At 39.0% G+C, this 135,379-nt stretch overlaps 2 protein-coding genes and 1 long non-coding RNA gene across 6 annotated transcripts; 2 read left to right on the top strand and 1 right to left on the bottom strand.

Moving 5' to 3' along the window:
• The first annotated feature begins 874 nt into the window (after positions 1–874).
• LOC127623342 (mastermind-like domain-containing protein 1) lies at positions 875–99,623 on the top strand. 2 transcript variants are annotated; one of them, XM_052098844.1, is made up of 5 exons: positions 875–1,216; positions 55,186–56,841; positions 95,453–95,581; positions 96,639–96,711; positions 96,857–99,623. In XM_052098844.1, the coding sequence occupies exons 1-5, from the start codon at positions 1,169–1,171 to the stop codon at positions 97,882–97,884; spliced, it is 2,934 nt and encodes a 977-aa protein (XP_051954804.1). In that variant the 5' UTR covers positions 875–1,168; the 3' UTR covers positions 97,885–99,623. The 2 variants fall into 2 exon arrangements, with proteins under 2 accessions (XP_051954804.1, XP_051954030.1); XM_052098070.1 differs by lacking the exon at positions 875–1,216 and adding an exon at positions 21,783–21,893.
• LOC127632567 (uncharacterized) lies at positions 59,090–60,547 on the bottom strand. Its single transcript, XR_007969142.1, has 3 exons — positions 60,135–60,547; positions 59,759–59,836; positions 59,090–59,608 (listed from the first exon to the last, which is right to left on the bottom strand). It is a non-coding gene; the product is annotated as an uncharacterized LOC127632567 (long non-coding RNA).
• Positions 99,624–102,428: 2,805 nt separating the features above from the next.
• On the top strand, positions 102,429–133,535 carry mtm1 (myotubularin 1). 3 transcript variants are annotated; one of them, XM_052102593.1, is made up of 15 exons: positions 102,429–102,489; positions 107,974–108,062; positions 114,998–115,070; positions 116,579–116,673; positions 117,512–117,622; positions 118,160–118,261; positions 118,455–118,538; positions 118,956–119,105; positions 120,190–120,375; positions 121,578–121,763; positions 124,630–124,833; positions 125,061–125,153; positions 126,453–126,566; positions 130,613–130,789; positions 131,572–133,535. In XM_052102593.1, the coding sequence occupies exons 2-15, from the start codon at positions 108,000–108,002 to the stop codon at positions 131,740–131,742; spliced, it is 1,809 nt and encodes a 602-aa protein (XP_051958553.1). In that variant the 5' UTR covers positions 102,429–102,489; positions 107,974–107,999; the 3' UTR covers positions 131,743–133,535. The 3 variants fall into 3 exon arrangements, with proteins under 3 accessions (XP_051958553.1, XP_051960092.1, XP_051959355.1); XM_052104132.1 differs by having other exon boundaries at positions 131,578–133,535; XM_052103395.1 differs by having other exon boundaries at positions 102,430–102,489; positions 107,977–108,062.
• The last annotated feature ends 1,844 nt before the right edge of the window (positions 133,536–135,379 follow it).

The raw sequence follows: 135,379 nt of genomic DNA on the forward strand, positions 1-135,379 counted from the left end.
GAGAGAAAAACAAAACAACAGAATAAACCGGCAAACGCACCAGAGCAGTGACAAAATGTTATTAAGCTTGTAAATATTCAAATAAGTACATTATTACCAGGTATGGAAGACTGGAAGTTCACTCGGAATTGCTGTCCGGCGATGGAACACAAGGACAATTGCATTTCAAACAGTTAATTGAACAGCTATTTTTTTTTCATGAGCTGTAAGAGGATTTTAGTGTTTTCCTACATTACAGTGTGGACGAGCAACTTTAGGAAAATGCTTGAAAATGGCAGTGTGGACAGAGAGCATTTCGACAACGCAGTTTCCATATGTATCTGGATTAGTGTGCACTTAGCCTCAATATCAGCAGTTGTTGGAAATACTTAAAACCATGCAATGCTAATTTTACAGTCTTTACTCAAATTAATTAAGTTTATCTTCTCTTTAGATTCTCAATATTGTCAATCATAAACATTTTTGTTTACTAAATAATTAAACACATGTCTGTCATTGCTATTAGCCTATTTACCCTCCAGAAAGTGTTTCAGGAATTCTGAAATTCTCGCTAAAGTCTTGTTTCTCAATCCGACCCTGGCTACTGCCAGAGTCCCAACTACCCAGACTTAATAGCCCTGCATAAAGTAAAACATTGTACTGGAACAAACGTGAAACATTGAACATAATGACCTGTTATGTTAACCCAGGGTTAAAAATAAAAATGACCCTACTGGTTAACAAATTCATGTGTGAGAAAACCCATAACCTATAAGTGTGGCCGTGGATGGACGTAATTTCCCTTTAGACAGATGGCGTGTGAAACATCTGCGTCTCCTCCTGTGTGACATCGTTCTGACTCCGCCCACCAGTCAGGAAGATACAGAGCCGAATGATAGTAAGTGGCTGTGCAGAGGGAAGGCTGATACAGACGTTTGCGTTATTAGTCGCCGTTCGAGATGATGAACACGAGTGCCGCTTGAACGGAATGTCATATTAGCTTTCATTTGGATCCAATACTCAAACCTAGTTGTTATCGCACACGCAACTGGGCGATAGCAGAATTCCAAGGCTCATATTAACCATTTTTTATTAGCTGCCCAATTTGGCTTTTCTTCACAAAGACAGTTCACACATACAGAAACAAAGTGGATTTAACAGTGGCTACGTGGTTTCCCCGCACTCCAAGATGCTTCTGGTCTCCCAGCGGCTAGACTCACCTCGCATGGACCCATTAGTGAGTTTACGAGTTTAATACTATTGATATACATAATGGATTGTTATGATTGGTGGCTTGTTCCAATTTAACGACCGTTTTAGTGTTTATGTCATCGCGCGCTCCTCATACACCACCACGCTGTCTTTTTACGCAGCGGCTGGTGTTTAAACAGTACACCCCTACTCTTAATGTGCTGGAAAATCCACAGTGAAGTTTGGAAACTTGAGTGGAGAAATCCCAGGGTTTTTTCGTGTGTGTTAGATAAGGTAGACAGAGATTAGATGACAGGCTTGGAGACTGCATCTAAGATTAACTGGCGCTGTCCGGCGCGTTTACGCACGCTGTCCGAGGAAGTTCCATCAACTACATTCACAGTCTGCTATTACAAACACGTATGTTACATGCTATACTCTTTAAATGTTATACGCCTTTTTGGTAGCAATCTTGCCTTATCTATGAATGTAACGCGACTTCACTATGGATGAAAAGCTTTGTTTTCATACACACTGCGTAAACCAATGCAGAATCACCATCTCCCGAGTCAGAGAGGTAATAGCCCCATACTGCTAAAGCAGCATGTGGTCTGCTTGTTGGAATGAAATGGCATTTATCAGACACTCTGCGGGGCTGCGCGCACTAACAAAAGACTGAAAACTGGGGACTTGGATGAGCGCGCGGCTGCAGGCGTAGTGCAAATCATCTCAAAATTAGCGATGATGTGGGTTTTCACTGTCGGAATTGCGGTCGCATTTTAAATCTAGTGTTTAACAGTTAATGTGGATTGCTGAGAGAATGCTGATACAGACTGTGGCTGAAATGAGGAACAGGACTGCTAGCGTGTCCAGGATTAAGCCGAGCTACCAGAATACGTAATGGGATTATAAAGCTGGCGGCGGGCTCGTTCAATCTCCAAATGATAAAAAAGACCAGAAGCCTGCATGCAACTCTGTGTTTTCGTAGAAACAACCTTAAACGGTGTATAAGTCTGTCTGTTGTACACCATGCTTGAGATCCCATGTAATTCAGTGCCTTGTCGATCAATAATCGAGGCTAATTAACTAAAAGGGAACGTTCAATGTCAAGCATGATTTAGGCGCTGAAACATTTGCCTTCGCTTTGCCATGGCTTTATCTAAACACATTTCCGAAAGCTAGTATTGCATTTCCACCGATACAGTTTGCCCCCACTGGACAGTCCCATAATGTCGGTATCATAAATTCCCCATAAGCTCAAGAGGGAATTTCCTTTATCCTTTTTCCTTTGTTCCTCTGTAACATTTGTGGAAAAAGTCACAAATAATGATATTGAAGAATGTGAGGTTAAACGAGAAAGAGTAGTCTCCTTGGGGGGAAAAAACTACTGACATATGCATAGGCCTATAGGAAAAATATTAATACAAATTTGTTAATATAAAATCTGTCTTACAGCTAGTAATATTCAACCCGATCTCATGAGAAGGCGTACAAATTCTCACAAGTTGGCTAAAGGGGCGGTCACACTAGGCTTTGAGCACGCAATTGTTTTTCAGACAACAATGGACCAGGATATGATGTCACATGGGAGGGCTTCCGGTGTAAAACATCCCAAATAACAGATAATATTGTATTAAAATTTTTCAATTATATTGTCTACTCACTTTCCTGCAGCAATAAAACACACAGCTTTAAAATATGGATTCTTTGTATTGAGCCAATAGGACAGCGTGAGATGTTTCTATCTTCTATTGGGCACGTGTCCTCTCGTCTTACGGATTCACGTATTAGAGTTCACCAAACCTGAACTTTCGATATGCAGCATAGTACAAAATTTCTTCGCATGAGGTTGTGTTTCCGGTCTCCCGCATCGTATGCTTTTGAATGGGAGTGAATGGAAAGCGAAGTGTAGTGTAACCGCCCCTTTGAACGTATGAAATAGTGCGTGTATGTTTGTATAAATTTGTACAAATTTTAGACGTGCAAATACCCTATGTGCAACTGTCGTTTTTTAGAAGGAGACGAGGGAGAGTTACCTCATTGGCAGTTCTAAAAGTCGTACAAATTTGTACAACCAAACTCTTACGACTTCATATGATTTAACCAACTTGTATGAATCCATGCAATTTCTCTTTGAGATTGTGTTGCAATATTAATTTTTTGAATGTTGTTCCACCCATGTAACCCATTGACCTTTTTATCCTAGGTCCAGGGTGTTGATCTTTGAAGTAGGTCAGTAGGAGCTGGCAGCTCTGTAAATTAATGTTTTTTTTAGGTAAGCCATGCTAAGTCAGAGCAGTTTGTCATAATGCCATCACAGTTTGAAAAAGCTTTGCAATTCCAGCATGTAAATAATAATAATACTTCATTATCACATTATTAATAGCCTATTATTGAAAATATATAGATAATCAAAATTCTTTCTATGGTGAACTGAGTTAAATGGGTTGTTTTTCTAAAAGGCAATACCACAGTTGTATATTTCCCACACCAGATCTTTCTGCTCCACTCGATTTAAACTGATCTGTGGCCAAATGAGTCAGAGCGCTTTTGAAGCTGCTGTTGAAGGATGAATAAAAGGGCCGGAGTGGAATGCGCATGCTGGTCTTCAGATCTCGTGCATGCATAGAGGAGTTCACTGTAATGCAAGCGGCACTCGTGAATACACTTGGATCTCACCTCAAAGTTAGGTGAAAGTTTAAAACAACACATCCAACTTTTATCTTACCGACGTTTCTAGGATGAGATCACTGAGTGAGCTTGTGTGAAGGAATTTAACTCTGAGGGTTTTGTTCTTTAGAGAGTTCAAATAGCAGTCTTCAAAGACACTCAGCACACCCTCATACCACAAACAATCTCTCTGTCATTTCCTGTGCTAACTAAGAATCGCTCTCAGTGCATCACCTTGAGTGACTTGTTTTTCCTTCATGAGGAGACAAGGATGAAATTGTGCTGATTTGCAATGGTAAGCCATATGGTGGATCGAAGGGGAGAGGGAGGGATGGTTTTGAATGTGAATTTGAGCTAGACAATAAAAAAGAATGACAGGTTGCAGAGACCCAGATCATGACCATAAGGGTGGATATTTCACCCTTATTGTCATTTGTATTTTTAAAGTCGTATTAAGCCATGATATGGGGCTTTTCCACTGCACGGTACAGCTCGACTCGACTCTGCTCACTTTTTGGTGGTTTTCCACGGTGGATAGTGTCTGGTACTTTTTTTTAGTGCCACCTCGGTCGAGGTTCCAAGCGAGTCGAGCCGATACTAAATGTGACGTCAAAACCCTGCAGATCACTGATTGGTCAGAGAGAATCGTCACTACCAGTGTCACTGGATTTGCGACACAGGACATCAACCCGCTAGTTTTAAAGTTATAAACAGTTATGGCAGTATCATTTGTTCACACGACTTTGAAATTGTAAAAAGAAATTGCTATGCGCAAAACCACATCGTAGTCAATAAACGAGGTGCAGACGTTCCTCTCGTTAGCGACGAACGAAACAATGCAAAACGAAAAAGTCTTTCAGGAAGTGTCTACCGACGGGCCTACCAACAATGTACGGAAAAGTAAAAAAAAATTAAACCATCAAGGACCACAACAGCCGGAGTGGTTCAAACTGAAGAAAGTGGAAGTGGTTTGACCAAATGGACACTATCTATGGCAATAGACCGGCAAGCAATGGGACTTGGCCACGGCATTGTTGGAGCCCACGATAGAGGATGGTACATTTTATAAAGTTAAATCTATATTCTGCTTGAAAGCTTCACTTTATTTAGCTTACCAGCTACTGGAAGCTTGCTTCTATAACAACCAGGCCAATTTAACTGTTAAACTTGTGTAAAATCACCAGCAACAACTGCTTTATGCAGCACAATGAGCTAGTAGCTAACAGCTAGCGGCCATGTTATTGTTTATGGTCAGTAATGTGTGTGTCACATTTAAGACGATGTCACAGCATTAGAAGTGGCTAAACTATGACGATCAGCCTATAATCCCACCCATGTTGAGGCGGTAGTAAACGGCAGTGTATAAGCAAGCTCAAAAAAGTAAAGCGAGCACAGCAGAGTCGAGTCAAGTCGAGTTGAGTCGAACTGTAACGCACAGTGGAAAAGTGCCAATAGATGCACAACCAGTTCAAGAAATACACATTTGTGGTCTATATACACAAACACACAAATACCCTTTCATATATATATATATATATATATATATATATATATATATATATATTCTGTGTCATCACAGAAACACTAATCAATCAAAAGTCATATCAACTGTCTGTGACAGCTAAAGTCATACATAACAGACAACAATCATATTCCATTTATTCAGAGAGTGTGCTTTTTCAAACATGGGCATGTAATCATCTTTACTTTACTTTTCAAACATATTTAGAAGAACCCTGGCAGTTCTGGAGCAGTTCTATGATAACATAATGTTAACCATTTTATACAAAAAGAGAACCGAAAAAATGAAATTGTGAACAAGAGGAAAAATTAACAGCTGTTACTGAGTTAAACCCTCATGTGTTCCCACTATCACGATGGCTTCCTTTTTGTGGCATAATGTTGATTACCACAAAAATAATTTCATCTTGTCCCTCCTTTTCTTTAATAAAAGCAAAAATCTGGGTTACAGTGAGGATTTTACTGTAAGTGCTTTTATAAAATGATAAGCTTCACATTTCTGTCTTTAAAACCTTTCAAAAACTTAGCGTAACTTGTATTGGAATTCCTTTAAATGTTTTTCGATTTGAAAATACTTGCATTGCAGTCAAGTAAGCCATTTGTTGGTTGATTTCCCAGAAAAAAGTAAGCGCTTGCAACATTACTCTATTTGTATGAGCAGCCTAACACAGCAACGTTGACTCAACCAATGTGCAAGTTTGGTGAATCCTGTTTGAAAACAGTGATTATTTGTGCAATTTTTGTTTAGTGCTGATAGTGGCACAGTTAATACACACTTTCCATTTAACTTCAGTAGGCAAAATACTCAGAGATTATGAGTTAAGGTGAGGAGAAGAGAAAGCGAGGTGGGGGTTTGAGGGTGAAGAAGAGATAAAAACTACGTCAGCGTTATCAGACAAAACCTCACCAGGAAATAACAGTGTTGCCTAGGAATGAAAAACAAACAGGAGCACAAACTGACTATTGGGTTGTGTGTTTTCCTTTCCTGTCTCCACCACATTGAGGTACCAGACTGGAGAACACACCTACACTCACCTCAGAGCTTTGACTGCTCCTGGTGACTCTCTGAACAGAAATCACTCTGCCTCTCAAACACACTAGTGATGGGTCGTTCAAGAGTAGTCTCAGACAGTGATTTGTTCATTTGATACGGGACAACTGTGTATGCTCTGTACAGGAAACAGAAATGATTAGATCTGCCGAGTCAATCTTCAGGTTTGAGTCTTTCGTTAATTTTTCACGTGTTAACTGCATTGGCTCTACAGGAATCAGAAATTAGTTTACACTCCCAACCATACTTAAAAAAGTGGTTAGTTTGGTTTTATTTATTTTGTTCTGCAGTTGCACACGTTTTTTTGGTCTCAAATGTTATCTTCTTTGTTTCTTGCAATTTATAATATTTGTGAATATTTTCTGTCATGATGGTTCTTTTCCATAACATTGCATCTGGTAATAAGTGTGGAAGTGTTGAAAAATCACATTCATAAAGCAAGATGCCTTAAATTCAGCCCAGTCCTATCTGTTTATAATGGATGTATAACTTTTATCAAATAATATTTATTGAGAATATCAATACAAAATCTATGAGAAAACCCCATATTATTTACTTGACTATTGAATTGATTTTGAATAAACTAATGTATTTTTCCTTCATGATGTATCCCCTAAATCAAGTATGCCTTAAAACATTTCCCTTTGAATTTACTGAATTTACTTTAATTTTACATTTGGCAGAAAATATATTATAAACACTTTCTGCATTAAATACAAATAATTCATCATGACATTTTAAATGATTTTTAATTTGTCATTTATCATCACACTGACATGTAATGATCATGAACTGGAACACACTGATCTGTAAGATGCAAGCTATAAACTATAAAAAAATAAATAAAAAAAAAAAAGCTATAAATATAAAGAAAGACCTGTAATTGTCACTTGTGAACAGTGTCTTCTATGCTGAGCCTAGTAACGGTCACGTGAAAGATGAACAAAAGACTCATACTCAAAGACCGAGCAGTGTATTCTAGGGCATATGCAGGCATACACTGTATGCCCACCTAAAATAAGCGATGATACATATGGCTGCCAGAACAACGAGTAGGCTTTAGACCTGGAAATTTTCAATCTAATAACGCGATACCGCAGCACCACTGAGTGAATTGTGTTTGTGTGTGTGTGTGCGTATATATATATATATATATATATATATATATATATATATATATATATATATATATATACACACACATACAGAGATTATCTGTAAACGCGCACAGTGCAACTGATGGCATGGGCAACAGACAGTCTGACAAAGCTGATCCACCAATCAGAATACTAGTTTCAGACCTGATTGTATATTTGCTAACCAATAATATTTTCCGTATCAGTAAGGGGTGGGACATTTCCAACGGCTAATGCTGATGCACAAGCATCCCTGGAGTAACCATAATTTGTGCTGTAAATATATAGATATATATATATGCAATTAAACTTTGTGAAAATACTGCATATTATTGCACCCATGCTTGTTTTTGATGCTCTTTTTTTTTTTTTTTTTTTATTGCCTTGTCGGTGGTGACCTTTTCTCATGATATCAAATAATTTCAATCTAGATTTCTAAGTAGGAAAACAACCTTACTATACACCGAAATGCACATAATAGTACGCAAATAAAACAAATAGCCATTCATTTTTATGTAGGCTGTGCTGTATATGTTAATACAAGATAACGTGTTAACATGAACATTACTGTACTCATATTAGCTACAATGCGTAACAGTTAATTGTGTATTATTAGTTTATTAGTTAGAGTAATAATAACGTATTAACGATTTTCATAGTAGCCTTATAAAAGGAACAATAATGACACCTATTCATTTAAATACATATTTCACATCAAGTTACTATACCATTGTTATTTGTTGTTTTCTGTACACCATACTTATGTTTTGTTTTTTGATTTTTGGGAGGTCTTTCATAAATTCACAGTATGCCTACATCTTCAGACACTACTACACCAATGCAAAGACCCATTCCAGAGGTGAACTAATCAGTTCTGTTTCCTGTAGAGCCCAAGCGGTTATCGTGTGAAAAATGAACGAAAGACTCGTACCAGATGACCCACTCAAGAGGTGAACTAATCAGTTAATTTATTGTACAGAGCCTTTGCGGCTGTCACATGACAAATGAACAAAAAGACTTGAATAAAGATTAGTTCATTTTGCTGAATGAGAATTTATAGATCCAAGTCAGTAAAATGATTTGATCTTCCCATCACTAAAACACACAAAAGGTTGCTTATCAACACCAGTTTCTTTTAAAAAGGGAAAGGAAATCACAGGCAGCAGTGATCAGTGAAATGAACAAGAAGAGGAAATGTAAATCTGTGCTAAAATTATTGAATGAATCAGAGAAGCACAGTTTAGCAAGAAGAAACATATTGTATGCATCCTTTGGAGAAAAACGTTAGTGGAAGCGAGGTATAAAATAGAGCATCCTATACTGCTTACATTACCTCAATCAACTATCATCAACTACCATAAAGCCCCCTGTGAACTCAGCATCTGTTATGGCTCGAAGGCCCAGAGGAACATCATTGATTTGCATCATATACATGCTGCATCAGCAGCTAAAATGCATAAAAATTTGCTTAGTCTTTACACAACTTTTTGGGAACAACCTCTGCCAAGTTTCCGTTACTTTGCAGATATGTGGGTAATTTATAACTGACTCCAGACCTTTGAGCACTCATATGGAAAACGTTTTGTGTTTTCCTCCTCAGGTTATTGCTTGTTTATTGAGGCTTTTGAAGTAAATTAGGCTAAAATGTAAAAACAAATCGAAATGCAAGTCTTAGATGACACCAGAAAAATGTGTATTGTACCATCTTAGAGGTCAGTAGCAAATCAGTGAGTTCATCTTTAGTAAGACAGAAAGGATTTAGAAACTCACCCTTATGTTGTTCTAAACATATGTGGCTTTCTGTCTTCTGTACAACACAAAAGGAGATGTTAGGCAGAATGTTAGCCTCAGTCACCATTCAATTTAATTGTATGCAAACTATGATTTGTTTCCAGCATTATTTTCTTATAGACACATTTTTGGCATAACATACTATACAACCATTTAACAAACTTATTTGTTGTTACGCAGTCACAATGTTGTTATAATATACATAGTCGAAGTGACTTTAATAAGAGTAATATCTTATTAACACCTTCATTTCAGCTTTATAGTATTGAGTGCACACAACACATTCTCCAGAGTGCAGCTTTTGAATAAAAAAGGGAAGGTCAGATGTGAAAAAAGAGAGGGAAAAAGTGAGAAAACAATGAGAAATGGAAATCTCCACGTACCCACTGAATGACATCATGCCTACAAATTTAGTTGGATGCAGTTTGTAGCTGGGAATGTTTTTGTCCTTGTCTTGTTATTTTAGTATTTTGTTTTGTCCAATTGTCCAATCTTTCTCTGACTAGTTCTTTCCTTCTCAGTCTCTCCCTTTCTTTGTGTGGATCTCTGTCTACCTTGAGTTTATGTCAAAGACCTTAGCACATCTCATTCATGTGACTAATTCATCTCTTTATGTGTAGTGTAAAGATCTCCAAATTATCCCCTTTCCTCCCTCTCTCCTCTCTGCTCATTATCTGAGAATATGCTGCAATACTCTCTGTCTGAATTCTCACTGCATGGAATACAGGTCTTTGTTCAGCACCAGCAGTGGCTTCCCGCTTGCATCATTTCACACTCACGCATACACACTGTAATGAACTTGTGGCTCAGACTTTCCTATTGGAGAGAATAGCATGTGGGACAGGGTGGATGAGATGTGCTGTAGTTTGTTTTACCTTCCACTGTTAGAGACTTATAGAGCTTATAAGGTAGAGGCAGTGATGAAATTAACTGCAACAGTTATTTGATCAGAGGGAGATAAAGAAAGAGAATCAAACAGGCCAGAGAGCATTCTTATAAGAATTGTAGCAGAATGTACTGTATGTGTACAATTGAAGGGCAATGAGCCAGTGAGTGAATAAGTGATATAAGTGGAGCTACAAATTGTGTTGAGCATTATGAGTGTTGCTAAGCATTGATCAATTTGGTGATTGTAGTGGAGGTGTTGAAAAATATGTGGGTGATTTCAGGAAAGTCTAATCCAACCCATAAAATTGAACACTTTAACCAAACCCTAAAGGTAACCATCATTTTAATAGGAAAGCCATTTTATGTTGCAAGGAAGAATAAGAAACTTGGAGATTGAACGAGATGAGGGAAGTGTACGACGGGTTATTGACATACATCAGTCATTTAAAATGCATACAAATATGTAAGAGTAACCATAATTATTAAATTATGTTTCCTTTCTTAAAATCAATTGATGAATTGGAGGTCAGCTAAAAGTTGGAACCTGTATTGTATGAATTTAAAATTCTGTTTGTTGATTGGTTGGTTTCAGCAGGAATAAAAGTAATACGATATCTTACGTTTTCGCCATCTCACACAAATTACTACGAGTTTTTATGAGACTATGTTGGGTGCAGCAAGTTATGACAAGTAGATGTTACATTCCAAAGACAAATCTTTTTTTCTTTGGAGTAACATGCACTGTCAAGTTGTTCACAAAAAGAAACATATTAAGTAAGCAAATGGGGTACATTTTTATTTCATGTTGACATTTAATTGACTTTAAATATAAAATTCGGAATGGTTGTTAAATGTTCACAGAGTGCAGCTGATTACAGATGCTGGCTGAAGATTAATTAGTACCTTGACTCACACAAGATTTCAAAGGGACACTCTTGCAACAACAGGACAAGTAAATGTTTCTCATTTGAATGTGTCACTATGATGCACTGTGATGACTGGTCTTGCCCACAAGACTGCTCACACACACAAACGACAGTGCTTTCAGCTGTGATCCAAAGTAGAATTACCCAGAATTTCTTGCTCTTCATAAAGCAATGTTCCCAGAAGCAGTTGTCGTAGTAACCTTGCCAGCTTTTCACAAGTGCAAACTTTTTCCTCCTTCTTTCTAAAGGATACAAATTTAATAGGGTGTAAATTATTAATTAGTGGAGATGGAAGGGGAAAATGTTATTTATTCATACATAAAGACATTTTTAGCCATGTGTGTACTCAATGCAAGAACAAAGAACTATACAGTATGTGGAATTAAAATGATGCCAATTTACAACCGTGTGGTCGATTTTGTGATTGGGAGCTCTATCTGGTAATGGATATAATTAATTGAACTGTCTTTTGGGCTGCCTTATGCATTGATTCTTTGTTTTGTCAGAGTGTGGTATTCTAGGTCACTCCCCTCTCCTTCCTCCTCCCTTGTGTCATTCATTAACAGAATGCACTTTTCTGTATTTGTGCATGTGTGCATGTCAATGTTTGATCACAAGTGTGTGCTTGCCACTTTCATTTATTCTCGCTTTTCATAAAAATGGATAGACACCTTCTTTTTATAGGTTCTCCCATTGTTTCTCTATAATTTATCAAGCACACCCACCATCCCATCCCTTAAACAAACATTTATGCATACGTTTTGTCTTTCTTTTCATTTCCTTCCTTCCTTCTCTTTCTCGCCTTTTGTGTCCATCTCTCCACCTACTTTGCTCTTTGCACATGACCCTGGTCTCAAGTGTGTGTGTGTGTGTGTCAGTGGAGAGGACAGAAAGAGTGCCACTATGGCAATAAAGGGCCCATACATGAACACAGGTGTCAGTTTTCAAGCCCACAGTAACATATTGTGGTGCAGAGTTCACAGAGTAATTTGATCTAGACATAATGTTGTACCACGGTAGGCTGTGGTGTAGCCAGTGACTCGGGTTACACACACATACAGACATCGCTCGCCATCTCCATCCACTGAGCATGGACTTTCCAACCCCAGTGACCCCAGTCAGTGTGGCGGAGTTGCAGTAATTGATATAACTGATTAATAGCTCTGTCCGCTTTGCCCAGTCTCAGTGTAATTGCCTTTTCATTGTGGTGTCAGCATGGAAACCTCAGAAGACTTGGCCTAAACTTAAAGAGATAGTGCATCTAAAATTATGATGTTTTATATTCACTCTTGTTCCAAACTCACCAGACTTTCATCCGTGGAGTACAAAAGGAAATGTTAAGCCGGAATGTTAGCCTCAAGTCAGCATACATTCATTGCAACTGTTTTCCATACAATGAAAGTAAATGGTGACTGAGGTAAACATTCTGCCCAACATCTCCTTTTGTGTCATCAAAGGGATAATATCTGGATTAAGCCATTTTTTAAAGAGTCTTTTCTATTTTGTTTTGTACATTTACATTTGACAAACGCCATTATCCAAAGCATCTACATTGCTTTCAAGCTATACATTTCAATTGGTAAGTGTGTTTCCTGGAAAATTTAGCCCATGAAGAAACCATTTCTGTATAAAGTGTTGTAATAAACAAGTATGACTAAAAATAACATCAAGAATAACATCTGCTCTGTGGCAAGGAAGAAGAGGCTGTTGCTTTAAACACTGCTAGTGTTTATTTGTCCAAACTATACTTTGTGCTTATAACTTTAATAAGCTAAATTAAAAAAGACAATCAATAATATATAAATCTCAAGCAATATTGTAATTAAACCATTTTATTGGTGGAAAAACAAGATAATTGCAGCTCTAGTTTTTTTTTTCTTCCACTGGTTTTATTTTTAGAGAACATGGGAATTGAGAACATGAGATGCTCATTTCGTTGGAGGGGCAAGCTCCTGTCACACTGTGATTGCACCCCAACGGCAGGCTGTCTTTATGACAGAGGAAAGACAGAGAAAGAGAGAGAAAGAGTGCGTGTGTGTGTGTTTCTGTGTGAAGAGAGCGATAATGAATCATTCACTACAAAACCATTAAAAATCAGTCATACTTGTCTGATTTTTTCTTCTCTCTTGCATTCTTAAGCCATTACAAGAATATTAAAACATTTGTTTTCAGAAGCAAAACTAAAACCCTGAGAATTCCTACTTGGGCTAGTAAAATGATTATAAATTTGATTGTGTGTGTATATACTGAAGGTAGTGGTTAGAGGGGTTTTAAAAGATAAGGCCAAAGTATACTTCGGGTGTGCACAATGCGGAATGCTGCACGCACAGTATGTGTGACGCAAATTGCGTCATCAGAACAGCTGCATGGCTGTCTGCGCATGTGCTGGCCATTGACTGTACTAAAAGACTGTCAGAAAAGCAGTTGTAGTGCGCATGTGTCGAATGAGTTCCTGTTCGTCTGTGGTCAGGAAAGTATATTCACAAAGGTCGATGGGTTTGCCAGTGTTCAAGAGTGGATTTCAACTGCACTGTACACATACGCTATAATGTACACATATAGTGCATACAATACTGATTGTTACATGTTTTCTCTTAGAGGAGTTCTTTACATCCGGTTGCAATAAATGTTTTGCAAGAAATTTCTATTATATAAAATCTGAACTTAGACACTTAACTATACTCACCTTTTAGTTGAAGGGGACTGACTGTTGTAAATGAAGGACAGTGAGTAATTCATGCTCTTTTTTTCAATTTTCTTTTTATCAAGCACACCCTAAAGTATTTTTTGAAGGGGTTGCTCTAATAGCTTCAATCACTCTTTGGCCCAGATATCCTAAACCCTGGAGAGCCCTTAGATGAATTAAATTCGCAAAAAAGCATGCCGAAACCACAAATTAGGGCAAGACATCAAAGTAGTGGATTTCTCATGCGTTTGTAATCATGCTCACTTCTGAAATGTTTGTAGCTAAGGTCAGTGACAGCATATTGCAAGTTTGGAATGAAGCAACACTTGGTTTATCTGCTATCAATTTGATGTGTTTGTCACGAAGAGTTTATCATTTGACCTAACCATAATTCGTGTCAAACTGAAAACACAAACATTCCAGTCAGTGTCTTCAAATTAGTTACTTGGTTGTCAAATGTAAGATAAGTATCTCTCTTGGCACAGGTGAAATTTCCATTGTCATTCGAAGCAAAAAGCTTCCCACAGTATTTTAATGTTCCCCTCTTATCTCCCCAGAGTTGGCTTTATTATCCACTAGTAATTGGTTTTGAGTCGAGCCATATCAGCGGTAACAGTGTGACGTTGCTTTCTTAAGTGGTGGAGCCGCTGCCTTGCAGTGTGTTGGTGTGCCGTGTGGGGTTGTTTGCTGTTGCGACAGAACTGTGTTTGGAAAGAAGGAACATATTTCTACCTCACTCAGACATCCAAAACAAACAGCGCTACGTAGACTGGAGCTGCTCTCTGTTAGGACCAAAATTCCACAGCAACCATGCAGCCAGGGAATCTTACTACCCCCTCTCTTACACACTTTCTCTCTCTCCCTCTCTCTCTCACACACACTGAGATTAAAATGTTTTTTCCAGGGGTTTACGGGGATTCTGAAGCCAACATCAACAGTTATGCATGTTGTTCTGGTTTGCTGGATGAATAGATACTGCTCTAGAATACATCAGTTCAAAAGGACAACCACTAACACTCCTTTGCCCATGAATGGAAGGGCATCCACTCAACCTAACAAAACAGCTGTCTGAACAGAGGTAACATTGGAAATGGGAGGGGAGGGGAGGGGGGGGGGGGCTTTACTGACAGCATTTTTCCAGAGATTCACAGGTTACAGCCCAAATTACCTTTGGTTTTGACGTGAATGCTTAGCATACATATACAGTTGAACTCTCAGCTTTTTAAAGTATACTCAATTTCACTGTGCATGCATGTATACGCAGGCGGTTGGCACAAGCACTCTAAGACTGCTATGAGATAGTTGACTAATTCTCTTCTGGAGTTTAGACCCATTAAGATGTCTATAAAGTCTTTCAGTCTTAAGTTACACAAATATAAATGTATTACCTGAACTCCTCACTCCACTGTTTTGGTTTCCACCTTTGTCTCCTGTTGTTTGCGGCCATTTACATCTTCTTTTTACAGTTCTTCATGGAAGTAGCGGCACAATTGTGAGTGTTGCCACCTTTTGGACCTACTTATTAGTGCAAATAACTTAAGGCACATGAGTATACTGCATGGTTAGAGTACAGGCGGTTAGAAAAATCGGGCTGCAAACATTCAGTGCTCGAGCACTCTGCTGATAATGACATTTGTGTCATGCGTCCGCAGATGCTGATCATGAGATCAGACTAGACTAATTTCCAGTGGTTTCACCAAGAGACTGGGCCATGGCTTGAGTTCATAGGGCTTGGGACAAAATGTTTATGAATGGGCCCCCACTCATTACTCAGCATTGAGAAGTTGCATTTAGTGCCTAGCCCCATGCCTAGGAATAGACCAATATATTGACAAGTTGGATTAATCTACCAATTTATGACTCATTTGAGATGATCAGTGTCAGCTGATATTTGTGCTGGCTTGACTAATAAGAAGTGTTAGATCCTCTCTGTATCAATTTCAAAGTCTACTTACAGCGTTGTCAATGGATAATAAATGCTTTCTAGTTCAAACGTTTTTGTACATTTTGTGTATAAATTGTGTAAAATAACAAATTTTGTGTATAGGCTACCTCATCTGTCATTAAGTAGCATTAGTAAGCTGTCATTTAAAAATTAAAAAATGTTTAACGCATACATTTTTCTTAATCCCGATTAACGCATTTACTGATTTTACATTTATATTCAGCTCCATGTGAGTTGGAACCACTGGTTAGAATAGGGCAGGATCTTTGTAATGTGTCTGCCTTGCTAGAAAATTAGGCCAAAGTGTAATTTATGTATCATAAAAATCAAAATAACGTTCTCTGCAAGCATTTTTCATGTGGTGTTTAAAATGTCATAGATGATTTAAATGCAACTTCACAGTAGCTGTAGCAAAGAAGTGGATAGCCATGATCAATATTGTGGAGGATAAGAGTTGAAGAGATTTAATGCCCATTGCAATGAATAACTAACCTAATTTTTTCAGTTTGTCATCCTCCCACTTAGACTTTGGAATATGCTTAATGTTATTTTAATTGGTGCTATTTTAGTGCATTTCTATCTTTATATTGTGGGATATGTTAAATGTTAATGAAATTTTATTGTTACATATAGTTTTTTTTTAAAGTTTTTTTTTTAAGAAGGAACTAAATGCATTTTGAAAAGAAAAGAAGTATAAGAAGTATAAATCTAATTATGGCATTTTCAAAATCTGTGATCAGTCACGATTAAATATTGACTGACAGCACTAATATATACAGTATATATATATATATATATATATATATATATATATATATATATATATTGAGACAGTCCACCTCTATATATACATGTATATGATATATGTAAATTATAGTAAATGATTTATATTGGCCACCCTGCTCTCTAGATATCGGCATCGGCCATTAAATTAGTTTCACCTGGAGGACTGGGTGTTTGTAGATTAAGTTAAAAAAATCTTTGAAATCTTTGTGGAGTTTGTAAAAATTGTGAGAATGTGACCTTTATTTGTGTGTTTTCAAAACTGAGATCAAGAAATTATATTTTGTTTTGAAAATTTTTGCTGTCTGTATAAAATCAGGTTTATTTCAGGTATTTTATCACTGTACTCTATTCCGAACAAATAGCTTTCAAACTTGCTCTACTTTATTGTAATGTCTGTTTAGAGTTGTTGTGTTTTAATAACTTGATTATATTTTAATCGAGTTTCTGCCCCGGGGCTTTGTCAAACACATTTCGATTTGTGAATACAGCCTTAAGACTAGGTGGCTGAATTAATTTCTCTCTGTCTCCATATCTTGCAAGTTTAGGTCTGACCTGCAGATTTCTCTATCTCTCCCTCTCACTGCTCTCTAGTATAACAGCTGGGCATCTCTATCCTGCCACATCAGGACCTAATAAATGTGCCATACACTCATTGATTTCCCTGTCCATGTTTGTGCAGCTGGTGGAAATGACATCACTTTCTGAGTGGATGTGGTTGTGTACGACTCAATGAGTGAGACATCTACTTGCGTTGTTCTTCAATGAGAACAAATGATGCAGGCTAGATGCTGTTGTTGCCCTTCAAACCACCAAGCGGTTACAGTAGTATCATCTCTTTTTCTCTCTCTCATACAAGAAGTCGAAATGCCACCCAAGCAATAGGGGCTTTCTTCTATAATGTTCACTGTGCTATGACCTACTGACACAACAAAATCTCAGCGGCAGTGTTGCGGTGCAGTCAGAGTATGTGTGTGTTTGTTTGTGCTGAGACAAAGCATTTTTGTTTTTTGCTATCCGATTTTAAAGAGTTGCTGGCTGCAGGAATAAATTCCATCTCTTTTTATCTGTCAGGACTCCCTTTCACGCTCTCGTCACCTCCTACTTTTTCTCGTTATGTTAAATTGTTGTGGCAGTTTAGCACTTGAGAGTCTGGTGTTAATATATTGCTTTTTAATGACAAATGAACATTTGGATAGATTCCTCTCTTTGACAGGTCATTAACATTTGACTCATTGGAACCAGTGGTGCTGTGTTGTCGGCGCAGTTCTCTCTGCATTGCAAAGCAGTGATGGCAATGCTAAGCGCCTGGAGTATTAATGCATTTATTCATTCCATCAAATCCCTCTTCATCCAGATTATCAGACCACTCTTTAAACTAAAAAGATGATTTCATTTTATCCAACAATTTAACAAGTATGTGCAGCTATCTCGTCTATGTATGTGCGAAAACGGGAGAGCTTCTTATTTCTCTTCTTGTCTTGTTTCTTTGATTTTTTTTTTATGTGTTTTGGACACATCCTGACATCCTATCAAAAAACAGAACATGCATAAATATACATAAATATTCCAACACATAAGAAAAAGGGTAGTATGAGTTGCTATGAGCCCTATCATAAGGTATTTTCATTTGATAAACCAATATTAGACATTTAGAAATTATTGCCAATTAAGGTAGAAATATAGGCATTATATTTGCCATTTGCTGTCTACAACAACAGTCTATGAATAAAACCACAGCTGAACTATTCAGCTGAACTATTCTGAATACTGCACCACATAATGAAGGTTCATTCTTTATTGCTACTTTAATAAGCATGTGCCCTGCACTACATCTGATGCTAGACATATGTACATCCTTCCAGGCTGCTATAAGGGAAAAACAAATGTTACTTCCAGTAAGTTCCAGCAGACATATGCGGCGTGCTAGGCACATCTTATATGGTTTGAAGAGAAATGTTTTTTTAGACATTTTAATTTGACCTATGTGTGGTTTACTGATTAAATATTGAGCAAAAAAACTAAAAGAAACTGTGTGAAACAAGTGTGTTCATGTCTTTGTGGTACATGTATTGCTTTTATTGTGTGAACTAAAAAATAAACTTAAAATTCTATATTTGAGAAACAGTCAGGAGTGTAAAGTTGTGGCAGTATAGGTGAACAGCAGTCAATAGACTCTATTTGATTTTGTTGGATACTGCTTGGAGGACAAGGGAGAGCCAGTGCTCTACAAGAGAAATCAAAAGCCTTTATGTCGTACAGGGACCTCCGATCAATAACCAGCTCTTCTCTTGTCCCCTCAAGGACATTATATCACACACACATAGGGTGTAGCTCTATATGGCGCCATTTTATGAGTGCTGTAATTGCTGTAACGCATTCAGAGGAGAGCTACTGAGAGAGAACCATTCATGAGATTCATTAGAAAGGGGGTCCACCAAAAGAGAGGGGGAGAAAGAGAGAGAGAGAGGAAGCAGGAGAGAGATGGAGGCTTGGTAAGAAAGAGAGGTGCAGAACAGAAGGTAAGAAGAACAGATGACCACATGTAGAGGCCAAAAGGAAGGGATAAAGGAAGGAGGGATGGACCGAGCACTAGAGAGAGGAAGCGAGAGATGGACTGTCCCTTTTTGTCAGTGTGTGCTGGTGGGGCATTGATCAGAATGCTGTCAGCTCTAGTACAGGCTGACCCTCCTAATACAGGGCCATTATTTCACCAGGCAGAGGTAAAGAGACAGGGGGTTTGTGAGGTGAGTGGCTCAGTGAAGAATTAAGGGATACACTGTAACCGCAGAGGACAAGTGTCCACTCAAGTGTGTGTGTGGTTGGGTTTGGGTGGTTTACGAGGACATATCTTTAGTTAACAAACAGGTAATTACAAGGGTATTATGCTATAAATGTGGTATATGAGGACATTTCTAGTGTCACCATAATGTGTCCCCATAATTCAAATGGCTTTTAAACATACTAAAAATGTTTGTTTTTTTGAAAATTGAAAAACGCAAAAAGTTTTTTGTGAGGGTTACGTTTAGGGGATAGAATCTATAGTTCAGTATAAAAATCATTATGTCTATGGAGAGTTATCATAAGGATAGCTGTGTGTGTGTGTGTGTGTGTGTGTGTGTGTGTGTGTGTGTGTGTGTGTGTGTTGAATGAGAAAGAACAAGTTTTGTGCTACTGTCACCCTCTGTCTGAGGTGTTATCCATCAGAGATACTTCACATCAGAGTCTGCTGTGTGCCAGCAGGGCTCCAGACTAAAAAAAATTATTAAGGAGCCATTGACTCCTAAACTAAAACATTAAGGATTCAAATGGCTGTTTTTAGTTGCCAAATCATATAATTCCTCAATTTAAATTGCTGTTTAGAAACAAGATAGAAAGCAGAAGAAAAGGAAGACAGCAGATAACCCATTAATCTGAGGTTTAATAAACAGTATACAGTATATAGTTGAGAAGATAAGTTTGCATTCCCTTTTGTCTCATAAATGTTCATACTCCTTTCATAATTTATACAAATATAAGAGATGAGATATTTTTGATTCATTTAATACTGCTCTTCACAATTTACATTACAGATAATTACATAAAGTACAGTATATAGTAGTTTGTTGTCTTGTGCATCAATGAATGTTTGCACCTTGTGTAATAGTTGTGAACAAGTCCCTCAATTGTCAAAAGCTTGATCTCATATATATATATATATATACACTGCCGTTCAAAAGTTTAGGGTCACTTACTAAGTTTTTTTTTTTTTTTCACATTTTAGAATAATAGTAAAGTCATTAAAACTATGGAATAACATAAATGGAAATATGGGAATTAAGTTGTGACTAAACAAAATCCAAAATAAATCAAAGCTGTGTTATATTTTAGCACAGGGGTGCCCACACATTTTTGTGTGATGATCTACTTTTAAATGACCAACTCTATAAGATCTACCAACTAAAAAACACAGTTTCATTTAAAATAAGAAAATGCTTGTTGGGACTACTGCATGTATCATACATGGAATTCATATTCTAATTAATAAAACAATATATAATAATGTTCAATGTTGATATCATTCAGTTTTAAAACTAAACCTAAAACACCTACAGCACAATATATTACAATAGACAGGGCATTTACCTTATTCTGATGATTGCACTGAATGGAATCAGACAGTTTTGCCTAATCCGGTCAGTAGCATCGCAATTTCGCGCTCTGTTCTCAGAAGTCCTTGGAAGGCGCGTATGCGCAAACCTAGTTGTCATGGCAACTGAATAAACAAAACCTCGCCTGGTCAATATTTACTCGTCAAGTGCAAGTCAGACAGAAACTAAAAGGAGGAAAGATATTATATTTATTTTTATTAAAATTTAACAAAAGTACATTTACATTTTGTGCGATCTACCAGCATTGCCTTTGCGATCAACTGGTAGATTGCGATCGACGTATTGGGCACCCCTGTTTTAGCATCTAGCACCCCTGAGTAGTCACCAATTGCCTAGAATTTACATACATGAACTCTTGACATTTTCTCAACCAACTTCTTTAGGAATCACCCTGGGATGCTTTTTAAACTTGAAGGAGTTCCCATCAATGTTGGGCACTTATTGCTTTTCTTTATTATTTGGTCCAAGTCATCAATTTCAAAACCTTTTTTTTATATAACATTTTAGTTTTGTAATTATATAATTTAATTTGGTGGCACAATTATATTTTTGTCTTCAAAAATAATTTCCAACATTTAAGCATAGACCTTCAGATCAAAAGATTTTTAAGATCATGAGAAACATTTCAGGCAAGTGACCCCAAACTTTTGAATGGTAGTGTGTGTATAAATATATATATATATATATATATATATATATATATATATATATATATATATATATATATATATATATATATATAAATTGGTTTAAAATATTGCCTTAGTCTTTTACTGCTGCCAGATGGCCCAGACACAGAGACTGCAAGAGTGCAAATTGAATGAAATCCCAGATGCAATTTATTATGCTACTCCAATCCCAATCAATAATTACCAGGAGAAAAAAGTGGTACACTATACAAGGCTTTTAGTTATAAAGAAGCCCGAAATACACATGGGACTCTTATTTTGAAATATCTGCACTCCCAGTTGTGAGTTCACTGATGGCTGATTCGCTGAGAAAGTGATTCTAACCTGAGCTTCTGAGTTCAAACCCTCAGTTCTTTTTTGGTGATTCATGAAAAAGATCCAGTTCAAAATTGTATTTGGTCACGACTCTCTCGTGCTGGGTTTATGTTGCGTGTGCAGGAAGCTCGTAAGAAACAGAATGGGAGAAAAGAACCACGAGACACACTGGTGAGCGCTCTATAGATGCATTCAATAACTCACAAGATGATATCTGATGAAACCACATATGAACGCACACAACCCGATGGCGACAAGATTTTAAATTCTAGTCGCAATAAATAATTTTTGGTCTCATTTGCAACCATTTTAGGCACAGTCTAGAGACCTGCATAGTCTCTCTCTCTCTCTCGAGCACACACATACACATTTACCTAGCTAAATAAGGATGTTCCAAATATTTCTATTGTTTTAATATAAAGTAGGGATAAAAATGTTTTAACCGATCATAGTCTATTATGAATCGACAATTCTCCATTAATCGACTATCAAACATGTGACCCAAAAAACATGAGGGCTTGGAGACCAGCGCAATACTTTAAACAGTGTAATGTAGTTAGGATACAAACAATTTAACCGTTTTCTGCCACAGTTAAGGCTATGATAGCTTCGTTTTTTGCATCCTGGAATGTCCCACCCACGGTGAAGCCTTCAGCCTTTCAAAGTGTACTCTTTCATCATCCAGCCCATACGGACTCGCCGACGCATGCATAGTACAACCGCTTTGTGATACTCTATAGTACAGCCAACGTAAGGCAAATATGCAGACGATGTGCACAGACACCGATTGTCCATGTGTCTAGATAACGTTGTCTAGAAAAATTGGGATCTCTATACATAACAAAGAGAAATGCAACGCTACAGTGTTGCAGTTGCTTAATTTGGCACATTTCTCTAGCACAGCCTCCTCACAAGCAGTTAAGTCATGCCCTCTCTATGTTTATTAGCGCAAGTTTCACAGGATCGCACCCCCTCCTTTTTCCAGCCTCAAGTCTCATTGAAAATGATTTGTGTCCAAGCTTATGGGCAGCTTGTCCTTCGTGATCATCCTACACATCTGTTGTGTGATTTCCTCACATCGCTGTCTATCGTCTTCCTTAAAACATGGAGGACATGTACAGCTGTATGCCTATGAAGCTGCTGAGGCTTGCGGATGTTTGTTGTGGATATGGTATTGCATTGTACCAGAGACTATTTAGCAGAGATGGGCCTCTTCTATTAAAATGAATGGGAGAAATTGGAGCACCCAACAGTGAACAGATGTAGAAAAGGATGTCCTGCTTTACAGGTGAAAGAGCCAATCAACTGTAGAATGCGCATTCTCATTAGTTAGACAAGCCAGAAAAACAACGTTTTTTTAGTTTAGTCTGTATGCCGCATGTTTACATAGAAAAATTGCTTCCCAGCCTGCCCGAGAGCATTCCAAAGATGGCCACCAAATTTGATTGTGCTCATTCTCTGACTGAATTTGAATGTTGTATTGCACAATATGCATCAGACCATGTCATCTTAATGGATGAAATAGTCCCACCCACATTCTTTTTCATATTTTCCATTCTCTCTAAACAGACTGAGAGGAAGCAAGTGGACATATGTATACTCATACATGTACTTGGACATATCGTCGCTGTCTGATGAAAAGCACGTATCTCCAAAAAAAATTTCAAGAGCATGGAAAAACTATTTTTATATATATAATTCTATCATTACACATCTGTTAGTGAACTGTTTGATATTTTAATTGGATTTTGTAAGAAACTTGGACATGCACGGTTTTCTTATCGTGGGTTCCAATGGCGCCTGCTCCGTCACAGACTGGAGTCTAACTGTTCGTTTTCCCAGAACTCAGTTGGTAGGTTATCGATTGGTAGAGAATTAATTTTTTGGATATAATCTGAGCTTTCACTTACTATTTTAGATCAAAATCAGTTTTATGACTAGGGTTTCTAGTACGGGTGTTGAGTGGACAGTTCGCTTTTGAAGCGCGTTTTCTGGGTCCAACACATAAATAAATGAATTAGCTTTCACTTGCGGTTTGGAAATCTGTCAACCGTATATGGCTGGTATAGTCTACTTTTTAAAGCCACTTGATATTGTGTGTGCATGAATGGCTTTGGTTGTCAGGGAAATCACAGAACCAGTGCGATGTAGGCAATCACTTCACAACACTTCAGCCGGACAGCTGAGTTAAATAAGTTGATGCCCTTCAAAACATAAGGGCGGGACATACGCGGTTTTGATGGACACATCACAAGTTCTGTGGAGATATTTGTTATACAGATCGCCTGATTAAACATCTTTTCATTGGTTATTTCGATGCACAGTTCAAACAGTAGGTAGAGGTAATTCGGTGCATTCCGTCTATGGTAAAAAGTCAAACTTGCCAAAAGTTGAGATGTGCATTTTTCATTGGACAGCGAAGATATGTACTTTGCCATTTGTGCAAACGCATTAATTTCACTCTCAGTAGTTGGTTATTGTGAAACATGATATTTTTAATGGATACCAGTGTTCTAATTTATTAAGTAATTGTTTCATTGTTACATTTCATTCATTACATCCCTAATATAAATAAAATAATACAGAATACTCCCAACCGTGCTCATTAAATATATATATATATATATATTTTTTTAGAATAGAAAAACATTATTTAATAAGACTGTTAAAAAAATTGACTGCATACTTCAGTTGTATAGGAGTTGTTTTTTTATGTTTTCTTTTTCAGAAATGTGTTTATTATTCCTCTGTCTCTATATCAGGTTAAAAAAGTTTTCACATCAACCTAATCAACATAAACAGAGAAACGACATAGTGAGAGAAAAAATGAGAGAGAGAGGGGGTGGGGGGATGCGGCGAAGTTAATCTGAATCCCTCTGTGGTTCTTTGTGAACAGCCATCTTTATCAAGGCAGATCCATTCTTGTCTCTGAGCAAAATCAAAGAGAGACTAGAGACATACACACACACACACACACACACACACACACACAAGCTCCAAGCCTGCATAATCAGGAAAGAAGGGGTGAAAGGGGGAGAGGTTAGGAGAGGGAAAATGGAGGGAAATTGTGTGATACGACAGAGAAAGAGAGGGGAGTGGTGAGAAAGAGAGAGAGATAGAGAGGCCTTGAAGTCACATTCTTGTATTGGATAAGGAGAGACCCCATGGATTGGATCAAGGACAGAGTGTTCATTTAAAACTGCCTCACTGACAGCAGCAGCCCTCCACATGAATATTAATATTGCTTTAACAACCAGCACAGAATGGCTGAGGCCAGCAAGAGTGTGTGTGTTTTTGTGTGTGTGTGTGTGTGTGTGTGTGTGTGTGTCAGCACTAACTTGGGCAATTTGCACTGCCTTTATTCCCTCTGCACTCTCTTTGGCAGGACTAGGATTTGGTGAACCTTGGGTGAAAAATTCCTGCTTGTATCTCTCTCTCTCGCTCTCTCTCTCTCTCTCTCTCTCTCTCTCTCTCCAAATTATTTAACATTCATAATGCCAAAGCATTTGACAGATTGTTGACAAAGCTGCATGCAAAGAAAATAATGCAGAACAAAAACAAAATACAGAAATTATGAAAAATAACAAAAAGATTTACAAGTTAGACAAAAAAAAGAATAGTGCTAAAAGATGTAATATAAAATACTACTAAAATCTCACATGCATTTATTGATCTGGTTAAAAATCTTGTTAATTTGTTTGTGCATATCATATGTTTTCAAACCATCTTCTCTGCTCTTTGTGTAAAAACAAAACTAATCTGTATGTCATGTTTTTTACTTTCAGAAGTTTAGCAGAATACATTCTTTCTTCAGATTGCAGAAGAACATTTAAAGGAATATTCCAGGTTCAATATAAGTTAAGCTCAATCAACAGCATTTGTGACATAATATTTATTGCCACACATATTTATTTTGTCCCTCCTTTTCTTTAAAAAAAAGCAAAAATCTTGGTTCCAGTGAGGCACTTACAATGGAAGTGAAGGGGGCCAATTTCTGAATGTTAAAATACTCACTATTTCAAAAGTATAGCAACAAAAAATAAACAATATTTGTGTTTAAACATGATTTTAGTGTGATAAAATCACTTCTATCAGGAAGAATCGCAGACTTGAGTGAAATTTAAGATGACATTTATTAGATGAATATAAAACAGAAATTGAATGTCTCTCTTTGTCGTAAGCCCCATCTGGCGGTCCAAAGAAGTTGTACACGGAACCGTCATATCCTGTTTTATCCAAAGTGACTTACAGTGCACTTATTACAGGGACAATCCCCCCGGAGCAACCTGGAGTTAAGTGCCTTGCTCAAGGACACAATGGTGGTGGGGATCAAACCAGCAACCTTCTGATTACCGGTTATGTGCTTTAGCCCACTACGTCACCACCACGGCATAAAAGAGAAAGGAGGCCGGGGTGAGGAGCCTACCCCCGTGCAGGACGGGACTCAACTGGTGATGGTGAGGTGGTGGAGGTTGCCGTGTTAGCACACTGAAACAGCAATGTGATAGATTGTGAGCAGACTTATAAAGCAACGGCTTACATGCGATTGGCTGGGAATTATCCAGCTAATGGTGCGATGATGTACAGCTGCTAGTCTTCCCGCTAGAACTACGCTGCGCTTACATTTACTAACCTTTTCTGTAGAAAGCAATAGCCAATTTTACAACTTCGTTACCATGATGATATAATGTAAAAAAAAAATGACTGTAAAAATGACCATTTAACAACTTCAATGCTCAAATAATACATGAGTTTTAACAGAAGAATTAGTATAAGTAACATATGCTGTGTCAATTGAGCTTAACTTGTATTGAACTCAGAACATTCCTTCAAGAGTGACTTCTAGTATAGTTCTGTAAACAGCTTTTTTCGGGAAGAAAAGATTTTTATTTGGTTATTAGTTTCCATTCTCTGAGGTTTCCAAACCACATACCCACTTCTATCTCTCTTTCACTCGTTGTTCAGGTTGTCCTTTGTTTGCTAGAGTTTTTTCATTTTGGATATAATCTGAGCTTTCACTACTTTAGCTCTTACTACTTTAGATCAAAATCTGTTTTATGATTAGGGTTTCTAGTACGGGTGTTGAGTGGACAGTTCGCTTTCGAAACGTGTTTTCTGGGTTGAACACATAAATAAAATGAATTAGCTTTCACTCACTCCTTTGTTTGAAGTTTTTGTGAGGGTTAGGTTTAGGGAAAGGGTTAGGGGATAGAATGTATAGTTCATACAGTATAAAAATCATTATGTCTATGGAGGATCCTCATAATGATAGCCGCACCAACGTGTGTGTGTGTGTGTGTGTATATGTGTCTGTTGGGAGATCCCCTCACTAATGGGCAGCCGGTATAGCAGATACCAGCACTTCCTCTTTTTTTTTCCATCCCTCACTTCTTCCCTTCATTTGTCATCTCTCTCTATCTGTTCATCTACCCCTCTCTTTCCAACCCTTCCTTACTCTCTCTGTTATGTTTGATACCGCTTTAACTTCTCAAAGCTCACGTGCAGTGTTTTTTGATTATGTGTGGTGACTGAGTTCGAGCATGTTGTGTTAAAGTTACAGTGAAGTGAAGCTCATTGTTTTCCTCACAATTAAGACTGACCATGCACTGCTAATTGGGGAGCTTGTGAGTGTTTGTGTAGCTGTTTATGTAGAGATGTGTATTTACGGTTTACATCGTCACAGTATAGTTCTGAACTGATAGTTGCGCATGTCATTTAGAATATAGATGTTGTAATTAAGCAAACAGTCTTGAATACTACAATGATAATCAGTTATTTTCTGTGTAGGCAAAACTTTGAATCTGGATTCACTTTTGCATTACCGGTATGTTGTCTTAGAAATGATTGGTGGATATACACTCACCTAAAGGATTATTAGGAACACCTGTTCAATTTCTCATTAATGCAATTATCTAATTAACCAATCACATGACAGTTGCTTCAATGCATTTAGGGGTGTGGTCCTGGTCAAGACAATCTCCTGAACTCCAAACTGAATGTCAGAATGGGAAAGAAAGGTGATTTAAGCAATTTTGAGCGTGGCATGGTTGTTGATGCCAGATGGGCCGGTCTGAGTATTTCACAATCTGCTCAGTTACTGGGATTTTCACCCACAACCATTTCTAGGGTTTACAAAGAATGGTGTGAAAAGGGAAAAACATCCAGTATGTGGCAGTCCTGTGGGCGAAAATGCCTTGTTGATGCTAGAGGTCAGAGGAGAATGGGCCGACTGATTCAAGCTGATAGAAGAGCAACTTTGCCTGAAATAACCACTCGTTACAACCGAGGTATGCAGCAAAGCATTTGTTAAGCCACAACACGCACAACCTTGAGGCGGATGGGCTACAACAGCAGAAGACCTAACCGGGTACCACTCATCTCCACTACAAATAGGAAAAAGAGGCTACAATTTGCAAGAGCTCACCAAAATTGGACAGTTGAAGACTGGAAAAATGTTGCCTGGTCTGATGAGTCTCGATTTCTGTTGAGACATTCAGATTGTAGAGTCAGAATTTGGCGTAAACAGAATGAGAACATGGATCCATCATGCCTTGTTACCACTGTGCAGGCTGGTGGTGGTGGTGTAATGGTGTGGGGGATGTTTTCTTGGCACACTTTAGGCCTCTTGGCCCCAATTGGGCATCGTTTAAATGCCACAGCCTACCTGAGCATTGTTTCTGACCATGTCCATCCCTTTATGGCCACCATGTACCCATCCTCTGATGCTACTTCCAGCAGGATAATGCACCATGTCACAAAGCTCGAATCATTTCAAATTGGTTTCTTGAACATGACAATGAGTTCACTTTACTAAAATGGCCCCCACAGTCACCAGATCTCAACCCAATAGAGCATCTTTGGGATGTGGTGGAACGGGAGCTTCGTGCCCTGGATGTGCATCCCACAAATCTCCATCAACTGCAAGATTCTATCCTATCAATATGGGCCAACATTTATAAAGAATGCTTTCAGCACCTTGTTGAATCAATGCCACGTAGAATTAAGGCAGTTCTGAAGGCGAAAGGGGGTCAAACACAGTATTAGTATGGTGTTCCTAATAATCCTTTAGGTGAGTGTATGTCTTGTGTATAATAAGGCATGTGTGTATTTTTTCGCACCCAAGGGCTCTTCTCTGATTGAGCTGGGCCTAGTGCCACTAAACCCTGCCTAAGCTGACCTATTTCCAAATCACCACACCCCCTACTCATACACATGTACATACATACACATGTACACATGGTTACCACTTCTCATCTCCCCTGCTTGTCGGAAACAATCAGACATGTTCACACAAGCACACACACTCACAATGCTACTGCACATCACTGTGAGGACACACTGTGTATGAGTGAATGAGAGAAGCATGAACATTTTGTGTTTATTTAGTGGGCGACGTGTTCTCTTTGTATGTGCCCATGTGTCTGTTAATGAGTATCCAGGTTCCCATAAGAGGTGTTGAGATGGTGTGTTTGTGTTTGATCGGTCTCCCAGTGAAAGTGCCTCCTGAGCAGTGCGCTCACTCTGTGCACCTGCGTTCCAACGTGTTGAGCAGTGGAAATATTTTATACTGTACATCTGTAGGGTGGACGTCTGCGTGAATGTGTATCTATGGTAAATATACATAAGCAAACTGAAGTAAAGTGAAGCAAAATAAACAATGTGGAGTCCAGCCTAAATTTAAACAATACACAGATTTTTCTGTCTGCATTTTAATATATGAGTGTGGATTCTCTCGCACCCAAAGACAGACATACTAGTGTCACTCAATATTAGGACTGTGCTGATATGATCATATATAAAAATACTGTGATTCTTTTTCTCACAATATTTTATTGATACATTAGATACTTGTAATATTATTGTAACTGTCATTAAATCAATATTATTTATGTATGTGTGCATTCATGTCATTTTATTCATTTCTCTATGATTGCATTCTAAATGTTTTAAGTAATTAAGAAGCAGGTCATCTAAATAAGCGCAAACATTGAAACCAGCATGTAACGACCCTTACGGGAAGGAGGACATGAAACGAGTCTTCAACCAAAGGTAAGGCTTTAATTGCCGTCTTTCTTATAACAATACACTACAACACAATACAATATAATATAATACAAGTGCACTGAGTTGGCTTGTCGGGGCTCTCTCCCACTGGAGGCTCTGTGTCTGTTTTTATGCCGCTCTCCTCGTGCTCACTGGAATTAGAGACAGGTGTTAGGCATAATTTAGCTCAGGTGTAAGCGCCCTTACCGCTTTCCTCTCCCGGACGGGCGCTTGACCACGCCCCCGCTGCCACATACCCCCACCGCCCGACTCAGGCCGAGGCCATCCGGCCTGTCTACCACTCCCCATTTCTGGAGAGAAAGTCGGCGACAGCCATCTGCACCCCCGGTCTGTGGACCACCTTGAACTTAAAGGGCTGGAGAGCCAGGTACCAACGGGTGATCCGGGCGTTAGTATCTTTCATGCGGTGGAGCCACTGGAGTGGGGCGTGATCTGAGCAGAGGGTGAAGGCCCGCCCCAGCAGGTAATACCGGAGGGTGAGGACCGCCCACTTGATGGCCAAACACTCCTTCTCCACGGTGCTGTATTTAGTCTCCCTCAAAGAGAGCTTCCGGCTAATGTACAGCACTGGGCGCTCCTCCCCCTCCACCACCTGCGAGAGTACGGCCCCCAGCCCTCTGTCTGAAGCGTCTGTCTGCAAAATAAAACGGAGAGAGAAGTCAGGTGCATGAAGAAGCGGCCCCCCACAAAGTGCGGCTTTAATCTGCATAAACGCCTGTTGGCACTGCTCCGACCATTGAACCGGATCTGGAGCCCCCTTTTTAGTGAGGTCAGTCAGCAGGCTGGTGATGTCCAAATAATTAGGCACAAACCTTCTATAATAGCCAGCCAGCCCCAGGAACTGCCTCACCCCCTTTTTGGTCTTAGGTCTAGGGCAAGTCGCAACCGCCACGGTCTTATCAATTTGGGGACGCACCTGGCCATGACCCAAGTGGAACCCCAGATACCGTACCTCCACACGCCCAATCGCGCACTCCTTAGGGTTTGCTGTGAGCCCCGCCCGCCGCAGCGATCTCAGGACGGCCCTCAGATGTTGCATGTGCTGCTGCCAGTCATTGCTATAAATGATAATATCATCTAAATAGGCAGCGGCGTAAGCGGTGTGAGGTCTGAGGATCCGATCCATGAGTCGCTGAAACGTGGCTGGTGCCCCAAACAAACTGAAAGGAAGCGTCACAAATTGGTGTAATCCAAACGGCGTCGTGAAGGCTGTTTTCTCACGGGACATTGGTGTCAAGGGGATCTGCCAATAACCCTTTGTTAGATCCAAGGTCGAATAAAATCGAGCAGTACCTAACCGATCGAGCAGTTCATCAACACGGGGCATTGAGTGCAGCGTCAAATTTAGACACCGCGTTGACTTTTCTGTAATCCACACAGAATCGAACAGACCCATCACTCTTAGGAACAAGAACAACCGGGCTGGACCAATCACTGTGGGATTCCTCTATTACGCCCATATCAAGCATCGCATCTAATTCCTCCTGAACTATTTTCTTTTTATGTTCGGGTAAACGATAGGGGCGGCAACGCACCACCACGCCCGGCTCGGTCTCGATGTGGTGCTGTATGATGTTTGTACGGCCCGGTAGAGGGGAAAACACATCTGCAAATTCCTTTTGTAAATCGGAAACCTCTGTGAGTTGACGCGGTGAGAGGTGGTCTCCACAAGCAACCGGGATATTGAGATTGCGGGCTTTGTTTACCTCCGGTCCGAGCTCCGCCCTCTCCGGAACTACCGTGGCCAACGTCACAGAGGCCGCCTCTTCTCTCCACAATTTCAGGAGGTTGAGGTGATAAATTTGGCGTGCGCCCCCTCTATCGGTATGTTTAACTTCATAATCGAGATCCCCTACTCGTCGTGTGACCTCAAAGGGTCCTTGCCACTTGGCGAGTAATTTAGAGCTCGATGTCGGGAGTAATACGAGTACCTTATCTCCCAGTGCAAATTCCCGTAGCCGAGCACCCCTGTCATACAGCCGGCGTTGGCGTTCTTGAGTCTGGAGCAAATTCTCCTGTGTTAGTCGCCCCAGAGTGTGGAGTTTTGCTCTAAGATCGAGAACAAACTGAATTTCATTTTTGCTATTAGAAGGTCCCTCCTCCCAAGCTTCGTGGATGACGTCAAGGACCCCGCGTGGGCGTCGCCCGTACAGCAGCTCAAACGGGGAGAACCCTGTGGAGGCTTGCGGGACCTCCCGTACTGCGAACAACAGGGGGTCTAACCACTTATCCCAATTTCTAGCGTCATCGTGTACGAATTTACGAATCATGTTCTTGAGCGTTTTATTAAATCGTTCCACTAGGCCATCTGTCTGGGGATGGTAAACGCTAGTGCGAATCGACTTAATGCCCAAGAGCTCGTAAAGTTCATGGAGTGTTCGTGACATGAAAGTCGTGCCTTGATCGGTGAGGATTTCTTTCGGAATCCCCACCCGGGAGATTATCTTGAAGAGTGCCCCTGCAACACTACGTGTGGAGATGTTGCTCAGAGGCACTGCTTCCGGATATCGCGTCGCGTAATCCACTAGGACTATCACGAAGCGATGTCCGCGTGCTGACCGTTCTAATGGCCCGACGAGGTCCATACCAATTCTTTCGAAGGGGACCTCGATCAATGGTAGAGGGTGCAATGGCGCTTTTGGGGTGGCCGGTGGGTTTACCAGCTGACATTCACGGCACGCCGCACACCACCTGCGGACGTCACCGCCAATGCCCGGCCAATAGAAACGGGCTATTAGACGGAGAAGTGTTTTTCGTTCCCCTAGGTGACCGGCCATAGGATTATAGTGAGCCGCCTGGAAAACCATTTCCCGGCGGCTCCGTGGAATCAATAATTGTGTCACTTCCTCCTTTGTTTGCGCGTCCTGCGTCACTCTATATAGCCGATCTTTAATCATGGCAAAATACGGGTATGAAATGGCGATGCCCGGCCAGAGCTGTTGACCATCGATTACTCTCACTTGGTCAAGAGCATGTTTAAGGGTTTCGTCCCACGACTGCTCTAGAGGGAAGTCCCCCCCCCTCACCAGTTTAGCTAAACCCAAAGCCCCGGGCTGAACCAAGCGTTGGTGGATGGTGGTCTGATTGCAGCCGGTATCCAGCAAAGCTTGGTAAATACCCCCCCTGATCCTTACCGGAATCCGGTATGCTCCAGCCCGAACAGGGGCAGCCTGCGGGACGTCGGAGACCAGCACCACCGTCCCCACCTCCATCAGCGGACATTGATCCCGGAAGTGGTCCGGGTCCCCGCACCTCCAACAGGCCGGCCCAGGCGTTACGCCCGCACTTGTGCTGGCGGACACCCCCACCTGAGGAGGAGAGCGGCTGAAGGACGGGGAAGGAACATTCTCCCAAGGTCGGGAAGCTGGTCGCACATACACTCCACGCCTGCGTGGGGCAGGAACGGGCCCTGGGGAGAGAACAGAGCGAGAGAACACAGGGGAGGGGGAGGAGGGGGATGCAGACACAGGGGAAGGGGAGAGAGAAGAAGAGGGCTCGTCCGCCCTCAGGATCACTGCCAAATGGTCCTCCGCCAGACGAACAGCCTCCTCCAGCGATGCCGGGCGGTGGCACTGGACCCACTCCGCCGTCTTCCAGGGCAGCCGTTGGACGAATTGCTTCAGTACCACCTGGTCGATCACTCCCTTGATGTCGCGGTCCCCCGTGAGCAGCCACCTCCGACAGGTGTCCCGGAGCCGTTGCGCAAACGCAAACGGGCGATCAGACATTTCTATCTTCATGCCGCGGAAGAGCTGGCGATTCTCTTCCGGGCTCCGACCGACCCGTTGCCGAATGGCTTTCTTCAGATCTGGATAGGCCAGGAGGTTCGTCGCCGGCAGTTGTTGTGCAGCAAGTTGAGCTTCCCCGGACAGGAGGGGGATTAGGCGGGCTGCCCACTGTTCGAGCGGCCAGCCCCAGATTTCTGCCGTGCGCTCGAACAAATCGAGGAAGGCCTCAGGATCATCTGCTGCCCCCATCTTCTGTAACGTGGGCGGGGGCAGCGTAGCGCGGGTGTCCGGGGTCGCGGTTGTGGCCGATGCGGTCTCCTGGCTGAGGAGGCTCCGGATGGCGTGCCGGTCCTCTGCCTGAGCCCGCATGACTTCAAAAAAAACAGCGATCTTGGTCCTGCCGGAGCTCAAGCAGGGATTGCTGGTGGCTTTGATGTAGCGTCGCGAGGGACTGGAGGACCTCCGCCAGCTGGGAGGACTCTATGGAGCGACCTTTCTCCATGCTATGTCATAACATTGTAATGAATGAAAAAACACTATAATGTAAATTTACAGTCCTATATATTTAATGTGTAAATACTAATGTTCACATCATAAGATTATTAAGCACAGGCTTTAATCACAACCTCAGACCACAATGTAAACATATAAGTCATATACACTAATATGCCTCAGTTGCTTAAAAGCAGCTCTTACATTCATACAGATGGGATCATCACAATTAATATTTGTAATATTTTGATCAGACCAGAAAACAGCACAAAGCTTCTGAATGAGAGATGTTCACGGTGATTATAAAAATAATATATATAATGGAAATAATATGTTTAAATGTATGGGAAAGTCAAATTTAGCAGTATTTGTGCTTACCTGAGACTTGTACACCTTTATTGTAACTTGGCATGGATCAAAATCTATTTTTGATGTTTTTCTTGATAACGCTTCACACGTGTTTTTCATTGACCGGCATTACTTTCTCCCACCGATGGTCACAAATATGTCAGCTGCGAGAAAAAAGTGACATTGCTGAAACAAGTCAGTATATACTCAGGCTAAGGCTCAGGTATACTTAGTTTTTCCATGGGTCGCCTCACAAGGTCTAGCACTTAGCCTTTCGAAATATACTCTGTTGACCAAAAGCGACTGCAAAAGTGTTCGATGTAAGTGCACTATGATTGCTTTGCAATACTATTGGTGAAGATGCACAAAGACATGAACTGTATTAAGGTTAGGGTTATTGTACACGTTATGATCAGCAATACAGACAACCAAAGTATACAGTGGCCTTAAGAAAGCCTGTGTTGGCAGCTGTGACATCATGAATGACGAGAATCTAGTGAAGGTCGGAACAGTCTGTAGGTGAGGTCAGGACAGTGCGCATGCTGTTGCCACGATGTTCTCAATTTTGTCACAGTAAATGACTCTCTCTCTCACTCACTTGTTTTACACACACATACTCACAAATGTAGTGAAGAGCATAATCCATTGTAAACAGATTTCAGGGCCTCACATAGAAGTAAAGGAGATTGCTGCTGGTGCACTTGACGCACATTCATGTCTGCTTGCGTCACCCTCTGTTCTCATATTGGTGTGAAAGTCCACTGATTAACCTGCCCAAAGTAACCTCAGGTTAACTTCTGTTTTACATTTGTCTAACTCTAACTCATCAGATCCTAGATAAAACTACCAAAAGAATGGTTGGGCTTTTGTATTCCATATTCACACTTGCTTTTTAGGAGTGAATTTAATGGAAAATCTCAGTCCAAGTGATGATTTGGAAAAGTTACCTTTCTCTGTGAACACCTCGCTTGAAAATCTAGTTTATAAAGAGCTGATTATGAGGTACCACTTTTTGAGAGCCATCTTAAGCCCAAAGTAAACTTCCGCACACAGGACGCATGACTCAAATTACGTCGAGCACTGCACTGCAGTGCATTCAGCCAGATTTTGCTAACAGCGTGTACTATGGTCGCATGTGCATGCGCCTGGATTTAATTGCATTAATAAGTGGGTCCACAAGGTGGCAACACTCACTGTTGAGCCGTTGCTGTCACAAATTAAGGAATAAAGGCACGATAGGAAGCGCAAGAATGCTGTAGTCAGCAAAGTTGTATCTCATATTCCTTAAACTGAAAATTAGGACAGAGAGAAGTAGGGGTTGCAAAGGGGGTCACAAATTGAGAAAGAGCAAAGGATGATGGAGAGAAACAAAGAGAGGAAGGGGGAAAGGAGAGAGCAGCTGCGTTTTGGTGGCCTTAGAGCTGCAGGTGGGACCTCATCAAACAAAGACACTCAGTCCCAGTGTCTCTGTCTTTATCACTCACCCACTGCCTTTTCACTTCTTGGCAATATCTCAGTCCCTTTTTCAACCATGCAGCAGATTAGTTTATGCTCAAGCTTGTCTGAGAGACAGATATTGAGAAAGTCTTTTTAACCTTATTTCAATGCTTTCTTTTGAGCATGATGTGACGCTAGTTTCAACCACACAGGAGATTAACCCAGGTGTACACCTGTACTGGTCTCATACACACTCTGACACACACAGGCTACCATAATTGGCTCAGTGCAGGTTAGTTCAGGTTAGCATGTTAATGCATCATTAGAGCGAATGGTTGCATTGTTCTACTTAGATACTATTAGAAGCTAAACATGGGAGACTTTCATAACACATCGGATCTTTCTCTTCCTGTCCCAGATGAAGAAGATAGCCTGAATGCTGATTAACAGCTTGACACCTGATGGATAAACCATAGTTGTGTCAGAAGACACGTTTTTAAAATAAACGTTGGAATTTCAGTAATGTTACGAAATGTTATGAAAACATAATTAAACAAATTTTTATGTCTGACAGTGAACTGATCAGGTAATTCACTTCTCTTTTTCCCTCTCCTTTTATTATTCTTTCCACTCAAAAGTCCCAGAGAATGACTCATGGTAAAAGTGTGAATATGCACCAGTCTGTATTTTCAGTGTATGGTAATGTTTGAGCATGTGTTAGTGTGTGCACTTGTGTATCTGTTTGTTTTTTGCTGGCTGAGAATGATATATTACACACACACATACACAACCAACAACCCTGTACGATCGTGTTTCAGGGGCATGAATGAGGTCTTTATGAAAGGGAGTTTCCTCAGGTCAGGCCAATCCATCCTGCTTATAGTCATGCAAGGGTGTAGATTTGGCTTGAACATGGGGGGGGGGGTTGCAGCATGAAGCATTTACATGTTTCTATTGATCATGGTATAAATAATTGGGGGGGTGCTACAAAAATGTCCACAAGTTGTTTAACTGAAGCAAATATTCCTGAAGCAATTTCTTCTCTCGCCTGTAGCCAATGTTTGAATGTCCCCAACCCAACTCACATATCAAGATTTTATCTTAAAGATTTTACCCAATTTTTTTATTTTATTTTTGCCTTTACAAGTACAGGTGCACTGATAAAATGGTACTAATATCAGTAATAGTGCCATTAGAATGTGATTTATATACCACTGAATGATTACCACATTCCATCCTGGTTTTATAGGACCACGTTTTTTGCTAAATAATTTTTTATGTGGTAAAATGAACACTAGAGGAGGTACAACAATGACTTTCATTTCCTTTCACACAAATCATGACCAAAATGGCAAATTATAGTTTATAAAAAAAGGTGTCCGTACTCTGATTTAGTGCTCCAAAAATACTTTATTAGCTTAAACTTGCTTGCAACGTTTCAACCATTAGGTCTATGTCAGGCAAAACCCCAATGCAAAATGAACCACAGTTATATAGACACTGATTGTATCTAGCCTGTGTGTCACTGTGACTTTCAGTGACCACGTAATTGAGAGAATTTGGTTACGTCATTGTCTGTCTCTAAAGTATAGTACTATTGTGCATTTTGGCTTTGCTGACGGAGACTTAATGATTGAAACGTTGCAACAAGTGTAAGCCAATCAAGTATTTTTGGTGTAATGAATCAGTGTGCGTAGACTTACCTTTTGTGTCTGGCACCTGTGCCCAACTCTAGTTGGATGTGCATACATTATTATAGTTCATAAACATTTACTTTCCATCCTATTCATCACACAATGTCATCTTATGTCATCAAAACACTTTTATTATAGTGCATGACTTGTATTATAATGCATTTTAACATTTGAATTACATAACTATCTATATTTATTAGCTAGTTCACAACTGATTGAAAAATACTGAAGAGCATGTGTCAAAGAAGCGTCAAAAAATGAATGGTTGCCTCAGTAATTGCATTTTTCCATCTCACATATGCTTATTATGACACTGTCATTTAGGTTTAAGGTACAGTGGAATGTTTTGTTGATTTGAAAATTGAGAGAAAGTTAATCTCATCTGTTTTGAAATAAAATGGAACTCTGTTTTAGCGCAGCTCTTTGGACATTTCACATCGGATTACATAAGGACCCATGTAATATCATTTTGCAGAAATGTTGCCACAGTCACAACATTGTCATGAGATCAGGCTCCCATATTCAAAGACCATGGTGTTTCCATGGTACTTCAGAAGCCACTTACAGTGCTTTCAAGCAATGCATTAATCAGTGCTTGTATTCCTTGTGGATTGAACCTGTGCCCTTACTTTTGTGAGCGCCATGCTTTTCTAGTTGAGCTACAGGTACTCCAAGATCATTCACAGAATAGCATGGTATTACTATGATACATTTCCAAAAATGGAATTGCCATATGTCCAGAAAAGCATGGTAGTATAGATAGACATGTAAGTAAGATATTATAGTAGATAATAAATAGCTAGGTTCATCAATCATTCAAACAAGTGCAAAAGAGAAATGAGGCATGTGCGTTTGTGTGCTTATCTGCATGTGATCACAGATTTATAGATATTGTCCAGTCTTGCTGGAATACTCTAGACTGTATAGTTCAGCAGTGGTCTGCTCTCTGTGGGGGAAGGGCCCTTACAAAACCATTTATTTTATTACTCTTCCATTCAGCCCTCAGAGACTCTGTAATCTGCCATTAAACCATTACTGCAGGAAGAGAGAGAGAGAGTGAGAGAGATAGAGGTGCAGGGATGGAGTTATGGGTGGGCAGTCACAGGGGTGGGCCAGGCTTACAGTAAAGCAGCTGGGCACACACACATGCACACACTCGCTAAAGAGGCTTCGTTGTATACATGTGAATACACTGAATACCATTTGTGAATGTAAAACATTTGGTGTAGTAGCTCATTATAGAGTTCAAAAGGTCATGACACTTGACTTCAGACAAATCTAAGGTTTTTGCTGTTTAGCTTTGCATGCTGTTCTGTATTCACACATTTGGGGAACAAGGATAGCTGCATTATTGAGGAAAAATATTAATAACATATTTGATGTGTAGCTTGATGAAATAATAGTATTCATTCCTAAATTTTAAATGGTTTCTTGATTCCTCGACCTTTGCAATTAGAGTTCAACATATTATGAAAACTTTTCAAAAGTTTCCTCCCTAGTTCAGAAAGAACTATTGAAATGTGTTTGTTGAACTGTTGTGTATTGGTACTAAGCTTTTTTTACTGAAGCTTCAGCATTGTCTGACTTCAAACTAGATAAAAACATTAACACATGACCACCCACATTTGCACATCAACAACGCCTATTCATTGTTCAGAAACTTGACACACCCAGTCATAGTGAAGTTCATAGTGAACTCCAGTTGCCCTTATTGCTCATCGCCTCCGCGCAAAGGCAGCGTAGACTGTCCACATGCAGCCCAGATTTTCTCAAAACGTAGAAAGTCCTTGTCTGTGCGCATTGTCGGCGTAAATGCTTGCCATTGACTCTATTAAAAGAGAATTGCAAAGCAGTCATAGTGTGTTTCGAACACGTTCGTATTCACTCGCAGCCAAAAGAGTATGCTTGAAAAGGCAACGTAGTCGAACGGACACGCACCAATCCGGACCGCAAAAACAAACGTAAGTATGCCCAAGCCTTTATTCTTAAAAACCAGTAGAACTTATGATTAGAATGGGATGTGAAAAAGTCTTATGCTGTTCCTGGCTGTGTAGCATCAGTCATTCTGCATATCCTTTTGAATTCTTCTGGAATCCAAATGTTAAAAAAAGAGTTGCTGAGTTTTATTCTTAACAAGGTCCCTAATCATTTCAGTCTAATATGTGCGGCACATTTCAGTGCTGATTGTCTTGTGAACCAGTCACAGTGTAATGCAGGCTTTGCAGAGTGTTATTAAAGGCCAAAGTATACTTGATGCATCTGCATTGCTGATCGCTCCGTGAACCGTATGCGTGACGTAAATTTCATCATAATCCAGCCAGATTTTCTACATGGACCAAAGATGTCTAAACGGACCAAAAACAGAAGTAATTTGCCTAATACTGACCTCAAGCATACCTGGTTCTTCATATCATAGGAACTGTGTTGACCATTATAGTTCGGTACAGGCTACTGTCAGCCGTCCTTGCATCATATCTTTGTTTGTGTGTGCAACGGAGGAATTCCTGACACTGTTTTGACTCCTTTACATATTTTATTAGCTCTTCATTTGTTCTCAGCTGGTTAAAATACCACCATGTGTATATACAGTGGGTACGGAAAGTATTCAGACCCCCTTACATTTTTCACTCTTTGTTATATTGCAGCCATTTGCTAAAATCATTTTTTTTCCTCATTATTGTACACACAGCACCCCAGATTGACAGAAAAACACAGAAATGTTGACATTTTTGCACATTTATTAAAAAAGAAAAACTGAAATATCACATGGTCCTAAGTATTCAGACCCTTTGTTCAGTATTTAGTAGAAGCACCCTTTTGATCTAATACAGCCATGAGTCTTTTTGTGAAAGATGCAACAAGTTTTTCACATCTGGATTTGGGTATCCTCTGCCATTCCTCCTTGCAGATCCTCTCCAGTTCTGTCAGGTTGGATGGTAAACGTTGGTGGACAGCCATTTTCAGGTCTCTCCAGAGATGCTCAATTGGGTTTAAGTCAGGGCTCTGGGTGGGCCATTCAAGAACAGTCACGGAGTTGTTGTGAAGCCACTCCTTCGTTATTTTAGCGGTGTGCTTAGGGTCATTGTCTTGTTGGAAGGTGAACCTTCGGCCCAGTCTGAGGTCCAGAGCACTCTGGAGAAGGTTTTCGTCCAGGATATCCCTGTACTTGGCCGCATTCATCTTTCCCTCGATTGCAACTAGTCGTCCTGTCCCTGCAGCTGAAAAACACCCTCACAGCATGATGCTGCCACCACCGTGCTTCACTGTTGAGACTGTATTGGACAGGTGATGAGCAGTGCCTGGTTTTCTCCACACATACCGCTTAGAATTAAGCCAAAAAGTTCTATCTTGGTCTCATCAGACCAGAGAATCTTATTTATCACCATCTTGGAGTCCTTCAGGTGTTTTTTAGCAAACTCCATGCAGGCTTTCATGTGTCTTGCACTGAGGAGAGGCTTCCGTCGGGACACTCTGCCATAAAGCCCAGACTGGTGGATGGCTGCAGTGATGGTTGTCTTACTACAACTTTCTCCCATCTCCCGACTGCATCTCTGGAGCTCAGCCACAGCGATATTTGGGTTCTTCTTTACCTCTCTCACCAAGGCTCTTCTCCCAGATAGCTCAGTTTGGCCGGACGGCCAGCTCTAGGAAGGGTTCTGGTCGTCCCAAACGTCATCCATTTAAGGATTATGGAGGCCACTGTGCTCTTATGAACCTTAAGGGCAGCAGAAATTTTTTTGTAACCTTGGCCAGATCTGTGCCTTGCCACAATTCTGTCTCTGAGCTCTTCAGGCAATTCCTTTGACCTCATGATTCTCATTTGCTCTGACATGCACTGTGAGCTGTAAGGTCTTATATAGACAGGTGTGTGGCTTTCCTAATCAAGTCCAATCAGTATAATCAAACACAGCTGGACTCAATTGAAGGTGTAGAACCATCTCAAGGATGATCAGAAGAAATGGACAGCACCTGAGTTAAATATATGAGTGTCACAGCAAAGGGGCTGAATACTTAGGACCATGTGATATTTCAGTTTTTCTTTTTTAATAAATGTGCAAAAATGTCAACAATTCTGTGTTTTTCTGTCAATATGGGGTGCTGTGTGTACAATAATGAGGAAAAAAAATGAACTTAAATGATTTTACCAAATGGCTGCAATATAACAAAGAGTGAAAAATTTAAGGGGGTCTGAATACTTTCCGTACCCACTGTATATATATATAAATATTACTAGTGCATTTCGCTCAGCAGCCAGCATTGTTTTGGATGACCACCACGTTCCATCAAAAATATATATGTCATAAAAGCTGTCCAATCAGATTGTGACTTTTTCCTGAAGCCTTTTGTTTTATGTCTTTAAGTTTATTGTTAAAAATGCCAGTGTGAACGCTAAGCGAACCAGGACTAAATGTATCGTTTTCTTTTTTTGGTCCGCATCAAGAGGACTAAGAGAACCGAACTACAAGTACAAACACACCTTAATATTATAATTGGACCTTAGGGAAACAATTAAAATGATAAAAATACATGATGTGATCCTTTGTTTTAATGTAAACTATGGCATTAGTTACCTGCTCAGTTTGAATGGTAGATTGCTTATTATTTTGGTAGTGTGTTCATTTTTTTCTCCTACAGGAACAGCACTCTCCCCTCCCTTTCCTTCCCTTTTCTTCCCATCCTCTCTCTCTCTCTCTCTCTCTCTCTCTCTCACTCTCTATCACTCACTCACTCCTTTTAGATTGTCTGTCATTCCTCATTCAGCCTTATATTCATTTTGATTCTGCTCTCGCAGCTGACAAGTGTGAAATGAATACAGTATGTTCACCTCTATTCTTCTCTCTCTCTCTCTCTCTCTCTCTCTCTCTCTCTCTCTCTCTCTCTCTCTCTCTCTCTCTCTCTCTATCCTTTGTGTGTTTTGGAGACTAGATTCTGAAGATTTGGAGAGTTGATTCTTTCTAAGCCTTTTCTTATCTGAGGAAGACATACAAAACTGAGTATCTTTCTTTCAGCCTTTTTGCTCTCTCTCTCCTGCTCAGGGGGATACACTGAATGTCTGTGTGTGTGTGTATCAGAAAGGGAGGCAGAAACACTACTGTAGTGGCTGGAGAGATAATTGGTGAAGATTTCTGGATCACAGGGTCATTACGGCAAAATGGCAGCGGGTTAAAATTGGTACACAAACTTTTCGCACTGAGGGAGTGAGGAAAAAAACTGATTGGGATTATCTTTTTTTTAGTGTTGATCCCCATAAGTACTGTACAGTATAGTGTAAATTTATTGTGTGTCAGTGGTGTCCACAATTGATCACAACTGATTGCTTGCTACCCAGACAGTGTTGTGCACAAAGGCTTGTTTCTAAGGCAACTTTAGAGACCATCTGCTATTGATTAGCTTATTTCTCAGTAGAAAGAGAATAGTGAATTGTACCTTCATGTAATGCCATTGAAGACAGCATTTTTCAAGTTTCTGAACCATCCATAGTTTTAACGTCAGCTTTTAGTCTGCCATAGTAATTAGTAATACAGATCTGTGTGTGTGGGGGGTTTGTGTGCGTGTGTTACTGCTGCTTTTACGCAGCAGGAGTGTGTGTCCATTGAGACTAGCAGATCTGCTAAATTAGCCCTACCCTGCTGCTGCTCTTATATATAGCCACACACACACTTTCTTATACTCACTCTATCTCTCTCCTGATTTATTCATAAAAGTGCTTGGATGTATGTTAAAACAGGCTGAGGAAGACCACAGGGATCACTGTGTCTGGTCAAGATGACAAACAAATAGCTACAAATGCAGTAAAAACTCTGAATGAACACTTCCAATCTGAATGATCACAGATGTGTCTACGCACACTAACACACGCATCCAAACAAAGACACGCTGTCTCACGTTTCTTTTGTCTTTGTCCTGCATTTATCTTTCACTATGAAAAGGCTGTGCATTTGTCTCTCTCTTCTCATTCACTCACTTGCTCTTCGCAAATTGACATTCATTGAACACAGCACAGAGCGTGCAGACCTTCCGGCACTCTGTGCTCAGAGAGTGTGTGTGTGTGTGTGTGTGTGTGTGTGTGTGTGTGTGTGTGTGTGTGTGTGTGTGTGTGTGTGTGTGTGTGTGTGTGCGCGTGTGTGCGTGTGGACGCATGTGTGCACAATGTCTCTAGCTCTGTTAATATCACATGATTAACTATGCTGTTGTACTGAATATCAGCACAGCTGTGACTAGACACAGCTACAACAGTACTATTGTGAGTGTGATATTGCTTTTATGAAACAGATCAGTAAACTAAGTTAATATCTGGGAACCTACATTTTAGTCACAATATGGCAGTTATTTTGTAAATTTTTTCTCTGCGAGCGAAAATAGTTCCCAGTGCTGTTATACTAACAACGCTTGTCCAAGAGTCATTGGTTAGGGAACTAGACTACACTGGGCACACTGCACGTTTCACGCTGTAGATTCAAGAGAACCAGCTCATAAGAGTCATTGGTTAGGGAACTAGACTACACTGGGCACGCTGCATGTTTCACGCTGTAGATTCAGAAAAGGGCAGCGCTGTCGCTGAATTGCGCTGCAGAAAACATTGTCAGAGAATGTTATTGTGGTGTACTGTCTGAATCAGTGGAAAAAAGTATGTGGAAAAACCTTTTACAGAATCAAAAGTCATGAAAATCAGTTGGTTCTGCTTTTTTTTTTTTTTTATGGAACCATTCCCAAATAAGAATCCATTCTTAGTTTCCAACCTTTAAACGAACTGTTGTATATTTTCAGTTGTGTATCACTAAATGAATGAAGTCACACTCATAGTTACGTATGTCACACAAACAGATGCAAAATCTGGCTTATGTGTCATTTGTGTATGTGGGTTATTCACTCATTCTAATCTCTCTCTGTTACTTGTTACTCGTCATTTACCTTAATCAAAACCGGAAAGCATCAGAAAACCACACAAGCAAACATCACACATACGCAATGTATGAGAGTGATTATCAGGAAGGAAAGGAAAAACAAGCACTGCCTCACAGTAAATGTGCCACAGTTATCTAAACGTTGCTCTCTCTTCTTCCTGATGAGAATTAAAGGGACAAACCCTTTAAAACAACTGTTTGCGCACTGAATTCTTGTAATAAACAGACATTGACTTTTTTCTCATTTGTGGGTGTGGACAACAAATGGATCCAATGTAGAGTAATTTGGTCAAACAGTCAAAGTGACCTCTAGGCTCAGTGTTGTTTATGCTAATCAGTATCAAGTAGTGGGATCTTGGGTCACAGTATTTGTTGTGGTATGCCTGTGGGATGAGTGAGTGGGTTAATTTGTCTTGTTTCTTTATTTGGTCCTCTTAATTTAATTGTTGGAGTTTTGGGGGGCTCAAATGGCATGGACGACATATAAAAAATAGTTTTTGTCTTTGTTTCATCTATGGTTTCCTCCTCTCTCTCTCTTGCTCTCTCTCCCTCTCTCGCTTTCTCTCTGGGTGTTAGAGAATGTCTCACTCTCCTAATTCCCTTGATCCTGTCTAAAACCTACCCACCTATTGTTACACATCTGGAGACACACACACACACATTCTGTGTGTTAACATGCATTTAAGGTGTCGGGCTCACAACAATGTATTGTGATCAGTTTCATGTACTGTACAAGTCCAGGATGCCATACATGGATAAATTAAGTGAACAGTTTTAAGGTGTTACTATACATACTTGGCACATAGCTGTGGGTGTAAAACAAGAATACTAGCTGATTACTTTTAGGCTGCAGATGTATGATATGTATGGTGTAATATTCAATCATATTGTAAAGCTGTATTTTGCACGTCACATTATTTGATAAATCAGTCACACTGTAGTATTGTGTTAAAGATAAATGAGTACTCAAAAATCAGCATTGGTATCCGTTTAATAGCTTCTTATTCAATTATCTACACAATTAAGACTTTTTAATTAAGATTTTTACACCAATGCTGGTTGCTGTGCATTATGGGGATGTTGCTATCTCAGAGATTGTAGAAGATGATAATACGATAGTTGGTGGTTCATGAACTGCAGAATTACTGGGATCTTCTATCACCACTGTGCCCTTGAGCTAGGCACTTAACCCTGGGCTGCTCCAGAGGGAAGAGTCTCTGGAAAAATGTACATAAAGTCACTTTGGATAAGACAGTGTCTGCTAAATGAGAATATTAATAACTAATTATAAGGCATTTCCCTTTAGAAATTCCTCTAATTATGTAAAGTACATGACTGTAATACTCTCTTCAATCATTCTATTTCAACTTTCCATTCAATGTATTATTTTCCTTTACATTTCCTTTATATATTTCTAGAGAATTTGTGCAGACTGATCTCACAGTGAAATCAGAAACAGTAGGTTGAATGTTCTTTAGCTAATATTGGTCTGTGCTTACTAAAATGTGAAACACTGCCCCCAGGGCAAAGTGGAACGAGTTGTTGGGTGTATTTGCATGTGGGAGCTCCATTTTCCGGGTGTAATGTACAACGAGGGGCCAAGTTGTACTGACAGTAATACAGTGAAGAAGACTGCATGTTTTATAGACTGTACCCCCCAAACCTAAACCTTAACCATAAGAGGAGTAAAAATTTAATGTTAGAGATACAAATGCAAACTCCGAATCACATTCATCACTGATTATGCAAACGCGGTTACTTCCTGGTTTCAACGCAGTAGCCGAACACAGGTCTCCCACACTACTTACGTAACACGCTTCTGATTGTGCCACAGGGGAAGGTCAACACACTGGAGCGAATGCCAACAAATCTGATAGCAGATGGGGCGTGACAGTTAGATCCTTGGTAACGGAAGTATCAGAAACAACATTCCGACTCCTTGTGTGGTCATGTTTCTGTGTGACCGGTCAATCCATGATTCAGGATTCAGTTTAGAAAAAGTATGTAGTAGTTCAAGTATGAAGTTTAATTATGAAGTTTAACTTTTCTCAGTAGCCAAGTGTATGTTCAATAATATTTTTCCTTACCTTGACCTTCTGTCAACCGCCCCAAAATATATACAAAACAAACCACTCTTTGCCATCAACTCAGTCATCTAAACAAGTAACTTTGACTGATATTTAGAGATTGTGAACATAATATTCACTTTCCATTTCCACTGAAAAAATGTGCCTCCTTTTGAAAGGAGATTATCAAGTCAGAAAGATCCTCTTTATTGTTTTTTATCAGGGACTTGATTTGTTAAGTGATTAATTTTGCTTTGTTTTGATGATTTTCTCATTTTCTAATCAGCTATTATTCTATTTTTCCAGCTTCATTTGTCCAAACCTTGAGAGATTTTGACTCGTTTCATTTACTTTTCATTTAATTTATATTGCAGCTCACTAGTTTTATCGACAGAACAAATATTTGAAGTATAAATTTGTAGACTACTTATTTTAATCTCATGTTATTCAAAGCATAGAAGAAGAAGCTATATTTATATAGCACATTTCCCAAAGCTCTTATAATAATTACATTTCAAAAATAAATTTCATAACATGATAAATGATACAAGATACATTAAAAAAAAGGTTTCTGAAAGTGTACTGCAAATAGATACATTTTCAGCTGGGTCTTGAATGTGGATAGAGAACAAATATTATGAAGAGTAAGGGGTAATGCGTTCCATAGCTTAGGTGCAACAACACAGAATGACCTTCCACCTACAGTGGACAATCGAGATCTAGAAACAGACAAAAGGCCAAGTACAGAAGATCTAAGAGATCGAGTAGGCAAATAAAGTCTGTTTAAAGCCTTAATAGCATAGGTTTCTTTTAGGCTGTATATATAATCAGCTACAAGTAAAACATGATATTAATAGATGCATGAATTATTCAAGAGAAAAAGAGAATACTTTTGCTATCATTGGTCATGTACTCTTGTGGTAAAACTTTCACACATCACTTGCTAAACCACCATTAAATAAAATAGGACCAAAAAAATATAGACACTTCGGTCACTTCCGAATGTATTAATTTTTACAAATTAATTTGCACAAGATGACTATTTGTGCTGGAAAAGATGAAGTCAGAGACAGAAACCATCACCAGAGCTCAGCAGAAGAAACTAACACACACACACACACACACACACACACACACACACTCGGGCACACACTTACACTAATGCAGTGGTGCATGGCTGGCGGGCTATTCTTTGTTTATTAGCATATCTAGATGACAGTGGCATCGCAAAGGCAGCGGTAATTAAGGGCACAACAATGAAAACAGTAATGATGATTGGCATACCATTACATGCCACAGGGAAGGGGGAAGAAAGGAGGAAGAGTGAAAGAGTGCAATGGGAAGAGATAAATGAAGAAGCTCGCTCTTTTATTCTCAGCAGGGCTACTACCTCTGCGTGCATACGGGTTTGTGTGTGGGTGTGCACGTGTTTGTGCTCTTGTTCATCTGTGTGTAAATATGAACAAACTTGTTTACTTTCGCCTAGAAGTCACTTGTTTTCCTTTCCTCTCCCTGTCACACAGGCACACTGATTTGAGTGGGCTTATTCAGAAAAGACCTTTTCATTCACCCTGTCTCCTTACACTGCTTTAGAAGGATCCATGCTTTAAATATCTTGTGTCATATTTCATTCTAAAAGTCTACTTTGCGAGCTAATGCAGTCGTGCATATGCATTACATTGCACTTTATGTAATGTCTTACACTGTCATTCGTAACTACATCAAGTGCATGTAGAGTTTCATATTTTTGCACTTTACATTTCATGTTGCCGCTGGTTTGCACTTAATTTTCCCGCAGGAATCAGTGAAGTACCTGTCTCCATCTCTGCACCTCTTTAAGGGTGTGTTTCTTTGTAAGTGTATGCATGGATTTCTGTATATCTTTGTATTCCACATATGACCGTGTGCTTTCCAGCACACATATGCATATACGCACACACATTAGGCATGTTTATTATGGTCTATGAGACCAAACACTGTTTGTATGCTCGAAAGTGTCTCCAACCCCCTCCCTTTATGTTGCTCTTGGCACAGACCCTCTCCCTGCTCTGCACTGTGTCTATCTCTCACTCTCTCACACACACACACACACACACACACAAAGTCCTCATTCTGTTGCGGTGTTCTCTAACAGGAGGGACTATCCTTAGTTACCCTCTTTCTACAGTAAAACTAATGCAGAGAAGTAGCTATCTTCAAAATGTGTCCTCTTTATCATTATTCAGATAATCTTCTCCTCTCCACGAGTAAAAAAAGCATGTGGAGATGTTTTCAGATCCCTCTGGGAACTGTCAGTATTCACTGCATTTTAAGTGGTGGTCTACAGAACATTTGCTACAATTTGTTTAGGAGTCTGAAATAAGGTTAGTTGATTCATGGCGCAAGAAGTGGATGAGGCCTCTTAAATTATACTCTAGTAATGAATCAGTCATTCTGACCTTGTTGTAATTACTGAATTAAAGGAATGAAGTGTCAAACATTCCATAACTTGGTCTTGGCATGTTTGGACAGTCAAACAGCTTCTGAATCATTGATTTGTTTCAGCTGACTGCACAGACAGGGACACCAAGGTTGAATAATCAGAGGTGGATCGATAGAAGCTGTCATGTAAAGCTCTATGTGCAAAGATGACAGGCAGGCCCAGACACAAGAGGAACAAATAGTAAGAGACAACCCTCATAGAATAGAAATAACCATATGAAGACTTGTTGTTTAAATGAACACATGGTTTGAACATACAGAGCCAGGCTTGCATAATTGTGATGTTAGACATCAGAACAAGTTGCACATACATAGTACTATTCAGTACATAGTGACTATATCATCACTTATATAAAAAATTACTGTGACAAGACTATGGTGCAATGATGGTAGAAGATGGTAATACCATGGTATTTTGATATATAACATGGTACTGAATGATTACCATATTTATGTACCATGGTATTAACATGCTACTGAAAGTTCTTCAAAGAACACTATTTGGTCACTCAGTGACAAATAAACCAGAGGTCCACGTACATGGAGAGGGTCCCCTAATGGGGGCTGCCATGTTAGGATCACATGACCATCTGAGTACTACTCACTTATTCTCAGCCACCTCCTTGTTATTGGACACTTTTACTCATGGATTCATTTAATCGTGGCTGACTGTGAACAGAGAATTTCTACAATGGCGTAAATAACTGAAAACTATTTGATGCTGCATCCATGCCCCTACATGTCAGTGTAAGTCAACGTATTCCAAAAATGACTGAATGCACATTAAAATCCCAGCAGTATGAGGTTCTAAGTGTGGTTTGATGTTTTTTATTGCAATCTGAACAACTTCCAAATCCATCCCTCCAGACATTGGAGTCTGCCCTTACACACACACACACACACACACACACACACACACACACACACACACACATACAGACCATACTAATGCACTAACCCTCTTATATGTTTGTGTTTGTGTTTGTGTTTGTGTGTGTGTGTTGTGTGTGTGTGTGTTGTGTGTGTGTGTGTGTGTGTGTGTGTCCAGTATTGCTTTAATAGGAATCAGAACAATGCAATGGGTTGCATGCCTTATCAGCCTTAATTATGAGGAATATGTACAGCAGTGTGGATGATAGGTCTGCACTCTCTCTTCTTCTTCTCTCTCTTGCCAGCACTCAGCACTGATAGATGGTTGTGTCAGTCATAATGGGACAAATCCAATCACTACTGAATGAAAGTCGTCCCTCCAGCAGAGGAAAAGAGAGAGAGGGAGTCGATGTGTCTGTATTGATGTGTTTACTCAGGGTGCAATTGGCATCCATTAGAGAAAGGAGTGTGTGTGTGTGTGTGTGTGTGTGAGCGTGTATTTATCACTTTGTGGGGACCAAATGTCCCCATAAGGATAGTAAAACACGAAATTTTTGACCTTGTGGGGACATTTTGTCGGTCCCCATGAGGAAAACAGCTTATAAATCATACTAAATTATGTTTTTTGAAAATGTAAAAATGCAGAAAGTTTTCTGTGAGGGTTAGGTTTAGGGGTAGGGTTAGGTTTAGGGGATAGAATATAAAGTTTGTACAGTATAAAATCCATTATGTCTATGGAAAGTCCCCATAAAACATGGAAACACAACATGTGTGTGTGTGTGTGTGTGTGTGTGTGTGTGTGTGTGTGTGTGTGTGTGTGTGTGTGTGTGTGTGTGTGTGTGTGTGTGTGAGTGAGCGTGTATTTATCACTTTGTGGGGACCAAATGTCCCCATAAGGATAGTAAAACCCGAAATTTTTGACCTTGTGGGGACATTTTGTCGGTCCCCGTGAGGAAAACAGCTTATAAATCATACTAAATTATGTTTTTTGAAAAGGTAAAAATGCAGAAAGTTTTCTGTGAGGGTTAGGTTTAGGGGTAGGGTTAGGTTTAGGGGATAGAATATAAAGTTTGTACAGTATAAAAACCATTATGTCTATGCAAAGTCCCCATAAAACATGGAAACACAACTGTGTGTGTGTGTGTGTGTGTGTGTGTGTGTGTTGTGTGTGTGTGTGTGTGTGTGTCAGTGATAATACAGGCTCTAAAATGAAGGCTGTATTAATTCATTTTATATTACACATGCAAAGACACTCTTCCTCTTCATCACAATGTCTCCTTTTCAAACACACACACACACACACACACACACGCGACAGGGTGGACTGCACGGACATCTCGACGATGTCGATGAAGGTGTGTCTTCAAAGTTCCATTGTTGTAGTCAGAAAGGAATCTGTGAAAAAACTTCAAGATAGAAAGGGGGGTGGGGTTACTGAGGGGATGAAGGAAAAGAGGGGAGGAAAGGGTGCATATGTAGGAAGCTGACTAGCAGTGTCCACAGCTCAGCTTATATGGAAGGGCATGAGGTGTATTACTTAGGGTTGCAAAGGGGCGGAAAATTTCCGGTAAATTTCCGGCAACTTTACAGAAACTTTCCATGGGAATTTAAGCTGGGAAATTTTGGAAATATTGGAAAAACTTTGGACACTTGGCTATATGCTGTTGCATCTTTGAGACCTTCTTAACATAGGTCTTTGCACAGTATTTGCAAATGTACACAGCCTTTCCTTCTACATTTGCTGAGGTAAAATGTATCCACACATCAGATGGCTTACGTGGCATTAGTCTGTAGATTAAGATTAGAAAAAAAGCTTGTAAAAAACACTAATGCAATGCCATGCACAGATATATAAATAGTTAGCTAAACAATTGGAATATTCTGGAATGGTAAAAATATATTACAATTGATGATGGACAATTGAATAGAAATAGGCTAGATGAATCGCTGAACACTCCTCAATCAGCACTCTAAATCAAACTATAAACTACGTTCTTGAAGGTAGGAGAAACGGCATCACAGTTGAGCTAGCTAGCACCATGATAGCTAACCTCTTAAATTGTGAATTAAATGGTGGTAGCTAGCTTACATTTAGCATATCTGAATTACAGTCTAGCTAGCTACTGTTTAAAAACATTTTGATTTATTATTTGCTTGTTAAACTTTAATACCATAGATCAAATATATTTACCCTAGTAATATTATCAAAACTTAGTTGACTGGATGTAGTGCTTGGGCTCAAATTCAGTTGTGTGGCTTCAATAGTCCTGCTGTAGTAAGAAGCCTGCAGCAAGTAGTGTGCTGTGTGCATGTGATTGAGGTGATTTAAGTTCCCTGTTATAGTCTAACCTGCAATTTAGCAAATTTCCTTTACTTTAAAAATTCCCGGAATTTTGCAACGCTAGTATTACTCAAAAGATAGAGTTTTAGATGTTCCTGTATTGTGTCTATTAAGGCTGCAACTAACGATTATTTTGATAATCGATTAATCTAACGATTATTCAAATTATTATTCGACTATTCAGCGATTAATTATTAGCTCTCATCTAGCTTGTGTCCAGAGTAAAACATTTGTATTAAACATGCTTACTAACAATAAAGAGGACAAAATCAACTTTTAAAAATAACTCTAAATGACATTCACTGAATTAAAGGGGAAAAATACTTTTTATAATTTAATTCAGAAAAGAAATTAACTGCAAAACAACCCTATTTTTATCAAGTGATTTTGTCTTGTTTTCCATTTAAAAATGTCTAAATATACTTAAAACAAGATACATTTAATTGAGAAGCAACATATAAGATATTTAGACTTGCTTTATGAGAAAGTATCTTAAATAAACAGTAAGTGTATTTTGTAAGTGTATTTTTTTTTCATGTGGTTATACTTCTGCAAGTGCAGTAAATACAAAATATACTTATATTCAAGATCTTTTCTCTAAAAGCAAGTCTAAATATCTCATATGCTGCTTCTCAGGTGAATGCATCTTTTTTAAAAGGATTTTTAAGGATATTTGTATTTTTAAAATTATATTCAACATTCTCAGATAACAATTTTTTCTTCTGCAGTATTGCTTCTAAAGAAAATGTATGTTGTTTTAAAAGAGTTTTACATGTTTATATTGGAAAACAAGCCAAAACAAAAACAAATCAAAAACATATTTTGATGCGGTGTATAACGGGGCAAAGACTTCCTCTTTCACCTTTCTGTTCACTTCAATCCATCTTTACCTCACAAAAAAACAAACTCCCTCTTATTAATAAAGCTACGTATTGCCAATTTTCTTCACGATAAGAAATGCACATTGACATTTATTATGATTCAATAACTCACTAGCCAATACGTTATAATCTATGTATGCATTAAGCGTGCACGCTCAAAGGGACAAGCATCCCGCGACAGTGTGTGCATCAGCTGGATGCAGTTTCAGTCTCTCCCCCTCAGATCGGGAGAGTTTGTAGTTATTTACATGATCTGCTTCTGTATTATTTGAACTTTAATAAAGCTATAACGCATTAAATATAAATGCATTTAAGATATAATGTCGGGGTGTTTTCTTTTAAAGACGCTCGACACACAAGTTTTGCTTCAGCGGTGCGGCAGCTTCAGCTCCACATATTCCACAACGAGAGCGCTTCTGTATTTACTTTGTATGTTTGCATTATAATTCCCTCATACTTTGCGATCTACATCACCTGAAGCTGTTTGGAAAATTTAGAGTGCATCTGGACTGTGTAATTCATCCTCAGTCATGTGCGAGCTGCAGTGCTGCTCTCATCATTAGCATTTAAAATGATCTCATGTTACATTAAATTATATCAAACAACAATTATATCGACAATGTTTTATTGTCGACGTTGTCGATAACGTCGACTAATCGTTTCAGCCCTAGTGTCTAGGAATTGCCTGCTTGCATGTGAAGCGACTGAGACATTTAAATGACCAGTCACGGTTCGGTTTGTTTTATGTGCCATCGGGTTACTACAATAAAAGACCGGTTTACAGCACAATGTCATTTAAACGGACCGCATATCAGAGCCACATCAGACGCGTTTGAGCTCAGCCTTCTCATCACTCATTTTATATCTTCCTCTGAAGTGCGTATTTCATTAGCCAGTATCAAAAACTTCAGGATAAGGATCAAATGTTCCTCTGATTCGCAAATCATGACAGTCAGTCCTTGACAATCCAAGAAGGCGATCCAGGCCGATTAAACTGTCAGGAGATTGCTTACTTATTAAATTGTGTGCTATATCTGCATTGTATTGGCCACCCTGCTTTCTGGATATCGGCATCGGCATTAAAAACCTATTTCGAGTGTCAATATCCTCATAAAATAGAGAGAAAGTAGATGAAATAACAAGTGTAAAAAAACAACTTCTGCTGTTGGAATGTAAAACTAAATTAGTCATCCAATCAAGAATTTGTTTCATAGGATTTTCTTTCTCTCAATCCTTCTTTAAGGTTAAAGGTGGTATGGAACAGACAAGATTTGCAGCACTAGGAGAAATGTCTACTGCCACTGGGTCTGACTTTCCAGCTCACAGTCTCAGAGTCCCCTCTCTTCACTAGTCTCTTAAATATAAATGTGATATGTGCATGAAAAAACAACATGCTAAGAACTTGAATCTTAAACTGACATTGTTAATGCCTACATTGTGCCATAGTTTTTGGTTTATGATTAAATGGACACACTTTTAGAGCCTATCAGCATTCTATTATAAGTTATATTCAATCCTTGCTTTCTTGCCTCTGACAATAGGAATTCTTTCGGGCCTGCACATCTGGAGAAAAAAAAAAAAAACGGCACACTGTCTTTATATAATATGATTTATAAGTTTGCAAACGTCTTTATTCTGAATGTCAATGGGTGGCTTTTGCTTGGCTCTTTAGTCTTAATCCACTAAGAGGGCTAGAATTGGGAGTATGGGGTAAGGGAGAAGTACAGAGTGTTGACCCAAGCACTAATGAAAGCTGTCTGCTGAATGATTCCACTTCTGGCAACATTGGACAGCAGCTGGGTCCTTGGACGGCTCAGATCCAAAAAAGCCCATTTCGGAATATCACATTCATACTGGGAGTGTTGAAAGATAGAGCCTTGTGATCCGTGCAGACCATTTGTGGGTAGTGAAAGACCAGTCGCCCCATGTTAAAACAATCTAGTAATTGCCAAAACAACTAAATATGCTTGAGAAATGTGAAGGATTGTCCAAATTTATACTGTTAATAGATATCCATTATATAGAAATACTGGATTGATTCGTGATCTTTTGTGTTGATTGTGAAGATCACCATTCATCTCTTGTCAAGAACAGTAGAACACTGAATCTTAAATTATTTTGCATTGATAATACATAGTTTTTTTCTGTCTCCTTAGCTGCCAGGATCCCTGAAGAGGAAATTGACTGGGACTGTGGAGGGTTCTGCATCACTAAACGGGGTCTCTGACACGTCTATGACACACGGAGGTGCAAAACGACTATGCTTAGAAGATGTCACACTTGCCAGGGGCTCCAACTACCCTCAACCCCTATTCCCATCTGGGATGGGCAACCAAGGAGGTGTACTGGAAGGCAACCGTCTCAATAGTAACAACAACAGTTTGGGTTCTCCATATTCTGTACCCCCAATTGCTAGTCCTGGATCAGCTTCAGGTGGTGGAGGAGGCTCGGGGGGGTTGACAAATAATTTCAACCTAAATGGGAGTTCAGCCACTCCTTCAGTGGAGCAGGAACTGCAGGAGATTTTGGATGAACTTACAAATAATCCTGATCCCACTCTACCACAGCTTGACATCGAGAAGATCTTGGGAAAAGAAAGCGATGACCAGGCAATTAATGCTGGAGGCTTTGTCCACCCGGAGGGTAACGGGACACCCAAAAGGTCTCCACAGAGACAGTCACATCTGGAGGCCCACCTCACTCAATCCCCTGGTTTCTCTCAGGCTGGTTCCCCTCAGATGGGTCCAAGTCCTGCAGGGGCACCATATACCCTGCCACAGCCTTCCAAACCAGTTCCATCTCCTCTCTCCGCATCACCCCTTTCTTCCTCCTCTTCACAAGGACAGAACCAAGCACGGTCACCCATGCTCACTGCGGCCCTATCAAGCCGCCCTGCATCCAATTGGCATGAGGTATCTCGGGCCCAACATCTTCAGCAGATGGCGTCAAATAGTAAGCACCATTCTAACACTAGTGCAGGTCAACCACCTGCTCAATCAGGGTTGTCAGGATTGGGTCAGCAGGGCACCTCCTGGGCTGGTCCTTCACCACCCTACCGATCAGGGGATAAACTGCCTAACTCTTCTCCTCACCAGCAGCCCTTTAGCCCAGCAGGTAATAATCAGAACCCCCAGAGCTCTCTTATCTCTAGCATGGCTCCAGCTCCATCCACAGGACCTTCACCACCCTACAGACCAGAAAAGCTAGCCAGTCCGGCAATTGCTCAGCCCCCTTTTAGTCCCCAGAACAGCCTTCTGTCTGGAAATGCCCCATCAGGGGGTTTAGGCACTACCATTCAAGGTTCTCAGGCAAGTTACCTTCCTGGTGTGGTCCCAACGTCGAGCAGCACTCGACCATCACCTCCGTATCGACCAGATAAACACCCAAACCCAGTTGGGCAGTGCCAACCAGGGACACAACCCCCCACCCAAGGACATCTTTTCAACACACAAAATAATCAACCACCTGGAATGTCTAGTCAGCTTTTCAAGGCCATGACATCCACCCAGCCACCCAACAGTCTCCTCATGCAGGCACGGACAGCACAGGGAAAACCCTCACAGCTGCAAATAAGCAAGGCTACCACAGGTGGTATGGGCCCAGAACCTTACTCATTCAACAACACCAAACCATTACGACATTTTGACCCTGATCCCTCTGTGACCAAACTGGGTCCTCTGGCTGTGGGAGGATACCGCAGTGCTAGTATGCAGTCCACACCACCCACATCAGCCACAGGACACGCTCGTCTCTTGCCGCAGCACATGCAAAGGGGGATGCAGGCAGGTGGCATCATGCCTCACTGCAGAGATGTAAGTACTTGTACTTATTTGTTAAATGGCTTTTAATTATGTCATATACCACAAACACTTTTTCACTAATCAGATACAGTATCATGTCTGAACAACTATGATCAAATTGGTTTAAGCTTTAGACGTTTCCCTACCTGGAAAACTAGTGTCCCCCCCCCCCATGATCTCCTTGGCTTAACAATGGCTTGAACTTATGATACCATTATATAAAGTTTTACTTTGTCTAAATGCAGGTGATTTGTAAGTGAGAAAATGGAACAGTATACACATGATCAAGTCCTTTTAATCATACTGTAGTTTTTTCACTGTAGTTGAAGTGCAGGTAAGGGCCGATTGCTATAGACCAGTGATTCCTAACCAGGGCACGTGTATGTGTACCCAGGGGGTACATAACCCAGATAGCAATAAGTCGGCGGGCCGCTGGCGGTGCTCCGGCGGCGCTCCGGCGGCAGTAGAAGTGGCAGAATGGCGATATCGCAAACACGTTTGACGGCGCACCGCCGGCGGCAGCCGCTTTTTAAAAGCGGCAGCCGCCTTCCTACCGCCTTCGTTCCGCGGCCGGGCCGCTGGCTATCCGCCGTTCCGCCGCCGTTATATCGAATTCGGACCGTCGGAGGCAAACGCTTTTTCGAGCGATCTGCCGCGCTTATTGTATATATATATATATATATATATATATATATATATATATAGCATGCAGTTTATCAAGAATAATGATTGATCAAACCAGACAAATTTCCATTTGGCATTTTAATTCCACATTTCAAAGTACAGTAGCTGTCATTGAAACAAGATGTCAGATCACTGAAATATAAATAACAGAAAAATACAAACATTATATATATACACACACACACACACACACACACACACACACACACAAAAGAACATGCAGGTTTCCAATTAAATTTTGGTAAAAAAAAAATTATTTTTTTTAAAAAAACACTATTGTAACACTTACAATAATTGTTAATAATATAAAGAGGTCAGCTCTGGGATAAAAAGAATTACCAGTAAACATAAGCAATGAGGATATTTGGTACCAAAGAAAGTGCAGGATACCAAATAAATTGAGGTATAACATCATATTTACAAGTCATTTCTAACAATAGGTTAAGTGGTAATAATTTAGAGTAAAGCTCTGGAGTAGAATATACCATTATAACTGCAATGCTGACCTGTGGCACAAGGATTTACAAGCTATATTTAACAATAGAATAACAGTTAAGCACTGTGACGGAATGAAAGTAGAATTTTTGTTACTAGTTAATGTGCAATATCAAGTATCAGAGGTATGAAATAGGATTTACAAACTAAAATAGAATCGTTAAGCACTGACGGAATGAAATAAGCCAATACTAAAGTCACGGTAAGTAGAATATTTGATACCAGATAATGTGCAAATATCAAGTATTAGATGTATAATCTAGGATTTACAAGCTATATTTAAAAATAGAATAGTTAAGCACTGTAACAATGAAATAAGCAGCAAATTGTATATGAAATAATTGAGATCTTTGGTATCAAGGAATGTGCAGGATAACAGGTATAATATACATTTTGACATGCAACTTACACATGACAACAAGTGGGAATAAATATAATTAACAGCAGAAAATCTGGCTGTAGAGAACACAGCCAATCAGAATGTCTGGAGAGGTTGGGGACTGCGTGGCGTAGTGGGCTAAGAATCACCGGTTTTCCCCGACCTCCAGAATGAGGCAGTGCAAATTGGCATATTTTCAGTGATTCCTCGTGCGCCTGTATAAAAGGACAAACCATCCCATATTCATCCAAGGAGCTGCCCTCAAAGCAGGGTCACGAGAGAAAAGAAAAAAAAAAAAAGCAATTTCCACAGTGAACAGTGTGGATTGAGTGAGTGTAGTCTGACACTTTTAGCAGGCTTTTTTAGGGGTCTTGATGTTACTGACTGCAGGATAAAGAAAGGGTTCCAGTTGTCAGTGATGCTGGGGTGTCAGTAGTCAGCCTAGGTTTAAGGGGTCGGCTGTGGGTCCCTCTCAGCTGTGCGGCGCCTTTTTCCACCTTCATGTTCAGATGCTCCTTTCAGGTAACGCGTAACGTTAACCTGGATCACCTCATCAGTGGCATCCTGGGTCGCCGGGTTCTTCCAGATGGCTCCTGTAGAAAATAAAGGTCTGTCATTCCATTTGAATGGCATAAGGTCATACACATCTACTTAAATATAAAAATAAATATCCAACTTACTTTGAACAATGGTCTTCAGGAACATGTCTCTAAAACATGCTTTATCCCCTACACCAGTTCAGGTTGTATTGATGGAAAGGTGATTAGAGAAGATACTCTGAAGCATTCGCCACACGGTTGTCTTTAGGTCCCTCTCACATTTGATTGCCAAAAACCGAAGCTGAAAATACAAAAAAAACATGTTACAAATTACATTTCTCTGAAGCTTCTCATAAATTTAAAATGTGACAGGCTGTGGATTCAGACTGTAGAATATGCAGTGTACGATCTTAATTTTACTTTTTAGATTACTCTATGGCGTTATAAACGAAATCGGCACACTTACAAATCGTTGCTGGAGCTCTTTATCCTGCCTCAAACTGTTGTCAAGCAACACCAAATCTTCCTGGGTGTCTAGGGGGGAGTAACAGATCCCCTGGCAGGGATAACTCTCCAACAGACACATTGGCACTGAAATGTTGCAGCATAGCATTTTGTTGTCCATGCTACGCACAACATCGCCAAACTCCAAGACGTCGCAGCATTAGGGTTTGATCTGCACCTAGAGGGGTTCCCAGAATAAAAGAATAAAGTAGCCAGTCCTGGTCCTTCAACTACTAAACTATGACATTTATATCTAGGTCTACTACATGTACAGGTGGCCCCAGTGGGAATTAAACCAACAACCACAGGTGTTGTTTGCAAGTTGTACCCGATTGCCCAGTGCGAGCAAACGTCTTCAACATTGTCCCAACTTGCTTCACCTGCTCTTGAAGTGAGCCGCTGTCACCTGGGAAGTAACAATATATTGATTAGCAATACACTAAATATAATAGTAATATAATATAACCACAATTATCATACCAGTAACTTTCCCTGTAATTTCTATCCACAGTATGTTATGCATGGCATACAAGTTCATAATGAAGAACCCTTATGATAACATCAATTTAATTTTTTTTTCTTTGAAGAAGAATATTTGTTTGTAAAAGGGGAGGAAAAAGAAAACAATGACATATTGGTATACAGATTTTGGTTGATATATCATACTGTACAGTGAAATTTGCTATTATTGTATCCCTACTCACCTGAAGGACGGATAGATCAGGCAAATCTCCAGTCAGGCCTTTGTAGAGTGTGTGCTCCTGCATATCCACAGGTATTTTAATTCAAACATGCAACATATTGTAATAAATCTACAATATTCAGCCTTTACCTTACACCCTCGGTTGTTGCTCTACACTTTTATTATATTAAATACTTATTTATATAGCTTGCTCACTGTATAATCATGATAGCCTAATACTTATAACACAAGATTGCATCTTAAACGAATGACTGAGTTGAAAACTTGAATAAGAACGCATTTTACACAGAGGGGACCAGTTAGGGAAACTTACCTGCCTACAATAACTGCTTTCATTTGATTTGAGATACATTAAACATGAATAACCTTAGCCGAGTCCCCAGGAACATGGGCTATTAAAGTAACAAGCCTGTAACTGCGGTCTTATCAATTCTAGCTTCACCATACACTCAAACTGTGAGGTTTATCTGTTTTCCTCGTGGACCTGTAGCACAATGCCCTAACAGTGACTTCACCTGTGCCATGATCTTTATTAGAAACTGAGAGGAGAGCAAGTTAATATAATTTATATTACAATTATCACAAAAATTAACAAACAGTCTGCTTTAAAACTAAGAAAAAACAAGCTTCTATACTAACCTTACATAAAAAATGAACACGTGGCGAACTAGCTTAGCCGCTATCTGCCGGCACACCACATTAGATTAAAATACTTACCCTTGTAGTTGTGCAGATAACTCGATATGTAGAGTTTAAAGCCATTGTCCCTCTTGCTTGTCGGAGCAGGGGACCAGGCATCAATAATGCGTTGAACATCGCTGACGCGTATTTTCGGAAGATTCTGGAGACATCGAGTAAAAACAGACATTTTGGGCGACGCGCAAGTAAACCGGAAACAGATATGGCGACAGCGGAACTTCACAGTTCAGTCTTTGTCATGTGTTTTAGCAATACATTTTTAACATTTATAATGCGTTTCGATTTTTTTTTATTGCCTTTACAGGGACTTTAACACTTTCTTAAACATTTGTACAGGTCATAATTGCAAAACCTGTAAAAGGTAAAATAACAAAAAAAAATCGAGGTTGGAAAAAATGTAGACATAAACGAAATTTCTGCGCGGATAATTTAGCTTTTTCATTGAGTTTATCCTTCACGTCAAAACAGGGATTTTCATGTTTATGACAGATATTACTATGGTTGCAAATTAATAAAAAAAATTAAAGTATACCCGAGATTTTGGCCATGTTGCAGATGTCTTTCACTGTTCACTGATAGTCAGGCATTCGTGAAAAGTCTAACTTCATCAATTTATTCTGCTAAATTGTTCATACCATGAATTAAATATCTATTTTAAAACCTAATCAGAATCATAAAGGTATTTATTGCCAAGTAAGTTTTACAAAAGGAATTCTTTTTGGTTTATTGGTGCATGTCTCAAATGCGCAGCAATCAAAGAAATGTAAACAATTTTAAGTGCATAAAATAATTCAATATATTTTACATATATTACTGTATAATCGCTTCAGATTTTCAAAGTAATTTAAATGTCATTTCCTAAACCTTACCTTATCATGGAATCAAGAGTCAAGACTCTGTTATAAACCCTAATGGCTTTGGAGCAAAAAATAATAATAGCCAATGGCTGATCGATTTTGAGAGTAGAAATCCTTGTATTTCAAAGCGGCTTGCCGTCTGATCGCCGGCGGCATCTCGCAAGAAATGGGAGTGACGAATTTGGCGGCAAACGTTTCATCCCCGCCAGTGGGACGTACCTATAGCCGACAACTTAGGGACGGCGGCAAAAAGAAGCCGTGCGGATATTTTTTACTATCTGGGAAGCAGTTTAAAGGGTGTAAGCAAAAAGAATATAATTTTTCTACGCTGAACATAACAAAATGTATGGATTAAAATGGTAAAAATATAGAGTTTCTAATTAATCGTGATCTTCATTTGAACAATCTCGATCTTTTAATCTAGATCGAAGTTAAGCACAGAGAGCTTTTCACACCTCGGTAAGAGTAAACGCTTTATTTGACTCATTTAGTGTAATGTTTGTCTAAAGATTAAATTCACCAAGCATCCATTTGTCATTGAATGATGTCTCTTTTAATACCCTTTCTGTTCTACAGTTTGTTGATCATAAACAACAAAAAAAGAAACACTAATTCTAATCACGCATAGCACGGATGCGCTAAAGAAACCATGCACAGCCCCTAATTAATATGTGCTGATTGGCTGAACTGCCAAAAGTCGTAAAGAGACTTTAGCTTATTTAACAAGAGAGTTTTAACTCTTGTTCTATAAATAAATGTAAATACTTGTAAATAGTTCAAATTATGCATGTAAACAATAAACATATTATGTATGCAATATAATGTATGCGATTTCAAAATTCCATATTTATTGATGGAATATGTGGAATTTGTAAATTTTTTAAAAATGTAAATGTGGCAAAAATTAAGCGTAAATTATAATAAAATTAATATTTCCTAATCTACCAAATTAGAAGGTTCCCTGTATAATTAACAGTATTAGCTGAGACAGAATTTCTTTCAGATGTAAGCAAAATGTACATTTTAACTGAAATATACGCAAATTATTCGGAATTTCATTGGAATCTAATCAAATCTGGTAATCTTTATCAACACCCAGCACTAAAGGGTATGGTTACTTACAGCAAAAAATGTTGGCAAACACTGCTGTAGACGTTCTCAGATTGCAAACTTTATTTTACAGTTCACAGCTGATTAAGCACATTGATAAAATGCTGGCAATGCTGGCAGATATATATATATATATATATATATATATATATATATATATATATATATATTATACAGTATAGTACTCATCACATTAGTTGAACAACTCAAAGACATCAAATGGGGAAACTACTGCTATCATGGGAAGGGAGGGTGTTTGTGTTCCGACTCCAATGTGTGTGGGGGGGATGCTCTAAAGGTTAATTAAATGGACAGCCAAATAGAGTGAAGGAATGTGAGTCTTTTTATGTACTAAGCATTCATGCTAAGAGCCTGAATATACTCTGCCCATCTCTTGTGTGTGTGTGTGTGTGTGTGTGTGTGTGTGTGTGTGTGTGTGTGTGTGTGTGTGTGTGTGTGTGTGAGCGTGTATTTATCACTTTGTGGGGACCAAATGTCCCCATAAGGATAGTAAAACCCGAAATTTTTGACCTTGTGGGGACATTTTGTCAGTCCCCATGAGGAAAACAGCTTATAAATCATACTAAATGATGTTTTTTGAAAATGTAAAAATGCAGAAAGTTTTCTGTGAGGGTTAGGTTTAGGGGTAGGGTTAGGTTTAGGGGATAGAATATAAAGTTTGTACAGTATAAAAACCATTATGTCTATGGAAAGTCCCCATAAAACATGGAAACACAACGTGTGTGTGTGTGTGTGTGTGTGTGTGTGTGTGTGTGTGTGTGTGTGTGTCCTCCCTAAAAAGATAAATTCATTTTATTTTTTTATTTTTTTTTGTATTTTGGTAGAGAGACAGAAGACAGAGAACATAGTTATTTGTTTTTGTTTGCCTTGAGGGAGAATGTTTTTCTCCTATTTGTTTTTTGCTCTGAAGTGAGAGTTTGCAGTTGAGTATGCTGTGAAGAGCAAAGGCTTTGCGACTTAGTGTGTATATTTGCATATCTGTGTTAAAGAGAGAAAGACAAAGTGTGTAAATGTGTGTGCCTATAGAGTTTCAAAGTACCGCTTCGCATTCTGTCTGCCTGCTTAGCGGTCGTTTTGAAGACAGGGTCCTCTTCTTTCAGCCCAGTGGCCCTCTTTCATCACACCAATAAAAGATAATGAATTTCAGAGGAGCAGGAGATTGAGGAAGAAAGAGAGTAGGTGGGCCTCTTTCTTTAGTGTTTGGCATGAATGTTTGCAAACTAAAGTATATATATATATATATATATATATATATATATATACAGGTGAAACTTGGAAAATTAGAATATCGTGCAAAAGTTCATTAATTTCAGTAATTCAACTTAAAAGGTGAAACTAATATATTATATAGACTCACTACTAGCAAAGTAAGATATTTCAAGCCTTTATTTGATATAATTTTGATGATTATGGCTTACAGCTTATGAAAACCCCAAATTCAGAATCTCAGAAAATTAGAATATTACATGGAATCAATAAAAAAAAAAGGATTTTAAATACAGAAATGTCAGCCCTCTGAAAAGTATAATCATGCATATGTACTCAGTACTTGGTTTGGGCCCCTTTTGCATTAATTACTGCCTCAATGCGGCGTGGCATGGATGCTATCAGCCTGTGGCACTGCTGAGGTGTTATGGAAGACCAAGATGCTTCAATAGCGGCCTTCAGCTCTTCTGCATTGTTTGGTCTCATGTCTCTCATCTTTCTCTTGGCAATGCCCCATAGATTCTCTATGGGGTTCAGGTCAGGCGAGTTTGCTGGCCAATCAAGCACAGTAATACCATGGTCATTGAACCAGGTTTTGGTACTTTTGGCAGTGTGGGCAGGTGCCAAGTCCTGCTGGAAAATGAAGTCAGCATCTCCATAAAGCTTGTCTGCTGAAGGAAGCATGAAATGCTCTAAAATGTCCCGGTAGACGGCTGCGTTGACTCACTGGACTTCAAGCATCTTGGATTGTGTGCCTCTCCATTCTTCCTCCAGACTCTGGGACCTTGGTTTCCAAATGAGATGCAAAATTTGCTCTCATCAGAAAAGAGGACTTTGGACCACTGAGCAACAGACCAGTTCTTTTTTCTTTAGCCCAGGTAAGACGTTTGACATTTGAAGCCCATGTCCAGGACCCGTCTGTGTGTGGTGGCTCTTGATGCAGTAACTCCAGCCTCAGTCCACTCCTTGTGAAGCTCCCCCACACATTTGAATGGCCTTTTCCTGACAATCCTCTCCAGGCTACGGTCATCCCTGCTGCTTGTGCACCTTTTTCTTCCACACTTTTCCCTTCCACTTAACTTTCTATTAATGTGCTTTGATACAGCACTTTGAGAACATCCAACTTCTTTTGCAGTTACCTTTTGAGGCTTTCCCTCCTTGTGGAGGGTGTCAATGATGGTTTTCTGCACAACTGTCAGGTCAGCAGTCTTACCCATGATTGTGAATTCAACTGAACCAGACTGAGAGACCATTTAAAGGCTCAGGAACCCTTTGCAGGTGTTTAGCTGATTAGAGTGTGACACTTTGAGCCTACAATACTGAACCTTTTCACAATATTCTAATTTTCTGAGATTCTGAATTTGGGGTTTTCATAAGCTGTAAGCCATAATCATCAAAATTATTTCAAATAAAGGCTTGAAATATCTTACTTTGCTTGTAATGAGTCTATATAATATATTAGTTTCACCTTTTAAGTTGAATTACTGAAATTAATGAACTTTTGCACGATATTCTAATTTTTCTAGTTTCACCTGTATATATATATATATTTACAGTATATAATATATAATACAATACAGTATCAAATATATAATAAAGAGGGTTACACACCACTTGAATTCAGTGGTATAATTCACTGTAAAAAAATAAATAATAATAATTATGCCTATACATCTCTATTTCCATAAGGAACAAAAAATATTAGAAAACAAAAGTTTTGTTGTTATCAGGACATATGATTCACAAGAACTCTACAACAACAATATTTTCCCAGTAGGAGTTGCTTTCTCATAGTTGTTGACTCATGGGGATTCCCTCCTCTTACCAAACATCTCTCTCTCTCTCTCTCTCTCTCTCTCTCTCTCTCTCTCTCTCTCTCTCTCTCTCTCTCTCGTCTCCCTCCATCTTTCTGTTTCTTTCTCATGTTTATAGTTTATAGGAAGTCTGTTTGTGTGTGCTCTCATGGGGGGTTCTTTTTTTATCTCTTAACCTCACTGACACTCTTTAAACAGAAAAAGTGAAACCTATGAGCAAAAAGTTTATCAAAAAAGTCCAGGGGTGATGATTGAATGAGGAAAGAGGAAGATACATTTGTAATTGAGATTGTAGTCAGCTCCTGTGCCTGGTTTAACACCCTAAAGTTCCCTTAAATTTAAGGGAGTTGCAAAAAAATAACCGTTAAGTGTTATTAAATGGGTTTTATAAGTAAAATGTCATAATCCCTTTCAGTTTCCCGAAGTATTAATTCTTTTTACTTAAGAACGCCCTTAAAACACGTTAAGTGTTTCATAAAGCCCCTTTAGTGCCATTTTTCTAAGTAACCCTTAAGTTTGGGAAAACTTAAGTGTACGTTAAGAGTTAAAGGGTTTCTAAAAAAACAAGATGGCTCAGTATATATAACCAATTGAAGAGTGCAGTAGGTCAAGGCAATTGTTTTTGTGATAGAAAGACTTTTGCAGGAGTACATATTTGACCGTCACATAATATGTCATATGAAATCGCCATCAAGCTGGAGGGCAATCTAATAGGAACACACACATAGAAAAAAGGGAAAAACTTAAAGGTGCTATATGTAATGTTTTTACTCCACTAAATCATAAAATGTCCATAATATGTCATTAGAGATTTAGGAAACATGCCAAGTTGAAATACTGGCTTCTCCGATAACAATGCTACGACCAGTATATTCTATTTTGAAGATTCCATTCCGGGCCGGAATTTCTGTTAATGTTTTGTCCTGTGTGATCCCGCCCACTTCCGACACTGTATTTCAACACTGCCGGGTTGCCAGATTTGAACAAGTTTGCAGGCAAACAACACTGCATGCTGCAACCACGGAAGCCAGCAAACAAACTGGATTAGAGATAACAGATTCCACCCAACATAAAAAAGCCTCGCCATCCATCTAAAAACCACCATGACCAGAGGTGTAGTAAAACAAGGATAAATATTGGAGATGCCTTTGGAAGATGAAGACAGCTTAAAGCCCAGAAATCCTTTAAAACGGATGCTGAGTTGGCTAATTTGCATGTCAACACTCTGGCAACCCGCATGAGCTTCGAGTCTGGGGCGGGGGAGACAAATCTCCAATATTTTGAATTTGGACTGCAGTAACCATTTCAATTTGCTTGTTGTCAATCTTACATATAGCACTTTTAAGGTGTTTTATGCAACCAGGCACTGTTCTCTAGGATCAAGGAAAGCCCTTTTATCCTTTCATCCACTCGCCTTTTTGACATAAGTGACACAGTCTTTGTTTGACTCTATCTCTTTGTGCTTCTTTTCACCCTTCTTCATTTTGCTCTCCTCACTGCCTTGCTGTGACAGATTGGAAAACCCTAAAGGTGCGTGTGTGTGTGGGCTGGTTTGGGTGTTTTACGAGGACATGTTTTTAGGTTACAAACTGGTAATTACAAGGGTATTATGCTATAAATGTGGTTTATGAGGACATGTCTAGTGTCCCCATGATTCAGATCGCTTAAACATACTAAACAATGTTTTTTTTTAAATGTAAAAATGGTGAATGTTTTTTGTGAGGGTTAGAGTTAGGGGTAGGGTTAGAGGATAGAATCTATAGTTTGTACAGTATAAAACTCATGTCTATGTCTATGGAGAGTCCTCATAAGGATAGCGTGTGTGTGTGCCTGCGTGTGTATGTGTGTGTGTGTGCGTGTTTGTCAGAGAAAGAGAGATGTTCATCTACCCTCACAGCTGCATTAGACAAGATTTTTTTTACTCCATATTCCCTGCATGTACCAAACACACACACACACAGCCTACAGGCTATAAGCATGCCTGATTTTGTCTCTGTGATGTGTGCTGTCAGGTCACAAGCTTAGCTGCTTCTAGTTGCCCGTAAACAATAGCAAAGGAATTAGAACGCTAATGATCTTGAAGCATTTGCGACATCACTATTGGATCCTTTAAGTAAGGCTCTGAGTTTACATTTTCTCAAAGAACATCATATGTTTACCTGATGTGACTTATCCTGATGAGTTGTAGGGATGTGCACTAGTAATCAAGTAATCGAGTACTCGTTCTGTACCAGCTACGCGAGTATTAAAAACACTACTCAAATATTGCAAATTAATTTTCCTTTGCACATTTTAATTACACTGTTTTCCCTCTGAATCTCTCTGCAAACTTCGTAGTTACAACTGAGTCCACTGGGGGGCACTGTGAATGTCTGATGCCGAGCTGTTGGATGAGAGAAGATATCATGGTCTTCATCTGAGCTTCCAGAGACCTTCTTCTAAAGCAAAGCCAAGTTATATTACAAAGAAATACTTGTAATATTTAGATTTTTGTTGAATTCTACTGTTTGTATTCAGTTCTTGTTGGAGTCATGCAAACCAACAGACGAGGATCAGCTTTTATCAGGGAAAGATACGAGGAACAGACCAGTATGTGTGTGCATTAAATATCTGAAAATGTTTATAAAAAGCCAACTGTTTTTCTGAATAATTAGATGTGAAGTGATGAAAATGTGATGGCCTTTAAGTAGTTTCAGAGTTTAGAAATGTGAATTACCCAAGTGCCGTCAGTATTGGTTTCAATGTAAGTGCTGCGTGAGAGCAAATATTTCTTAATAGCCATTTTTATTTATGCATATTGTTCATTTTTCTTTTTTTTTTATCCAAAAAGAAATTCATAGTTTGTTCAAGTTGTCTTATTTTGCAACCACTTTTGGTGACATTTCTGAATAAAACCAAACATAAATTTCACGTACGTGTTATTTTTAACATGCATTTTTATTTACAAGTAATCGGTTACTAGTTTTTTATTGGTTTGAGTATTCAACTACAAAATTACTCAAAAATCGTGTTGTTTGTACTGAGCGTCTACGAGAGAGAGGAGATAAGACTATTGTAGTGTAGGCTAGATGTTCACAATTATTTCCTCAGCAGAATGATTGTTCCTATAATAATCAATGAAGCAGTTCAGTAAAGCTGTCTCTGTGACCTGCGGACAAAGTACGGATTTCTTTTTTGTGTTTTGGTCGTTAAGTCGTTTTGGATATAAGCATCTGCTAAATTACTAAATGTAATAGTAAATTTCTTGCGCAGCTTCATTTATTGTAATGGGAGCGACCTAGAGTCACTTTTAGAGCTCAACCTCTCAAATGTACAATTAGTTGGCAAACATTTTGTTCACCTACCAGAGATTAGATCTGTGGTAAAGTTATTTGTATTGCCCGTATCCAGCTGTCTCGCTTAACTGCTGCGGTTAATGCATCCATTTGTGGTTGCTGTTGTCGCAGATCTAAACATTTCAATGTCTGTTAGTTCCAGGTTTCCAGGGACGGTTCAGCCACCGAACAATATTGTCCAATTTGAATAATTCTGTGACATTTTATGACAATCTTGTTACCGTTATTAACATTAATTGTGTTAAAGGCATTATGAATGAGGCACCCCCCATTGTTGTTTTGATTAAGAACGACTACTAGTATGAAATGTTTCAGTAACAAAGATATCACTTCATTAAACCAACAAACAGTCCTTGAAATGGTCTATAGAACCACAGCTGGGCATTGATCTCATTGGTGTATATGACTAAAGTCATGATTTGTGTTATTCAGTACTGTCAGAAGTTACGCAGCGAATTGAAGGTCAGTGACAAGGTGATTCAAATACAGGTGATGCTTAGTGGCGAATTCCAGGGCAGAAGAGAATTGTTAAGTGTTTGGCTTTACCTTCTTTACAGAATGTATCCACACACATAGACAGTCTCTCTCCCACCATAAACCGTTACCACTCTCCAGTGGAAGTTTGCTGTTTCATTGCAACATGCCCCCCTTTAGTATGTACAAACATACAAAAATTTAATATAGGCCTTTACAATAGCAAAGTAAATAATAAATAACATAGCCTATGCTAAATGTAAATGTATGTATGTATATATATATATATATATAATATATAATATTCTGGCTTCTTATTTCAGGTATTGTCCTCTAGTGTAATATCAAAATGTATTATATTTCAGGTGTTGGAGCAATTCAGTCATGATCAATAACCTTCAATTCATTAAATTCATTTACATTTACGCATTTGGCAGACGCTTTTATCCAAAGCGACTTACAGAGCTTTTATTACAGGGACAATCCCCCCGGAGTAACCTGGAGTTAAGTGTCTTACTCAAGGACACAATGGTGGTGGCTGTGGGGTTCAAACCAGTGTCCTTCTGATTACCAGTTATGTGCTTAGACCACTACACCATCACCACTCCCATCAAATTCATCAAATTTATAACACTGACAATGTGTTATTCACAGATGTGTGATATATGGCTAAATGTTTCTATTAATAATATGAAACCATATTTTGCATAATTTTCCAGTATGTCAGTTTAACCTCATGATAGTGGAATTACCTATCGGTTTTAGCCTATATCTGTGATAAACTCGCATCACATCAGCCAATCTCCATCTAAATATGAAATGGCATTTGTCGCAAACATTGACATGTCAACCCAAAATCACGCTGAACTCGTTATATTTGACACATGGTGATTTTGTTTAAGATTTTCTGTGTCCTAGACACCTGCATCATCCACTTACATCGTTAGCAAGCATCAGAATAGCCTATAATTCTTACGATACGAATATAACCATGTATTAGGCATATGCTGCATTTCCCCAAAAAAATAACGGCCAACTGGTCAGTTGATTATTATCATTGTGCATTTATGTTGTCAGTTTGATCATAAATGTGTGGAGATCGCTGCTCAATTTCACAGATACCCGACTCTGACTCGAGCAGCATGGTGGTAGGGGTGGGTGTGTCCACTGCAAACTCGCATTCAGATCTGCCTCCATTCTGATATTCAACGGCCATATTTTCACAATCCAGCCAATGGATAAACTCAAATTCCCACCCTACATTTATTTCTTGTTCGATAAGATGTTTCACTCAGAAATAGTTGGTCGCAACTTCCGTTTCATGCTGATTTTAAGGCCATGTTGAATGTGTGCCCCTGCCTGTTTAAGTAAGTCTGTGATACATAATTTATTTTGAGATTTTTTTGTTTTTGTTTTTGTATGGGGATACAGAATTCATTTGATTTGTTTGTTCAGGTATTAAAAAGTCTTAAATTTGTTTTTAGAAACTCTGCAACAACCCTGAAGCATTGAGTATTAATATTGATATTAATGTAGAATATATTCACGCACATAGACATTCTCTATCCCAACATTAGCATTCACCACCAAAACCTGTTTGCATGTATGCATGTACTGTATGCATCGCTCTCTTCCTCTCTCTTTATCTCTTGTTTGCGTGTGTTCATGTCCTTCCTTCAAGGCTGAAGTTGGGGGGGTAACAGATACAGGAGGGAGAATATATTTCATACCACACACACAATCTCGCAAACACATCCACAGCAGTCCTCCCAGCAGGGTGTGGACAGTCTAACCTTGTTTTGCGTCTCTCTTCTGCTTGGGCACGTTTGCTGATTTTAACCATTTTTAAAAGCTCTAAGTGGGTCAGCTGTACATAAATGTGTCTGAGAGAAATATTGAGAGAGACAGACAAAGAGCACGTCACTGTTATCAAGAGAGCACATTTCTCCAAATCCCTTCTACAGGGATATGTGCCATGTGTTTGCATACGTTTCTTTATATTTGTGTTACCAATTTGCAGTGTTTAGTTCACCCCATACTGAAAAGTTCATATAGAGGGCATTGCAATTGGAAATTTAACTGTAGTAGTTCAACTGACAAGGAGGTCTTACACTAAATGCCTGCTTTAATTTTATTCAGTGTGTAAGAAAGCCTTGTTGTGTCAGCTTCTGTGCTTTGTGCTCAGTTGAGACAGAGAGAGAAAGGATTAGAAACAGAGAGAAGACTTTCAACAATCCAAACCCTTATCAGTATTTTAATAAGAGAATGAGAAGGCTACTGTTGCTGCTGTAGATGACACACACACACACACACACACACACACACACACATACACACATGCATGCAGAGATTCTTATATAGACCTGCTTCCCCCATCCCCCCCCCCCAACACACACACACACATGCACACACACACACACACATATACATATAAATATTCTTGCTTAAAACTCAAATGTCTAGCTGCAAAAATCTACAGACATACTCTCTCTCAATGTCAAGCTTGTTTGTCAATCTTCTCTTATTATTTGTGTCTGTGTTTATGCTGCTGTTTTTGGATGAACGGTAGCGATTAAATCCATGCGCAGCAAATGCTCTCTCTGTCTGTTCAAAGGCAGCTCATGTTTAATTCTCTCATTTTTTCACCTTACTGTGGGGGTGAGAGGGGGAGGAGAGAGAGAGAGAGAGAGAGAGAGAGAGAGAGAGATTGGAGGAGTGTCAATGTAGAGACATTAAGAGAGTCTGACTCCAGACAGGGGAATGAGGCAGACAGACATACAGAAATTGTGGATTGTGTGTGAGTGCCGTTAAGAAAGAGAGAGAGTTTAGCTGTGAGGGAAGAAGGGAGCGAGAGAAGGAAGGAGGGAGGGAGAAAGTGGAGGCAGAAAGGGAGAGACAGACAGGAGGCAGACAGAATGAGACAGTGTTGGCGACTGAATTCTGGGAGCTGCTGTACACACACAGTCTAAAAGTATACCAGTGATTTACACAGTCTCTAGAAATATATCCAGCTGCACAAGAACTCCGATTGTCTGATATAAATGGTCTAGCTCAAATGTATTCAGGACTGGGGCAAAAACAGCCTCTCAAATATTCTCATAATATCACCTGTACAGTATATAACATATGTATATGTATGTGAGAAGTTTAATTTCGTTTTAATAAAGATGGCACAAACACTTTTCAAAACATTCCACAGAAAGAAGTTTGTGAGGTCTTGAATGATAAAACAATACTGTTCAAAGTAAAAAAACATGGGTCGTTATGCCATATAGCGGCAGTTCTGAGGTGAAGCGCCCACTGTGTGGTGCTAAAACAAGAGGTTTTTAAGGTAAACAAAGCCTACCTCCCTGCCCTAAACCTTAGACATAAACCTGACCGATAATGTCATGAAATGCAAGTGTGTTGTAAAAAAAAAAAAAACAATTGATGAAGCAACCTTGACATTTTGTGGTTCTATGACACTTTCGGCTCACACGTTGACTCGCATGCACTTCAGGACTTGAAACCCGCTCCTTTGTATCCTGTGCGATGCTTTATCAGTTGAGCTACCATGCAATTTAATTGCATGTGAGAAGCTTGTAAATATAGTTGGTTATGTAATGCAGCCGTAAAAATGTATCGCCTTTTTTACATATCGCCCAGCCTTAATGTACTGTTGTTGACTCGAGAGCTTCTGTCCCTGGATCAGTGTACTGTTGTCTCATGAACTGTTGTGAGCGACTCAATGCACTGTTGACTTGAGAGCTGCTGTCTCCGGATCAGTGTACTGGTGACACGAGAACTATTGCGACTGGATCATCTTCACAGATTGATAAAACGGTAATGCAGGTTAAGTCATAAACATATTTCAAGTATGTTTTATTTGCTATACTTTCTTCTTTCTTTCTTGCTGTTCATCAAAATACACCAGAAACAGACATTTCACCTCTTAATCACACACATACTCAGTATCAGAAGCTCATCTGTCCTCAGTATGCCAAACACCTCCGAAAGGGGCGATTCTCAGTTCAGTGTACTGTTGACTTGAGATCTGTTGAGAGCGGAGCATTCAGTTCGATTTGTGAACTACTTGGAGTGGTTCGTTGCAAAGAAGAGTTAAGAAAACAGATATTACCAGTTCTAGGATCATATTACTCTTGGTTATCCCTCAGTTCGTGTCGGAGTGTCAGGCACATCCGAGAGACAGGTTAAGATTTTTTGATCAGTGTTGTCTCGAGACTCGAACTGTTTCAAGTGATTCAGTCCAATTTGGTGAACCGGTTCAACTCGTTCACTAACAAGAACCAGTTCAAAAGAAACATTTGTTCACGATCTGGACATCACTAATGAATGTGCCTTCATGCTCTCTTGGCAATCACTGATGCAATTGTGGGTTGGGATGAAACAAGGAGACTGGCAGAAAAGTGCTTGTCAAAAGTGCTTGTTGTATCATGTTGTACTTTATCACACAGTAACAGTGTATGCAGAAAACATAATGTTACTTTATAGAGAAATGCGCCAACACTGATTACAGTGCGGTTCTTTTTCTGTGATGCGGACAAGACCTGACATGCAGCACACAAGAGCCCTTTAGCGGCAGGTGACCATATAGACAGCCTTCTGCTGGCATGATTACTGAACATATTTGTTCTGAAATTAATTAATCGATTATTGATAAGCTTAATCAATCAAGTTATTAACAACAACTATTCGATTATCGATTAATCGTTAACATCCCTATATAATAGGATAGCAATGTGTGAAAAACAGGGCGAAAAGTGAGTGTTTACTTGTAAAGAGTGACTTTACTTGTGATTTGTGTGAAAGTGAATAAAAGTTGTTGCACCTCTAGTGTTCATTTCACCAGGAAACTGCAGTGATACATACAACAAAAATTTAGGTGTAGGAATATAATTTTATGAAACAAAGTTGGTACAACGCTTTTGGGCCACTGTATATTTAATGGACAGAAAGAGATGAAATACAAAAAGATAAAGAGCAAAGTGTTTTTACTCATGTCTCTCTGTTTCATCACGTACTGTAAATTCCTGTTTAGTCTACAAATCTTGACTGCTGTGAAACTGCTCTCTTTATATGTTTGGCATCAGTTTATACAAACGCAAATGTACATGACAGACCAACCATGTGTGTGTGGTGACTTTCAGATTTTGTTTGACTCTGTGTTTGTGATAGAGCGGGTTATATAAATGTCAGATTGACTCTAACACAACATAAAGCCGTGTGTTGACAGTGATGACTGGTTGTTTGACAGCTCTAGTGTGTGTGTGCTTGCCGGATATGGTACATTTACGCACAGATGATTTAATGTGTTTTTTATCATGCGTTTGTTCATGTCTCTGTTATGTCAGATCTATGTAATTTTAATAGTGACCATGCTAGCACTGTTTCATGTCAGTGCCTCTGTATGTGAAAAATATGTCTTAAAGATATGAAACAGCATTCACAATGCAATTAACCTGAAATGTGACATATTAGAGTGAAACAATATATTCAGTGGGAAATAATGTAGGTCAATCACAAAGTTCTGATGGAGATAATGGAGTCCGACTGAAATCGGACTGTGGCAGGGCGGAGGGCGGTGCCGGGTCGTGATCCTACACACCCGGTCCCGTACTAGGCTAATCAAGCCTCCGTGAGGGATAAAGGTCGACTGCAGAGGATCGTGCGGGAGAGAGAGATCGTTTACGGACATGTCCGTCATGTGTGTGTTTGTGTCTTCTGTTTTAGTTTGAAATTAAAATATTATTTATATTGAAAAGCCGGTTCTCGCCTCCTCCTTTCCATTGATCCCTTTACACGGACCAGTACAATTTTTTGCTAAATTTAACTAACAGACTTTGATAATGCGATTGTAGATCAGTTACATCTAGCATGTACACACGTCAGTCGGACCGCAGTAGGTGAAATAAAAAACAGAGGTGCCGCGTGCAACGTGTTTTTAACAAATTAGAGCGCAACACAAAGCAACGAAGAGGAAGAGCAACAACAACAACAACAACACAATAGGTGTGTTTCATTCAGAAGTGATCATCCCTATGCCCTGTTTTCTATGAAGACTCTACCATCCACTGTAAGAGCTTTGGAGTGCTGAAAGGTGTGGGGATCAAATATAATGTTTATTCAATTTTGTTTGATGCGATCTTGCGTGATGGGTATTAAGGTTGTTCTCCCTTCGAAATGCCGTTCGGAGGCTCATTTATCTCATTTGTAATGCTGGGACACATGACGAACACTAGAAATTTTTCTTTTTAGACAGCTCAGCAGTCTGTAAACTATTCTTACAAACTGTATGCCATAATAACACTCATATCATAAATGTAAATGTAATTCACCCAACACCAATCTTTGCAATAGTTCAATTCATTTTTATTGAATATACAGCCAGAAGCAAATGACAGATACAGACTGTTTAAATATTCAGACAACAAATACCAATGATCGCTAGGAAAATTTAGACAAACCATACAATTTCATAATTGGCTATTTTAGGGCTGCAACTAACAATTAGTTTGATAATCAATTAATCTTCGGGGGGTTTTCCTAACAATTAGTTTGATAATCAATTAATCTTCGGGGGGTTTTCCTAACAATTAGTTTGATAATCAATTAATCTTCGGGGGGTTTTCCTTTGATTAATCGGAAATAAAACTACATTTGTATTTCCCGTTTTTTGTTAAATGTGATATTTTTTCAATTAAATTATAACAAATTTTTGGTTCGATTTGACAGTACTGAATTCTACTACATGATTCTATACCAGGGGTCAGCAACCTATGGCACATTACATCTTGATGTAATCCTTCCTCGTGATCACGCAGCGTGTTTTCATGAGCTGAATGGGAGGTTAAACAAAAATGTAAAATGTGATGAGACTGCAGTCTACCCAACAGGCTTGTGCAGTACGTGAAATCCATTCGATCTTCATGAGCCGGCAGCGCTTCACGTTCGGTTAAACACGCGTAAACACGCCCGCTTTGCTTTGGTCAATCTGCATGGATGACAGCCTATATTCTGTGTTTCATTTGTTTCTTTTTGCTTTCGAAACAACACTTGATGTAATAATGAAAACACCACTATTAATTCTTGAGATACTGATATATATATATATATATCAGTATATGTGTGTGTCCTTCATAACATGAATCCATCTGTTACAAAGTTGAGGATTCTCCACCGCTGAATCCATTTATTGTCCACTAAGGCACTTTCTTGACAGATGCCAGAGCACACACACAAACACAGTCGCTCTCTCTCACCCTCAGACACACTCAAAAATTCTTTCTTCACTGACACACACATTTAAGTGTTTCAGACAGCAGCTCTTGCTGTGGTGGATGCTGATTCAGTCTTTTCTCCTCTCAGAGTGCCTTCCTGCTCCTGTTTGGGTCCGTTTCTCTCTCTCTCTCTCTCCTCCACCATTCATTCTGTCTGACATGCACTCGATTGTTGTTGTCTTTTCCTCGCCTTCTTTTAGACACCCTGTAGAGAGTGATGAAAGTGAATAAAGGGGAATACAGAAATAAAGAGTGAAAAAGAAAAAGAGCTAGAGGAAAAGAGAGGGAGACCACAAAAAGCCTTGCAATGAGACTTTGTTCTACTTTTCTACTTTTACGTTGTCTTGAGCATCAGATTGAAGATATAAGTCACAGTTTTGAGAGTGTAGTGTATCACTCAACGTAAATGACCCATCGTTAAGCCCTGCCTTGAAAGCGTTTCTGACTAATCCTAGCTTGGTTGTGCGCCATTTCTCTGACAAGCGTTTGCTTTTTTCCAATGAGAGTCTATGAGAGTAATGTGTGTTTAAGTAGTTTTAAGCTTAAATTACAGAAATGATCCACAAAATATAAAAAAACTTTGTTGCCAGGTCTCTTGTAATAATGGCAAAAGTTACCCAGAGAGAATACACGCAGTGTTTTTTTAACGTTTAAAAAAAATCTTTAAATAAAGCTCGAGAAATGCAAGCTTTGGATTAAACTGTGTCATCCCTCATTCCCAAATGACATCTATACATCTATAACATCAGTGAGGACACCTACATTTGCTCCAAAGTTCATTGAAGCTAATAACGTAACATTAATTCATTTACATATTGATTCGGGTCTTAGTATAGGCAATAGTAAATAAACAGTTCAAAGCATCATAGTGAGTGTGTTATGAGACGTTATTAGCAGTTCTGTTCACTTACGCTAATGTTATCAGGTTTATAATCGCAATCAAATTAAGCTTTCTCTTTTTATGTGACTGTAAAACGTCCTTGCATCAATTCTGATTCAGTCTCCACAGTTTTTAGTCAAATTACTGTGTAATTTAACTATTTATTTTGCCAAAAAAAAGCATCAGGAAATATTTGTAGAGTAAAAATTCTTGCAAGCCATTCTGATGTCTGATTTGTAAGCAAATCATTATTTTTAGTTCTTTTCATCAAATAGATCTGAATGATTAATTAGCAAATCAGTTTGAATCAAAATAAAACCAAACAAATCCTTATCCAGTAATGACAAATGACTGAAAAGGTCATGGCAAAGTCAGAATTTCATTGGTCAGCAGTACACTGGTATTGACCCATTGAGTTTTGGTCACATTCTCAAGGGCTTAGTGATGATGAATAGGATTGACCTCACTGTGACTATCTGGTTCGTGGGTCATTGTAGGGAATGCCATCCAGTTTTATTTTAGATGGCCAGATCCTTAACTGTTAGGCTGCCAACATCCCATTAAGCACAGTAACAAAAGCAGACCGACACCATCTTAGAGATTTGCATATCAGAAATAAATGCTCAAATTTATTGAACCTATTAAAATAAGCATTGTTCAGCACACGCATTCATACACTAAAGAAACCACCACTCTCATCAGTAGAAGTTGTCCTAGACATACCGTAGAATATATTCTGTAAATACAGAAGACAGAGAGATAAGAGACAAAGAAACAAGTCGGTGCAACACTTAAGGTTCAGTAATTAACATTGTGATTTACTTTGTGAAATCTACTCATCTAATGCCACAAGCCATGGGCACACAGAATCCTTCACTTTCATTGACTAAGAAACACACCGAAGGCGTGACGATGGTCCACTTAGTCACCAAGTCAACCAGTTGCAGACATGATGCCCATCTATTTGAATGTCTGTGCTTGTTTCTCTGTCTGTTATACACTTATGTGTGATAGAATGTGTCCACATGGTGTATGTCAATGGTTAGACTGGCGTTGCAACTTCTTGCCTTTATGCTAAACCCTCACACTGTTTAAACCTTACCTGTGAAGAACAAATTTATTTTATATGTGAGAGAAAGATGTGTATAAGAAGGTATCTATGACAACCATCAATGCACACATTGTTTAAACCTTTTTTCCAACTGGTTATCTCTGATAATGTGGATGAATCTGTGCTGCACAACAATTACACTAACATATTGCAAGAACATACTTTGCCGAATAATTTAGACAGGATTAAAACGGGGATTAAAGCAGGCGGTCCAGCAAATGTAAGGGAAGCTATTTATTTCTTTTGCCAACAGGGGATAACACACATGAATTTCTGCCTCCTATGTCACACTCTTGCTGAGCAACATATGGGCGAGAATGCAGCATGCATAATTAAACAGAACGCAAACAACTTGTTAACATCAATTTGCTATTTTGAAATGTTTTCAATCTGGCGCATAATTTCCTGCTAGACTTGTTCTTCACTTTACAAATTGCTTATCTAAGCAATTTAACTCAATCCTTCAACTAATGTTTAGAAGTCAAGTGCTCAAAATAATGCATTTTAGATTGGAATCATTTCCAAAGATTTTCACAAAATCACCCAAAATCGACACAGAAAAAAGCCATTTCAGTCTAGGCCAGCTAATGAGTTAAAAAGAGGTTGAATAAGTTTACAGTTCACAGCTTACTGTGTTCCTCCTTTAAATAACATTACGTAAGCCTAATGATATGTGTCAATGGCCCTTTAGCGTGTGATACTTGTTCGCGTGTTTGACATCTGTCAGTTGTAATGGTGGCTTCTCCAATCATCCCATGGGTCTTTATCTTCAACTCAGCACACAAATCTCCCAATCAATTTACCAAATGAAACCAGGTGTGCAGTTCTTAAAAGAACGGTCCATGCTTAGTGAGCACAAGAGTCAAATGGAAAAAGAGAGAGGGAGAGAGAGCATATAATGTTTGTGTCACCCGTTTCCCTGCATTAACCTAATTCATTCATCCAGGATTACATTGCTTTATTAAAGGAACAACTGAAGCGAAAAGGGGTGGTAAACAAGGGAGCATAGAATAAGAGTTAGCAGTGAGTATGGGACCTGGGAAGAGTTAGAGAGAAAGAGAAATATAGACGTTTTCGGTTGTTGCCAAAGGCCATTCAGAACCTTAGTGGAGAAGTTTAGGATTTCCATGTTTTTGGAAATTTCTCAAACATGATCACACGGGAAATCAACACGTTGCATTCCGAAAGTTCATGTACCCTGAAATCAACCCCATTCAGCCGAATTACTGACAAGTGCCATTCCCCGTCAGTCCTTTTTGCGTGAAAGCATTTCTCTCTAGAACTGCTGACAGTGCATTGCGTGAACTGGTGTTTTGCAAATCGGCAAGTAATCATGTTCACTTAAACAATAGTGAGCGTCATTCAGAGGTTGTAGTTTCACTCTAAAATACAATTTTTACTCCACTGTTTCAGGGTTGGGGTTTGGGGTTTGGTGGACATTTCACTTGGAAACTTGAGCTTAACACTTCCAGCTTCAGCCACTTGGGGCAGTGGTTAAAATTTTGATAAGCACAGAACAATTTCAGCAGCAGAACTTTCAAACTACTTTTGCCAAATTTACACTGTGATCAGTCTGAATTTCTCCCCTTCATGATCAGACATTCTAGTGTCAAGCTTGAAAAACAGAAATAGCTTTGTCTGAAGGAATAGCCACATAATAAAAGACCTTAGCTCTTAAGAGATCTGCTCACAGACCTGAACCATAATTTAAGGACAACCCAAACAAAACAGGCCAAATTATAGATGTGTGTGTGGGAGTCAGAAAAAGGATAAATGGAAGGAGAGAATGCTCAAGGCCATGGTGTGTGTGTGTGTGTGTGTGTGTGTGTGTGTGTGTGTGTGTGTGTGTGTGTGTGTGTGTGTGTGTGTGTGTGTGTGTGTGTGAGCGTGTATTTATCACTTTGTGGGGACCAAATGTCCCCATAAGGATAGTAAAACCTGACATTTTTGACCTTGTGGGGACATTTTGTCGGTCCCCATGAGGAAAACAGCTTATAAATCATACTAAATTATGTTTTTTGAAAATGTAAAAATGCAGATAGTTTTCTGTGAGGGTTAGGTTTAGGGGTAGGGTTAGGGTTAGGGGATAGAATATAAAGTTTGTACAGTATGAAAACCATTATGTCTATGGAAAGTCCCCATAAAACATGGAAACACAACGTGTGTGTGTGTGTGTGTGTGCGCGTGGCGTGTGCGTGCGTGCGTGCGTGTGCATGTGTGTTATGTACATGTTATCAGTTTATTTAAATTGCTATCCTTGCATGAGGAAAGCCAAGAATTGCTGTACACAGGTCTCTCTCCCCACTAAGTATGACAGACTACCTTGAATGGGCTACAAGTGTCAGAAAACCTCACGTAGTTCACATATTATTGCACGGCACTCTGGAATACTTTATTCTGATTGGTCAATCTTGACATTGTGAAGTCAAATATTTTTGTATAATTAACTGCCAAACTGTAATTGACCGTCACCCCAAGCAACCAATTTCCTAAATAGTGCTAGATTTATGTACCTCATATGACATCACAGTTTTTTTTTCTCACATAGAACAGTTTGAAGTCAAATCAATATTTCATGTCAATTTTATTTATTTATTTGGTGAGAAGCCGTCTAATAAGTTTCACGTCTTGGTCCTAAACACCCTGTCTAGTGAATGTTATACTTTGTTATCTTGCTTATATTAGATGTTTAGCATCAGACATTGTTTATAGTTTGGTTTTATGCTAAATCAACACGCATCAATAAAGTAATTCAAGATTCAAATGGTTACCTACAATTTTATCTTTTACAGTGTGCGTTTCAGTAATAGTTCTAAATTGGGATGGAAAACTTTAGCCAAAAGATGAAGCTTATGGGATGAGTGTTATTTTAGGGTGACATAACCTGTCTTGCTAGCTTTGTGGAGTGTCTTAAAACTAATAAGCTATGATTACAGGTTAAGAAAGAGCGTGTGAGGTGTTTATAAAGTGTTTCTAAGGGATTGACTGTTTATTGGCGCTTTTACCAGTCTGGTTTAGACAAGGGTGAGTGGTCTAAGCAGCTGATTTATCCTGACAGCAGTAATCCCCCAACGAACACTGGTGTGTGTGTGTGTGTGTGTGTGTGTGTGTGTGTGTGTGTGTGTGTGTGTGTGTGTGTGTGTGTGTGTGTGTGTGTGTGAGCGTGTATTTATCACTTTGTGGGGACCAAATGTCCCCATAAGGATAGTAAAACCCGAAATTTTTGACCTTGTGGGGACATTTTGTCGGTCCCCATGAGGAAAACAGCTTATAAATCATACTAAATTATGTTTTTTGAAAATGTAAAAATGCAGAAAGTTTTCTGTGAGGGTTAAGTTTAGGGGTAGGGTTAGGTTTAGGGGATAGAATATAAAGTTTGTACAGTATAAAAACCATTATGTCTATGGAAAGTCCCCATAAAACATGGAAACACAACATGTGTGTGTGTGTGTGTGAGCGTGTATTTATCACTTTGTGGGGACCAAATGTCCCCATAAGGATAGTAAAACCCGAAATTTTTGACCTTGTGGGGACATTTTGTCGGTCCCCATGAGGAAAACAGCTTATAAATCATACTAAATTATGTTTTTTGAAAATGTAAAAATGCAGAAAGTTTTCTGTGAGGGTTAGGTTTAGGGGTAGGGTTAGGTTTAGGGGATAGAATATAAAGTTTGTACAGTATAAAAACCATTATGTCTATGGAAAGTCCCCATAAAACATGGAAACACAACATGTGTGTGTGTGTGTGTGTGTGTGTGTGTGTGTGTGTGTGTGTGTGTGTGTGTGTTGGGGGTGGGTATAACAGGAAAATGGAGTGGATTTGGATAGGATGGATTGAGTTAAATAATGAAAGAGTCTCATAATGACCAAGGAATGAGGAAAGTGTGTGTGCCTGCATTAATAACATCTAGGGAAGATGTTATGCTGGTGCTCATGCACATTGTAGCACTGCCTTATGTTCATCCTCACACACACATTTGTGGTCGACAGGAAGGAAGTTCTGCCATGCTGTTGACTGTTCTAGCAGAGTGAATGTCAGAGGAGAGGCATGTTCACTGAGATCTCTCAGACCACCGTGGGTTTGCAGACAGGGTTTTCAACAAACTGTAGGTGAATAATTAAAAAAACTATTTTAGTGGTGCTTGCTAAATTAAAGTGTGGATATTTAGAACTGTGTGCATCCCAGAGGAAAGTTAATATAATGTATTTTTGGTTTGGGGAAGCCTGGAACAGAAATAGCATTTTCTCAGTTCTGTTTTATGAAGCAAAATCATGACCACTGATTTCCTGTGTGCTGTTACATGCAATTGAAATGGTCACAGAAATTCAGTTCACACATCCTTTGTATGTGTGTTTCTTTAAGAATGGCTCTTTAATATCAAATGGAGAGAGAGTTAGAGGTATATATACAGGTGAAACTCGAAAAATTAGAATATCGAGCAAAAGTTCATTAATTTCAGTAATTCAACTTAAAAGGTGAAACTAATATATTATATAGACTCATTACAAGCAAAGTAAGATATTTCAAGCTTTTATTTGCTATAATTTTGATGATTATGGCTTACAGCATATGAAAACCCCAAATTCAGAATCTCAGAAAATTAGAATATTACATGAAATCAATAAAAAAAAAGGATTTTAAATACAGAAATGTCGGCCCTCTGAAAAGTATAATCATGCATATGTACTCAGTACTTGGTTTGGACCCCTTTTGCATTAATTACTGCCTCAATGCGGCGTGGCATGGATGCTATCAGCCTGTGGCACTGCTGAGGTGTTATGGAAGACCAAGATGCTTCAATAGCGGCCTTCAGCTCTTCTGCATTGTTTGGTCTCATGTCTCTCATCTTTCTCTTGGCAATGCCCCATAGATTCTCTATGGGGTTCAGGTCAGGCGAGTTTGCTGGCCAATCAAGCACAGTAATACCATGGTCATTGAACCAGGTTTTGGTACTTTTGGCAGTGTGGGCAGGTGCCAAGTCCTGCTTGAAAATGAAGTCAGCATCTCCATAAAGCTTGTCTGCTGAAGGAAGCATGAAGTGCTCTAAAATGTCCCGGTAGACGGCTGCGTTGACTCTGGACTTAATAAAGCACAGTACTCCAACACCAGCCGATGACATGGCTCCCCAAACCAACACAGACTGTGGAAACTTCACACTGGACTTCAAGCATCTTGGATTGTGTGCCTCTCCATTCTTCCTCCAGACTCTGGGACCTTGGTTTCCAAATGAGATGCAAAATTTGCTCTCATCAGAAAAGAGGACTTTGGACCACTGAGCAACAGACCAGTTCTTTTTTTCTTTAGCCCAGGTAAGACGTTTGACATTTGAAGCCCATGTCCAGGACCCGTCTGTGTGTGGTGGCTCTTGATGCAGTAACTTCAGCCTCAGTCCACTCCTTGTGAAGCTCCCCACACATTTGAATGGCCTTTTCCTAACAATCCTCTCCAGGCTACGGTCATCCCTGCTGCTTGTGCACCTTTTTCTTCCACACTTTTCCCTTCCACTTAACTTTCTATTAATGTGCTTTGATACAGCACTTTGAGAACATCCAACTTCTTTTGCAGTTACCTTTTGAGGCTTTCCCTCCTTGTGGAGGGTGTCAATGATGGTTTTCTGCACAACTGTCAGGTCAGCAGTCTTCCCCATGATTGTGAATTCAACTGAACCTGACTGAGAGACCATTTAAAGGCTCAGGAACCTTTTGCAGGTGTTTAGCTGATTAGAGTGTGACACTTTGAGCCTACAATACTGAACCTTTTCACAATATTCTAATTTTCTGAGATTCTGAATTTGGGGTTTTCATAAGCTGTAAGCCATAATCATCAAAATTATTTCAAATAAAGGCTTGAAATATCTTACTTTGCTTGTAATGAGTCTATATAATATATTAGTTTCACCTTTTAAGTTGAATTACTGAAATTAATGAACTTTTGCACGATATTCTAATTTTTCGAGTTTCACCTGTATATACATAAATATATATACAATATATATATATATATATATATATATATATATATATATATATATATATATATACATAAATAATGCCATAAATAGTTTTAATTTATCAATTAACATCATACAAAGTCCAGTAAACATAAGCAAAGCTAAATCAATATTCTGTGTGACCACTTTTGCCTTCAAAACAGCACCAGTTCTCCTAAGTACACCTGGATACAGTTTTTCTTGGTTGTTGGCAGATAGGATGTTTCAAGCTTCTTGGAGAATTCACCACAGTTCTTCTGTCTATTTCGGGTGTCTCAGTTGCTTCTGTCTCTTCTTGTAATCCCAGGCTGACACAATCTTCAGTGGGGGGCTCTGTGGGGACCATGCCATCTGTTACAGGGCTCCCTGTTCTTCTATTCTATTATATTTGCAAAATAAATGTTTGGGAGTCTAAAATGTGTATTCCCTATTGACACACTATAGCTGAAGATATAAATAACCATATTAAGACAAATGTTTTTGTGAAGCATCTTATGTGCCTAAGACGTTTGCACAGTGCTGTGTGTGATATATATATATATATATATATATATATATATATATATATATATATATATATATATATATATATATATATACAGTGAGGAAAATAAGTATTTGAACACCCTGCTATTTTGCAAGTTCTCCCACTTAGAAATCATGGAGGGTCTGAAATTGTCATCGTAGGTGCATGTCCACTGTGAGAGACATAATCTAAAAAAAAATCCAGAAATCACAATGTATGATTTTTTAACTATTTATTTGTATGATACAGCTGCAAATAAGTATTTGAACACCTGTCTATCAGCTAGAATTCTGACCCTCAAAGGCCTGTTAGTCTGCCTTTAAAATGTCCACCTCCACTCCATTTATTATCCTAAATTAGATGCACCTATTTGAGGTCGTTAGGTGCATAAAGACACCTGTCCACCCCATACAATCAGTAAGAATCCAACTACTAACATGGCCAAGACCAAAGAGCTGTCCAAAGACACTAGAGACAAAATTGTACACCTCCACAAGGCTGGAAAGGGCTACAGGGAAATCGCCAAGCAGCTTGGTGAAAAAAGGTCCACTGTTGGAGCAATCATTAGAAAATGGAAGAAGCTAAACATGACTGTCAATCTCCCTCGGACTGGGGCTCCATGCAAGATCTCACCTCGTGGGGTCTCAATGATCCTAAGAAAGGTGAGAAATCAGCCCAGAACTACACGGGAGGAGCTGGTCAATGACCTGAAAAGAGCTGGGACCACCGTTTCCAAGGTTACTGTTGGTAATACACTAAGACGTCATGGTTTGAAATCATGCATGGCACGGAAGGTTCCCCTGCTTAAACCAGCACATGTCAAGGCCCGTCTTAAGTTTGCCAATGACCATTTGGATGATCCAGAGGAGTCATGGGAGAAAGTCATGTGGTCAGATGAGACCAAAATAGAACTTTTTGGTCATAATTCCACTAACCGTGTTTGGAGGAAGAAGAATGATGAGTACCATCCCAAGAACACCATCCCTACTGTGAAGCATGGGGGTGGTAGCATCATGCTTTGGGGGTGTTTTTCTGCACATGGGACAAGGCTGACTGCACTGCATTAAGGAGAGGATGACCGGGGCCATGTATTGCGAGATTTTGGGGAACAACCTCCTTCCCTCAGTTAGAGCATTGAAGATGGGTCGAGGCTGGGTCTTCCAACATGACAATGACCCGAAGCACACAGCCAGGATAACCAAGGAGTGGCTCTGTAAGAAGCATATCAAGGTTCTGGCGTGGCCTAGCCAGTCTCCAGACCTAAACCCAATAGAGAATCTTTGGAGGGAGCTCAAACTCCGTGTTTCTCAGCGACAGCCCAGAAACCTGACTGATCTAGAGAAGATCTGTGTGGAGGAGTGGGCCAAAATCCCTCCTGCAGTGTGTGCAAACCTGGTGAAAAACTACAGGAAACGTTTGACCTCTGTAATTGCAAACAAAGGCTACTGTACCAAATATTAACATTGATTTTCTCAGGTGTTCAAATACTTATTTGCAGCTGTATCATACAAATAAATAGTTAAAAAATCATACATTGTGATTTCTGGATTTTTTTTTTAGATTATGTCTCTCACAGTGGACATGCACCTACGATGACAATTTCAGACCCTCCATGATTTCTAAGTGGGAGAACTTGCAAAATAGCAGGGTGTTCAAATACTTATTTTCCTCACTGTATATATATATATATATATCACAGTATATTATATACACTGATCAGCCTAATATAAAAACCACTGACAGGTGAAGTGAATAACATTTATTATCTCATTACATTGGTGGCACCTCTCAAGGGGTAGGATATATAAGGCTAAATTGTGATAGCTAGACAACTGGGTCAGAGCATCTCCAAAAAGGCAGGTCTTGTGGGGTGTTCCCGTTATGCATGGTTATTACCTACCAAAAGTGGTCCAAGGAAGGACAACCGGCGACAGGGTCATGGGCGTATGGGGAGCAAAGGCTAGCCCGTTTGGTCTGATCCCACAAACATAATGCTGGCCATGACAGAAAGGTGTCAGAACATAGTGTGTCGCAGCTTGCTGCATATGGGGCTGCGTAGCCGCAGACCAGTCAGAGTGGCCATGCTGACCCCTGTCCACCAACAAAAGCACCAACAATGGGCACGTGAGCATCAGAACTGGACCATGGAGCAATGGAAGAAAGTGGCCTGGTCGGATGAGTCATGTTTTCTTTTAGAAATCATGTGGATGGCCGGGGCGTGTGCGTCGTTTACCTGGGGAAGAGATGGCAGCAGGATGCACCATGGGAAGAAGGCAGGCCAGCGGAGGCAGTGTGATGCTCTAGGCAATGTTCTGTTGGGAAACCTTGGGTCCTGTTATTCATGTGGATGTTATTTTGACACATACCACCTACCTAAAGATTATTACAGACCACGTACACCCCTTCATGGCAACGGTATTCCCTGATGGCAGTGGCCTCTTTCTGCAGGATAATGCGCTCTGCCACATGGGATAAATTGTTCAGGAATGGTTTGAGGAACATGACAAAGAGTTCAATATGTTGACTTGGCCTCCAAATTCCCCAGATCTTAATCCAATTGAGCATCTATGGGATGTGCTGGACAAACAAGTCCGATCGATGGAGGCCCCACCTCGTAACTAACAGGATTCAAAGGATCTGCTGCTAACGTCTTGGTGCCAGATACCACAGGAATCCTTCAGAGGTCTTGTAGAGTCCATGCCTCGACGGTTTAGAGCTGTTTTGGCGGCACGAGAGGGACCTACACGTTATTAGGCACGTTATTAGGTGTGTGTGTGTGTGTGTGTGTGTATATATATATATATATATATATATATATATATATATATATATATATATATATATTTATTCATGCTTTTATTTAATCTAGACTCGACTGTTGTAAAAGAAGGAATAAGCCAATCATCTCTTGCATGGTTGTAAATGGTTCAAAATGCTGCTGCCAGGCTTTTGACAGGTGTACGCAAACACGAACATATAACTCTTATTTTAATCTCCCTGATCTGGTTGCCGATTTGTTACAGAATTGAATTCAAATTATACTCTATAATGGCTAGCGCCATCCTATCTCTCTGATCTAGCCTGGGAGATCACTCAGGTCCTCCGATCAGAGGCTTTTGATTGTCCCCAGGTCTAAATAGAAAGTGAGAGGTGACCATGCCTTTGCGGTAGTGGCTCCTAAGCTTTGGAACTGCCTACCTGTTTTCATTAGAACTGCCTCAACAATACACGATTTTAAATTAAAGTTAAAAACGTATTTATTTTCACTAGCTTTTAATCAATCTTAGGTGTATTTGTTTACATTGTGTACTTATATGTTTTTATATTTCAATGATGTTTTATATTGCAATGATTTTACAGCACTTCGCTCAACTGTCATTGTGCTATATAAATAAATTGGCATTGATATTTTATGTACAGGTATATTATATTTTTTTCTTTACATGCATATATAAATAAAATAAGTGCAATATTCTAACACTTTAGTTTATCAGCCAAGGAGGCATGATAGTATAAGCTGATATGATCATCTCAAGATGCCCAAAATTTGGGGTGATTAATCGGCCAGGATGATATATTTGGTCAATCACTAATGTTAATGCATGAACTGAGAGGAATGAAGAATTTGGATTAGTCAGACCTCTGTAGAGCTGCTCTTTGTGCTACAAGCAATTTCAATAATTAACATAATAGTTTATTCTGTTCCATAACTGACTTATTATTCAGTCTAAGAAGCAGAAATATAATTAAAACTGTGTAGAGAATATACAGAATAATACACGACAACAATATAAAATGGCTTAATAAGACACATGCTCGGATGCAGTGAAGGCCAACTGTGTTGTCTTTGTTGTAGTGTAGTGGCTGAGCAGAGCCCGTCCCGAGTGACCTTGCCCTGGGGTGGAATGGAGAGGGGGTAGGGGGTGTACACAGATGGTAGAGTATATGGTTCCAGGGTAATGCAGAGGGGCCTAATTTGGATGAACACAAACAAACAAGTCTCTGCGTCCACCACAGAGACGGCGAGAAAGAGAGAGTCTCATTGTAATAGAATTTTCTCATATCTTAGAAGACTGCCAAGGTAAAGTAATATTATTTCCAGGAATTTACCATTGTAACAATTAGAACTTTGAAAAGCTGCACCATCAGCCACGGCACATAAATCATCAATACAAAGCTTGAGGTGTCTATAGCTTTAATGACGAAATTGGTGTGTAGTAGACATAGCCTTGCGCAGTTCTGTGGTTCTGTGTTCTGCAGGGTTGAGGACATTGAGCCTAGCTGCGGCAGGAATGAATGCTGAATAAATGAAGCACTCTGCCAAGTTAACATTAGCCTGGCAGCGGCTCTTTACCTCTCAGCCCAGGTGTGTGTGAATGTGTGTAGAGTACATGTGAGAATGTGTAAATATGTTTTTGTGTGAATGCTGTATGTGGGCAAGCTTTAGCACACAAGTGTGTGTGTTTGTGTGTGCGTGTGTGCATGTGTGCATCTTACTCTCCATTGTCTGGCACTGGTAGGGGGAGGTGTGTGTGTGTGTGTGTGTCTGTGTGTGTGTGTGTGTGTGTGTGTGTGTGTGTGTGTGTGTGTGTGTGTGTGTGTGTGTGTGTGTGTGTGTGTGTGTGTGTGTGCACACAGAAGTGCGTGCCAGGAACAGTTCGGGAATTTGAGGCGGTGTTTCAAAGGATCCCAGGATAGTTAGCAAGCTTCAAAGCCACAAGACTGGGGGAGCTCTCTCTCTCTCTCTCTCTCTCTCTCTCTCTCTCTCTCTCTCTCATCCACCCACCCACACACCTCAAATCTTTATTTTATTTAAAAAAAATGTTTTTTTACCTAAATCTGTCATTTTGTCGGTCCCCATGAGGAAAACAGCTTATAAATCATACTAAATTATGTTTTTTGAAAATGTAAAAATGCAGAAAGTTTTCTGTGAGGGTTAGGTTTAGGGGTAGGGTTAGGTTTAGGGGATAGAATATAAAGTTTGTACAGTATAAAAACCATTATATCTATGGAAAGTCCCCATAAATCATGGAAACACTACGTGTGTGTGTGTGTGTGTGTGTGTGTGTGTGTGTGTGTGTGTGTGTGTGTGTGTGTGTGTGTGTGTGTGTGGACATAGCATAATGTGGTTAACCAGCAGAGGAAGGTTGGCATGAAGACTGTCTCTTGTCTCCAAGCCATACAAACAGAGAAAGAGAGAGAGACAGACAGAGAGAGCTTATATGTGTTGTTGTGGAAGTAGGTCAGGCCTCACATTCATTAACATCCTCCTCTCATGCCCAATGATGTGAGCCACTCTCACCATCGCACACATGTACATATCATTGCATATGTGTATGTGAGTGTGCATGCATAAATCAGGACGTGCTGAAACTGCATGTTACATATTATCAAAACATTATGAGTTGTTACTTATCGTTCATATACATTATGTAGACATATATACATTTTAACATACGTTTACAAAAGATGTTGAACCAGCCATTCTTAGGTAGCAGTGGACATCATTGTGTTGGTTACTACTTGAAAGTGTTTTAACCTCACCATCAAGGCAATATATGTAAATAAACGTGGTTACCGTAGAGATAAAAGCCTATTTGTCATGGCAATCACAGTACTTAGTGTCTGCCTCTGCTCAAGACAGCTGGATTTCTGCCAGCTAAACACACTCAGAGGAGCGCTCTGTACAACTCTATCCCACTTTCATTATGTTTTGCACTTTCCTTGCATCTCTTTCTCCTGTCCTCTCCCATTATCCACTACTAATTTTACTTCTACCTCTTTTAAATTGGTCATGACATGAGGAATTTAATTTTCCTTGATCTTTAAAGATATAAGAGGTCATTGTACTATGGAGCATACTGTAAGTTTCAGAACTCAAAACTTCCTACTCACTTCAAAAAGAGCATTTGTTGAAATCAATCCACCAAAAGCTTGTTCTCACCTTCCTCCACATTGTGATGTCACACTGTGGCAGACATTTGCATCTGACCACAACGACACATCAACAACTACTTTACCTTATCACCTCCGTAGCCCCACCCAGTAGCGGTGAGCAGTGAGATGGCAAGGAGAGAGCAGGACAGTGGGTGTTTACTGTCAAGTCTTAAAGGAGAAGCAGCAGCAAAACTGAGCGTTTCTGACAGAGGGTCAGAATGTGGGGGCAAAATGATAATGTTTTACAAATATATTGCTTTTTTTGTGCAAAAAAACTTTACTAATATTAAAGGGTAACTAAACCCTAAACCAACTTTTTTTAGTTAATGATCTGTAAGCATGGGGCTTTATTAGTACTGGTCATTGATTCAAGTAATTTTTTTGACATTTGTGTATAAAGTGTTTTAATTCTACAATATATGGTGTAAAAGCGTCTGAGTGCTGCCCTCTTCAGGTTGAACGGTGGCTACTGCAGTTGAATTTTCCTATTGGCTGTTGCGGTACTTCGTGACGTAAGCGGTGACAGCTGACGTAAGCAGGTTCCAGCTCACCACACCAGATTCATGTACATGTCGTCTTGCGACCGTGTGAGGAATAATAATAACATAGAGTCTGACAGCAGCTGTCAATTAATCCGTCACTACGAGTCTCAGGTACCCCCAACCCCCCGCTCAGCCCCGCACTCGGTTCGTTCCCTCTATCCCCACCGGGGTCTGCCCACTTTTCCAGCATTTTCAAATATTTCTAGTGGGTGGAGTCAGACTCTGAGCAGGTGTTTAGTTACCCTTTAAAGTCAACCTTTTTGAAAAAAAAAAAGTCATGTCATTACCCCTTTGAATATGCCATCATTTGTTTGATTTGCCAATCAAAAGTTTTAATTTGTTGTCTTGCACCTTGCTCCTAACCAGACGCAATGCGATAAGATTCCAGTGATGAGCAATCTGTCTGTCAACACCAGGCACGATGCGACACCGCAATATTAATACCCTAATATGAGGGTAATTGACAATCATTACATAATCCATATTACATGTAATACTGTACATTACTACCCAGCACTGACAATGTTACAAATCTGAAAACAGAGTTTTCAAAAGAAAACCGATTACTGCAGATGTGGCCTTAGTTGCTCACTCTCTCTCCCCTTATATCATTTTTCTCTCTTTCTACCCCCCCCCCATTCATCCTCGTCTCGTTTTTCCCGACTCTTCCAGTCATAGGTTTTCACTCTTTCTGTGTCCCTCTCCTCTCTACTCACAGCAAGGTCACTCAGTTGCATGACAAATCTAATTCACTGACATTCAACAGCTACCATCCCTCTCTCTCTCTCTCTGTCTCTCTCTCTCTCTCTCTCTCTCTCTCTCTCTCTTTCTCTTCTTATAGTCCTGCACTGTGCTGTTTACCATGGCAATTATACTATAGTCTGGAAACTGGACATCAATATGGAAATGTGGATATAATGTCCTTTTCATTCAGGAGGAAAACAGTGATCCATAGCCTTGTCTTTGGCAAATAAAGCCTGTGGGGTTCTCAATCTGTTCAGATGCTATAAGTAAAAGTGTGACCTATTTTGCACTGCATGGTTGATGGACATGAACAAGGACAGCTTTAACAGTATGCAAACGCATAATTGGGTGTCTTTTTAATCACTTATTTGATATTGCGGGTAATTGTGCTCTTTTATGTGGTTTAGGGTAAGGAGTATTAGTTGCTGAGAGAAAGAAACAGACCAGATGCAGGTTTTACTTGGGGAGGTCAGTTACGGATCAGTTGCAGCGAAATTTTATTTTTGAGCTGCACACCCTCAGAAACCAATCACTGCTTTTATCATCATAATAAAGGTCTTTGCACAACTGTTACAGTAGCCTATATTTTATGATCATTAATGCCTGTACATTTTTATTTGTTTTAATATTGTATAGTAAACATGATTTGGCATCTTATTTTAATTCTGTTTTTATTGTTATTTGTTACTGCCTCATTATTTTACTCTTATCATAATTTTTGCATTTATTGATGCTTTGGCAATGACACAATCATGCCAGTAAGGAACTTAAAATTGAGAGACCTCAAAATTAACCTTTCTTTCCACTCCTATGTATTATGACAGGGTTAAACATATCTCTCTTTCTTTGTCACTGTCTTTTACCCATAGGAACGGTTGCTTTCTGTCAGACAACAGAAGGCAGCGGATTGCTTTGATAACCTCTGCTGCGGTATCTAATCTATTAAATGCACGCTGAAATGTGAGTCGCATGAAAAACTGAGTGAGGACACGGAACGGAAAGGGAGCCGGTTTGACAGACTGCTTGATTTTAAACGTGCGTGGTTGCTGGAGGCTCTGGAAAGGTTGTGAGGTGTTAGGGTGTAGTTCAGGACGGGGGAAATTAAATAAAGAGGCCGTCTCTTATCGAGGGCACAATCAGAAACGCTGTTTAACTTGGCGAGCTCTCCCGGATAGAGCTCAAGCTGCGTCCTGACAGAGTATCGTGTCGTATATTCAAAATACACGGCTACTTACAATCAGTAGCACTTTACTGCTTTATATCTGGACTCCTACTTGTGTGGTGCACTAAAGACTGTGTACAGTGCCAATGTGACTGGATCCTTTACTCCTTATTCAAGCCAAGTGGGACAAACTGCAGATTATGTTTAGTTTTTAGCATCAAGGTGCTATAGAATAAAGGGGTCGATAGAGACCGACGATAGAGCTGTCGTTCAAATAAAGCTCATCAAAGTGTCCTATTCTTGAGGAGGATCAAGCAGTTAAAACGAGCTGAGCGTTGTGTTTGATTGGGACTGAGAGAGTGCGCATGCGCCATCTAGCGTTCGCAATCAACACAGCAAGCTTTTGTTCTCTATTGGATTTGTGAGAGTAACTGATCGCAATACTAATCAAGTCTCCATTGTCTCTCCTTGGGCTGTAAAGAATAAAGAATTTGAACTGCTGACAGGAGAGAAATTTGTTTAAAGTGTAATGTTTATTGATTATTAAATACTCATTAGAAACAGATTGTAAGGTAATGAGTGCTCTTTGGAGATATGATTTGGAGAGTGATTTCATTCTCAAACAGAATCATACCATGCACAATTCTCAGGCAATGCCACCACCAACAAAAGCATCCAAGCCAGCACTTTACTCGAGCTGCACATAACCAAGAGCTGGATCAATATCCATTACCAGAACTAGTGCTGCAGACAAGCCATTCATTTCCACTGCAAAGCACCACGATATTCCCCCTGGGAAGCCGTTTCACCACCCTGCCTGCTACAAGCAAAGATGATTACACAGATTCATGCTAAGTGTCTCTGTTGGTGCCTCTGATTACCTTCGCTTGTTCTCAAGTGTGATAGAAGCGTACTGTGTACATGTTAAGATTGAATTTGTATTTGTGTTAGGACAGATATTTAAAACAATCTGTGGTAAGCAATGTTAGTTTCAACCTAAACATATTAATTCTACACATGCGACAGAACCCTTTCCCTGTATACAGTGTTGTTACATTACATTTCATGCATGTTCCTTCCTGACAAATTTTGAGTTATCTCTTCTTATCTTAAGAATGATGTGTGATTAATGTTCTACTTTACGCATGACTAAGAGGTGTTCTCAGGATTTGGATGGGAAGAGGGTGGGAAGGTTTTCTTCTGTGGGAATGGGAATATGGGAATGCCTAGCTGGACCATTCGGGTGGAGGGGTGAATTCAGAGAAAGCCAACAAAAACAAATGTCCGTGGCTCTGGGAAAGCAGGATCTGGTCTGAATCCTCTGTGGTTATTTACAGATGTTAACGACTTTGGCTGCTGAGGAAAGAAGCCTGTTAGGATTTGTGGGTTTGTTTGAGATGACCTTTCAAGTGGTGTTGAGTAACGTTGAATGGCGTCATGTCTTTGATCACAATGGGACTATGTGTAGTTAGTTGCAGTTGTTGGATTAGGTCAAGTGAATTTGAGATCATGTCTGTGTAAATATGATGACCATTGTTTTATGCATCCAAAAAAAAAGGAGATTTTAAAGCTTTGAAACTGATTGTAGGTTTAATAGTGCTCTCTCCATTTCTTTCTTTTACCTTCTTACGTAGGATCAAGGTGCAGGAATGGTGCCACATCTTCAGGACTCTCCGTCAGCAGTGCAACGACAGCCCCAAGGCAGCAACTACAACCTTTTGCTGAAGAATCAGCTATTAAGCAAACACCTTCAACAGCAGCAGGTCAGTGTGCAAACTGTGTTCAAAATGTAAATTCCCTGAATGAATGCATCGTGCTGTAGAAATGCTTTTGGGTCATTCCGTGTCAACTGAATCAGATGTTCCCATCTTAAATGTTTTTTTCTAATATTTTTACATGTAAAAGCCAAAATATGAAATGCCATGGATCAATATTTACAGAGTAATCAATTTGTTTGTAGAGGGGGTCTAAATGACCATTTTTGCTATGATTTAGGAGCAAAAGCTTTGAAAAAAATTACCTTTGAAAGGTTGCAGCATCATTATTACATTTTAATACACAGAAATAGGTAGGTCTACAATTCTAAAGTCAGTTGACTTTAGCACCCCTTGTTGCATTGAGTCAAAAAATGTATTAATATATAAACAAATAAATAAATTGTACTTCAGACAAGAACAAATAGCTTCATACCATGTGACCCACATTTGGTTTTTAACCATTGAAAATTTGTAAAATTAAACACTTTATGAATGGAGCCACATTTAGAGCCCCATATCTCTGACACTCTGGTATTTCTCTGATATATCTTAACCATATATGGCCTTACAAATGTAGATACATAAAAGGAAAGTTTGTTCTAAATCAGTATCTAAAAGGATATTGAAATATATTTAATACTTAAGGACTCCAACATGAAAAGCAACACAAAAAGTTGACATATAATGCAACAACTCAGCTGAATTAAGTTATAGCCCTACATAATATCTGTGTAAAAAATGTAAATACAAATTGACACTGCCACCTTACTAAGTTTTTACTTTTACTTATGTGGTTTGCTTCAAAATCATAGCCAAAAATTTTATTTTGATCGATGGCATTTAAGATTATGGCTTTCATCATTAATTTATTTGTATATCTCTTCAGTAAAAAAAAAAGTATCAACAAAATCAAAAATTTTGGCTGGGAAAGTTTCTGAGATTTGGTGGATTTGACATTTTAGAAAATTTGAGTATTTATAACAGATTTAGCATCATATCTGTTTGCCTTCTGTTGCTGATATTGTTTGAGGGATGTTATTATATTTATGTCTGTCTCCTAAAGGAAAAGCAAAGGCAAATGGAACAAATGAATGGAGCGCAGATCACAGACTGCCAACAGGTTTCACAATTTCAAGGTACAGTAGCATATTACCAAGCTATATAAAACATTTATAATTTCCCATAAGCAAGATTTGATGGCACATCAATGATTATTGAGTGCCAGAAAAGAACTTTTACAACATGTTATATACAACAAATTTATTTGTTCTCATCCTGCAGGTCCAGGTCGACCACTTCCTCCAGAGTGTGGTGGTTATGCTATGGGGCCTTCTCAACAGCCCAATCCCACCATACTCTCCCATAGTGGCCCTTTACCCACAAATCGAATGGGCCTTTCCTCTGGCTCTGTGTCCCAGATGGGCCCTAGCGTTGGAGGATACATGTGTAACAAAGGCTCCAAACAACCCCTGTGTCATCCTTCACAAGACTTTGGGATGGCAATGCAGCCAGGCCAGATTATAATGGGAATGGGTGGACCTCCACGTCAACCGCTACACCCAGCTCACGGTGTGACCCGACCGGGCGTGCCATGTCCCAACTTAACACGGGGTCCTGTTCCGACTCACCACCTGCGGCAAGCGTTGCACCAAGTTGGAGCTCTTCCTTCACGTATGATGTTCCCTTCTCAGCAGCAACCCTCGTCACAATCCCAGCTTTGGCAGCACCATCAGGGGGTGCAACCACATATGGACCCTGCTACCCTCCAACATCCATTCCCCAGTGGAGGAGCCCCACCTGGTTGTGGGGGGTCTCAGTTTCCACAGAGATCCAGCATGGCAGGTATGCCAAACAACTTCCCCGGTGCCCGTCCTCCCCCTAACCAGGTAGCCCATGGTCTGGTGGGCAGACAGGAACAGAAGATCCCCACTGGCCAGCCCCTCCCCTCCATATCTCAACACAGCCTCAGAATCAGAGGTCCGCTTTCTGCTCTTGCTGTCATGAAACCTGGAGGTCCATCTATGATGCACCCAGTTCATGGCATGGCTCCTCCGAGCTACCAGACTGCTTCTGCAGGCAAACATTGTTCACCACAGGGCTACGGCCCTGGACACAACCCTGGACATAAGCTTCCCTCCTATGACTACACCCCGCAGCATCAGAGCAATGGGGCAATGGGGCTACAAGGGCCTGGAGGAGGAGGAGGTGGTGGTGGGGAGGTAGACTTCATAGATACTCTGGTAGGCAGCAGTGAAGACTGGCTCAACAATCTCACCATGATTGATGAGTACCTTGAGCAAAACTCATAGGGACAACAGATCAAGAGCTTCCCTGGTTTTGAAAATCACTACACACAGTGCCAGAACTGAGATTGAGGGTTCATCCCTCTGTAATGGTATAAACCATATTTGTCAGGGCTTGCATTGGTGAGACTGTATTGGTGGAAATGATGCACTGCTAAAGGCGTAATCACATTTTCCTTTGCATGGTGCAAAGGAAACTCAAGGTACTCAAGGTAGTTCAAGTTTGGTGAATTTTGGCAAATTCACTGCGTTGACCAATTGGAATTTGCATGGTTTGGCAGTGACCTCTGTGAGGGTGGTGCTTCTTACAGAGCTACACTGAATATTCACGATGGACAAGGAAATAATTTTAGCAGTGAGTATTTTTTTGTAACCTCACTCAGTGCAGCATTAGAAAGAGGCTGCTTGACTATTAGTTTTTTGCTGGTTTCACACGTGCTCAACATCTGCCCATGCCCTCCGTGCCCGTGGAATTTCGCCACGTGAAGGTAAATGTGATTGCTCCTTAAGCCCTCTGAAATGGTTTTGGCACCCAGGTCTATAAATAGAGTTTAAAAGGCAGAGGGGTCATCAAATATGCCTATTTTATAAGATTCCCTTTCCTTTGGCAACAACTGCTCAAGGATGCTCTTGAAGTGCTTGAAGTGCACTTTACTAGGACAATATTGTAACTTTCTTTAAATTTAATATGGAGTGAAACACTGATTTATGAATACTTGGGCTTTCCCCAGCATTGTAATGAAAGTTCTCATGGGTTGTGGTAACAGTATTGTCTCAAGTCAGACCAGGCAGATATGTGTAGCTTTTGAAGCTACATTGTATTTGAAAAGCCTTTACAGTCAAAATATTAGGAGGGGATTTCAAAAGGGGCTCGTTCTGTACATAAAGTATTTTGTAAAATATGGGTTCTTAAACTGTAACATACAAAAGAGAAGTACACATATTTATGCTTCTTTTCAGCAAATAAATTCTTCAGAATTTCCCTGTACATAATTATCAAAATGATAAATAAATTGATTCAATGATGTAAAGAAATAAGCAACACATTGTAATGTTTTACACTAGGAAACTGTGTAAAACTCTGTTGTAATTTGTATTATGCAAGACAGTATGGTTAGTTTTGGAGTAATACTATGTATTACAGTGTAGAAGAAATTATGTTTTTGACATAACTGGACTTCTGGAACTCCAGTCTGGCTCAAGAGGGTTTATTTTGTGTGTTTTTTGTTTTTTTTAATTGTGAGGTTTGGAGTACAGTGTTTATCAACCTTGTTACATCATTTCATTTTGACATTACTTGCACAAAGTCCAGATTTCCTTGTGTCATATTGCCATAGCATAATACATTTTATACTAGACACCAGTGTCTTTGTAATAATCTGTTCCATATGACAAGATATGAAATAAGGATCTTGAAGTTTTCTGGATCAAGGACACTTGTCAGCAGTTCTAGGAATGTCTTCTGTAAGTGCACACCAGCTACACTGCAACTGCAGCCTCAGTGTAGCAGAAAGACAAAAAAATCACACCACCTTTTATGCATTACAAGAGCAACACTTGTCACAGTAAGTGCATCAAACCCACGGTCGTTTGTGCCAGAGTGCTGGGTTTCCAATAGTTCATTACTATGTAGTTGAGGACATGAACTTAAAGACATTCTGATTTGTGATTCATTGTGTTTTATTATATTTTGTCGTCATATTTTTAGATCGAAAAATAAACTGTATAACACGAAAAATAAACTGTATAACAAAAAAAATGTTGGTCTCATAATCTTTCCATATATACTAACTTACCTTTGTTTTCACTGGTGATGTTACTGAAATGTATGACTACAGTAAAGAAAAAATGCACCACACCTCTTTAGCCACTGCATTTAGTGTTGAGATGCCTGATAACTGCTGTGTCGATGGAAATATTTATGTTAGATTGATTTAAGTGAATTTAAATTGCTAATAATTCAGAGATAAATCAATGAACCTTGCACGCCTGATAAGTTATGGGTAAGTGCGTAAGACAAAAGCTTTTATAAAGAATTATCAGATGAAAGCCTGATGAAGGTTGTGTGACCGAAACATTGCTAATGCATTTTGGTTGTGTTTTACAAGCTATGGTAATGTGCGGTATTATTATTATTATTATCTTGAAAATTCAGAGATAATATGCAGAGAGAGACGACAATCGTGCTGGACCCCAGAAACTAGATTTTAAAGCATCTGTCACACAATTAATTTAATCTTACATATAACGCTATAGCAAAATTTAAGGCTGATAACCTGAATTATTTGATGCGTGTAGTGAAAACTGTAATATAAAAAACAACACAAAAATACATTCAACAAATAAATAAATTATTTCTGAGCAAGCAACATTTTTTTCATGATCTTTTCTCAATAATCTTGAACTGTTTGTGCATATGTTGCATTAAAGACAGTTGTGTGTTCTGTGGTTTACATTGAGTTTTTGAAGCTTCACTTCAGCTGTTATCCTCAAACATGTAACTGTAAATTTAAAGCGTTCAACACAATGTCCAGCTAGATGCAAAGCAATGTCACGCTGCATAGCTGGTTGATGTTGTTCTCAAAAATGTATTCACATTTATATCTTATATGATCTTATTTTAGAATAGAAGATTACTCGCTAACATGCTAATACATTTGCATGTGGGTAACATGTGTTTGGCTGAAGATGCTATTTTATCAAGAGCCAGAATATTCAAATCAAGAGCCAGAATATCTTTTGACACATTGAGTGTCCATGCACTCTTAATAAATACTATTTGATTTTTAGTAAGGATAAGTGTAGTGTCTGTTCTGTTGTTGAGGGTGTGACTATTCATAGGTTTCCTTTCCTAAACATGAGATACAATTTCAATGTTGTAGTTCCTCTATATTCTGTTTGATGGTTTCCTGCCTTTTACATTTTTTATACCAGAAGCTGTTTTGCTTCCACATACAAGAAGTGTTTGTTTTTGCACCTGCGTTAGTCTGGATTCTAGCTGATCATAGTTTTACAAGCTCACTTTTCATACTACAGGTTCATGGAAGATGAATGCACTGGATTGATCAAAGGCCGTCATCGCGATCAATCTAAGATAAAGTGCTCTTTGAAAGGCACAGAGTAATGTGTATATAAAAACCTCAGAGTGTTGTCTTGTTCATATGTAGCCCCGGAAATGCAAACCATATTTTGAGCAACATCCAGTATCCAGCCAGCCAGCTTTTATTTATTCTATGATGATAGTCTTTGTGTTCTGACTTTGAACTAGCTCAATATAAAAAACTGTGAGAGGAGAAAAAAAAGTTGTCATGCAACCATATTTGGAAGAAAGATAAAAAATAGTATAAAAGCTTTAGGCCTGTCTTCCCATGCTGTTTCTTACATTGCAACACTGTCAGGCAGCTATACAGATATGGGCAACTGGATTGTACACAATGCCTGGCCCTGTGGTTCTTTCCAAGCAATGTTGACTGGCAACACAGGGGAGGAGACTGGGGTTTGTTGTCACACTTTTCAGTCAAGTGGATATTTCTCAGTGTGGTAGTATTTACAGCAAGAAGCTTTTGAACCTTTTTTCTTTTGTTGCACAGGAAAAAATATTTACTGTGTATTCAATGTTACACATTTGTAAATTTTTCCTCATTTATTACAGTTTATTTTTTCATTACAAATTATATTGATGATGGTGGATGTTGGTGTAGAAAGATTAACTAATTTGTGCCCAAGACAAAAAATGACCAAAACGGCAATTGCGAGTGGGGTGGCCAATGGGGTGGCGAGGCTTTGGTCCATGATGGCCACGACCACCCCTGGCACCCCCCTAGCTCCGCCATTGTTCCACACATTTGCCAAACCTGATGGTTCACATAATCTAGGGTGATATTGTGCAATTAGTGGAAGTAAAGTAATTTATCTTTTAGAACAAAGGAGTTAACATGGCCAATATCACAAATCTGCATATTTGATCATAGTGACCTAGAAACACTAAGTGTTTCTATTCATTTTATAGCATTTTATTTGTTTTAAGTTTCTCAAATCATAAAACTTTTTGAATATTGGTATTATGAGAACACATTTTTAATCTTCATTTCATTTAAAATCTACCTTCATTAGGCTATAACAAAATTACATCAAACTGAAGTAATTTTTTAAACAAAATATCACTTAAAAATAAAAATTTTAAGTTGTATTAATTTTACATTTGTTAAACATTATACAATGTAATTAGATTGTGTTATTACATTTAAATTAGTATTTTTTTTAAATGGGCTAAAATATTTAAGTGAGATAAGCTTAACAACTTGTCCCTGTCTCCCATATATCAACACTAAAATTAATAGAATTTTCAAAAATTATCATAATAAAAATATATTTATAATAATGTAATTTCCTATGCTTTGAGGCAACATGACTCATTTTATCGTGCAATATCACTAGTTTCTGCATTTATTTATTACATCAAAAATACAACTCCCTATATTCCTTGCAGTACATGATTTAACAAGCAGCCAATGGGCGCCGCGACCGCTGTCACGTGACTCGGACTGAGCGCTTCCTGCGGCGGTGCAAAACAGACTGGCGATCTCAGCAACGGAGAATTGCAGTTTCTGGGTAAGTAAACACATTTGTTAACGAAAGGTCGCACGATACGTCTTATCGGCTGGTCTTGGTCTATTTAGGCTGCTCAGCGCGGCCTCTTGTCTAAATGTAGCACTTGAGAGCTGTCGGACAGATAGGCCCGAGTTATTTCCTGGTCTCATTCCTGTGCTGGAATACATTCGCTGTGGAAGTGACACAGATGAAAACGCTAGAAGTTATAAAAGTGGTCTTTTTACACTTTTGCAAAGCTCGTTTTGATATCTATGTACAGGGACATGGATGGGTGTAAATATGGAGCTAAGCTTAATACTGATCTTCCTTTTCTATAGCATCATCACACAAGTTAGTGAAAGTGTAGCTGCTCTCTGTTATGATTGTTTCGGCTGTGTAACGCATCAGGGTGAGAGTGTTGTACTGTAAATATGGAGAAAGTGAAATGGGAAATGTCCTAGCTCGTGAAAGTTAGATCGATTTTATCACTTATGCCTCTGAAGTCACCTTGGAAATGTCTTTATGTATATCAGTAACTTTCCATTTTAAATCTTAAAGGAATTGTTCACCTAAAAATTACATTTCTGTCATCATTTACTCGTGCTCATGTCGCTCCAAACCCGAATTAATTCTGTGGAACACACACATACTAGGGATGTAAATTTTCATGATCGATATCGATGTGGAAATTAACGATCAATTATTCGATTAATCCTTAACATCGCAAAACCCATGTGGAGAACTCCAAATGTGCATGTAGCTTATTGATTAAAGCAGTGTTTAATGACCTTTTTCTGCCACGTCACACTTTTTACAATTAAACAAATCTCATGGCACACCTCTATACCACATAACCATCATTGATAATTTTCTTTTTCAAGAACGTGTTTTCTGTCCATTTTAGTTGTGCGTTTACTCGTAATGTTTGAAATTCGGCTATGCAAAAAACACAAGTCAGGTAGGTACGGTGAATAATGAGATCACAGGTGGCAAGAGTGATAATTGGGTAATGAATAAAACAACACATTTGCATATTTTCTTATGTTTAGATTTGTTCTTGTAAATTAATTCTTGCAGTGCCACAGCAAATAATTTGTATGTTTATCTATTTATTTACATGGCTCCAGACTAACATTTAAGAGGGGCAGCACCAGTGTTAAATTCTACACATGGTCGCACCAGCACTTCAGTTGATCACCTCCTCCTCGGTCCAACTGATAGAAAATTCGTTTTCTTTCACGGTTTCTTTTTATCAGGATCTTGATGATTAAAATAGTCATCTGAAGACAAACAAAGCCTTTTTCTACAATAAGTGGGCATTAGAAAAGATTTTACACAGAAGGAAAGTTTCATTGTATCCATAGTTTTAACTGTAGCATTTGCAATAAGATCATATTAAACAAAAGTAAACGTAAAACCATGATTAGCAGTAAACATAAAACAAATTATGGCATTTTTCATAAGAAAAACATATCCAGAAATTAAATTGTATTCTCTCACTACTATATTGATACAGGTTCATGGTAAATATTGTTTTAAATATCTGTGATGTGTGGATTGAAACCTTACAATTTCTGTCTTTTCATTTTGCAGATTTCTCCTTTATTACTTTTCAATGCTGTTTAGAAAGTTGGGGCCATTTAATACAATTTTAAACTGGTTTAATCATCGACACATAATGGGATTTCATAGAGGTTTTAAACAAATAAGTAATGCTGAATTCGTGACCCGGCCTGTGCTTCTCGCAGCTCTTTTTATGATGATCTCCTCAGTGGAGCGCTCGAGACCGGTCCACATGTAAATGCACATCTCTGCGCTGATCTCAAAAAAATTGAGCAGCGCTGACTGATCCGGGTAAAGCTGTTTCCTTTCACGTTTGGAACATTTGCCGTTTGATATTTCTCATACAGAACAAAAATCAACAGCACAATCAGAGAGTCAGCCAACTTTGTAGTCGCACCAATGTGACCTCTTGCAAAGTGTAATCACACTGTTATGAAAAATGGTTGAAAAATTAGTCTCTGTCCAGAGCCTGGATTTATTTTGTGGAATCTGATCATTTTCCACGGCACACCTGACAATCTTTCACGGCACACTAGTGTTGGGGCACATCGGTTGGGAAACACTGGTTTAAAAAGGGCTCGACATTAAGCATTGTCATGTGCTTGTCCTCCGGACTTGTCAGAGTAAAAAAGTTACTTGAGTGAAGGGAAAATAGGACATTTAATTACATGCTCAAGTAACATGTCAAAGTTTATGTTGGATATTTTTCTAGAATTATGACTGATGCCCAACCTAATAGTGTACCTACATTATGCAATCAACTCAATTCTCTGCGACAGAAATGTAAACTGCACTGGTAGGGGAGGAGGCTATTGTCATATGATAAATATTTTATATTGTGTATTGTAGACAAATACAGAAAAGCCTCCATCGCCATAATTTACAGCAGTGTGATCATAGTTCTATGGACTGAGATCTACTTTTTCATCATGTTATTGCAGCAATATCTACCATGAACAATAAAAGCTATACATTATCACAATACCAACATTTCAGGAGTCTTTAGTGAAATTTGACAGCTTCAAAACCACAACAAATAATAACTCAAACTAATATGTTAATTATAGAAGAATGGTTTCAAGTTCTTAAGTAAATATTCAAGACTAGTAAACAGTCCGTAATATCATAACTATAAAAACAGCAGTGAATAGAAATAGATACAAAATTCAGTGCTTTTTCTAACAGCTTTAAAAGTTTTTAACAGCAGTAGGCTATCAAGCATTAATGTAAACATTCAGAATGAAATACAACAAAACTACTACTGGTCTTTACTGTATGATTATAGTACATTTGTACATTTTAAAGCTACTAAAGTTACCCAGTCAAGAGCAGTGAGTGTTTTCTTGTTATAGTTGTTTGATTATTATAATGACACGCTAGACGGCAACAGGTCTATTTTGCTTACATTTATACTTACAAGTCGTTTTTTTGATGAGCATTTTGGCAGAATTTTAAATGTATTTGACCATTCAGGCATGCATTTGCATGGGCATGTTCAGCGCACACACATACGCCGCATGTCAATCAAAAAGGGCACAGCTGTTATTAAATCGCTAGCGAATTATACAATTACGTGCTCTGGATAAATTTCAGCAGCAGAATAAGAATATGAACTTTCTAATAAGTGATACAGGCCTAGGCTATCACAATTATATCTGGTTATTGTTTTGTTATTGATGTTTTAATCAGTCTGCTTGTCCAGTCAGGCAAGTAAAATTGTCTTTCACTTGCCCCTTCAAAAATCCACTTGTCCCGTACAAGCATTAATGTCGACCCCCGGTTTAAATATAATTTAAATGAATACACCTAAGAGAGGCAAGTATTGGCATTTTCTTATAAATATTTAGGTGAACTGTCCCTTAAAGGTTACATGGAATCACGTTGTTTTTGTGTTTATTAATTATGCTTACAAGTTTGCTATTTTCTGTAACAGATGTAATAGGTAGAGTTGTGACCGTAGGACTGAAGTCTGTGTATAATTTAGTTTAAACTTTATTAGCAGTTCTGTTTGTCACAGAGCAGAAATTTGTTTTTGACTCTGACACAAAATACCCATTAACACAAAAGTGATTAAGATAAAGCTAACAACGGGATTCTTAAACACTTCCAAGCATCCCAGAATAACATTAGTAAATTAATCAAACAACCAATTAAAATAATAATACCATAGTGCAAACCATCATCTTAATTTAAATAAAATGAAAACATAAATCCTGGATTGCAGATTGTTTATGTCCATTGATCTTTCTTGCCTGGTTAATGACTTGTGAGAGTTTATTCCTTTGATTAACTGTAAGATTTCCATAGCATGATACAATGTTAAATGTTAGAATGCTTTCAATCATTGATCTTTAAACCATGGTTAGAATATGTGTATATTAAAACTCCTCAGTTAAAGTGCAGTTGAATATGTGAATGTGCTCAGCTGTCCTGTTATGATTATAAATGTCTCTGTTTCTGTGGCGCAGTAATCATTTACATGTCTATCTTTGAACAGTAACGTCATGTGTCATGCCACCCGGTGTTCATCAGTGTTTTATATTTGCTTCACTATGACTCAGACTTCTAAAATTGCACAATTCATTACGGATGGGTATATTATATTTAGCCCAAATAGTGACCTCAGGCTCTGAGGTTAGGATGTTTCTGTAACAAGACATCCAATTGCAGATTAATGTTTGATGTCAACACTAAATAAGAAGTTAAAGAGATAGAGAAAGATTCATCATTGGTTAAATCCATTTGTATGTACTGTAGATGCAACGGTTCACCACCCCACAAAAAAGTATTCCTATCACAGAAGCATTTGTTTCTTTATTACATTCTTAATTCTCGGGTCTGGTGAGGATTAAAATGACTTCTTTGAAGACCCCTAACAAAAGGGTCTTTGGCAGTACCATGATACATTGATGTTAGCTGATGATAGAACAATGGAACCAAGATTACATATACATCTATGTACATGGTTCTCCCAGGTACTTCAAAGAATACCATGATAATACCATAGTACATGTCCATGTATGGTATTACTATGTATTATTTGAACACAAGGTTGTCATCTTTTTTTGTATTTTCTTTTTTTTTTCCCTGATATCTTGTCAAAAGCAATATAATCAAGTAAGTTGTATACAGGAAGCTTGATATCTCACCCAGCGGTGGTGTAACCCTTGTGTGTTACTGTTAATTGCTCATTTTAATGCTGCTGAACAAAACTGTTTGGTTTATACTTTTTCTCACTTCCACTGATTGACACTCTTCTGTGAAGATGACTGAAGAAACAGACTTTTAAAGGAATAGTTCATCCAAAAATTATAGTTCTCTCATCCTAGTGCGCTATACGGCACTAGGAAGTGTTTGCAAGCTTGAAATCATGATCTTCAAGTAGACTGCAGTGCAAATGTCAAGATTTTCTGAGAAAAAGGAGTTATATTTTAGTCTGCTCTTACCCAAAACTGATTGGATTGCTTTAGCAGACATGGATTAAACCACTGGAGTCTTATGCTGCCATGTGCTTTTTGGAGATTGAAAATTTGGTCACCATTGACTGCATTGTATTTGCAAAAACACCTCATAAAAACTAAATTAAAATATCTTTGTTTTCCGCATAAAAAGACTTAGCGTTGACATAAGGATGAGTAATTGAAAATAAAATTATAATGTTTGGGTGAACTATTCCTTTAAGGTACACAGGGTTAATTTGCGAGACCAAAGAAATGCCATGTCTGTCAGAGTTGTGGCAAACGTAGTATTTTGTGTATGTGCTCATGACACACAAGCTTTTGGGGATTGTCATGCGAACCAGTTTCAAATCTGACTTGTATCGTTTCCCGATCTCATTCACCCTCTCTTTCTTACTACACTTTCCTGTCAGCTCTCTGATGTCTTAAAATGAAAATGCATAAACCCCTTTAATAATATTTAAAGAATGCCTCTCTCTTTTAGTAGTGGAGGAAGAAACAGACCCAGTGATGGCCTCGGGTCCTATAGCACCTTACAACTCCAGTCTTATGAGGAACAGCTCCAGCCAAAATGTGAGTGAAGCCTGCTGTAATTGTGTCTTCCCTTTGCTACATTATCATTTATGTGTGCAATGCTGTTCTCTGAGGGTTAGACTTTCGTTTTCTGCATTAATAAATAATGCACTTCACTTTTGTGAATAGAGCTGCCCTTAGTTTGCCCTCCTATCCTATAGTATTGAGCAGACATATAGATGCTCTAGAATTCAACTGGGCCAACGCATTGCCAATGCATGGCCCTGTTGAACATGCTTATAAGGTCATGAAACCCCAAAATCATTTGGCCTTGTAGATTTAGGCCTACATGGTTTACCGGCATGATGTCTTCATGACAATGGAGTTGAAATTCTGGATAACTTTACTCAGACAAGGTTAGTAAGCGGTATTCTTACACTAGAGTCATGATAATATAGGTGCCAATTAAAAATAAATGGTCATTCTTTTAATTTGAAAATAAAAACTTGAATAATTTATAAAGCACTTCAATGCCAATGCATGGTTTGTATTTAATGTGTGTAAAGCTACTGTTCGTCAGTAAATAACTTTTATGAAGAGGTGCGCAACACAAGATTAAGTAGACTTTATTTGCAGCATTACAAATATATATTTTTAAATTATCATTCCAAAGAGACTGTTTAAATGCTTGACAAGTAAAACACAACAGTTGTTTAAGCTTTATCATTTCTTCAGAAAAGTGTGCTCGCGTGCCTTCTGTGTAATTCTCAGCTGGTCCGACTTTTCCCGATCATACTCATGCAGTTGTTTTTGAAATGCACCTACGCATTTTGAAATGCACCAACGCACAAAATCAAACTTGCATTGCTAAAAGCATCTGTGTTCACATCCTTGCTTAGTTTATGTGTTGGTCTTTACTTTTCAACACCTATTTTCCAGCCACCTAGCTCTGTTCTGAAATGCAACACCCACTTTTAAGGATCCAATAAATTCCAAGTAGATAAAACGAGGTACCGCCCTACATTTCTTCTTGTTGAATATCCTGTTTCACTCGGCAATACGTCCAGTTATTTGAAGTAAAATGGGTTTCATGGAGTTTCGTTACCAAGTTGTAAAATCAGTCCAGCATATATATTCAGTGTCATTTATAGACTGTTTCATAAATGCTTGTGCACATTTCAGTTGGTAAACTTCAAAAAATGTGCTCAATGGAAATGGGAACTTGTGTGCACAGAGGGCCTCCTCCCTGCCTGCACGCATACATATGCATACACTGGCTGGCTTGGCACATCAACCTCAGTGGGCAGTGGGGATGCCAGGCAGACAAGGAGTTGGCACACCACTGGGGCTTGAGCCAGGAGTCTGTAGTTCAGTACATATGTTAGTGGAGCTGTAACACCTGGCAGGTGATTTTACCTGGGTGCCAGAGGACAGCCAGAGAGATTTTGCAGATAAGACCATCCATCTGTCTCTGTGATTGCCTCTGTTTCTTTCTTTCTTTTTATTTTCTTTTTATTTATTTTTTGTCTTCCTTTCTTTTTAATGTGTTTTTTTAATATTATTTATTTTTATAATTTTTTTTTCTCCCCAATTTGACATGCCCAAATCCCACGGCTTACCTAGGTCCTCTTGGTGCGGTTACTCACCTCAATCCGGGTGGTGGAGGACAAGTCTTAGTTCCCTCCGCTTCTGAGACAGTCAATCTGCACATCTTATCACGTGGCTCGCTGTGCATGACACCGTGGAGACTCGCAGCATGGGAGGCTCATGCTACTCTCCGCAATTCATGCACAATTTACCATGCACCCCATTGAGAGCGAGAACCACTAATCGCAACCACAAGGAGGTTACCTAAAAAAAAAAAAAAATCTTTTCTGTCTTTTAATGTATTTCAATGTTATTATTTTGATACATTTTTCTCTTTCTCTTTTCTTTTACTTTTTTTTTTTTTTTTTTTTAAGATTAACATTTTTATTGATTCAAAGTAGACAAAGAAAAACAAAACATATATACAATGAATCAACATTTAACACCCACTGCTACCCCTCCCAAATCAACAACTCCACCCAACCCCCAACAAACAACCCCATGGTCTCACACATGTACACACACAGAAAATAAATAAATAAAAAGAAAAATAATAATATAATAATCATACACATCTAACACTATGCCTCTCTCTCCACTGTCCCTCTCTGAGAGTCCCCCAAAAATGTCAAATAACTACCCCATTTCCTATTGAATATATATATATATGAATAAATGAATCCCAGATTCCCAGCCTCTACAGGACACCCCCTCGAAAGCTGCCACCCTCCCCATCTCCTCACACCACTCCCGAATTTAGGGCGCTCCAGCCCTAATCTTCTTAAACCAATCTGCCTGCCTATCATAGCACTGGTCAGGACCCAATTTCTTATGTATTTATCTCCTATGTCAATGACTGCCCCAACACCCAAAACATAGAGTATGGGGTAAAACGAAACACAAGTGCCCAACACGTCACACACAAAACTCTGAACCTTCAACCAGAATTCCTGGATCTCAGCACATCACCAAAAAATATGGGCCATGTCTCCATCCTCCAACCAATTGGCAACCCCAGCATGTGGGTGTGTCTTTAAGACCAAGCCTATACAATCTAGAGGTGGTCAAATAGAATCTATGTAAAATCTTGAATGGCACATGGCACACCCTTGCATCTCTAGATACAGATTTTACATTCTTTAGTTTAAGTTAAAGTCTTTCTCCCATAATCTCTTTATAGAAGTTAAAGCTCCGTCCCCCAGATTCTGAACTAGCAGGGAGTAATACAATGATGCCTCATGAGTCATGACCTTTTCTGAAATTAGTAATCACCACTCCCAGAGTGTCTGCCGCTTTAGGGGGGGTGTATGCTACTCCCAAAAATAGTACAGAGCAGGTGGGGCACCTGTATATACCTAAAAAACAGAGATCTGTGAATCCCAAAATGTTGAACCAAATTATCAAAGGATCTCAACACTCCACTCTCATATAAATCCGTGTAGAATCCCCCCTCACAATCCACTCTGACCAGCAGAAGGGGGACTTATTAATACTTAATTTTGGGTTCAGACATATGCTCTAGGCAACATTTAAATAAATGTCATCTGGGACTTTTACCATTTCAAATAAAGGTTTTTACTAAGCTATCAAATTGCTTGAAATAAGAGAGGGGAACATCTACAGGGAGAGACTGTAGCAGGTAGTTGAATTTTGGAATACAATTCATTTTAATAACATTAACCTTCCCAATCATAGATAAATGAAGCACACCTACTTGCATTACTTTATATTAAAGGTTTTATCTAAATCACATAAATTCGCTGGGAACTAAATATCCAAATACTTAATGCCCTGTTTGGGCCACTGGAAGGTGCCTGGTTGAAAATCAGTTTTTGGGCAGTGCGCAGCTAATGGTTCCAGGGCAAGACTGAACAATAATGGGGAAAGAGGGCAACCCTGCCAGGTGCTCCTATCCAGAATAAAATAATCTGAAATTAATTCATTTGTTTGTACCGCCGCTACCAAGTGTCTATGAAGTAGCTTAATCCATTAATTAAAAGTATTTCTGAACCATTCTACCATATCAAATGCCTTTTCTGGGTCAAGGGAGATGGCAGCATCCGAAGTCTGATCATTTTCCACTGACCACATGATATTGATGAAACACCTAATGTTATCAGAAGAGCTACGACGCCAAATAACCCCCACCTGATCTATATGTTTACGAGATGTCATAATTTAAGATTATCTCAGAATCTATTTCAATTTTTTTTGCTCAGTCATCAGTTTAGGGAGATCTAATTGTTCCACAAACTTTCTAATATCTTCATCAGTAGACTAAGATGTGGAACTATAAATCTAAATAGAGTTCTTTAAAAGCATTATCAATATCAATGGCCGAGGTAAATATTTCACCACTAGCAGTTTTCACTGAGGGAATGGTAGAAAAAGACTTTCTCTGCTTTATATATCTAGCCAAAAGCTTCCCTGCTTTATCCCCCGACAACAGATGAAATGAGGGACTTAGAAAAAAATATATATTCTAGAATAACTCTTATGGGCTGGTGAAAAAAAAAATTATAGTCCCTACCAGATGGATTCAAAAGTCTCCAAATATCTGTGAGACCATGATTTTTATACATTCTGTGAAGCATCAGTGTTACTCTAGGGGGCTTGCACACTTTTGCTTCACTATGATTAAGACTGAGTCCATCAAAAGATGAATGTCTCCAACCAATATTATATCATGGTGCCATTAGCTTGCAACATCCCATCAAGATCTATAAAAAAGCCATAAAGGTGCATAAGTATTAGCCAAAATCAACCTTTGCCCCTGAATTTCTGCTAAAACAATAATGACTCTTCCTAATTTATCTTTAATCTGTTTGAGACATTTGAATTGTAGATGTTTACTTACCAGTGTAATGACTCCCCTGCTCTTTCTGAGCCAGCACTAAAGAAACCATGCCCACCCCATATCTTCCCAAATTTTTCAGATTCCTGTGGGGAAAGATGTGTTTCTTGAAGAAAAACAATATCATAATTCTTATGTTTAAGAAAAGAAATAACCTTACTTCTTTTTATGGTGTGCTACATCCCATTCACATTCCACGTGGAGAGAGACAATACACTCATACTAACATTTGACATTTTGACATATTAGAGAAAACAAATGTGTGACAAAAACAATATTATAAAGACCACAGTCCAACATTAGAGCAATAAGCACACCCCGAACTTCCCCTAGAACAAAAAAAAAAGAAAAAAGGTTCACATTACCCCCACGCATGGCAGCGCCAACCGGCGTACATCCCTCTAAACTCAAACAGTCCATGTACACCTATGAGAATCCCCGCGACAACTTTGCCATCGGATTGCTCAAGTCTGGTGTTTCCATACACATTTTGCGAGACAGAATTACACAACAGAAAATAATCTATTAAACAAATTCCAACCAATAGGAGGGATAAACACAAAGACGTGTAGATTCATCCACATAACTGTTCCGAAGGTGTGTTCCTCCACAAAACCAACTCTTAGCGACTAGGTGGAACCAGCACATAAAGAAACAAAAAAGGCACCCAGTTTGCTTGGACAGTCAAGTGTATGTTCTGTGAGCAGGCTTACTCAGCTGTTACATGAGTGCAAAAAAATGCCCTGATCACTCCAATGTTTTGCAAGAAATATTCCACAGAACAAACTCAAACCAATAGGAGGCGTAAGAACAAAGAACGTACAGATTCATCCACAAGCTGTCCCAAAGGAATGTTACTTCACAAAACATACTCAAGCCGCTAGGCGGAACAGCACAAAAAGAAACAAAGGCGCTCAGTTCCTCGGACGAACAAGTGAATGTTCAGTGAGTCAGGTGCACTCGGCTGCATCACACAATTACTTATCCATTGTAATTCCAGTCCATTGACTTTAAGAAGGACAATGCTTGCTGTGGCATGTACATTTCTTACAGCCATCCTTAGTATCTATTCTTAATTTGGAAGAGATTCTGCGTCAACTGTCGAGCATGTCGGAAATGCTGGTGAAGGTCATATCTTACATGAAGGATCTTGCTGTAATACGTCGATCCGAAACATCAGTGCAAAAGTGACCTTCAGTTGATGTAAGAGTTTCCTGCATTCCTTGAATCGAACTTGTTTCTTTCTTGTAGAATTCGCAAAGTCTAGGAACAAGAAAGTGTTGTGGTTCTTCCAAGAATGCCTTCCATGCTCGACAGTTGACACTGAATCTCTCCTGCCGCACTATCCAAATCGAGTCCCTTTTCTGGGGTATCAGCTTGAGCACATAAGTGTCTTTTAATGTCTCCAGAGCCCGAGGATTTTGAATTCTTTGACGTGTTGTCTTCAAAGGATAGTTATGGATCAGGGTGTATAGAATGTCACCGGTTTATGACATTAAAAGTATTAAAGGGGACCTGTTATGCAAAATTCAATTTTACATGGTGTACATAAATGGTGTACATAAATGTGAGTCGGCAGTGTGTGTGTGTGTACACCGCCACCCTACAATGTTGAAAGTCCACCCACTCCTCTTTCTTATATTTCTATTAATCAAAAGCGTGTGCGTGTGCACTCTACATTTGTTATCTCTAGAGAGCAGGGCCCAGACATACCCAGAAACCCTTGCTTCACTCTGCCCGCTGGGATGCAGCATGCAATACATTGAACAGCAGCAAAGGGGTGACAGAATAAATGACTACATGCAGTGAACGGCACTCTCTCACATTCCAGTTCACTAACCTTCAGCTAGCAGCAGGAAAATAGCCCAGGGAAAGAAAATCTGGATCCCTGAACAAACACTTACATACACACACCGAGCATCAGGCTGGTGCTCACAGACAGAGGGTGAAAGAGGACAGTCTCCTCTACTCTCTCTTTTCCTCTCTTCTCCACTTCCTCTTCTATTAATTCCTTTCGTTCCAAGTTACAGAAACGTTTTCTTTGATCAGATGCCATTGTGAATGTGGTCTGGTGGTCAGTTCCTTTGCATAGGTTTAAAGTGCATTCATGTTGTGAGTAGTGGAGAAAATATGTGTGATCATTCTTATTGGAGAGATAATTTAGTGTGTGTGTGTGTGTGTGTGTGTGAGCGTGTATTTATCACTTTGTGGGGACCAAATGTCCCCATAAGGATAGTAAAACCCGAAATTTTGGACCTTGTGGGGACATTCTGTCGGTCCCCATGAGGAAAACAGCTTATAAATCATACTAAATTATGTTTTTTGAAAATGTAAAAATGCAGAAAGTTTTCTGTGAGGGTTAGGTTTAGGGGTAGGGTTAGGTTTAGGGGTAGGGTTAGGTTTAGGGGATAGAATATAAAGTTTGTACAGTATAAAAACCATTATGTCTATGGAAAGTCCCCATAAAACATGGAAACACTACTGTGTGTGTGTGTGTGTGTGTGTGTGTGTGTGTGTACCTATGTCAACCCAATGTTCCTGCATGTGTTGACAGGCGTCCAGAGAGAGCCTAAAGATGGAGCCGATGGCAGATGTTGCCTTACTGCCCGGAGAAGAGAGAGTGATCGGTGAGAGAGTGTGTTTGTGTCTTATTGAATATGAATGTGTGCTATTTTAGTAAGCCCTTTCGTTATCTTTATTATATTTTAATATACAGTGCATTAATAAAATATTCAGACCCCTTCATTTGTTTCACATTTTTTTTTATGTTGCCACCTTGTACTAAAATGCTTTAAATTATAAAAAAATGTCACATCAATATACACTCCATACCCCATAATGACAAAGCAAAAACACAGATTTATTTATTACTTTGCTGATTTATTAAAAAGAAAAAAATGAAATATCACATTGACATAAGAATTCAGACCTTTAACTCTTTTTGGGTTTGATGCAACAAGCTTTGCAGACCTGGATTTGGGGATTTTCTGCCATTCTTCTCTGCAGATCCTCTCAAGGATTGTCCTGTTGGAAGGTGAACCTTTGGCCGAGTCTGAAGTCTTGAGCGCTCTGGACCAGGTTTTCATTAAGGATGTCTCTGTATTATGCTGCGTTCAGCTTTCCTTCAACCCTGACCAATCCTCCAGTCGCTGAAATACACCCCCACAGCATGATGCTACCATGATGCTACCCGATTGCTCAGTTTGGTCATTCCAAACATCTTCCATTTAAGAGTTATGGAGGCCACTGTACTCTTGGGAACCTTTAATGGAGCTGAAAAATAAATTGTAGCCTTCCCCAGATCTGTGCATCGACACAATCCTTTCACTGATCTCTACAGGAAGTTCCTTTGACCTCATGGCTTGGTTTTCACTCTGTTATGAATTTTCAGCTGTGAGACCTTATATAGACAGATGTGTCTTTCCAAATCATATCCAATCAATTGAATTTGCCACAGGTGGACTCCAATCAAAGTGTAGAAACATCTCAAAGATGATCCAGAGAAATGGGTGAACCTGAGCTAAATTTCAAGTGTCATATCAAAGGGTCTGAATGCTTATGTCAATGTGATATTTCAGTTTTTATTTTTAATGCATTTGCATTTGCAAATCTGTTTTTTGCTTTGTCATTATGGGGTATGAAGTGTAGAAGTGTATGAAGTGTATAATTTCGAGCATATTAGCATAAGGCTGCAGCATAAAATAAAAAAGGGGGTCTGAATATTTGATGAATGCATTGTGTAAGATTATACTTATTCCATGTCTTTATAACTTGAAAATCCTTGTACTCACAGTTCAAGTTCTTATTTTATTCAATTAAATTTAGTTGAATTGCATACACATGAAGAGGAATGTTATTGCTTTACATTGCAATAGAAAGCTGAATGTTCCATTCCTATAGGGAAATTGGTCAAAACAGAGTTCCAATAAATTCATCTTCTCATGCGAGTGTAGAATCACCTGAACTATATTTTTTAAAAATACTATTCATTTGTTTGGGTGTAAAAAGGGAAAAAAGGCTTAGTGCAGTATAATGTGTTCACATCAAAGGTTTAATGAGAAAGTTTAAAAGAGATATGTATAGATGAATCTCTTTTGTGTTTATTTGTCCGATTCTCTCATCTCACATTTTTCAGACAAGGAGATCATCTACATGTGTCCATTTAATGGTGCGCTCAAAGGAAAGGTGTTCATCAGCAACTACAGACTTTGCTTTAAGAGCACTGAAACAGTAAGAGGAACTTTCATAAAAACAATTTGCTTTTGAATGTAAAAAAAATGTTTTGGTTTATCTTTTGCCTTAGAATGAGAGCATGATGTCACACAGACTCGAGACAGAAACTGTGATTTGATTCAGCTTTTCTTTTTCACCTCATCTCACCTTTCTCTGGCATTGAAGTCAAACCAATTGAAGTTTAAAACCCTGTTTAAACTCTGTTTAAAACCAGCCCATCCGTTTCCTTCTTTCTTTCCTCTTTTTCTCTTGTTCTCTCTCACACACATACTTTCTCCTTTATAGGCTTATTTCTGCCTTCTCTATTTTGGAATACATTTTAGTACCCACTTTCAGCAGTAACACACATCTGTTAGTCTGTGTGCAAAGAAAAGGCTATGAGAAGAGAGGAAGAAAAGGTTGTATCAAATCAGAGAGTTTCTTTCATCTCTCTGCTGGCTCTGTCCTTGGTTGGCACATGGTAGTGGGCACCTGTGGCCTTGTTTTGTGGCTGTTTAGGCTGTTGCTGGGGTATGTTGCCATGATCTGTCAGCTTGGCAAAGGGAGAGTTGTGAAAAGCTGGAGGTGCCAAAGGTGGCAAAGTTTATTCAAATTTGATAGATGTCCATCTAAAAATTCAAATAATCATCTACTGATTCTACCGATATTGGTTTTGTAGATATGTAGATTTGAGCTCTTTTGTGTAAAATATGTGTGTCTTATTTTACTATGGATGCATGAAATGGAAAGTGTCAGTTCTGTCGTGTTTAAAGTACTTATCTGTAAGGCTGTTGATATTTTGTCCTCTGTCTCTCTCTCTCTCTCTCTCTCGCTCTCTCTCATTCTCTCTCTCAAGGAGACACCAGTTACTCTGAACATGCCCTTAGGTGTCATTAGTCGTGTAGAGAAGATGGGAGGAGCCACCAGTCGAGGAGAGAACTCTTATGGGCTTGACATCACCTGCAAGGTACCAATCCCCAAAAACATGTCATAGAAATCAGTATTCTGTATTTACTAATTTTAATGTAGATAGTCAAAGGCTACATTCAAAATATTTATGGTTTGCTTTCTGAAAGCATTCAGCATTTTTGCCACTTTGTTAAAGCATCATTTTTTAAATGGTTTCATATTACCTTCATTTGTCCCCCAAAACCATAGGCTTCCTGAAGTGCTTTACTTTAGGGCCCCAGACTTGTAAAGTCTATAAAGCCTATAGCAGTGCCTTGTAAAGTGCAAAGCCTTTATGGTTTCACACTGGGAAAACTCACTACGGCCTCTGCGCAATATGTAAATAGTCATAGTAATAGAATGAAAATAGTTGGCCTTGAGCAGGACAAGCTTGCATTGTTTTTGAAAGAGAACGACATAGTCTGGTTTATATCCTCGTGTGTGTGTGTGTGTGTGTGTGTGTGTGTGTGTGTGTGTGTGTGTGTGTGTGTGTGTGTGTGTGTGTGTGTGTGTGTGTGTGTGTGTGTGTGTGTGTGTGTGTGTGTGTGTGTGTCAGGACATGAGGAACCTGCGATTTGCTCTGAAGCAAGAAGGCCACAGTCGAAGAGACATTTTCGAGATCCTTTTCAAATATGCTTTTCCACTTTCTCATGGAATGGTCAGTGTTCACCTTTTAAATTGAAGTGCTTCATTCCATTCAAATGTTTTGAATTGCTTAATAATTTTGTAATTAATATTTTTTTTACAGTGTGATTAAGTGTTGTGTTTACATTTACAAACTGCTTTTGCCAGTAACAATGCATGAAGGAATGTTTTAACTGATTGTATTTCTCTTTCTTTGTTGTTCACAGCAACTCTTTGCATTTCTGAGTCAGGAAAAGTATGAGGAGAATGGCTGGAACATTTATGAGCCCATGGAAGAGTACAGAAGGCAGGTGAGGACCAGCTGTCAAGACCTGTGTGTTGATTTAGACTCACTTAGTGTTCACTAATAATGAAGACTGGTTTTATATATATATATATATATATATATATATATATATATATATATATATATATATATATTAGTGCACAATGGGGTAAAGGCTCCCTGGGGTAAAAGGCTCCTTTGATTTGATTTTATAAAAAATACCAGAGCACTTTCCTAAAACACTGTATGTCACTATACACTGCTTCCTGTTCCACGAAATGTAATGTCTAAAGGTTGATTTTGATACACTCAAAAAGCTAATTTTCTTTGGTGTGCCTTTAGCCCCAGTTGGATCTGATATTTTGTGCAATATCAAGTTAGTTTACATAGTACACAATCCACTTTGCTTCTGAGATAATATGTGTTGTTCTCTGTTTGCCAGGGTCTACCCAATAATGAGTGGAGGATCACTTTCATCAATAAGAACTATGAGCTGTGTGACACCTATCCTACAATTCTTGTTGTTCCATACAAAGCCTCAGATGAAGATCTGAGAAAAGTCTCGACATTCAGGTCTCGTTGCCGCATCCCGGTGAGCTCTTTCGCAGATGACCGATATGAGTGATGGTGTGAATTATCTGTCAAAAGCTCCAATTTAAGCAAAGGACAGAGGCTGTGTAATAATATTTGAAGAATGGCAATTTCAGAGCCTGGCTTTGCATTTATGTAAGGCAGGAATGCTTTTAAGTTATATTATATAATAAAGTAAATTGTCCCCTCCCCATTGTATCAGCCAATTTTTGTTCTATTTATATGTAAAAAAATTGTATTCATGTTTAAAGCAGGGATTTAAAATGGTTCAAGGAATGAACATAACAGAAAATCGTAACAAAGTGATTCCGGAGTGAAAATATTATATTTAAATTCTGGTAACTGATCATAACTGGTTAATTTAATTATAATTATATTTTCATGAAACCAAAGGCCAAATGGTTTATCACAATATTTGGATCTACAATTCATGTTGCCTGAAAAAATTAAACATGTGCTTTGATCCTGAAGAAAACTGCTGCATCACACATTTTTTTGGGGATGTCGCATTCAGTGAATCAAGATCCTTTTACCAACTATGTATAATTACTACATACAGTGTTTCTTCACTACATTTTTATTAGATATGATGCATTAATACAGATTTGATGCTGGCGAGCATATCTGTAAGTAAAATTATAGTTAATTGTTAATTAACGGCTTGTGATTTCTACAGAGAAAACAATTATATGGTGAGACAAGTGGTTTATTTTGGGCTTGATTTTCCAGACTATGCTGCTTGATTCTCTTGCGAGATCTGACAACACTGCAATTGGTATTTCACCCACCCCATAGCGCAGAGTACTGTCATTTTAAAAAGAATGGTATTAACGTTATTTTGTTCTAACCAGTTACCATTTGGAAAGGAGGCTCTGGAACTTCTGAACGAAAAAATACAGAAATTAAAAATATTTCTTTTTTAGTCCCTGCTTTAAACTGTGGTATGTAGTTGGACGTTTATATGTGTTTGTATGATGGTAATGCTGAACTTTTTCTTAACTACTTTTATGTAGTAAAAAATGCATTTACATATTGTGTGACGTCATCACCTTTTGAAATTGTGACATGTTTGCTCCAACACTTAGGTATTGTCATGGTTTCATAAAAAGAACCATGCTGTGATCACACGGTGTAGCCAGCCTTTGGTGGGCATGAGTGGCAAGCGCAACAAAGATGACGAACGTTATTTGGACGTAATCCGCGAGGCCAATGGTACCGCCAAACTCACCATCTATGATGCCAGGCCCAACGTCAATGCTGTGGCAAACAAGGTTAGACTCTAGAAGGTTGCTAATAACTGGACTCAAGGAGCTTAACAGTGGTTAAGAGGTTTGTTTGATTGGATTAATTCATTTGAAATCAAAGTTTAAGTTAAAAACTGTGCCGCATTTTCCATGAGTCACTGCATTATGTAAAACCATTATACTTTGTCAGAATTTGTTATTTTAATGTATTTTTTATTTTTTGCCATTTTTATTTTATTACCATGAAGTTCTTGGTTAATGAATATGAAGAATCCACATTCTTGACCTTTATGCTTTTCCACTGAAGGTATGGGCTGGTTGTTTAACAGTCAGACATGGACTCCTGGTTTGTTCTATATTTACTTTTTGTGTTTTCATGGATGTAGTTTTTGTCGCCTTGCTCAAAAGTAAAGCCTCGTTTACACCTGGTATTAAGATGCCTTTTGGGCCACCCATTTGAAATGGGATGATGCTAAAGACAGGTGAAAATGTGGTCCAAGATGCTTTTAGATTTCGTTTGTCCACTTTAACCACATTTGGAGGTAGTCGAACATGCATGTGGCTACATTGTGCTTGTAGTGTTCTTTGCGCATTACTTTTGGCTTTGAATGGAAATAACTGTCCAAGGCACTAAAATAACTGAAATACAGGTACTTCGCTAACATATTTGAGAATTCTGCTCAAAATGTAATGTTTTCGCTTAGATTAAATGCAATTATAACTGAGAGAATCAATACAATTATGTTGTTGCACTTTAACAATAAGCAGTAACACAGTGATGTAATGAGTGATGTATGCAGTCATAAAAACAGAAACCCTCCCCTCGTAATCCAAACACAAGTGGTCAAAAGAGATGCATTGGAACTCATATTACAACCAGGTGTAAATGGTGTGTCTTGCCTGTCCACTTGTGATCAAACAGGACCTAAGAGACAGAGTTAAGATCATGAAAGTAGAGTGTGCTTTGGCACAAGCATGTTTTATCCTTTGCGTTTTACAAGCTCAAACCAACTGAGGTAAAATGAACCTCAAACTGGAACACCTGCTCCACAACAGCAACACTGCACGCTACACAGCTGATGGAGCATTTTAAAATTGCCTTATTGATCCAGTCATTTCTCTGCCACAAAATGCTTGGGTATATAGAGAGAACACAAATATGCAGAATTTCTGAACGTAATCATGTACATCAGCCTTAACCAGTAGACCTCTGAATCCTTACCCTCCAGGCCACGGGCGGGGGTTACGAGGGCGACGATGCATATCAGAACTCTGAGCTGGTCTTTCTGGACATCCATAATATCCATGTGATGAGAGAATCACTGAAGAAACTAAAGGACATAGTGTACCCCAATGTGGAAGAATCTCATTGGCTCTCCAGCCTGGAGTCCACCCACTGGCTAGAGCATATCAAGGTTTGTCTTGTGATGTTTGTGAATAATAATGTGATTTATATTTGTGGTACAAGACAGAGATAAACTTAATATAAGTCAGGGGTTTTGTTTCTTCTGAAAATTCCTTCCCTTATTGACAAAGCGACATTTAAAATTGTATTGTTGTCGACCGGTCAAACACACTGCACACTAAATCCAATTGCTTACACAGGTTTTTTTAATCACTACACCTTTTATTGGATTTTAACTAGTTTTCACCATGAAAATAGCCATGGAAGCTGGCATGGTTTTAAATCCCAAACAAACATATCCTTACACACAACAGATGGAACCCTCAGTCATAGTGTTTTTAAGTAGCCTATTCAGAGCCTTTAGCTAATACAAAGTATTTTATGCAACCTGTTTAAATATTCTGTCCACCAAAACTTTTTATGCTAACAAACACGATTACTCCCTGGCCTGGTGATATAAACAATATTTTAATGATTAACTTAAAACACAAACACATGACGGACATCGATCTCTCTCTCCTTGCACCACCGTCCGCAATCAGCCTTTATCCCTCTCGGCAGCTTAATTAGCCTGATAAGGGACCGGGTGTGTAGAATCACGACCCGGCCCCGCCCTCCGCCCTGTCATATTCCTCCCTCGTTCTCTCTGGCAGGGGAGCCCCCGGCATGATGTACACCCCCTCTTTCCCTGGATGAGGGAGGGGATCAGGGGAGGGAAACGGAAATATAAAAAATGGGGGGGTACTTCCTGTAACAGTGTAGTACCCACCAAATAAACACTGTAAAATTTAAACAAGAGGGAAAAGGCCAACGCGGATCAGCAGAGAGAGAGAGAGAGAGAGAGAGAGAGATGAAAAAACAAAACACTTACTTGCCAGTTCTCCGATACATAGCTTGTTCCTCTGCCACTCCTCCACCCTCTAACAGACAACAGCTGCGCCTCTCCGGGCGGATCGGAGGCAGTCCTCCAGCCCCTGGCGGACTGAACGCCCCGCCGCATTCTCAGGGAACAGAAGGGGTCTCCTCCGCCCCTGGCAGCAGTTCTCCCACTCCAGGCGGTCGGCAGCGAGCCCCTCCCCGCTCTCAGTCGGCGATCTCAGACCCCGCCATGTTTCAGCGGCCGGTAGGGGACTCCTCCGCCCCTAGCAGTGCCCCTGACCGCTCCAGGCGGTCGGATAGGAGCCCCTTCTCCCCTTGCGGTCGGTGGCTGTTCCTCCACTTCCAGGCGGGCGGGCTCCTCCGTCCCCCTGCAAATGGCCGCGGCTGCTCCGTTGGGGTGGATTGTAGTGGCAAGAACTCTACTATGGTGTATCCCTCCATACGCAGTTCAATGGAAAGGAGGCGGCAAGAACTGGCCTGGTGATATAAACAATATTTTAAGGATTAACTTAAACAAAAGACAAACACACACACACATGATGGACATGTCCGTAAACGATCTCTCTCTCCTCGCACCACCATCCGCAATCGACCTTTATCCCTCTCGGCAGTTTAATTAGTCTGATAAGGGACCGGGTGTGTATAATCACGACCAGGCCCCACCCTCCACCCTGTCACACTGTCATTTGCAACTTCTGTCAGGTTGCGACTTAGGGATGCAAATTTAAGTCTGACCTGTTTGATACCACTCTTGCTTCTATTACTTTCCAGACATCCTTCAATGTCCTATCAAAATGAAATAAAGATTTCAGAGAATTCACATTGATGTCAATAAATGCAATTGTTAGTTTCCATTATTTGTATTGGAATTCTATTAGATTTTTTACTTGTTCAAAATGTAAAAGACAGTTATTTGTCGCCATCTACCATCTAATAAACTAATCTGAGCAAATCTTTTTGGTGAACAGGGTTCAAAAGAATTCACTAAGATAAATAAAAATCACCACCACTACACCTCATGGTACAGAATGCGCAATCCAATCAGGTGTTATGTTATAAATAAGCATGATCCGTCATGGTTATTTTTATCATCATTAGTCACTTATGTTATTTCTGCGGGGGGGTCCCTCTAACAGATGGAAGTGATCATACTAAAATTACTTTTTAGTTATTAAATTACACCTGTATTAAACATGCAATTATTAATAATACAGTTGCCAAAATGTTTCCAGTATTTAATGGAAGGATAAATCCACATTTTGATGATGAATTACATTGACTTCCTCAGATTATCTTCTACAAAGATCCATCATTGTTGACTTGCAGACAATCACACCTGAAGCTCTGTTAGTTCTTATAGATGTTGGAGGGTAAAGAGCAAACCAACCTGTGCTGATGGCTCGAGTCTTTCCACTCACTGGGTTCAATATTCTGGCCTATTGCACCTTCTCCACATTAATCTGCATCAGTGAATTCACACAGAGAGGATACACCACACCAGCCCTTCAGTCACACTGATTATATCTGGGATCCAGATTTGTGGTTGATGAAAAATTTTGATATTTGTAATGTTTCTAGGACACATTTTTTTTATTTAATCTCTCAATGGGGGGAACCTGGTGGCTGGTATTCTGTCAGGTGACACTTCAACAAAGATCAATCAAAGTCCCTAAACAGGATGTTCTCATGAAAGAAACACCCCTTTAGCGACCTTTATCCTTGCACCAAGACCAGCAGTTCTCAAGTGGTTTAGCCCAGATTTTATATTCAACATCAAGTGAGGACTCAACACAGTTTCAAAATTGCTTATCATTCAAATGTTGAACTTCAGTTTTCACCCCTAAAAACTTAAATACATGTGCCTATCCCCCCATTTATTAATTCATTCCCACACCCCAACTCAAACCAGTGAAGATTACAAGAACTGTTGCAATAACATATTGTATGACAAGAGCAAGATCTATCCTTCTAACCATCTGCCTATCCACCCACTCTAGCTGGTGTTGTCAGGGGCCATCCAGGTGGCTGATAAGGTTTCGTCTGGTAACTCTGTGATGGTGCACTGCAGTGACGGCTGGGACCGCACAGCTCAGCTCACCTCTCTATCCATGCTGATGCTGGACTCCTACTACAGAACTCTCAGGGGCTTCCAGGTGCTGCTGGAGAAGGAATGGATCAGCTTCGGACACAAGTTTGCCTCAGTAAGTCTCGCTGGAATTTTGGATGTTTTGTACAAAGCTCAATCTAGCATTGGCAAAAGCACATGTTCAGTGTTCAAGTTGTAGTGTTTCTGTCAACCATGTTAACACAGTGATTGCTTTGATAGTGCATAAATAAGGGTAACCCACATGTGGGCATGTTTTGTGGAGTCAAAACAAATTAATTGTTATTTCATCACCTTCTCCCGTCACATTGTATGTGTGTGCAGAGAATCGGTCATGGAGACAAAAACCATGCAGATCAGGACAGATCACCTATCTTTTTGCAATTTATTGACTGCGTGTGGCAGATGACTAAACAGGTAAAAATGTCAATAACAATGTCAACATGGTGGGTCTCGTTTACTAATAATTATTTGCAAGTGTTCTTTTGTGTGCAGAAAACATTCTCATTCTAAATTTCTGTATGATTCACAACATATGTGCACACATATATTTGTTTTTGCCCTCGTTCTCATGTTTATGAATCCCAATTATACTAATTGAGGGAGCAGGTACCCACAGTTAATAACTAGCATAATACATACATCCATTTGTCAAACTCTGAAAAATATATTATCTACTCAATAAAGAAGTGCTATCTCCTAAGAGCAAAATCTTTGAGTAAAGCCAAGTTTGTGATTCTCCAAACCCAGTTGAACAAGAAACATCTTATAGACCTAGACTACATGTGATCAGCTGCATTTTTATGCATAACATATCCCTGATCAAGCTATAATATAGGAGGACTTTTCCTCTTAGCTTAAAGATACAGTTCACACATAAATGTACTTTCTTCTGCTGAACTCAACTGAAAAAGTTTAGAAGAATATTTCAGCTCCGTAGGTCCATACAATGCAAGTGAATGGTAATTAGACATTTGTAGTCCCAAAAAGCACATAAATGCAACATAAAAGTAATCCATAACACTCCAGTGTTTAATTCGGTATTTTCAGAAGTGATATAAGTATGGTAAGTCCTTTTTTACTATATATTCCCCCTCCTGCCCTGGAGGTGGCAATATGCACGAAGAAGGAGAATCACCAAAAAACAAAAGAAGAAGAATGTGAAAGTGGAGATTGATAGTAAAAGACTGACTAAAAATATTGATCATCTTCTGTGACCCACACCTATAATATCATTTCAGAATATATGGATTAAACCACTGGAGTCATATTAATTACTTCTTGCATTGTGAGGACCTACAGAGCTGAGATATTCTTCTAAAAAATGTATTTGTGTTCTGCAGAATAAAGAATGATATCACACATCTGGGATGGCATGAGGCATGAGTAAATTATGATAATTTTCATGAGAACTATCTCTTTAACACATTCCATGTTTCTATGGCCACCACTGGTCCACATGCATACCTGTTTTTCGAGTTAATCTGTATCCTAATTTTTTAAATAAATGTTATGTAAAAACGTATTGATAAATCATGATTTCAGTGTAAATACTTACACACACAGATTTTATGCACAATTATGTGTAAGCATGGTTAGTGAAAGAGACCCCTTGTCTTATTGCATGTCAATATCATCATTGGTATAACATGGTACACATTTCCTTATTGTTTTTCATGGTATCATTTACCTTTGATCTCTCTCCAACAATTGCAGTTCCCCACAGCGTTTGAGTTTAATGAACGTCTCCTGGTGGTAATCCTGGATCACCTGTTCAGCTGCCGCTTTGGCAATTTCCTCTATAACTGTGAGAGTGCCCGTGAGAGCAATGTAAGATATTGCAAGCAAGTGCACACATTACAAACAATTGTTTGTTTGTTTTGGTTTTTTTTGGGGGGGGGGGGTTTATTGTCTTGCTATGACTTTGATATGAGTAAACCACATCTCTTAATATGCCCTCGATTTCTCTACTGGGAACAATACAATGTTATCTTTAATAGAGACATGAAATCTGGCCATAATGTGTATCTGTCCAAAAAAATCATCTTTATTTGTGTAGTGCTTATCATGCATTGTGCTCAAAGCCACTGAATAATATATCAAAATACATTTTGTTGACTGAAGCAGGTTTTTATTAGTCAGTGCCATTATAATTGGCCACAGCATTATTCAAAATTTGGGGGCACGGGCTTTTAATCAGAAAGAAATTAGACTGAAAACTGGCTAGGGTGATTTAATGTCTGATACATGTATATCTGTCACAAATACATACATTATGACAATAAAGAAGAAGAGGCTAGACTCATTCAGATGAGCTCCATCACACCTCTTCCTCTTTAGCTTTGTCTCTGAAAGCCCATATTCCAACCCATAGGCCAGTTGTCATAATTATTGACATTGGGGCTGTGTCTCTCTCACATTGCCTTTTATTCCTCTCTCTGTGCATTGTGTGAAGTAGAGCATGAGTAAAAGAGATGCTTTGCTGACTCTCAGTCGGAGTAGAATGCACTTTGTGGAGATGAAATATTCATTCTGTGAGCCCTCTAGAGCCATTCAGTGCAATAACAATGTGAGGGAGCACAGTCCTGCTTTATAGCTACTGCTAACTAATGGATTTAACACATTACCAACTGAAACTTTAGTACTAATATATTCACTTCAACAGCAGATTCTGTATGTAATACTATATTAAACACATAATTGAGGAATGTTCTTTGCTTTTCTGTCCTGTACTTCAAGATGTAAGGAGGCTTAATTAGCCTGATGAGGGACCGGGTGTGTATAATCACAACCCGGTGTTCTGACGATTTGTGCTACCCATCGATATGTGCTACTTACTGGTTATGCGCATGTGCAGACTCACAGTTTTGTTCTGCGTTACCATGCCCATAAATCTATGCATCCTTGCTGTGGAGACTTGACGGTGAGCATTGCAATATCTTTAATCCTTTTTTTATTACATAATTTGACATGTGAACGTGTAAATGTTAGCATGCACACCTTATTTTCAGCATAATATAGCAATTAGCTATTTGTGCAACATATACGTGCAAAAAGTGCCAGAGTGTGTGAGATGTGTACAAAGTAGGTAGCAGCACTTGACACGTAAGTAATCAGAATGTGCTAATGTTCATGTAGTGTGATATGGCGTGAGGCTTTAAAATAAATAAATAAATGTACTATTTTGCCAGATTTAGAGTACTTTCATCATTTATTTAGTTTCAAAAAACTGGGAGCATTATTTGGTTTATCAAAATATGCAACTCCTGACATCTTAAAGATGCTATTACAGAATATGCTGCTCCTGACATCTTGAAGGCATAATTACAAAATATCTCAACATACTCTCCATATTCATAAGGTGCATATGGAGTGAGTAGTGATGTAAAATAAAGTGAATTTGCACTGGGAGCATTATTTGATAGGGCACGTTGGTCTATCAAAATATGCAACTCCTTACATCTTGAAGACATTATTATGTAGTATTGTTTTTTCTAATGACAGTGAACATAAGGTAAATATTCATGTGTCAAAAAATGCTAACTACCATATGAATATTTGTACCAGTCAGCCATTTTTACTTGTTATATCAAATGTGATAATTGCTGGTTCATTTAAAATATAAAAATATGCTCCCCATACACTTACCCTGTTTTAAATGAAATAACGATGTCTTAATATTGTGAGATTTACATCATTATGGAAACAGTAGCTAGAGAATGAATCGACATTCTCTGTGATCGATTCGCGCATGGGTAGCATTTTTCGACAAGGCAGCACAAATCGTCAGAACACCGGCCCCGCCCTCCGCCCTGCCACAGGGGTCAATACAAGTTAAGCTCAATTGCACAACAGTTGTGGCATAATGTTGATAACAAAAATAAAATAAGATTCATTCCTTCCTTTCTTTAAAAGAAAGAAAGAAATCTGGTTTATAGTGAGGCACTTCTGTAAACGTAAAAAAAAAAAACTCACCGTTTCAAAAGTGTAGCCACAAGACAAAAGCAATATGCATGTTAATGTGAAAAATCACTTATTAACCTTTTCTGTGTAAAGTTATATCTAATTTTACAACTTTATTGTCATGTCGATGGCCGTAAAATTACAAGTTATTACACAATTTAACAAAATAATGAATGTAAGCGCTTTTATCAAATTATAAGCTTAAATTTCTGTCTTTAAACCCTCCAAATTGTCCCCATTCGCTTTCATTGTAAGTGCCTCTCTTTAACCTCGATTTTTGCTGTTTCTTTTTTTTTTTTTTTTAAAAGGAGGGACAAATTTAAATAAATTTTTGTGATAATCAACATGCCACAAATGCTGTCAATTGAGCTTAACTTGTACTGAACCTGGAATATTCCTTAAATTGCCAACACATCATTAATCTGTTCTGTACGGTGGCTGTGAAGTGCAGAACAAAAAAACAACAAATCTAAAAACCCAACAGCAAATCCAAAGACAAAATAAAAATTCAGAAACACAACAAATAATAAAACGCAAAGGCAAATCCGATAACAAAAGTGTACATCAGAAAATACAACAGCAATTCGGTAGAAACTGAAAGGGTAGGTTCCGTAGCATCGCGCCTGATTGGCTGTATGAATAAGACCTAGTCCTTTCTTCAGGATTGTTTCACTGATTATATCAAAATCCATGCCAAAAGGTCACTGACTGAAAAACTAAATCATTTGGAGGGTTTTCTCTCTCAGAAAACAGTGACAGGAAACTTTATAACACTGAAAGTCTAAAAACAGTGAGCGGGAAAAGTTAGTTTTAGGTACGATGTTCATCTATGGTCTCATGGTTCATCTTATGTGTAAGGGACTGTCTTAAAGTCCACAAACTGCGCTAAAACGTTGGTGGCATCCAAGTGTTTATTCAACTTGCATGTTACTACTTAAACACTGTTGTTTAAAAAAAAAAATAACAATGGATAGATTTTCCAAATGTATCTAATTATATGCATACAGTATTCAATTATTTTAGAAAAGAAAAATCAAGATGTAATTTTTACATGACAAAGGTTGTAGCCAGTTGCCAGTGGTGTGAATGACTAACATTGCTTTAATTTATTAAAAAAATATATATATTTAATACTGTATATGCATAATTCCACATCCTGATAAAATCTCACCTAGAGTAAGTCAGCATTTCTAATAGCAGCCTTCTACAACCTTTACAATATGAAAATAATATCTTGGTAAAATTTCAGCAATTGTTTTTCTAAAATAATTGAACACTGTAGCTACTCATTGGACATGCTGGCTTCAAATGTAGAAAGTGATCCATTAGTCTACAGCAATCTGAAGAATGAGAAAATGCTTTTTTAATAGCATTGTTTCTGTTTGAATATGCAAGTCAATTGAATGAATGCTTGGACACTGGCTTTTTAGCACAGTTTGCGGAGTGTTTAGATGGTCCCTTACACACAGTAGGAGAACATCGTACCTAAAACTATCTTTTCCCGCTCACTGTTTTTGCTCTGTGTTATTAAGTGTCCCATTACTGTTTTATTGAGAGACAAACCATTCACAATTTTCAGTAATTTATCATTTGGAAAGAATTTTGAAATAATCACGCAAGTTGGCAGAGAACCTGTCCTGAGGATAGGACTATGTATTCTCCACACAGCCAATCAGGTGAGAAGCTGTGGTACCTACACTTTCCGTTGCGACTGAATTGCCTGTGTTTCCTGATTCGCTGTTGTATTTTCTAACTTGTTGTTTTGTTTCTGGATTTGGTGTTGTGTTTTCTGAATTGTTATTTTGTCTTTGGATATGCAGTTGTGTTTTTAGATTTGTTTTGTTTTGCACTTCACGGCCACCGTAGTTCTGTCTATCTTTTTAATTCTCTTTTTTTTTACCTTGTTTCTCTAGAACGTTCGGACAAAGACAGTATCTCTGTGGTCTTTGATCAACAGCGACACATCCTCATATATAAACCCCTTCTACACACCAGAGTCCAGTCGTGTGCTTTACCCTGTAGCCAGTATGCGCCACCTAGAGCTGTGGGTGACTTATTACATCCGATGGAACCCTCGCATACAACACCAGGTATAAACATACTTTCATACATTTGATGATCAAGTTGTAGTTTCTTTTAAATGTATAGTTTTTGTCAATAGTGGTAAGCATTATTTAAATTTGTGGATGTGTGTATGACTGGATGTTGAGAGAGTGAGAGGTGTTCATGTGTGTATCTTTTCTTTAGTGGGTGATTTCGCCTCTGGGTGAGTGTGTTTGCGTGTGTGTGTGCAACCTCCTCTGATTCAGTGGTGCAGAAAATCCTCTCTCTTCAGTTTAATTACGTCCTGACTGGAACTGGAGTGAACTGTCACTCAAACTGTCCTTATCACCAAACAGACACACACACACACACACACACACACACACACACACATGCATTCCGTCACACTGGTTTTACAGCAGCCACTCTAGCATTGGCATTAATAAACTGTAGTACAATCTCTGACCATGTTACCCATAAACAGCAGTAGTAATACATATTTGTTTCCAGAGTAAACTAGTAGACCAATAAAAAGCATTCACTAGTCAAATGTACTGTAGTGGCGCTCTTTAATGCCTCAGTCTGAACATTCATCAAATCATGGATTAATACAAGAAGCTTGTCTGATAACTAGTATTCTTCTGACAATCCCAGACAGTCTTATTAGCATTGCAAATGTGCTGTGATGTGGTGCATTTGCTTTGTTTGAAATTAGAATATTTTTGCTACCCTCTGGTGGTTATTTTTAATAACTGTGTGTGTGTGTGTGTGTGTGTGTGTGTGTGTGTGTGTGTGTGTGTGTGTGTGTGTGTGTGTGCACGTGCATCAGCAACAGAGTCCAGTGGAGCAGCGCTATAAGGAGCTACTGGCGTTAAGGGATCAGTACCTGAAGAAACTGGAGGAACTGCAGCTGTCAGACTCCACCCACTTGACCAATAGCTCCACCCCCAACGCTGCCACACCTAATCAGCACATCACACATTTACAAACACCATTTTGATCCCACTTGCAAACTGTTACAGACATTGGACATTTGTACATAGCAATAGTGATAATTATGGTAACAAGATTAGTAGTGATGTCTGACGAGTAACAAACTAATTATGCAATAAAACCACAGTATTGCCTTCACCGCATCAAGTTAAACCTATACGAAAAGAGAAGCCTTAAAGTGACAGTGCTGTTTTTTCATGCTGCGTACCATGGACAAAAGGGATTGAAATTGTGGAAAAGAATCCAAGAAACCACTTGGATAATGTTCGGAATGGTCGTGTGATGAACGAAAGAGATCGAGTTGGATGGACGTATGTGATTTGTGTGATCCGTTATGCATGTTATTAGGGATGCTGGATCTAAAGTGTCTAGATCTGAATGGAGTTTAAACATTTCTGAATGTTGAGCACTGGAATTATTATGTCTATAAGGTATTAAGTGAGAGACAGAGAGTGCTGTTCTTGTTTGTTTAGAGCTATTAACTTTAGTCTGCATATTGTCCAGTCAATCCAGTGTCAAGCAGGGTCCTCAACCTTTGGAAGAGCAATCATTTCATTTGTCAATATATTGGTTTAACTGCATGAAAAGCTCAAATGACTGACCTCAAAAGGTTAAAGGAAGCTGTTATGTCACGTAAATTCCTTAATGTTTCCTCTATAAATCTAATTCACTGCTCATTTGAGTGGACAGTATGGTAGGAAAATGGTCTGAAACATTGATTTACATTAGCTTATTGAACAGAACCAGGGTTTTTTTTTTTTTAAGCGAGTGACAAAGAGACCATTTCAGTGCCTTTTCTCATATCTAAGGTTTTCAGGTGCATATTTTGCAGAGAAACATTGTTTTTCATTACAGCAGCGTTAGTGGTAGTTCAGAATTATAACCATTACTCTGTGTATGAACAACAGGTTGATTCTTCTCCTTGTGAGGTTTGGAGATTGAATGCTTGTACTCCAATCCCCACATTCTAGCGGCTTTAGGTTTCCCCTTGGAACGACGTGCTGTTGCCACAGGAAGCTACTATTTGGTCTCTGATGGGACTGACTGTATTGCTCTCCAAGAGACATACTATCAAAGTTCTCCATGGTCCTTTTAGGTAGGACAGAGTGGTTGTGATAGTAAGTCATGTGTTTGAGCTGTCCCACAATCAGAGTTTTGACTGACATGGGCAATGGAGGATCTGAGATAATTGTGGGGGGCTGCTGCGAGTCATTGCTTATGCTGCCTCAGAAAACTGAACGTCTGAAGACTTTGACCTCAATGAGGATATGAAGTTTAAACCACAGTGTGTGAAGAAGACGACATTCAATAAACAATCCAACCATTTGAGGTTGGTTGATTTTAGATGGGGGGGTCAATTTTTTATTTTGAGTACCGGAAAGATGTAATTACCTCAAACAAAAACCTATTTTACTGTTGAAAGTTCTATTGTTGTAAAATATAATTATTTTATTCAGTGTAAAATTTGTCAGTTTTATAAAAGAGAAAGTAATTAGAAATGTTTTGGTTATGGTAATTGTAGGTAATTTCCTTGACATCCTCATAAATATATATATATATATGTAAATTCTTAATGGGCATTTAGGTTTTATTTTGTAGTTTTTGTAAGGAACTATTTTGTTCTTTACTCAGTGCATGAGATTGAGTGAAGGAAAGCTGCACATTGGGTTTTGTTTTCCTGACATTAACTTCAGTTAGTTTAAAGGGATCTATTTGTTTTTGTATTCCCACATGTATGCTCTATTTGTTGGCCAGCTGTTGTTCTGTACATAATGCTGATTAAATTAATTTAAAGAGTTCACAGAAAAAAGACTGCATGCTCATTATTGTCTTCCCAAGCATTCTGATTTGGTAGTATTGTTTGTGGATAATTTGTGTTGAGCAGGTTGGTGTGTCTAAGTTTATATACTATTTCAGTATTTGCAGACCTTAAAGTAGCTTATAAATAACCAACATTTCATGCATCTGTTTTTTTCTCCAAAATTCTAACATTAAAAATGTTGCAAGCTTGAATGCAATCTCTAATCAAAATATAAAACTTCACCATTATCTATTTGTGTGGGCAATTTGAAGTTTGAAGTTGAACTTACAACTTTGCTTGTTGTAATTGTTGATTTATCTACTTAAAATTAAAGTATTTTGGGACATGTTAGATAGATAGACAGACAGACTGACAGACAGACATAGATATAATGTTGAAGTCAGAAGTTTGCATACACTTGGATTGAATTAATTAAAACAAATGTTTAACCACTCCACAGATTTCATATTAGCAAACTATATAGTAATTTTTCCAACAATTGTTCAGACAGATTGTTTCACTTTTAATTGACTACATCACAATTCCAGTTGGTCAGAAGTTTACATACACTAAGTTAACTGTGCCTTTAAGCAGCTTGGAAAATCCAGAAAATGATGTCAAGCCTAATTTACCTTCTGATAGTCTAATTGGAGTCAATTGGAGGTGTACCTGTGGATGTATTTTAAGGCCTACTTTCAAACTCAATGCCTCTTTGCTTGACATCATGGGAAAATAATAATAAATCAGCGAATACCTCAGAAAAACAATTGTGGACCTTCACAATTCTGGTTCATCATTGGGAGCAATTTCCAAGTGCCATAAATTAGCACGTTCATCTGTACAAACAATAGTATGCAAGTATAAACACCATGGGAACATGCAGTCATCATAAGGAGACTCATTCTGTCTCCTAGAGATGAATATAGTTTTGTGCAAAAAGTGCAAATCAATCCCAGAACAACAGCAATGGACCTTGTGAAGATGTTGGAAGAAACAGGTAGACAAGTATCTATATCCACAGTAAAACGAGTCCTATATCGACAACCTGAAAGGCTGCTCAGCCACGAAGAAGCCACTGCTCCAAAACCGACATAAAAAAGCCAGACTACAGTTTGCAAGTCCACATGGGGACAAAGATCTTACTTTTTGGAGAAATGTCCTCTGGTCTGATGAAACAAAAATGTAACCGTTTGGCCATAATGACCATTGTTATGTTTGGAGGGAAAAGGGTGAGTCTTGCAAGCCAAAGAACACCATCCCAAATGTGAAGCTTGGGACCTGGCAGCATTATGTAGTGGGGGTGTTTTGCTGCAGGAGGGACTGGTGCAATTCACAAAATAGATGGCATCATGAGAAAGGAAAATTATGTGGATATATTGAAGCAACATCTGCCAGGAAGTTAAAGCTTGGTCGCAAATGGGTCTTCCAAATGGACAATGACCCCAAGCATACTTCCAAAGATGAGGCAAAATGGCTTAAGGACATTAAATGTCAGAGTGGTATTGGAGTGGCCATCACAAAGTCCTGACCTCAATCTGAAAATTTGTGGGCAGAACTGAAAAAGCATGTGCGATCATAACCCTTATTTTCAATCACAGCTTTCTTGCATCTTGGCATGCTCTCTACCAGTCTTTCACATTGATGTTGGGTGACTTTATGCCACATGCTTGTGGCCATCTATCTTCCTCTTGATCACATTCTAGAGGTTTTCAATGGGGATCAGGACTGGAAATTTGCGCTGGCTGTTGGGGTCTTGATCCGGTGGTCTTCCATCACTGATCCTCCACCTGGTTGTCTAATATTAAGATGGAGGCCTGGAGAGGATTTCAAGCCACAGAGAAAT

The sequence above is a fragment of the Xyrauchen texanus genome, chromosome 1 (genome assembly GCF_025860055.1).
Source record: "Xyrauchen texanus isolate HMW12.3.18 chromosome 1, RBS_HiC_50CHRs, whole genome shotgun sequence".
Classification (NCBI taxonomy): domain Eukaryota; kingdom Metazoa; phylum Chordata; class Actinopteri; order Cypriniformes; family Catostomidae; genus Xyrauchen; species Xyrauchen texanus.

What these genes read in the sequence shown, in the direction of transcription:
- LOC127623342 (XM_052098070.1), top strand. Translation starts at nt 21,831, where the DNA reads ATGTTGCGTGTGCAGGAAGCTCGTAAGAAACAGAATGGGAGAAAAGAA. An exon ending in AAGAACCACGAGACACACTG is followed by an intron (nt 21,894 to 55,185) that starts GTGAGCGCTCTA and finishes CTGTCTCCTTAG; the next exon opens with CTGCCAGGATCCCTGAAGAG. An exon ending in TCATGCCTCACTGCAGAGAT is followed by an intron (nt 56,842 to 95,452) that starts GTAAGTACTTGT and finishes CTTCTTACGTAG; the next exon opens with GATCAAGGTGCAGGAATGGT.
- mtm1 (XM_052102593.1), top strand. Translation starts at nt 108,000, where the DNA reads ATGGCCTCGGGTCCTATAGCACCTTACAACTCCAGTCTTATGAGGAAC. An exon ending in GGCTTGACATCACCTGCAAG is followed by an intron (nt 117,623 to 118,159) that starts GTACCAATCCCC and finishes TGTGTGTGTCAG; the next exon opens with GACATGAGGAACCTGCGATT. An exon ending in TTCCACTTTCTCATGGAATG is followed by an intron (nt 118,262 to 118,454) that starts GTCAGTGTTCAC and finishes TGTTGTTCACAG; the next exon opens with CAACTCTTTGCATTTCTGAG.